General features: G+C 44.1%; 5 protein-coding genes, 1 long non-coding RNA gene, 1 other non-coding gene and 1 pseudogene across 8 annotated transcripts; 5 read left to right on the top strand and 3 right to left on the bottom strand.

Moving 5' to 3' along the window:
* The first annotated feature begins 44,465 nt into the window (after positions 1–44,465).
* Positions 44,466–50,643, top strand: LOC136528506 (uncharacterized). Of its 2 annotated transcripts, XR_010777098.1 has the most exons (6): positions 44,466–44,971; positions 46,542–46,591; positions 46,837–46,911; positions 47,360–47,428; positions 49,476–49,554; positions 49,636–50,642. It is a non-coding gene; the product is annotated as an uncharacterized lncRNA (long non-coding RNA). The 2 variants fall into 2 exon arrangements; XR_010777099.1 differs by lacking the exon at positions 46,542–46,591 and having other exon boundaries at positions 44,467–44,971; positions 49,636–50,643.
* A 1,271-nt stretch (positions 50,644–51,914) lies between these two features.
* LOC136528030 (serine/threonine-protein phosphatase 2A 65 kDa regulatory subunit A beta isoform-like) lies at positions 51,915–64,057 on the top strand. Its single transcript, XM_066520916.1, has 13 exons — positions 51,915–52,100; positions 52,386–52,807; positions 53,612–53,858; positions 56,223–56,335; positions 56,526–56,605; positions 56,735–56,876; positions 56,957–57,037; positions 57,616–57,720; positions 59,089–59,271; positions 59,433–59,525; positions 63,285–63,424; positions 63,496–63,562; positions 63,652–64,057. The coding sequence occupies exons 2-13, from the start codon at positions 52,415–52,417 to the stop codon at positions 63,769–63,771; spliced, it is 1,764 nt and encodes a 587-aa protein (XP_066377013.1). The 5' UTR covers positions 51,915–52,100; positions 52,386–52,414; the 3' UTR covers positions 63,772–64,057.
* Positions 60,660–63,253, bottom strand: LOC136528032 (mitogen-activated protein kinase kinase kinase 1-like; annotated as a pseudogene).
* Positions 64,058–69,435: 5,378 nt separating the features above from the next.
* Positions 69,436–80,512, bottom strand: LOC136529065 (D-aminoacyl-tRNA deacylase-like). The gene is made up of 9 exons (XM_066522118.1): positions 80,209–80,512; positions 78,475–78,658; positions 77,956–78,098; positions 77,811–77,874; positions 75,528–75,580; positions 73,634–73,689; positions 72,664–72,732; positions 71,563–71,748; positions 69,436–69,674 (listed from the first exon to the last, which is right to left on the bottom strand). The coding sequence occupies exons 1-9, from the start codon at positions 80,308–80,310 to the stop codon at positions 69,587–69,589; spliced, it is 945 nt and encodes a 314-aa protein (XP_066378215.1). The 5' UTR covers positions 80,311–80,512; the 3' UTR covers positions 69,436–69,586.
* Positions 80,513–85,644: 5,132 nt separating this feature from the next.
* On the top strand, positions 85,645–89,525 carry LOC136528274 (phospholipase D alpha 2). The gene is made up of 3 exons (XM_066521202.1): positions 85,645–85,971; positions 86,086–87,994; positions 88,655–89,525. Exons 1-3 carry the CDS (start codon positions 85,864–85,866, stop codon positions 89,086–89,088), a joined length of 2,451 nt encoding a protein of 816 aa, XP_066377299.1. The 5' UTR covers positions 85,645–85,863; the 3' UTR covers positions 89,089–89,525.
* Positions 89,526–91,189: 1,664 nt separating this feature from the next.
* Positions 91,190–101,836, top strand: LOC136527926 (calcium-dependent mitochondrial ATP-magnesium/phosphate carrier protein 2-like). The gene is made up of 5 exons (XM_066520788.1): positions 91,190–91,775; positions 97,265–98,050; positions 98,142–98,232; positions 98,310–98,729; positions 101,550–101,836. The coding sequence occupies exons 1-4, from the start codon at positions 91,292–91,294 to the stop codon at positions 98,500–98,502; spliced, it is 1,554 nt and encodes a 517-aa protein (XP_066376885.1). The 5' UTR covers positions 91,190–91,291; the 3' UTR covers positions 98,503–98,729; positions 101,550–101,836.
* Positions 101,837–122,804: 20,968 nt separating this feature from the next.
* On the top strand, positions 122,805–123,935 carry LOC136529015 (uncharacterized). Its single transcript, XM_066522035.1, has 2 exons — positions 122,805–123,187; positions 123,372–123,935. The coding sequence occupies exons 1-2, from the start codon at positions 123,004–123,006 to the stop codon at positions 123,632–123,634; spliced, it is 447 nt and encodes a 148-aa protein (XP_066378132.1). The 5' UTR covers positions 122,805–123,003; the 3' UTR covers positions 123,635–123,935.
* Positions 123,936–128,168: 4,233 nt separating this feature from the next.
* TRNAL-CAA (transfer RNA leucine (anticodon CAA)) lies at positions 128,169–128,252 on the bottom strand. The gene has a single exon. It is a non-coding gene; the product is annotated as a tRNA-Leu (tRNA).
* Positions 128,253–144,179: the final 15,927 nt, after the last annotated feature.

Raw genomic sequence — 144,179 nt, 5'->3', positions numbered from 1 at the left:
CGACCAGTGACCACATCCCTGAGGTATGCTTTCAAGTTCCCATTCTCAAAGTGTCGGTCACTACCCTGTATTTCCTTTGTCCTCAAATTTATTTTATCCGATTTCTAGGAAATGAGGAACGAAATCTTGATTCCATCAGCTGTTGCTTCCAATGTTTATTTTCTTGGGCCTATGGGTGATCCTGATCCATCTGATTTCATCCGTCAAGAAACCAACCAAATCCCCTTCAAACAGTCTGAAGTGGATTTGTCCTCTTGAAATACCAAAACTCCCTTCAGAAATTAGCCCAAAATACCTAAGGGATGGAGAAATTGGTTCCATTAGGTGTCTGAGAAAAAGGGTGGAGATTGGGAGCTTTATGATTTGAATCAATGCTTGACACTCTCGTTGTCCGGGATGGAGAGGAATGATTCACTCCTAATTTCCGCATCTTATTTCTGGTCCAATGCCCTAAATGCCTTTGTATTTGGTCACGGTCCAATGACCATCACTCTGGTTGATGTTTATATGTTAACCGGCCTTAGAATTACTGGATCAATGCAACCTTATGAGTACTTGAGTGCCGGTTCTAAGAAATTAGCCAAAATATCAGACTGCACAGGATAGGCTAGTTACATTCTGAACTACATTGGAGATGGATTAGCTGTCAGCGAAAGAGAATATGTGGCCTTTCTAAACATGTGGTTAAAAAGATTTATTTTCTGTGGGTCATCTTATTGTCTGACTTACAATCATAAACTCATGGCAGAGCATTAGCATTAGGTAAGGATATCCCTCTTGGAAAGTATCTGCTAGGAGCTACTTATTATCTGATGTACCAGGTAGCCGCCCAATTACTAAAGAATGAACCAGTGTATACTATCAGTGGCCCTTGGTGGCTGATACAACTGTGGCTTAACCTATACATACACAAGATTGTAAGGCTTGATCTCAGAAACCTGAGTTTCCCTTCCTCCAACTTTGATGAGGAATATAGAGGCGAAGAAGGAAGAACCCATCAGTGTACAAGCTATGGTGAGGCTGCATCGACCATAACAATTGATATTAATGTTGGCCATCTATTCAAAAAGTTTTACAGAGGGTTTGATATAGATATCCTAACTTGGCTACCATATGATGAGGATGAGAACAATGAGTTGATTTTCCCATTCACATTAAGATTTGAATCAGGCTGTTTGGACGAGTCGGCGGCTGTAATCTTTAATTCCTTCATTAAGCCATGTGTCTTTCTAGCCAAATTTCATCATGGTCATGGCAAAATGGCTATAGGCTCCTTTCTCCTAGGCAACCTTTCAACCTATGAGTTTTACAATCCATCTTTCATAGCTCGTCAGTTTGGTCTTGGCCAATTACCTCCTCGACTCTTCTTTAAGGATATACTGAGGCCAAGAGAAGACATCAGCGAAGTACTGGAAGCCTCCAGAGTTTTCCAACTAGGATCAGATCTTCCTTCCCTTTGCTTGCATGACTAGATTAGAGTCAGCTTCTCTTCCACTCTTTTTGACTCCTGGTGGCAAGAATGGCACTCCCATCTTTTCTATGGGTTGGTCCACCCTTTGTGTATAGCTCTGGATGGGGAATTCGCTTATGATAGAGTGGTAACTTGCCATCTCCTTTTAAGAAAATTATTCAATGAATTCTCTTGCCAACTGTTCTAACTGACCTTTTTAGGATGCTGAATTTGATCCTCCAAGCTTAGATAGGAAGGGGCGTCCTATAGATTATCAGCCACCATGCCTAGTTTCAAGAATAGAATCGGCCGCACCTTCACTGAAGAAGCTGATGAAAACTCATGCTACCTCCATCATTGTGACATATCAATCTTCAAAGCACAAGGCGGCTCAAGGGACTACTCTAAAAACCACTATTGGGAAGAGACTTTGCAGAACGAGACCGTCAGCTGCTCAGGTAAACAATTTGTCTCCTTCTTAGAATGATATTCAACTGCTAATCCTCTTTCTTCACAGTTGTCAACTATTACATCCCAATCGGTTCTAGGTGCGGAGCGTTATCCTAGGTGTTCGATTCGGCATCAATTAAACCTTCATCAGCCGATCGCCAAGAAGAACCGATTTTGGTTGAAACAACAGATGCTTCCAAAACAATAGAAGATGTGAGTCCTTCCATTTTATCTTTGATGCTGCTAAAGTGTTTTCTCAAAGATACTTGATTATATTCAACTTTTATCCCTCATCTGACTTCTTACCATGCCAGATACTCCCTGAGGAAACATCTATACAAGAGCAGGAGTCTGACAGTCTCCCTATCGAAAATGGTCTTACTGTTGCTGACATTTAAACTGTTGATCCCCAAGTCCAGCACACAACTGATGGTAAGAAAGTCATATGCTTAGTTTATTTTCTTTGTAACGAACATGAACTAAAAAATTCTCTGATGTTTGCAGATATCAATGTGGAGAGTCTAGAGCCTATTCAACCAGATATTACTAGCGCATCATCAGTTGTTCCTCCTCTTCAGACAGAGGCTACTATAGAAAAGGTATTATATCTTCTTCACCATCCATTTTGTTATAAAATGATTCAATCCTCCTAACCAAGATTTCTTTATACGTAGGCACTCGATCTTCTAGCCCTGAGCTACTCTTTCAATCTTGAGGAGTATCTTGATGAAGATGAAATCAGCTTATCAGCCACCTCCTCTAAGGAAGCTTTGTCAGAAGAGACCAGAAATCAGCTAAGAGACATATTGTCAATGTTTGAGAAGAATATAGCCAATTTGGTCTAAAACACTGATTCAATACAAAGAGTCTTCTTGGTTATTAAGGGTAATCCATCCCTAGTTCTCTCTAGAGTCTTGTCACCTTTATCTTTTTTCGAAGATCAGGCCCTGAAGGTGAAAAAGGCTTAGAGGAATCTGTCCAATCATGAAACTTTATTGGCCAAGGGGAACTCCAACAGGCAAGAGGCCAAAGAGCTGACATAATTGATTAATCATTTGAAGAACTCCTCCCTTAGTGTCGACCCAGAGTTGTCTCAACTAGAAGTCAGGCGTGCAGAACTTGAGAAGGAGTTGGAAAATTTGAAGGTTGCCATTGATCGTCATAAGTCCACCCTGGCTCAAATACCTGATGCCATTAAACAAAAGAAATAGGAACTGCTAGCCAAAGTTAGAGAAGGCAGAGCCATCCGAAGTAGCCTCGAGAGCATTCTTGGATCAGTTGAAGAAGATAAGCAACGAATCACAGAAGTTGATGCTATCCCGCTAGAAGTGTTGAAAGCAATACAGGATGTTCTAGACTTGTAATTCGTGTAGAAACATATGCCTTTTGTAGAATCAATGGCAACCATACTTTCCATCGCCTTATTGTACTTCTTGTTTTTGGCTAAAGAGCCGATTTGAAAATAGCCGATTCTAGACTTCCAACCTTAATCCAATTAAGTCTGAAAACACAGCCTTTATTATTAAGAGAACCCCTCAATAATCTATCCTTAGTCACCCAGCGCCATATTCTCTTCGGTATTAGTGAGGTGGTGCTTCGCCTTCTATTAATTACGATTGCCTTTTGCATGTCCCGAGGCGTCCACCTCTTCGCTCCGTGGCTTCAAATACCAGCCGAGGGCTCTGGCCTTGAACACATCTATACTTGGAACCGCTCCTATTCCTTTGCACCTCTCTACCCTCACAGACTCTATAGCAGTTTTCTCCCCTCTTCTCGTAGGCCCAAACAAACCCTATGGCCAGCGAGGACAATCGCGACAAAGTGCGACGGAGGAGATTCTAGAGGAAGCCATGCCGGTGAACCAGCGCCTGCGACGCATGAGGTGAGATTGATATCTTCTATTGGTGACAATGAACTATTTTGATTTGTCTATAGATTCATTTTGAATGACAGCCTTCATCCTCTTCCCAAGGCCAGCGAGCTCTCTGATGCTACATCTTCTACGTCGGCCTCATCGTCGGATTCTTCTGACTCCTACAACAGCGATGATGCCCGATGTTTTCTCCAACAGTGGAGGGCTGCTTAGAACCGCTATTCCGAGGTGACTCAGGAAAATGGCCAGCTCAAGATCCGCCTCAGGGTCTCTCAGGCTGCCCTTCATGTGGCCGAGGAGGAGGCCAGTGCCATTTGAGCGTGGCTGGCCGAGTCTAATGCCATGATGGTGGGTAAGACAAACTTCAGGAATGCCTCTATTCTGATTTTCACTATCTTTATCTTGATAGTTCTTCTGTTTTTTTGTGATTATCTGCCCTGACAGTGCAATTGGAGTCCCTCCAACTGGCGGCAAACACGGCCATGGATGCCGTTAATGCTAGGGCCCCCCTCATCAACGCTCGCCTCCATGACATTCCAGCCCTCGTTCAGGAGATCACCCTCCATGACGTTCATCATGGTGCATTGGTGGCGCTGACCGTGGCGCAAGTTTAGACCGGGTATGAGCTCCATGCCATGGAGACTGGCTTCCCGATGGGTGATGGCCCCGAGGAGCATGAGGATCTGCTCAAGGAGTTTGTCATCATGGCGGAAGCCATTGTGGACATCACATCTGCTCAGGACATGGTGAACAAGGTCATTGATTAGTTTGTATTTAGGGCAAGCTAATGGATGAAATCTTCTGCTTCTCGATGACCATGTCTCAGTGCAATGCCCCTGTATGTGACATGAATGTCTTTGTTTTTGTTTTTGCTCTAGAAGCGATACATATCGTATTGGCTTTTATGTCTTCAAGTTTATTTTGAACTAAAGGTGATACCTTTCTGGTATCGGCTATTAGAGCCGATGACTAAACGAATTGGCTGTTAAGTGTTGATCAAACGCTAGGATAATATCCCTTTAAATATTTTTCATCGATCGCTATTGATAGGTTGCACTAGAACTTTTTAGACCAAAGGTTAAATGATCGATCGATCCAGGCCAAGCATCTTATTAAGCAAAACAAAACTTCCTTTAATAAATATGTCAACTCTGAATTGCACTTATGATTTGACTTAGCGCTCACATACATCAGCCTAAGCCTATCTCTAGGACCAATGCTTATTCTTCCTTAATACAATGGCCGACATGAAGCTGCGACTATCTAGTAAAACAAACTCTCAGAGCCGATTGCTTGGATCGGTTGTTGGCCTTCATTGCTGATTTTAATGAAGCCTCCTTCCCATAACTTGCTAGAAAAACACTCAAAGTCTTCTAGCTCCCAAAAGATTGGATCGGCTATTGCGATACTCATAGACTCATCAGCGTGAACTAGCTTGACATCATCCCTATGCCATTGAATCAAACACTGATGCATGGTTGATGGCACACAACAGTTCGCATGAATCCAATCATGACCAAGGAGTAAACTGTATGACCATTTTCCATCGATGATGAAGAACGTGGTGAGTAGAGTCTTACTCCCGATTGTTAGTTCGACGTTCATTGCCCCCCGGGCCTTAGACGCATTACCCCCAAAGTCCTTAAGCATCATGTCGGTCTCCATCAGATCTTCTGGTCCCTTGCCAAGTTTATGAAAAGTGGTGTAAGGCATAAGATTGACAGAAGCACCTCCATGCACCAACATCGTATTCATCGACTTTCCATCAACAAAACCTTTTACATATAAAGCCTTTAACTGTTGATGTTTGATTGGTTTATAAAATATAGCCTACTATATAACTGTTAATTTGGCAACTATCTTCTCATACTTCGATTCATCAAAATCTGAGTAAACTTCTTGATCTACTAGAGCTTTGAACTCTAACAACAACATAAAAGCCATTTGAATATTAGCCGATGGTTGCCTCCTATCGGTTGTTTGCTTAGCATGCTATACTTGAGGTCTACTAGATGCTTGAGCCTATTTTAGTTCTTTGTTCCTTAGGCATTGCACTCTTCATTTCTGACTTCTTGTCAGACCTCTTGGACACCATTGGCCTTCCTGCCAAACACATCCTTCTTTATTACTTTCTTCTTCATAATCGGCCCAGTTTTGATTAACAAGTCGTTTTCCAAGCCGATCATGAACACTTCCATTTTTTAAGTGCCAATCCATGTTATTATGATGATACACATCTTAAGCATGGATAGACCGGTGATTGGCTTGAGATTGCCTAAACTCCCAATATAGTTCACTGCACTCTAGATAGTTATTTCTAGTAGGTAATTTCAAACCTTTGTTCCAACAATATCTAAAGAAAGGACAATTCCAATGTGATTTAGCTTGCTTTCTTTCATACCTCTCTTTTTCCTATTGACGCTGGTATTCTTGCTCTTCTAACCAACGCTGATAATCCTTTTCCTTCTACCGCTGCCATTTATTCAATAGAATTCGAGATGTAACCCGTGGCTTTGTTGCCCCATCTTTTGATGTTTCTCCCTGCTCATATCGGCTCTTTTTCTTGTCACGACGTCTTTTAATTTCTCTGTATTCGTCAACCGATATTTGCATCTTGGGATCGACTATTCAAGTTTCTCTTGATTTGGTTGATGTTAGGACCTTAGTCTTTCCTTTGAGCAGCCTAACATCGACCATGTTTTGATCTCCTAAGAAAGGATTATCATCAACTTTCATCTTCCGAGGCGTATCAAATTTGAGCCTCCCTTACTGAATAGCCCTCTATATATGATGTCGGAAAACTCTGCATTCATTAGTAGAATAAGATGTAGCATTGTGAAACTTGTAGAACTTCTTATTTTTCAATTGATCTTGGGGAAACATAACATGATTATCGGGCAACTTGATCTGTCCCTTCTCGAGCAAGAAATCAAAGAACTTGTCTGATTTTATGACATCAAAGTCATAGCTCTCCTCGACTCCTCTTCCCATGGGATTTGGCACCATTACTATCTTTTTGCCCCAATTCCATTTAGCCTCCACAACCTCTTCTTCTTCATCGTCTTCATAGCTGTCATCGACTGAATATGGATTATAAGCTTCGACCATTGTAGTATTTTTCTAGAATCAGGTATCTCTATGCATACTCTGGAATTGGCTATTGAGCGCTGCCACTCGTTGAGCCAATTGACCCAAGTTATCAAACTCTTGTCACAGCAGCTTCTCTTTCCACATTGGCAATATTCCTTGAATGGCCAAAGCAGCTAGCTGATCATCAGCCAAGTTTAATGAGAAGCACAAATTTCTAGTCTCTCAGAACCTCTGAAGAAACTCAATGCCCGATTCATTAGTTTTCTACCTTATAGTTGTCAAATCAATAATCTTCTTTTCTCTGGTCCCAGTATAAAAATATGTATGAAATTTCTTCTCCAGGTCTGCCCAATTAGCAATGGAGTTGACTGGCAGTGATAAAAACCAAGTGAATGCTGGCCCTAACAGTGACAGGGAGAAGAAACAAACTTGATGGGCCTCTTCAACGGATGCCTCGCCTAATTGTGTTCGATACCGACTAGCATGCTCTATTGTGCTTATGCTATCTTGGCCAGTGAACTTGGCAAACTCTAGGAGCCTATAATTTGTAGGAAGAGTGAACAAATCGTACCATTCTGGATATAGGCGTTTGTACGAGGAGGTCAGCCCTTTTGGTTTCAGACTAAACTGGTTCTTCATCATCTTGGTCACTCTCAGCAACAACTCATTAGCATTTGAATTTAAATTTCTCTGTACCTACTGACCCATTTGTGGATTAAAATTCTAGGTACCTTGGTACCCTAGATTCAGAATCATGTGAAGGGTATTGTAATCTGTGCCATAATGATACGCTTGTGGAAACTCTATCTGCTGGGTCCTCTGCTGGTTTGCTGCTTGAAGTCTCTGGTTATAGATATTAGGATCTATATCTCTATGGATCCTTTGAATTGATGATGCTATTTTTTGAGCCGACGATGATATGTGGCCGGATGTGCCAAAATTAATCATCTGGTTTTGATCTTGCCCCGCTGGCTGTTGCACATGCTGCAATGATGATCTAGGATTATACTGTATCTGATTCATAGTAGCACCTTGAGCTTGCTCAGATGAACTCTAAACTGCTTGGACATCATCATTACCAGCTGGTGCTGCTTGTTGATAGCTGGTACCGGCTTGATTGGTTCCCTAATTTAACGGATGTGGAATGTTGTAATAAGTTGACCCAACCTGATCAACTAGAAACCCATGAAACATCTCCTTCATGGTGTTGTGGAATGTGTTCAAGAAAATTTCATTATGGTTCAATATGGCATCATGAACAGATTTGTTTATAGCTTCCGTGAAGAAACGCCTGTCTTCAGTCTCATCTACATCTATCTGCCCATGCAACAGAACTCTTGGTAGTGGATATTTCTAAACAATTGTATTGTCACTTGTTCTGGTGTAGGACAACAAACACTTGTTCTGAAATTCTTCTATAGCTTTGCTAATGACATCTTTATCTCCATCAGGTAGGTCTTCATAAGGTACCATAAGGATCTCGTTGTTGTTGTGAGCCGCCATGACGATTGTGGGGTCCCATCGAGCATGCCAGAACATGTGTCGGCATGAAAATTCATCTCATGCTAGGCACATGAGCAAGCCAGAAGGGTCTGCTCGATGGAGCTAGAGATCTGCCTGGCTTCAATGTAGGGATGATCGATCCTGTGTACTCCTCCTGAGACGTGGCAGTCAATTTGACCCTGCAATTAACAAGGAGAGAAAGTTTATCAGTAATTTAAGGTGGAACATGTCGATCTATGCCCAGATAGTTCCAAGTGTGCTGCTTCAGGAGCAGCCATACGGTAAGAGCGACTGAATAGCCAATCCACACTGAAATCGGCTGTTACGGGCTATAAAGATTATGAGTAGCGATTAATTTCATATTAGCATGTATTGTACACGTATATGTAAATAAGATCATCAGATAGACAAATATTGCTAGTGTAAACCATTAAGCTGATGAATCTAATCAGAAAAAGATATAGCAAATAAAGGAATCGACTATCTGATACAAACGAATCTACAAACGCTCTGAATCTAATCTATTACCACCAACAGTGAGGTTCGACTGGATCGATGGCAGCTATGATGATAGTAACAAACTAAAACTGAAGAATTCACAAACACATCCGTACTTCGATAGGCTTTTCGAAAGACATGCTATACGTGAAGGCTCGGATGAATCGGCAAAAATAGTTGATTCAGGTGAAAAGGACTATGGCATGTGAACAATCGACTATCTCACATGAACAAACCTATGGACTCCTTAGACTCAACCCGCTATCCCTAATAGTGGGGTTCGACTAGATCGATGCAGCCATGAAAAAGACAACGAATCAAACCCTTAAAGCACACAGATCTACTCATGCTTAACGGAATCATGTAAACATGTCATAGGCATTAACGCACAGGCGATCGGCTAGTTAGCTGATGCAGGCATAGCAAATAGCTAAGGTCACACCTAACTAGGAATAGATCTACTAACTAGCATCCTCCAATCTACAGTGTCATCAGTGGAGATCGACCAGATCATTACAGCCATAATAGTGAACCATAAACTAGATTCAACTAGCAGCAGACCTCTTCAAGATTATGCATGCCTTAACCGCGTACTATGCACGATCAAGATCAAAGTAAAATAGCCAATGAAACATAAACCGTCATTCAAGGTAGATAATATTGGGTTGTAACAAATGAACGATGGATCTAAAGGATTTGATGCCGATCAAATTCGATCTTGACTGGGTGAATTGATGTTGCTGTAAACTAATAACAATGGAAACATCAGCAAGATCGATAACTTAATGAATCTACCCAAAGGACGCCACCCTTAAATAGAGCCAATAACTTGATCTTAATCTAGTTTGAGCAGTGGAGGTCAACTGGATCGATGCAGCCGTACTTGAACTAGACAAGAGTTGATAACTAGCTTATACCAAAGTCGTAGTGGAGGCCAACCGGATCGATGCAGTCGTACGAATAGAAGTATAAGCCATGACAATACTTACAGATAAGCCGGAGGTCGGCCGGACCGATGTAGCCCTGCTCGCCGAAGAACTCACCGAGATCTACTCTACTCCTACTCCTAAGGGGTGGCCGGAGCCGAAAAAGTAAGTAACTTGTGTTTGATTGATTATGTCCTTTACAATAGCCAGGGTCCAATATTTATACCCAGAGTCTAAACATGAATCATATTCGAGTACGACTCATTACAATCTTTGGTATAAAAGAGAACATTCCTAATCTTAAGATAACTTAGACCCTAATCTTTCCCTTTTTTTAGAGTTCGATATGCATATCCCGACGCCAATCGTAGCCCATTATCATTACTTGCTAACGTCATTCAAAGAGAGCCAATTCTAGTGTCTCCTCTGAATCAGCTGATATCAATCTTCATGCAATCGAGTCCTTGATCATCACAATTTTGGAAGCTTCGAGTTCCCACGTTCTTCTCTCCAAATTTTGGTGTAAACAACTCCTTCCTATGCTCCCCCTTATTGGAGCCTCCAGATAAGAGCTGCTTCATGAGGATGCAGTCCTTGTATAGGTGCTTGATAGGAAAGGCATGGTTTGGGCATGGCCCTTCTAGCAGCTTCTCGAAGTGGTCTAGGGTACCCTCGGTGGGCTTTTGACCCCCCTTGCGATCAGTGGTGGCCACGAGCGAGCCCTCATGCCGTTGCTTGTTCTTCTTCTTGCTAGGATGGTTGGAGGTGCCTTTGCCGGTGACCTCATCCCGCTTAGCCTTGCCTTTGATGCAGTAAAAAATCACCCCAACTACCTCCTCGCCCAAGGCATGGCTGGTTGTGATGTCGAGGAGCTCCTTGGTGGTTCATGGGACCTTATGTCTTAGCTTGTAAACCAGGGACTCATAGGTGGAACTAGATAGGAAAGTTCCTATGACGTCGGCATCGGCGACATTGGATAGCTCATTGCCATGCCAGGATAAGCGCCGGATGTACCCACTAAGAGTTTCCCTAGACTTCTGTCAGTAGTTTTTGAGATCCCATGGGTTCCTAAGATGTGTGTATGTGCCCTAGAAGTTTCCCATAAAGATCTTTTTTAGATCCGCCCAACTTTGGATTCGGTTGGCCGAAAGGTGTTCCAACCACATTCACACCGAATCGACTAGGAATAATGGAAGGTTGCGGATAATGAAATCATCATTGTCCGCTCCACCGGCTTGATAAGCAAGATGATAATCCTCAAGCCACAGTCCGGGGTTCATTTCCCTAGAGTATTTTGGGATGTTTGTCGGCAGTCGGTACCACGGTGGGAAGATGGCATTGAGGCTATGTCGGCCAAAGGCCTGAGGTCCTAGCAAGTCAGGGCTCGAGATTTGATCTTCGTCGCTGTCGTAGCCTCCGCCACGACGAGGGTGGTAGCCACGGCTAGCCTCCTCCCTCGCATCATCATGGGTACGCCTACGGGCATCAAGGGTGTCATGCACATCACGGTGGAGGCCAAGACATTCATGCACTGGGACCGCAACGCGCGGCCTACTACCTTGCTACGTTTGGTGGACTGACACATCCCTGTTGGGTTGCTCTAAGGGCACGCGCTGGCCGATGCCGAGCTTGCATCGTTGGGATAGCGAGCTCTCGACCTATTGTGCCACCGCATGCTCGAGTAGTGTGTGAATCTCACGATGGGCTTGGTGATCCTCGGGTGTCGCGAGCCCTAGAAACCCCCGGAGCAAGGCTGTCACTACAGTGATGTTTTGACTTATCTAGGAGAAGTGTGGGAGGGCTTTGTCGTAATTGATGATCCTCCAGTTCACATCATGGGTCACGGCGCATGCACACCCACCGTCTCTATGGCACTCGATCTCTCATTCGAGTTGTGTGTGTTCCTGCTCGAGCTGGAGTCATGCTTCCTCGAGATCTTGGTGCCTTGCCTTTAGCTGCTCTACCCATAGGTGAGGTGGGGCCCTTTCATCCACCTTGACCTCATCGTCGAAGTCGTTCATTGGGGTAGCCTCTCCCTCATGGATGTTTTTTATGTATCCCTTGGGGGTACCTATCACAAAACATTCATGAGAAGGGTGTTGGCTCCCCTTGCTGGAGTTAGAGTAGGAGGGCGACCCTGATTCTCCCTTGAGGAGGTTGTGGAAAGATTCTGTGACATATTCGGTCATCCTGTTTACACCAAAATTTAGGAAGAAGAACACGGGAACTCAAAGCTTCCAAAATTGTGTCAATCAAGGAATCGATTGAATAAGGATCAATATCTATTGATTTAGATACGGCACTAGAATTAGCTTTCTACGAATGATGTTAGCAGATAATGACAATGAGCTATGGTTGGCATCAGGGAATACATGTCAGACTCTACAAAAAGGGAAAGATTAGGGTCCAAGTTATCTTAAGTTATGAATGTTTTCTTTTATACCAAAGATTGTAAGGAGTCGTACTTGAGTAGGATTCATGCTTAGGCTCTGGGTATAAATATTAGACCCCGGCTATTGTAAAAGGACATCCAATCAATCAACATAAATTACTTTTTTGGCTCCGTGCTAACCCTTAGGAGTAGGAGTAGTGTAGATCTCGACGAGTTCTTCAACAAGTAGGGCTGCATCGGTCTAGCTAACCTCTGGCTTGTCTGTAAGTACCGTCATGGCTTATACTTTGGTTTGTAAGGCTGCATTGGTTAAGTTTGACCTCCACTGCGAGCTCTAGTATAAGCTAGTTATTGATCTTTATCTAGTTCAAGTACGGCTGTATCGGTTAAGTTCGACCTCCACTGCTCTAATTAGATTAAGGTCAAGTTATCAGCTCTACCTAAGGGTGGCGTCCTTTGAGTAGATTCATTAAGTTACCGATCTTGCTAATGTTTTTACTATCAATAGTTTTTCAGCAATATCAACCTGTCCGATCAAGATCAAACTAGATCGGCCTCATATCCTTTTAGTCCGTCATTTGCTTTGTGACAATTCGATATTTCTTACTTTGAGCGACGGGTTATGTTTTATTGGCTATTCTACCTTGATCTTGATCGTGCATAGTACGTGGTTAAGGCACGTATGATCTTGAAGAGGTTTGCTGGCTAGTTAAATTTGGTCTATAGTTTGCTATTATGGCTACAATAATCCGGTCGATCCCCACTGATGGAGGATGCTAGTTGGTGGATTTGTTCTCGATCATGCATGACCTTAGCTGTTTGCTATGCCTGCATCAGCTAAATTGCCGATCGCCTGCACTTTAATGCTCATAGTATGTCTTCATGATCCTATTAAATATGAGTAGATCTATTTTCTTTAAAGATCTAATCTATTATTTTTATTATGGTTGTCATCAATCTAGTCGAACCCCACTGTTAAATATGATAGGTTAGGTTTGAGGAGTTGATAGGTCTGCTCGTATTGCATAGTCAATTGTTCACATGTTGTGACCCTTTTTCTACCGGAATCAGCACTTTTAGCTAATTTGTCTACGCCTTCATAGATATAGCATGTCTTTTAAAAACCTGTCAAGGTATCGATGGTTTTGTGAATTTTTTGGCTTTAGTTTGTTGTTATCATCATAGCTGTATCGATCCGGTCGAACCTCACTATTGATGATAGCGGATTAGATTTGGAGCGTGTGTAGAACTGTTCATATTAGACAGTCGATTTGTTTGCATGTTATATCCTTTCTCGTTAGACTCATCGGCTCAATGCTTCATACTAGTTATATTTTGTCTAGCTGATGACTTTACTTACATCTGTGTTTTTCTTGTTTGGCTATTGGCCCACTGGATCACCGGTGTAGCCGACCACTCACCAGCACTGCCGACCACGACTAACGTTGTCCGACCACACACTATGACCAGAGGGAGGACAACGATAGTTCATGGTCGGCATCACTAGTGCATGCTCGACAACATTAGTGAGTGGTCGGACATGTCCATGCTGAAGATCTAGTGGGCTAACATTGGCTGCTCCCGAAGCGGCTCACTTAGAACTATCTGGGTAAGACTGGCATGTTCCACCTTAAATTACTGATAAACTTTCTCTCCTTATCAATTGTAGGTCAAATTGACTGGCATGCCCTTAGGAGGATTTCGTAGGGTCAACTGGTCCTGTATTGAAGCTAAGCGGATCTCTAGCCTTGCTCCGTCAAGCAGATCCTTCCGGCTTGCTGTGTGCTTGGTGCATCGACATGTTTTTTGCTCTGACACACGTTGTGGCATGCCCGGTGGGACCCCATAATTGTCATGGTGACTTACAACAACAGTGACATCCTTGTGGTGCCATATGAAGACTTACCTGATGAAGATAAAGATGTCATCAGTAAATCTATAGAAGAATTTTAGAACAAGTGTTTGTTATCCTACACCAAGACACGTGACGATAAAGTTGTTCAAAAATATCTACTACCAAGAGTTCTATTGCATGGGCAGACAGATGCAGATGAAGCTGAAGATATGCATTTCTTTGTAGAAGTTGTAAACAAATTTGTTCATGATGCCATATTGAACCATAATACAGTTTTCCTGAACACATTCCACAACACCATGAAAGAGGTGTTTCATAGATATCCGATTGATCAGGTTAGGCCGGTTTACTACAATATTCCACATCCGTCGACTCAGAGGACTAATCAAGCTGGTACTAGCCATCAAGAAGCAGCACCAGCTAGTAATAATGATATCCAAGCAGTTCAGAGTTCATCTGAGCAAGTTCAAGGTGCTACTGCCAATCAAATATAGTATAATCCTAGATCATCAGTGCAACATGTGCAACAGCCAATAGGGCAAGGTTAGAACTATATGGTTAATTTTTGCACATTAGGCCAAATACCATCGCCGGCTCAAAAAATAGCGCCATTAGTTCAAAGGATTCGTAGAGATATAGATCCTAACATCTATAACCACTTTCATGGGAAGCCGATGAGCAAGATGTTGGTGGATGGAGGTGCTTCTGTCAATTTATGCCTTATACCACTTTTTGAAAACTTAGCAAGGGACCAGGAGATTTGATTAAAACTTATATGATGCTTAAGGATTTTGGAGGTAATGCATCTAAGACCAGGGGGCAATGAACGTCGAATTTAGAATCAAAAGTAAAACTTTGCTCACCACATTCTTTGTCATTGATGGCAAAGGGTCATACAGTTTACTCCTTGGTCATGATTGGATTCATGCAAACTATTGTGTGCCATCAATCATCCATCAATGTTTGATTCAATGGCATGGAGATGATGTTGAGCTGGTTCGCTTTGATGAATCTATGAGTATCGTAGTAGCCGATCTGGTATATTGGGAGCTAGAAGACTTCGAGTGTTTTTCTAGCAAGCTATGGGAAGGAGGCTTCATTAAGATCAGTGATGAAAGCCAACAGTTGATCCAAGCAATCAGCTCTGAGAGTTTGTTTTAATGGATAATCCAATAGATGGAACAGATGGTAAACTAGGACATGGCTTTACATCGGCCAATGAATTAGAAGAGATAGATATTGGTTCTAGAGATAGACCTAGGCCGATGTATATAAGTGCCAAGTTGGATCCTAAGTATGAGCAAGAGTTGATAGATTTATTAAAGGGAATTTAAAGACTGTTTTACTTAATAAGGTGCTTGGCCTAGATTGGTCAGTTGTTTAAACTTTGGTCTGAAGAGTTCTAGCGCAACCTATCAAAAGTGATCGATGGAAATGTTTGAAGGAACAATATCCTAGCGTTTGGATCAACACTCGATAGCCGATTTGTTCAGTCATCGGCTCTAATAGCTAGTACTAGAAGGGTATCACCTCTAGTTCAAAAATTACCCCAAAAAGGGAAAAGCCGATACGAGACGTATCACCTATAGAGCAAAAAACAAACACAGAAGCAACCTTTATGTATATGGAGGCATTACAGAAAGCACACTGAGATGCAATCATAGAAAAGCAGAAGATTTTATTGATTAGTTTGCCCTAAATACAAACTAATCAAAAACATGGTTTATCACATCCTGAGCGGATGTGATGTCTACTATGGCCTCCACTGCATCGACGAATTCCTCGATCAACTCCTCATGCTCCACGGGGCCATCGCCCATCAGGAAGTCGGTCTCCATGGTGTGGAGCTCGTGCCTGATCTAGACCTATGACATGGCCAGCACCACTGACGCATCATGATAGACACCATGGAGGGTGATCTCCTAGACATGGGCCGGGACATCATGGAGGTGGGCGTTGATGAGGGGGCCCTAGGCATTGACGGCTACCGTAGCCACGTTCACCGCCAGTTGGAGGAACTCCAACTGCACCAATAGGGCTAGCGACCATAGAAATAGAAGAACTATCAAGATAAAGGTAGTGGAAATTAAAATAAAGGTGCTCCTAGAATCCATCTTATTCGCCACCATGGCATCGGACTCGACCAGCCGCGCCCGAGCCAGCGCTGGCCTCTTCCTCGGCGATGTGAAGGGCGGCCTAAGAGACCCCAAAGTGGATCTCAAGCTAGCCGTTTTCCCAAGTTGCCTCAGAATAATGGGCCTAGGATGCCCTCCACTCTCAGAGGAAATGCCGGGCGTCGTCGCTGTTGTAAGAATCAAAGGAGTCCGACGATGAGTCCGGCATAGAGGATGCAGCATCGGAGGGCTCGCCAGCCCTAGGAAGAGGATGAAGGTTGTTATTCAAGATGAACCTATAAATGAGTTAGAAGAGTTCATCACCATGAGCAGAAGATATCGATCTCACCTCATGCATTGAAGGCGCTGGCTCACTAGCATGTCCTCCTCTGAAATCTCCTCCGCCGCGCGTTTACCTCAATTGTCTTCGCAGGCCATGAAGTTTGGGTTGGATCTATAAGAAGGGGGAAGAAAACCACTACAGAGTTTGCGAGGGTGGAGAAGTAAAGGAATAAGAGCGGTTGCGAGTGTAGATGTGTTCGAGGCCAGAGCCCTCAGCTGGTATTAGAAACCATGAAGCGAGGTGGTGGATGTCTCAGGACATGCAAAAGGCAATCACAATTAATAGAAGGCGAAGCGCCACCTTAGTAATATCGAAAAGAATATGGCGTTGGTGGCTGAGAATAGAAGATTGAGGGGTTTTCTTAATAAAGGCCGTGTTTTTAGACTTAATCGGATTAAAGTTAGAAGTCTGGAATCGGCTATTTTCAAATCGGCTCTTTAGCCGAAACAAGAAATACAACAAGGCGACAGAAAATATGGTTATCATTGATTCTATACAAGATACATGTTGACATAGATTACAAGTCTAGAACATCCTAGATTGCTTTCAATGCTTCTAGCCAGATAGCATTGACTTCTACAATTTGTTGCTTATCTTCTTCGACTGATCCAAGAATATCCTCAAGGCTGCTACAGATGACCCTGCCTTCTCTGACCTTGGTCAATAGTTCCTATTTCTTTTGCCTAATGGCATTAGGTATTTGAGCCAGATTAGACTTGTGGCGATCAATGGCAACCCTCACACTCTCCAGTTCCTTCTCGAGTTCTACACGCCTAGCTTCCAATTGGGTCAGCTCTGGTTTGACCCTAAGGAGGGAGCTCTTCAAGTTATCGATCAGCTGTGTCCGCTCTTTGGCCTCTTGTCTATTGGAGTTCTTCTTGTCCAATAAAGCTTCACGGTTGGACATGTTTCTCTAAGCCTTTTTCACCTTTTGGGCTTGATCTTCAATAATAGATAAAGGTGACAAGACGCTGATAAGATATGGAGATGAAATATCCTTAATGGCCAAGAAGACTCTTTGCATTGAATCTGTATCTTGGGCCAAATCGGCTATGTTCCTTTCAAGCATTGGCAATATATCCCTTAGCCAATTTCTGGTCTCTTCTAATAGAGCTTCTTTAAAAGAGATGGCTGACAAGCTGATTTCATCTTCATCAAAGTACTCTTCAAGATTAAAAGAGTAGCTCGAAGCTAGAAGATTAAGTACCTATATATAAGAAAATCTTGTTAAGAGGATTGAATCAGTTGATAATAAGATAAATGATGAAGTAAGTATAGTACCTTCTCTGAGATAACTTCCATCTGAGAAGAAGGAACGACTGATGATGCACCAATGATATCTGGTTGAATTGGCTCTAAATTCTCAACATTGGTATCTGCAAACATCAAGGAAGATTTTTAGTTCATGATTGTTGCAGAAGGATAAAGTAGATATATGATTTTCTTACCATCAGTTGTGTGCTAGACTAGAGAATCGATGGTTTGAGTGTCAACAGCAACAGGATCATTCTCAATGCCAACAGGATCATTGTCAATAGGCGGACTGTCAGACTCCTGCTCTTGTATGGGTGTTTCCTCAGATAGTATCTGGCATGGTAAATGGTCAGATAAAGGGTGAAAACTAAATAAAAATAAAGAATTTTAAGAAAAATACCTTGGCAACATCAGGGGGTGAAATAGAAGGACTTACATCTTCTGCTGCCTTGGAAGCATCGGTTGTTTCAACTGAAATTGACTCCTTTTGAGGATCAGCCAATGAAGGTTTAGTTGACGCTGACTTGAATACCTGGGACAATAGTTCCGCACCCCAAACAGATTGGGATACAATAGTTGATAACTATAAAGAAAGGGGATTAGAAGTTGAATATCATTTTTGAAGAAAAGATGAATTATTTTACCTAGGCAGCTGATGGTCTCGTTATGTGAAGTCTTTTCCCAGTAATAGTTTTCTAGGTTGTCCCTTGGACCGCCTTGCGCTTCAAAGATTGATACGTTACGATTGTGGAGGTAGCATGGGTTTTCATCAGCTTCTTCAGTGGAGGTGCAGCTAATCCTATTCTTGAAACTGGGCATGGCGGATGGTAATCTATAGGGTGCCCCTTCCTGTCCAAGCTTAGGGGATCAAATTCAGTGTCCTGAAAAGATCTATTAGAACAGTTGGCTAGGGAATTCATCAAATATTTTTTTTCTAAAAAAGGAATGGTAAGTTACCTCATTGTTAGAAGCGAACTCTCCACCCAGAGCTATGCACCTAGGATGGACTGGCCCACATAAGAGATGGGAGTGCCACTCTTGCCACCAAGAGTCAAAAAGGTTGAAGGAGAAGTTGACTCTTGTTTAGTCATGCAAGCAAGAGGAAGGAAGATCTGATTCTAGTTGGAAGACTCTGGAAGATTCTAGTACTTCACTAATACCCTCTCTTGGCTTCAATATATCCTTGAAGAACAGTTGAGGAGGTAGTTGACCAGGACCAAACTGATGAGCTATAAAAGAAGGGCTATAAAACTCATAGGTTGAAAGGTTGCCTGGAAGGAAGGAACCTGTAGACATTTTGCCTCGGCCATGATGAAATTCGGCTAGAAGAACACAATGTTTGATGAAGGAGTTGAAGATTGCAGCTACCATTTTGTTTGAGCAGCCTGATTCAAATTAAAATTTGAATGGAAAGACCAATTCACTATTCTCATCCTCATCATAGGGTAGCCAAGTTAGGGTATCTATATCAAACCCTCTGTAAAACCTCTTAAAGAGATGGCCAACATCGATAGCAATTATTATGGCCAATGCGGCTTCACTATAATTCATGCACTGGTGGGTTCTTCCTTCTTTGCCTCTGTATTCCTCATCAAAGTTGGAGGAAGAGAAGCTCAAATTCTAGAGATTTTGCCTTACAAGCTTATGCATATACAAGTTTAACCACATTTGTATTAGCCACCAAGGGCCACTGATGGTATGCACTGCTTCATTCTTCAGCAGTTGAGCGGCCACCTGATGCATCAAATGGTAAGCTGATCCCAATAGATATTTGCCAAGAGGAATTTCAACGCCTACTGCCAGATGCTCTGCCATGAGTTTATGATTGAAAGTCAGACCATAGGATGAACCACAAAAGATGAATCTTTCTAATCATATGTTCAGGAAGGCTACATATTCTCTTTCACTAATAGTTGACCCATCTCCAATGTGGTTCAGAATGTAGCTTGCCCATCCTATGCAGTCTGATATTTTGGCTAATTTCTTGGATCCGGCACTCAAAAAGTCATAAGGTTGTATTGATCCTATTATTCTAAGGCCGATCAATATATAAACATCGACCAAAGTGATGGTCATTGGGCCATGACCAAAGACAAAAGCATTTAGGGTGTTAGACCAGAAATAAGATGCAGAAATCAGGAGTGAATCGTTCCACTTCATCTCAAACAGCGAGAGTGTTAGGCATTGATTCAAGTCATAAACCTCCCAATCCCTAGCTTTTTTATCGGATACCCTACGAAACTAGTCTCTCCATCTCGTAGGCATTTTGGGTTAGTTTTTGAAGAGAGTTTTGGTGTTCCAGAAGGATAGATCCACTATAGATTGTTTAAAGGGGATTTGGTTGGTTTCTTGATAGATAAAATCAGATGAATCAAGGTCACCCATAGGCCCGAGAAAATAGACATTGGAGTAATAGCCGACGGAATCAAGATGTCCTTACTTATTTCCTAGAAATTAGATTAATTAAATTAGAGAAGAAGGGAAATGCAGGGTAGCGGTTGGTACTTGGAAAGCGGGAACTTGGAAGCATACCTCAGGGACGTGGTCACTAGTCACCATTGCAGCCAAAATAGATTTGAATCTGAGGAAGATTGCTTGAGTAAAAGCTTAATAGGGCAGAGGATTTGCTAGGGTTGAGGCTTTGGCAATGGCAGCATCGGCTGTTAAGATTTGATTGAGAAAGAAGGGGAAAGCAAATGGGACAAGTGAGTTGGAAAAGATACTGTTGGGATATTATATAAAACTCGGATCGAGAAATCAGGAGTCACGCGTACATCTCAGAATAAAACGGTTGCGATGTGGTAAACAGGTGAATAGGAATTTTGGAATAAAATTATTTTTATCCCAAAATTGGGGGGTATGTGTTTACACCAAAATTTGGGAAGAAGAACGCGAGAACTCGAAGCTTCCAAGATTGTGTCCATCAAGGAATCGATTGAATAAGGATCGATATCTGTTGATTTAGATATGGCACTGGAATCAGCTTCCTGCGAATGACGTCAACAGATAACAACAATGCGCTACGGTTGGCGTCGAGGAATACATGTCGGACTCTATAAAAAGGGAAAGATTAGGATCCATGTTATCTTAAGTTACAAATGTTTTTTATACCAAAGATTGTAAGGAGTCATACTTGAGTAGGATTCATGATTAGGCTCCGGGTATAAATATTGGACCCCAGCTATTGTAAAAGGACATCCAATCAATCAACACAAATTACTTTTTTGGCTCCGGGCCAACCCTTAGGAGTAGAAGTAGTGTAGATCTCGGTGAGTTCTTCAATAAGCAAGGTTGCATCGGTCTGGCCCACCTCCAGCTTGTCTGTAACTACCGTCATGGCTTATACTTTGGTTTGTAAGGCTGCATCGGTTAAGTTCAACCTCCACTGCTCTACCTAAGGGTGGCATCCTTCGGGTAGATTCATTAAGTTACCAATCTTACTGATGTTTTTACTGTCAATAGTTTTTCAGCAACATCAAGTGTCTAATCAAGATCGAACTAGATCGGCCTCATATCCTTTTAGTTCGTCATTTGCTTTGTGACAATTCGATATTTCTTACTTTGAGCGATGGGTTATGTTTTATTGGCTATTCTACCTCGATCTTGATCATGTATAGTATGCGGTTAAGGCATGTATGATCTTGAAGAGGTTTGCTGGCTAGTTAAATCTGGTCTATAGTTCGCTATTATGGCTACAACGATCCAGTCGATCCCCACTTATGGCACTTTAGATTGGAGGATGTTAGTTGGTAGATTTATTCTCGATCAGGCGTGACCTTAGCTGTTTGTTATGCCTGCATCGGCTAAATAGCCAATCGCCTACACTTTAATACTCATAGTATGTCTTCATGATCTTGTTAAATATGAGTAGATCCATTTTCTTTAAAGATCTAATATGTTATCTTTATTATGGCTGCCATCGATCCAGTCAAACCCCACTGTTAAAGATGGTAGGTTATGTTTGAGGAGTTGATAGGTCTGCTCGTATTGAATAGTTGATTGTTCACATGTTGTGACCCTTTTTTCTACCGGAATCGGCTCTTTTTGCCGATTCATCTGCGCCTTCACTGATATAGCATGTCTTTCAGAAACCTATCAAGGTATGGATGGTTTTGTGAGTTCTTTTGCTTTAGTTTGTAGTTATCATCATTGCTGCATCTATCCAGTCAAACCTCACTGTTGATGATAGCGGATTAGATTCGGAGCGTTTGTAGAACTGTTCGTATTAGACAGTCGATTTGTTTGTATGTTATATCCTTTCTCATCAGACTCATTGGCTCAATGCTTCATGCTAGTTATATTTTTTCTAGCTGATGACTTTACTTACATCTGTGTTTTTCCCATCTGGCTGTTGGCCCACTGGATCACCGGTGTAGCCGACCACTCACCAACGCTGTCGACCACGACTAACGTTGTCCGACCACACACTATGACTAGAGGGAGGACAATGATAGTTTATGGTCAGCATCACTAGTGCATGCTCGGCAACATTAGTGAGTGGTTGGACATCTCTATGTTGAAGATCTAGTGGGCTAACACTGACTGCTCCTGAAGCGGCTCACTTGGAACTGTCTGGGTAAGACCGGCATGTTCCATCTTAAATTACTGATAAACTTTTTCTCCTTGTCAATTGCAGGTCAAATTGACTAGCACGCCATCGAGAGGAATTCACAGGGTCGACTGGTCCTGCATTGAAGCCAAGTGGATCTCTAGGCTTGCTCCATTAAGTAGATCCTTCCGGCTTGCTCTGTGCTCGGCGCATCGACACATTTTTTGCACTGACACATCCCCATGAACTTGTTGTTCATGGGGGATGGAGGCATGCATTGTGCCACAAGGTGGCCAACAGTCTTTGTGGCGTTGCGGAGACCAGACGACAGTGTTGTCGGGGCGCTTAGGATGAGGTGTTCTAGGGAGAGCGGCTCTCCTCCGACAAGCTGCATCATGACATTGACGAACGAGAAGGCGAGGTGGCGTAGGTCCTCCCAGGACGGTCGGGGTCCCAAGAAGGCGCCGAGCTAGCGCTCTAGCCTCCCTTAATCAAAGCCTTGGAGTTGGTTGCTCCTGGGGATGCAGGCCTTTGGTGCATGCAGCTGCAGCTCCTCAAGCGCCTCGGTGATCACATCGAGACCAGTGAAGTGGAGAGGTTGGACGACAGTGGGAGCATACGCCAACTCTCCCTCTATCATAATGATGAAGTCTAGGTTCCCGAAGTGCACGTGCATGCCTAGGACCTAGCTGACGCAGTGACTAGCCATCTGAGGCTTGATGTGGACGTCGAGACACGTAAAAAGCTCCTACCTAGCGAGCCAACTGTTGGTGTTTTGAGTTACCAACTAGTAAATTTCTAGTATTGCGTGTCTGGCTCGGATGGTGTGCTTAGAGGACATGAGGTTTGTACTGGTTCGGGCAGAAAGTCCCTACGTCTAGTTCGTCGCTGTTGCTTGTGTTACTAGCACTGAAAGTTTGTAGTAGGGGTTACAAACGAGCGAGAGAGGGATAGATCCTAAGTCTCTGATATGTGTGTGCTCCTAAGGTGTGTTAGGGAGTGTGTTTTGATGTCTACAGACGTGTAGAGTGGTGAACCACCGTCCCCCCTCCTGGGGCGTCCTGCTTCCCCTTTTATAGATAAAGGGGAAGAGTAGGTTACACAGAGAGAAAGCGAGAGAAGAGCCAAGGAGAGGAAGGCTTCAAGGACTATTGGGCCTTTCTTCTCCTTTATGCAGGTCTCACCGACACTATAGATGATGACAGGGATGGCTCCATGCCGAGCGCCTATTCGCCGCTAATGCCACGCCTCGGTGTTGTCAGCTGGTCGTGACGTCCCATTCCATCCCGTCGGGCGATGCGGTGAACCAGCATGCTAGTTAGCGGTCATACAGGGAGTAGGCAGCATAGTGACCATGTGTCCATCACTGTTGATGACATGAGTTCCCTAGAGTAGGTGACATAGACACATTCACCGCAAGGAGCCTGGTAGTATGTGACGTAGGCACGTGGTGCCAATAGAACCCTGCTCGGAAAGCCTTGCTAACCAGCGTTCTTGAGGCCACGTGGTTGTTGTAGGAGCCAGAGTGGATTTGGTCCAGAAGATGTTCGCCATCCTCCTAGGTTATACACTTCATCAAGATTTCCTCCTTTGTGTTCTTGCACCACAATTTGCCATCAACGAGCAGATACTACTTACTGCGACGCATCAAGCGTTCGTTTTCTGTCCGATCGGTGTAATTGCTACCATCTGTCAGGTACTTGATCAAAGGTACTCTCCAGTCAAGCTCCTTAGTGGTCGGAGGTGGTTTGATGGTGTTTGACGCTGGAACCATAGTCACCAAAAGCTAGTCTGGAGACTTGTCGACTGTGGGATCTTCCTCTTCGTTGGAAGGCGTGAGCAGGTCTTGAACAAATATGCCATGTGGGACTTTAGTTCGGGATGATCCTAACTTTGACAGTGCATCTGCTGCTTGATTTTTGTCCTAGACCACATGTGCGTACTCGATGCCATAGAACTTGCCTTCCAGCTTTCTGATCGATTTGCAGTATGCATCCATCTTTTCGCTAGTTGTATCCTAGTCCTTGTTGAGTTGGTTGATGACCAGAGCTGAGTCTCCGTAGACATAGAGACATTTGACACCGAGCTCGATCGCAATGCGCAGGCCATGTATGCATGCTTCATACTTAGCGGCGTTATTAGACGTGAGGAAATAAATCCTGAGGACATATCAGAGCTGCTCCTTGGATGGTGACACAAAAAGGACTCCTGCTCCTGTGCTGTCAATGTTGAGAGAGCCATCGAAGTACATCTTCCAATACTCATCGGGCCCCTAAGAAGCAGGTGTGCTTAAGTCTGTCCACTCGACAATGAAATCAACAAGTGCCTGAGACTTGACTGTAGTGCGGCCTGCAAATTCCAAGGAGAAAGGGCATAGCTCTATTGCCCATTTGATGATGCACCCGTTCGCATCCTTGTTGCAAATGATGTCTCCTAGAGGGTACTCGGTCATGACCACCACACGATATCCATCGAAGTAATGTTTTAACTTTTGAGATGTTATCAGTATGGCGTAGATCAGTTTCTAAATCTGTGGGTACCTAGTCTTGGATTCATTGAGTACCTCACTGATGAAATAGATTGGTCGCTGTACCTTGTAGATGTGGCCAGGCTCATTGCGCTCGACCACCATGGCAGTGGAGACCACTCGATTAGTCGCCGCAATGTAAAGCAGGAGGGTTTCGTCTTCTCTAGGAGCAGTGAGGGCTGGAGGTGATGTAAGGAATTGCTTTAGCTGTGTGAAGGAAGCGTCTGCTTCCTCCAACCACTCAAACTTCTCGGATGCTTTGAGCAGCTTAAAAAATGGTAATCCTTTTTCGCCTAATCTTGATATGAAATGACTGAGGGCAGCCATGCATTCGGTAAGCTTCTGAACATCCTTCACCTTTTTGGGCGGCTTCATGTCCAAGACAGCTTTGACTTTCTCTAGGTTAGGGCATATGCCGTCATGACTGACGATGTTGCCAAGCAATATACCAAAAGGAACACCAAAGATGCACTTCTTTGGGTTTAATTTCCATTGGAATGTATTAAGGGCCATAAAGGTATGTTCCAGGTTGTCAACAAGGGTATGTGCTTCCTTAGTTTTGACAACTACATCATCAACATAAGCCTCGACGAGGTCATCTTTTATATCGTCTTTGAGGCAGGCCTGTATGGCGCGTTGGTAGGTAGCCCCGGCGTTCTTGAGCCCAAACGACATGGTCATGTAGCAGTAGGCGCCAAAAGGCGTGATGAAGGATGTCTTGATCTGGTTGTCTTTTTTTGAGAGCGATCTGGTGATAACCAGAGTAGCAATCGAGAAAGGAAGGCAGCTCGTAGCCGGCAGTTGAATCTACGACCTCGTCTATGCGAGGTAAGCCGAAGGGGTCTTTAGGGCAGTGTTTATTGAGATCAGTGTAATCAACGCACATTCTCCATTCATTATTCTTTTTGCGTACAAGAACCGGGTTGGCTAACCACTCTAGATGATACACTTCTTTGATAAATCTGGCTGCCAAAAGCCATGTAACTTCTACCCTATCGCCTCCTTTTTGTTGTGAGTGAACCATCGTAGCTTCTGCTTGATAGGTTTGGCCTTGCCGTCGACATTTAAGGAGTGCTCGATCAAGTTCCGAGGTACACCAGGCATGTCAGTAGGTTTCCATGCGAACACACTCACGTTGCTCCTCAAGAACCTGACGAGTGTGTCTTCCTATTTAGGATCTAGGTTAGCCTAGATAAGGGCCGTTTTGCTGGGATCACCGTCAACTAGCTGGATCACCTTGTGCTCTTTGGACTTGATGTTCTTGCGTGGAGCCTCGAGCTCTGGGATCTCTAGGTGGTTGGCTGAGGTCTTCTTGGCGTGGAGCATGGTCTCAGCCATGCGAATAGAGAGGTTGTGAGCCTCTGCTATTTTGAAGCTATCGTCCTTGTAGGTATAAGCTGCGTATACATTACCCCTGAGAGTTAGAACCCCTTTCTCAGTAGGCATCTTGAGCACCAAATACCTGTAGTGAGGTATGGCCATGAATTTGGTGAGCAATGGTCGACCAAGGATAGCATGGTAGGTGCTGTCGAAGTCAGCGACCACGAAGTTGATGTAGTCGGTGCGGAAGTGGTCCGGGGTGCCAAATTGCACAGGTAGCGTGATCTGCCTAAGAGGTGTAGAGCTCTGTCTAGGGAAGACACCCTAGAACTATGCCTCGTATGGTTTGAGATCCGCCTGGGTTATCTTTAGGGCTAGCAGACTGTTCTTGAATAGTATATCGATGGAACTACCATTGTCAATCAGCACTCTATTGAACTGAACCTTGTTGATACAAGGATCGAGGACTAGGGAAAAACATCCTGGCTCAGGTATTGTAGCCCATTGGTCCTTTCTGCTAAAGGAGATCTCGCGGTGAGACCAAAGAGGGAGCCACAGATCGATGATGAGGTTGTCGGTGTTGGCCACGTTCAAGCAGGCGCGGGCAAGCAGCTTGCGTTCTTGTTTGGTCTCGATGGAAACTTTGCCTCCAATGATGGTGTGGACACGATCGGTTGGCTTGATGTACTTATGATGGGGATCTGCGTCTTCATCATCGTTGTCCTTGTTGCGCTGTTCCCCTATGTCGTTAGGCTTGTCGGACGTATCCAGAGCCTGTTGACGTGTGTAGATAGACTTAAGAACGTGGCAATTCTCCATGGTATGGTTTGACTTGGGGTGGAGCTGGCAGGGTCCTTTCAATGCTTTGGCGTAGTCTTCTTCATAGTTGCGACGTCCACCACCTTTCTTAATGGTGTTGACCTCGCCATCGTCTTCTCGAGCATGCTTGCCCCTGTAATCGTCATGGCGATTACGCCGCTAATTACGTTGGTTGCGGGGTCGTTGCGCTGGCTGTGGCGATCAAAATTGTCATTCCAACCACGGTTGCCACGGTAGTCATCGTGGTGTGGGGGGTGGTCGGAGCATGGAACCCTTGCTGCTTCTTCGATGATTATCTTTTTAGCATCATCGACATCCGCATATTTCTTGGCAGTGGCTAGGAGCGCTGTGACTGATTCAGGTCTCTTGTGGAGGAGCTTGTCCCGTAGGGCATTGTGGAAGCGGAGACCCATGATGAAAGCCTCGATTGCCTCGTTGTCGGAGATTGACGAGACCTTGATGCGCATCTCTAAGAAACGCCGGACGTACTCGCGTAGTGGCTTATCTTTCCGGTCTCGAATCCACTGCAGATCATATTTGTTGCCAGGTTGCTCGCAAGTAGCAATGAAGTTGTCAATGAAAGCTTGCTTGAGCTCTTGCCAAGAATCAAAGTAGTTCGCTGGCAAGCTGACCAGCCATTGGTGACCTACATGGCCGACAACGACTGGGAAGTAGTTAGACATGACATGCTCATCAGCCATGGCTGATCTGCACACAGTTTCATAGAGCATGACCCATAATTCGGGGTTCTCCTTGCCATCGTACTTCTGAAGTTTTTCGAGCTTGAAGTTCTTGGGCCATATGACTTGGCGAAGGTGCAGAGTAAACTGCTTCAAACCTAGAGGGCCATGGGCAGTATCATATTCCATACGACGATAGCTTTCATGGGATGCACGATCGTTGGCTCTTTGGTTGATGCGATCACGCAGATCACGTTCTCTGATGTAATGGTGGAGATTGTTATTGCCATCACGGCGATCTCGGTTGCCACCCTGATTAACCCTACGACCATGGTTATCGTGACGATTATCGCGGTTGTCTCAGCGGTTGTTGTCCCGGAAGTCACAATGGTTGTCATCCCGACGGCCGTTGTCATCCCGACCACCATCATGGCCACCGTTTCCACCTTGACGGTTGTCTGATGGGTCGTTATTGTGCGAGCCACGTTGGTTGGGTGGCTGTGAGCGACTTGAGTACTGGCGGCTGTGGCTTGACTTGACTGAGACGGATGGAGCCCAAGCTTGATTTACAATTTCTGCGGTCTGGGCCATAGCAGCCGTCAGGTAAGCTTGTATATCATCACAAACTGCCTGTGTTTCCAAGGTATTGGGTAGTCGTTGCATTGTCGCCATAGCAACAGCTACGTTGGCACTTGGAGTCCTAAAGACCTGCTTGTCCCCCACCCTGTCAAAGGCATTATTAAGGTCACATGGCTGGACCCTTATGCGTTGGGTCTCCTCTTCTGCCTCGACTTCGATTTGTCGGTGATTAAACTGGTCAATATTGCGTGCTTCGCGTGCTAGCCTTTCTTGTTCTGTTTCGCCGACTACCGGTGGTTCGTCATTACTGACAACATTGATCAAGCCTCCTCGCCTTGGTGGGAAGGATGGGAATCACGGGAATCCTGAGGCATGGTCTGGGATATCCAAATCATATTCAACGCCTTCATCATCATGATGCTGGAGCTCGGTGTGAACGGAGGCATTAGATGCGATGCCGGACGAGGAGCTTGAGCCACCCTCTTGAACTGTGTGGACCGATCCTTCTTGATAATCCTCAATTCAGACCATGTTGATGAAGTTGCGCAGGCCGTAGGGCTAGGCCTGGTGGTTCTCCATCGAGGCTTCGTACTCGGAGAGCCGAAGACCCGTCGCAGGGGCTGGCCGGCGATGAACGGAACACCCTTCAGGAGTAGATGTGACCATGAGATCCGTACCGAGTCGTGCAGGACGACTGGCCTAAGCTGGTCGGGTAGATCTGTTGTGGGTCATAGTTACTTGCTCATTAGGTTGACTTTGAATCGAACTTACTAGAGCCAGGGTTTTGGCAAGTTTGGTGCCGACCCGATCGATGGAGTCGAGCAAGTCGGTGTTGTCGATCTACCTCCTTTTGTAGCGAGGAAGTGGACGACGGGTTGTTGGTGTGGCTGAAGACGACGCTGGCATGGTCGAAGCCAGATCCATCGTGGTCGGAGCCAGATCCAGCATGGTCGGAGCCAGATCCACTATGGTCGGAGCCATAGCCGATGCAGGTGAAGCAGTGGTCGGCGCAGATTGATCCCGCACCTCCTCCAGGGGCATGGCGATGAAGTCGTCGGAGCTAGTGGTCCAGGTGATCTGGCCGATGGTGAACGTGAGGCCGTTCGGCATAGCCATGGAACCGAGGATGATGACCATCTTGTTCGCCTGGAGAGCAGTACGCATACCCCCTACCTGGCGCGCCACTGTCGATGAAATATGGTCGGTAGTCTACCTAGGGGTATGCCTAAGATAGTAGATTATCGGCAGACAGATGCGCAAGCTACAAACAAGATGGTGATGTAAGACAGATACAAGATTCTATCCAGGTTCGGCCGCCGTAAAGGCGTAATACCTACGTCCTGCGTCTGATTATATTGATGTATGTCAATGAGAGATGTTTTTTAGAAGGGTCCCCTGCCCGCCTTATATAGTCCGGGGGGCAGGGTTACAGATCTGGAAACTAATCCTAGCCAGTTACAATTGCCATAGGTGGCCGGATAAGGATTCCTATTCTAACCGACTAGAATCTCGTTTGACCTCCAAATCTGCCTTGATTCCTTGCGCGGGATTCCGAACAGATTGGCCGGGCCACGCATCATCTTCTAGTGGGCCAGACCTCCTGATCCGGGTCGGCCCAAGCCTAGCCGTAAGGGTATAGGGGTTAATACCTCCACACATGTCGCGGGCACGGGTCATGTTGAGATGTGCCCGCTCCCTGCACAATGCTAAAAGTTTGACCTTGGATTGTACTTTCTGGCCGTAGTGGTTGGAAGCGGTACGGGCTTCTACCAAGAGACGCGCCTGAGGGGTCGGGCGAGACAGAGCCCCTGATCCAGAGGTCGGGCGAGGTGGAGCCCGCGCACCTAGAGGTCGGTTGGAGCTATAGTCGCGCTCTTGACTGCTCGGATGAATAAATGTTGATGACCATTAGCTCCTTCTCTTCGGGTACCCTAGTATTGGTCCCCGAACAAGAAGATACCTAGAAAAATATAGAAAATTTTCAAAACATTCTAATTGATAATAACAAGTTTAGAAAAAATTTTGAAACAAAAAACAAAATACACAACCAGCATGAATGCATTCAACATTAATGTATATCGCATTCATGTTGGTTGCATCTCATACCATTCAAAGTTTTTTAAACATGTATATACATCGATTAGAATGTTTTAAAAATTTCCTAGATATTTTCCCCCAATTTCCTAGAGCAAAATCATTTTCCCGATTTCATTGAGCTAAGCCTACTCAGTGCCGTGATAATTTTTTGTTCAATAATAGGTGTTACTTTTGAAAACATATTTTTGAGGATTAAGCCAAGTTTTATTGATATAAGTCTAGGATACCAACATTTTTTTTATCCAACAGATAAGAGAGTTGCCCATCATTATGTTAAGAAGGAAAAGCAAATACAAACAGACCCATCAAGGCATTAAAACATGGACAGAACACACACACCCTTACACTATGAAAACCTCAAAGGTAGAAGGATTACATTTGTGCCTAGGTAGAAATAAGAGTGGCAACCAAAGACCAACAACAAGACCAATAAATATTCATGACCAGAGTTATTCTAGCTCAGAAGATAAGAAAGTCTTCATGAGGCATTATCAAGTTATTTTCAAAATGGAAATAATAATGCTGGTTCAAGACACGAAAACATGGATCTTATTTACAAGACAACTAAAGATGAGATTATGGAGCAAGGGATGTGTTCATGGTGAACCTTAGATTCACTGACTTTAGCTATGTTTTTTTAACGGAACAAAATCCATGTGTGGCAATAGCACATCCTTTTAGTAGTTCTTTCAAATTTCAAAACTCTACCAGCTGCATTATGACAGTAACAAAGTTTTAGCATATACAAGAATGTGTAGCAGAAATTTCTGATTAAGTTGGTGTGGCAACTGGCAACCTGAATAACTGAACATTTTGTTGTGTTCAAAATCCACACATGGTTATATTAGTTACCAACTGTGAATCCTGCATCATATCACTTCATGCTTCTTACTTGAGACAAGGCACTAAGGTAGTAGAACTAAGCCATCCTTTTAGGGCACATAGTAGTTGACTTGAGCTGTCATGCATTTGTTGTCATCTACGTTTTCGCTTTCGAGTAACTAATTAAACAGATGAATTGGACCCTGCTGATTTTTTTCAGGCAGCTAAGCATGAAAAAGGGTGTTATATAGGGACATTTTTTTTATCAGTTCCCCTTCTCTTTAACTGCATATAAGGATTTCTCCCACACGGCTGTTTCGGAAACGTGTCAACAACCCAAATCAATAGCGCAATGGGAGCATGGCTGCATGGGGGCAATCTATATATTATATAATAAACTGGAAATGAATTTGCGTAACTATGTATTATTATTCCCCTTGCCCAGTTACCTGATCAATGGAAACTACAAATCCACAAGCTCCAATCGAGTTGGAACCCCGCAAGATGGCACAATGTTTAGAGGGGGCTACACTGCAGCGGCTGAAAACTTGAAGTGCAACCGAAAAATAAGAAATGTGTGCTTTTGTGATGTAAAACAAAGGACAACTCACCGTCTGCCACAATGTTTAGAGGGGGCTATTACATACTTAATTATTTGATGTGGAATAAATACTTTAGGTAGGGATCACACAAGCGAACAAGATACTACTACAGCTTAGGGTAGCTGTATCCTACGCACACACAACATGATACTTGTAGATTATTAATCTCTTCTGCTTCTGCACTAGTTCTCCGCCGTCTCGTCCTCTTCGTCGGTGACCTCCTTTTCGTCAACCGCATAGCCCAGTTGCAAGCACTGGTTGATGATGGCCTTCTCATACTCCAAGGTCTTGTTAGCAATAGCGGTACTAATGTCATAAATGTCGTGAACTCTCTTAGAATCTTTGGCCACCACATCGTCAGGGACGATAACATCGATGGGCTTCTTTGTCATCAACAAGTCGATGGCTGCCTGCGGAAACATACGTTGGACCACTTTCTTCCACTTCTTCTCCTCATCAGTCCCATTCTTCTACCTCTCTAAACTAATGCGCTGTAGTTTGATTTTCTTATATCTAACTCTAAAACCAAACATCTTACCTCACCAACTCTTAAAACCATTCAAATTATCTCTCTATCATGACTGTATTCCTTTTTAGTTGAAAAATTCAGTAAATACTTGATAAGGTTTATAAACCACATAAAATGTCTCTAAACTTTTAAAATTTTTTAAAAAAGATTCTAGAGATATAGAGGGACATGGCAATCATCCAAACAAAATACTTAAAGGTCATGAAAATATCTCTAGATGCTTAAAAACAGATTTAGCTATAGGAAAATTTAAAAGATATATAGAAAAATCTAGAATTTTTTAAAAACATTCTAATTGATATGTAAACAAGTTTAGAAAAAATTGAAACAAAAAACAAAATACACAATAAGCACAAATGCATAGCATGAGTGCATTCAACATTAATTATGTCACATTCATGTTGGTTGCATCTCATATTTAGCCATGCAAAGTTTTGAAAACATGTATACACATCAATTAGAACATTTTAAAAACTTTCTAGATATTTTTCTCAATTTCCTAGAGCTAAGCCTACTCATGAGTCCTGATAATTTTTTGTTCAATAATAGGTGTTAATTTTGGAAACATATTTATGAGGATTAAGCCAAGTTTTGTTGATACAAGTCTAGGATACTGACATTTTTTAATCCAACGGATGGGAGAGTTGCCCATCATTATGTTAAGAAGGAAAAGCAAATACAAACAGACCCATAAAGGCCTTAAAACATGGACAGAACACACACACCCTTACACTCTGAAGGACCTCAAAGGTAAAAAGGATTACATTTGTGCCTAGGTAGAAACAAGAGTGGCAACCAAAGACCATCAACGAGACCAAGAAATATTCATGACTAGAGTCATTCCAGCTCAGAAGATGAGAAAGTCCTCTCATGAGACATTATCAAGTTATTTTTTAAAATGGAAATAATAATGTCGGTTAAGCCATGAAAACATGGATCTTATTTACAAGACAACTAAAGATGAGATTATGGAGCAAGGGATGTGTTCATGGTGAACCTTAGATTCACTGACTTTAGCTATGTTTTTTTAACCGAACAAAATCCATTTGTGGCAATAGCACATCCTTTTAGCAGTTCTTTCAAAATTCAAAATATATTCTACCAGCTGCATTATGACAGGAACAAAGTTTCAGCATATACAAGAATCTGTAGCAGGAATTTTGGATTAAGTTGGTGTGGCAACTGGCAGGTTGAATAACTTAACATTTTGTTGTGGTCAACAGGCACACATAGTTAGTTACCAACTGTGAATCCTGCATCATATCACTTCTTGCTTCTTACTTAGACAAAGCGCTAAGGTAGCAGAACTAAGCCATCCTTTTAGGACACTTAGTAGTAGAAGCTGACATGCATTTGTTCGAGTACTGAACAGATGACTTGGACCCCGTTGGTTTTTTTTTCCAGTGTAACACCTCTGGTGTTACGAGCTTGCTTAGCACCAGATTTAGACCTAGGAGGATTTATCGAAACGATTTTCTCGGATTTAAAAATTTAACTTATGTTTGAAAGTATCATTTTGGGAATTATATGGAACAACGGGCTGATTAGTTCCTAGATGTTTTGTTTCAACGGGTTAGTATGACGTATGGACTAGTGTATGAAATGCGTAGTGGTTGAAATTAATTAGGTTTAGGCATATTAAAAATTATGGCAAAAGCGCTAAAGGTTGTTAGTTCTAGCTAAGTTATTACTCTCTCTACGTCGGAAATGATAGTAGGCAATGCCATTTTGGCATTCAATTTCAATAGAAATGGTTAAGCCCTACATCTATGTTTTCACACGACCGGTTGCAGTTAGGTGTATACTAGGACGTGGTGTAGGTCGTGGTTACGTTAGAGTTACGACGCTCAAGCAAAAATTGACTGAACTTTGCTAGAACGCGTTGACTGAGTCGTTGGCGCTCTGTTCATGAACCGGCACCTATAACAAGCGATCTTCGCCACTCATCTCAACTACCTCGCTCGCATCCTTGTTGTTGTCCTCGTCTTTTGCCCTCCTGCTCGCTCGCTCTCTCTCTCTCTCGTCTGCTCTGTTTGGTGCCGCTGCCACTACTAGACGAGCGCAGTCGGTGCCATGTGAGCATGCTCCCTCGCGTCCTTGTTTTGGTGTGTGTTAAAGCAAGATGACTGAGCTCGCTTCTTGAACTGACCCATCGTGCAGGGGCATCATAAGGTGAGCATGTGGCCCTGCTCCTACCCACGTTGTGTCCACTCCCTTCCCTGTGCGGGTATAGGCGTGTCTCTGCTGGCCACGCTGCGTCGTCCTGCCCTGTCCCCTCGTCGTGCTTGAAATCGGTGGCGAGTTCGCACAAGTTTCCTTGCTCTTCCTCTCACGCCGGTTTTCTCTGTCACTGTCCGCTCTCTCTCTCTCTCTCTGCTGCCAACGGCCGGTGCCGACGTCGCCGAGCCATTGCTTGCTCATTTCCCTCCCTCTGCTTGCCTATGTCGAGTCGACGCATGCCATGCCCGCTGCCCCGCAGCGCGCGCCATGGCCACGTCACCATCGCCCGGGCCTCTCCTGCATGAGCCCCCATGGCCTACTCAGGACCACTGGGCCTTCCATGTGCCAAGCCTGCGTAGTCGTGCCCCGCTGCTGCGCCACCCCTTGTCGGCGTCGCTCATCCACCACGGCACTGCCTCGCTAGCCGGTTCGTCCACACCCCGCCGTGGCCGGCCAGCTCTCCCGGCCGGGTCTGGCTCGCCGCCTTCCCTGCTCCCTACTGACTCATGCAAGCACTCATCCTGACCACGCCACCGCCCCGGCCTGCACCGAGCTCCGCACTACCTCCCTGCCTGGCTATCGCGTGAACTCCAGCCATTGTGCAGCTGTCGCCTCACCTTCGTGTTACAGACGCCATGGATGTCGTAGCCTCGCCATCGTGTCAATGGAAGCCACGGCGACTCCTGCTCGGGCCTTCACCATGCTGCTCACACGCAGCCAGGCCACTACGCCCCTGCCCTGGCATAAGCAGGGTCTAGCCGAGGGCGTGCCATGTCTGCTCGGTGCCTAGGAGCTCGGCCTTGCTAGCCTCTGCGCCCCGCAGCACCATCACCGCTAGCTGTCGATCGTCGCGCCCATCGCTACGTGCGGCCGCGTCTCTGTGGGCCACGGCGAGGAGAGCTTTGGCCACACCTATGCGTGTCTAGGTCCGTCGCTGCCTCCCGCCATCTCCCCACCACCGACGGGTGCGCTGGATGGCTGAATTTTGGTTGCTGGAGCCACCGTCCTCTGCTCCTCTGTTTCACCGAAGGAGGGAGAAGGTGAATAGAAACTAATATAGGGTTCTCATTGCTAAATATGTGACCCGCGTTAATAGTGTTGAATAGTGCTAATGACATTCAGGTGGATTAAGTAAATGAAAGAGGGCCTCGGTGCAAAATTGGCATCGTCGTCGCTAGGTTTTCCCCCGTGGGCCGGCTTGTTGGGCCGCCACCTACGCCGCGTCGTGGGCCACGGCCTGTGGTCGCGTGTGCGCGCCCTGCCCGCATGCTGGGCCATCCTACCGGTTACTATGAGCCTGGGCCGCTCACACCCGCGCGCGCACCCCGCCCATCTGGGCCGCCAGCTCCACTAGACCACATGCGCCCGTTTCATGTTGGGTTGAGGTTGTTGACGCCGAGCCGTTTCGATTTGTAGAGCAATTTCCAAGTTAGCTTATAAGGTAAATTTATAAATTCAAAATAAAATGATGTAGGTATCCAAAAATAATGAAGCCAATTTTGTTAGGCTCCTAAAATCATAGTCTATTTGTTAGCATAATTAGTTTATCTAGTTTTAAAATATTTTCAGGGTTGCTTTAATTATTTTAAAATGTTTAATATTGTTAAAATGTGAACTTGTAGGAATTTTTGTGATAAATTGGTGATAGTGTTGACTCTGAAAATTTTACAGTAAATTACTAACATTTTTAGCTACTCACTGTAATTTTTGTGACTCCTGAATAATTAGTTTGCTAGATAAATAATAAGGTCTATTTCAAATAAAGATTAAATCGATAGAACAGAATAATGAAATAATTCGGGTTTGTATAACTAAAACAATTGTTGGGAGATAACGCCTTTCTCGATGATGTTGATACGTGGATTAGTACGTTAGTCTTTAGGGCTGGCTTGTTAGTTCGCAGTATGTACTCTGTGTTAAGAGTTGTTGTTGCCTGGTTAATTAATTGTTGCATCACCTCTGCATCGCATTGCATATCATAATAGGAATGACGGTGGATCGATGGTATCAAACGGAGTAGCTGACAAGATGGTGCCAGGGATCAGGACACAAAGATGGAATGCTAACTTTTGGTTATATTTTACCCAGACAAGCCCCGGTGCATAACCTCTACTTTTCTGCACTTTAAATTATATTTGTGCATTAAGTTTTTAGGAGTTGAATGAAACACACTTGCATATATAAATATCTTTATCATATGAGTCTTACTAGTATGATAGAATCATGTAGATTGCTATCGAGTTTGCGAGAGATAGGAAATATATTATTGTATTATTATCAATTAAAAAATATAAATGGTGAAAAAGAAAATGGTAATTGTAACACCCTAGGTGTTTGTTACCAGTTGAGCTCAACCATTACACGTTAAGTGGTGATGGAGATGTTAGATCAAACATATGAAAATGAGTCAGCACTTAAACTTGGACCATGCACCATTGCTTACATATTGCCCTTTCCAAAAAGTATGCTTGAGTAATGTTGGATGTACTTATTTCATGTGTCTCACATCAATATCCATCTATATTAATCCATGGAAAAGTTTTATAAAGTTTGGAATCAAGAAGTCACATGAAATGATAAGTTACATCTTTGTTGGAATTGCCCTGTTAAGTGAATGGAAACATTGGTCATTAAATGAACCTTGCAACCTTGCCTAAATGACTCTAGAGGAACTCTATAATAAAAGTTATGAAAGGTTCATGTTGAGCAAGTGGCCAGAAAATGCTTCAATAGATCAAAAAGGATAATTTAAGCTTTATCGTGATGCTACTTTGACTTGATTTGAACTATGTCTTAGAGTATTTGCATGGCAGTGGAACCTAAATAAAAGTTGTAGTTCATCTTATGTAGAACAAACTTTGTTTAATGATCAAGAGCTAGATTAGCTTTGAAGCAAGTCTAACCGAGGCCCAAGGATTGAACTCAGTGCTGTTTTGAAACCTCGAAAATCGGCTAAGTCTGGGATGACTGAAATTCGTATTTCAATTTTCGTGTACCTACCTTTAGCGAATTATAGTTTGGAAATCATTGAAAATTAGATGAGACTCCTTCAAGCAATATTGTAGTACACATGTAGCTCTACGTAACGATGCAATCGGTTGAGCAAATAATCGATCTGTTTAGGAGATATGATGGGAGGAAAATAGAGTTTTAGTTGTACGTTTGAGGTGGTATTGGAAATTTGTATCACAGCTGCAACAGAGCGCTCGCGCCACATGGCCCTCGATGCGCCCGCTGCTCGCCACCTCGCCCCGCCATGGTAGTGAGCTGCTGCCGCATGCCCTCCGCGCGTCCACGCCCCTGCCTTCGCCTACGTCGATTTGGAGACCCGAGCACTCGCCCATCTCCCATTCTTCCTTTCGCTCTGTGTCTCTTCTCTCATTCTCCGCTGGCGCCTAAGCGTGTCCGCCATAGCAAATGAGCGGAGCTCACCACTGCTGCTCCCTTCTTATCTTCCTCCACCCTGACTCACCATCCTCTGCTCCTCCCCCAAGTTGCGCCGCTCCTCCCCAGCTCCTTTCCTGAGCGCCCCCTCGGTGTCGTGGCCTCACCGTGGAAGCCGGTGCTGCCTGCTCACGAGGCTAGCAAGCCACAGGCCACCCCAGGCCGAGCTGCGGTCATCAGGAGGCGCGCCGGGAGCCGGGACAGCCAGAGCCAGCAACGGTCGTCGCTTCGCCACCATCGTGCCCTCCCCTGTCGTGCCGCTCCACCGCCGAGCCATGGGCTCGCGTGGTCGGGCCAACTCGGGCCGCCTCGGGCCGAGCTGAGTTGTCCCCTGGGTGCGCATGACTCCCCTGATGCTCCACCACCACTCCACCGCCGCCGACAAGCCTCCTCCGGCCAAAATCACGAGCTCCCCGATGACCTCCCTGCTTTGATTCGCGTTGGGGACCTCGTCTTAAAATTCAAGGAAAGGGAGGGACCTAACTGCATAGTCTGTGACTCATACAAATAGTGCCTTTTGGATCTATTTGTTTTAAATTAGCTAAAACTTTGGAAATTCATACCAAAATCATAGAAAAATCGTAAAATAACAAATGGGGACTTTTTGGAATCCTTGTGAAATTTCCTATTCAATAGATCTATAATAAGGCATGTTTTAGTTTAAAGTTTTAGCTATAAAAATGGATTTGTGCAGATAGGGTTTTAATGCTAGTTGTATTTGTTCTTTTTCATAACTGCAGATGTAGGGCTCTAAATGAAGTGAAATTTTTATGACATGCTACTCATGTGATGTTTGATATGTGATAAAAATTTCATGGTCATTGGTTGTTGTATTAGTGAGTTATTGGTTTATCTTGCTCTCACATGATTTCTTGCATTAGCATTTGGTATTTTTTCCATAGAGGTTGCTATACGTGTTCAAATGGCCTGAAATTTGTACAGTAGTCTATTAATAGTATGTGGAAGCTACTGTAATTTTTGTAGATTTTACTGTGCACTTTTGTTATATGTTCTTTAATTCTACTTATTATTCAGATAAATTAATAAATGTACTGAAAGAATTTATTTGGTGGTGGACACTATGTTTTCTGGGTTCATTTGATATATGGAACATGTTGGTGGTAATGGTTTTACCCAGGTGCATGTTTGAAACATGAGTTAATAATTATTTTCTTGCAATTGTTGTTTCGAGATAGTTTTTGGAATTGTTTGGATTACATCATGATAATGATGTTTTTTGGGAAACTTGTTAATAACAAAGTTATAGATAATTCATATATCTAGCTGCTGTTAAAATTTGGTGGTATTTGGTCTTATGGTTTGTGAGTTATGCCTGTTTAAAGTTGGATTTTAGAAATGGCTACTCTCTGTCAATTGTGGACCAGTTTCTGTAAATGGGTATATTTAACTTAGTTAACTTGAGAATCATGCTAAGATGATTAAAGATGAATTATAGAAAATTTCATAAGCTTTCTAGAATATCTTGTTGCATGGCTATTGGATTTGTATAACTCTAGTTATGATCCAAACATGAAGCTGTTGTTTCCAGTCTAGAAATAGACATATGCTAGTTGTGGTTGTTTACTCCATATGTTGCTAAGTGTGGCTTATGCCTTTGTTGATGGTCAAGTTATGATACTTGTGACCTTGTTAAACTTGTGTCATGCTTGATGTGCTTGCTCTCTATAGTTAGTTGTGTGATGTTAGTTAAATAGCTATTGGTGTCTATGTCTTGCATAATCTTATGATGTCTTGAATGCTTATGTGATGCATCTTGTGTTACCATTCATCATATTTATATACATGCATCTTGCATCTCATTTAGATACGCTAGATGAACCACATGAAGGATGTGATGTGGAACCGAACCCGAAGATGGTGTATGGTGGACTTTTCTCGAAGATGGAAGGATCCCTAGAGTACATGCCTGAACAGGAGATGCTCACCAAGCAAGTGTCATCTAACAAACACTGACCTAGTGTTGGATTCCAGGCAAGCCCTGGAGCATTCTAAGTCTCCCAGTGTTTTACAAAATAATACTTAAATCCTTTATGATTGATGCATTAGGTTATAGGAGTTGTCTGGAAACACTTGATGCATGGAACTATCTTATCCAGATATATACACCTTTAACCCTGTGTAGGTCTAGGATCGAACATATGCTTAGCCATGCTTAGACTGGTAGAAGTCGGATGATTTCCTGTCACCTACGAGATATAGATGGATACCGAAGCACGGTTGACTATATTTGCTATCGTAGAAAAGAACCATGGGGGTAATGTAAATCAAGGCCGGGTGGAGTCTATGGTAGGTTGACTCATGTGATTCCGTCTGTGTCGATTAAGGACCGTACCGTTGTTGGCCCTTCTGATAAGATTGAACACATGCCTATCACTTAGCTGGCCGGATAACTCGTTTCGACCATAAAGCCGAGTAGCTCAACTCAGGCCGAGCCCCGCTCTGTCAAAGTGCGCACTCTGGATGGTAGTAAGGATGTGCGGGGAGCCAGACTGAGCCCAAGGGCAGGCTGGGCCTAAATGTCCTGGCATTTGGTTGTCTCTAATTGTGCGGCGTTGGGCGAACCCACAAAATATGTACTTGAGTTGTACCAAAGGTGACCTAAGGCTACCGTGGCTGGTAGACCCAGGTTTGTGTTAGGAATAAATTCCCAGCTAGTTGAAATCGATTCGAATCACCATCTCTTCCGGATAGTAAGAAACTTGGCTAGCACCAACATCGTAGTAATGGTAATTATGGAATATGATGGTTCGAATAAACATGGAATTGCTATACCGGCTATGGTTACTATTGTATGCTCTAAAATGATATACCACATGTTTGGCACAGGATAGTTGCTAATTTAGAGATGAATAGTTATAATAAACTTGATGGTGGAATTATAATTGTATAACTAAGTTAATCGCTTTTTATGCAAAATATTGTCAAGCTACCTCCACTTATAAAGTCTTGCATAATCCTTGGAGTCAATTTATTTCTGGTTATGACGGGTAAGTCTAGCTGAGTACATTCGAGTAATCAGGGTTTATCCCACCATGTTGAAGGTGAAGTTCTTGGCTTGCTGAAGATGGTGGCTAATCGCCAGAGGGCTCGGTGACTCTATATTATCTCTCATCTATATGCTTTTATCTGAGGATGTCACTTATATTAGCAATGTATTTGAAACTTATATTAATGTAATCATTTAAAAGCTATGTTGTTTTCACTAATCAATTTTGCAAACCCCAAACTTGTACTATTAATTGGAAACTCATTTGTAATATTATTTTCACTGCAACTCTGTGTATGTGATGTGTGTTTGCTTAATCACACGATCTTAGTTGTGATGTTGATTTACCGAGGTTTTTCGGGACACTCGGCAGACTACCGGGTTTATATAAGTGAAAGTATATGCGTGTCAACGTATTAGCGGGGATAGCCGTATTTGATCTTGTATAAATTGGGCGGTTCTGTCACAGCTGGTATCAGAGCCAGGTTAAGCATAATACTATCATGTACATAGTTTTAAAAACAAACTTTTGGTTTTAAAAATCCTATTTTGACTAAAACTTTAGCTATAGACAAATTTATTAAAACTTATTTATAAAACTATGCTTGCGACATCCTCCTTTATGCCCAGTTAAGAACTATTAGGTGGCTATCTAAGTACTAACTTTGGGGGATGCACTTTATTGCAATTTTTATTTTCGTCATCCATACGGCGTGCTATTGTATGGATGCCGTTCACTTGAATAGTAATGTATGGATCAATTGCCTCTACGCCCAGGTAAGTGTGAGTTATGAGAGCATGACCGTTCAACTGTTGGTCTAGGGGAGAGTTAGCTGTGGTTACTAGAATATTTACATGTTACACATATGTATATATGGAGGTACTTAATTGTGGGTATATCTATCGGGTAGCTATGGATACCAAAGTATATATATCTAGGGATGTATATATGGAGAGTATCTTAGTTTACTGCTTTCATTGTGTGCTTATTTATCTCTTGTAGGAATGGGCTGCAATGAATTTGCCTGCAGGTATGCTAACCACGAATGCGTAGATTGAATGGAGCTAACGACTAGCTATATATCGAGAGAGTACGTGTTATGCCACCGACATAGAACGTGATTGCCGTCTTAGGCTAGCAATTTTGTGAGGACGAATAGGACGAGCATGCATCATGTTTGTACTTGTACATAAATATGCTTCTCTCACTTTGTTCTAATACTGAGTAACTTGTGACCATGTGATGTTACTATCTTCCTTATGTGAAGCTAGACAAAATGCCTTGTCCCATGCTGCTTGAATAGCTATGCTTGAAGATAGTGTATGATTAGTTTTGCCTTGTATGTTCGTTTCCAAAGGAAATAGATGACAAGTTAATAGTTAGCAAAATATTCACCTCTTTGAAAACTAAATTGCTAAATGTAAGTAAAACCTGTTTTGTAAAGATATCCACCTACTTAATAAAAGGAAATAAAATATAATAGTACCTTACCACCATGTTTCGCATGTGTATGTGTAGTGGTGTTGTTATAGGTGACTGCTTGTTATGTGCGAGCTTTGTGCTTAGTGATAGTCGCTTAAGCTAATTAGATTGAGTGTTTCGAAATGCTTGCTTAAGACCATGATGTAGGTGTGGATGCTCGTTATCTAGGTAGTGCCGTAGTTGTCACCCTTGTGTCCTTGGTGAGCATACGAGTGTTGAAGATCGCTATCCTAGAACAGCATCCAATTTTTGATAATCTCATAGTTGTTGTCTCCAATTAAGTTCTTCTTGGGGGCCTGAGTCTGTGCACGTGGTTGCTAGCCCTTGAATGTTGCGCTACGAAGACCTTTATCCATACCTTGGCTTGACCTTAGGCCCAAGCTTAGTTTCCTTGAATGCCTGCATGTGTCGTGGTTGTCTCGCTCTTGTGTGGGAGGACCTTGCTCGAAAATTCTTGTTGGGCTCCATTGCTCCTTCACCTACAGATGATCTGGTGCAACGCTGATCGCTATCTATCCTGGTTTTGGAACATTTTTCCTCGCAGATCATATTATTGCTTTATCAACTGAATCCCTAGTCAGTGCCTTGACTCTGTCCCTTGAATCTTATTTATTCTGCCTCCAACCCTTTCAAGTCTCTAGATGTTTATCAATCTTGATCTCTTATTGCTACTCGGCAAGACCAAATCTCATGCTAATCTTTACCTGGTAATCACCTTGGTGGACACAAAACAGTATGGAAATTCAGCAAGAGTCTCCTGCTTAGTTGCCTTCGGCAATTAGGCTATGCTCTCTTGCACTGTGTTTTAATCTTTGGATCTCCTGCTTGTTAACTCCTAATCTTATGACTACCTTTGTTTGCTATCCCTCCTTGCATAGTGCTTGCTCCTATGCCATAAAATTTAGGCCATGTGAGAATTTTTGTGGGTTGTATGTTTAGTAAGGGTGCCACGATTAGCGATCTACGGTGCCGCGATAAAACCGAGAGTCTCATGTGGGTGCACACATAAGGCTGTGCTGCTCGGCACGCGTTGGTATCGAGGTTTCTAGTCATAATCCATTGTAGAACTACACCGATGTATTATTTTCACGTGAGCTCTTCCTTGGAGTCTTTTTTTTCCTCCTGTCGGATAAGTCTTGCTGAGTATAATTGAGTACTCATGATTTTATTTCCCCCTGTTGCAGGTGACAGGTGGATGCTAGAGCTGACTCTTGTATGTGGATTTCTCTTGGTGGGCTCAGAGAGGATTTCCTTATGCTCCGATCATAGTTTAACTTTTAACTCTCACTAAACATTTTTATAAATGGAAGTTTTATAATCTGTTGTCATAGTTTATATATCAATGTTTCATCATGTTATGATTAGATATTTATTTTCGCTATAACTCTTATTACATGTTTATATTCCGCTGTTAAATTAAATTGTTCATAACTCTGATAACATGTTCATATTTTACTATTAAAAATAATAAATATTATACTCTGTTGTTATATTAAAAGTGATGTAAGAAATGGTTAACAATGATGTAAGCTTTATTCTCTCATTTGTGATCCTGATGGAAAAATATAGAATTTTTTGTTCTTCCCTAGAGTGTGCCCGACAGGACCACGTAATTTGGTGCCCTCCCTTGAGTACTTAGTGTCTAATGAAATACGAGTACTCCTAAGTGACATTAGATTAAGTGGTTCTGCCACGTTCAGGCAGCTAAGCGTGAAAACCAGCTTCTACCACATTTAGGCAGATACATAACAAAATGGATGAAAAAAAAGCTTTTAAATACATAGCAAAATGGATAAATAAAAAAACTCAAAACCACTTATAGTTTGAAACGGAGGGAGTACTTATTTGAGGAGGAATAAATATTCAAGGTAGGTAGATCACACAGGAGCACGATTATCCAAAAATCATATCTCTGCTACTAAAAAGCCCTGGATGTTATCGTCACCGTAATTAGTCGGCCTGCCCCTCCTAATCGCGCTCACTCGGAAAAAAAAAACGGACCCTCGCACGGCCTCCATCTAGAAAAAAAAAACGGACCCCTCCTGTATCGCCTGCGACCCGGGTCATCCGCTCTCACGGCTCCCCACGATCCCACGCCGGTCGTCTTCCTCTTCTTCCAAGACGCGCTGGACCATGACCACGACGGGGTGAATTCCGTGCTTCGGCCCTCCGCCTCTTCCTCCTCCGCTGCGTGTCCGACGGGGAGCCGACCACCACATCGCCAGCACCGACGCGAGCACCGACGCCAGCCCCAAGCGCGGGCGCCGTCGTCCTCGTCCGCCGCCCCGACGTCGCCCTCAACCGCCAGGGTCCGCCACGACGCCGCCCCGGCCTCCTCGACCTGCCCTGCCACCTCCACGTCCTCCAACTGACGTCGACGACGCGCCCGCCCCTGCCGCCGAGCACCCAGCCACCTCCCCGACCTCCCACTGACGCCGCCGACGCCAGGCGCTCAGCTGTCCGCCGCCGCCGCCGCCGCTGCCGCACGCCAGGCGCTCGAGTCTTTGTTAGTCTGTTCGCCAGATCTTCGACGAGCAACCAACAGGTATGCGCACACCTTCTCTTTCCTTCAAGGAGTGTGAATTTGTAATCGGGTCTGGTCTAATTAATTACATGTGCTACTAACTTTGAACGCTTTCAAAGATTATCATCCGTACATGTTCATACCCAATATCCTTTAGGGCACGTTCGGTTCCAACGGAATCCAGTGCCAGAACCGATACGGCCTGGATTGTTGTTTTATTTTATACGTCCAATCATCACCAGGAAGCATTCCGGTCAGAAATCAGCCTAAACGAACGGGCCCTTAGTGGATCCGTGGGCGCGGTTAGGTGTGGTTTGATCTGCTTTGATTTGATCTGCCTTTGTCCTGTCTGCACTGAGTCTAGCCATTTGCTGCTAAACTTCAATCAGTGGATTACAGGCTAATTTTTATTTAGCAATCTCCTTTGCATCTGAAGACTTGAATTCAAGCCAATATAAGGCAAAGCATCACAGTTGTTGATCTCATATTCATAGAGGTGCCATTCCTAGCTGTTGGACGGCTGTGGATCCATGTAATATAAGGCAAAAGCTTCATACACGGGGCTTTATTTAGTCAAAAAATCGGTATTGCCCCTGCTCTCAGCTTAGGAATGAAGGGGCTTCCTGAAGAACTTACTTCTATGCGCATTATTCAGTCACAGGAAATTTAGCTTTGACAAGCATGTGGTTTAGTCCCTAGCAAATTAGATTTTTTTTAGAAAATAATCTTAATTATAATTTTGTTATGACACAATTTGATTATTACTGGTTCTTTATCTAAAAAATGCTGCTGAATTCATTTTCGAGATCTGTGCAATGGCTGCTTTAGTATTGTCACAAACTGAATTAAATTTCCCTAATAGCAAACCATCTGTTAGTCTTGGCAAAAATGCTGCTGAATTCATTTTCGGGATCTGTACAATGGCTGCTTTAGTATTGTTACAAACTGAATTAAATTTTCCTAATAGCAAACCATCTGTTAGTCTTGGCTAGACAGGCTTTTTAGATATAAGTGGATAATGAATTGTTCAGGCATGATCTGCAAGTTTGTGCTGGCCGTTTTGTCATGAAATGTGCAATGTTCATTGATAGCGTGAGACTGAGCCATGTCCATCAAGCTATGGCTGAGCCATACGGACAAACTCCTGGAAAACTTTCATCCTCTTGCTATCCTCTCTCTTTATACCTGCTAATGAACAATCACTCATATCAGATTTGACAAGCTGGGAGGCAGCATATTAGTGAAATTCTCAGAAATATACCATCTATGCAAGGCTTTGGCTGTCGGTAACCTACTTTCTCTTGGCCTGGACATGGACGTAGTCACTGGTTTCACATTCTTCCCCTTGCCCCACTCTTGGCGCAAAACTGTTCGTGTGATTCCTGTTCATTCAGGATAATGTCTCTTCACCCATCCACTCATATTATACACTTCTGTCGAGAGCGCCATCAAGTAGCTTCGTTTCTGCATTCAGCTGCAAGTCTTAATGCAAAGAAGAATAAATTGGAAGCCTTGTTGCTCTTGCTGCAACAACGGCCATTCCCTGCAATAAAAAGTAATTAATCATTTAACATTGCAACTCAATTTTCAGGCAGAAAAAGCAGGATAGCAAAAAGCAAGGATTGAGCCGCAGCCCACTTGGTCAGCCTTGTTGCTACTTTACATTACATTTGAGGGAGGCACGCCATGTTTTTTCCAGTGCCTTAATGTATATACTTTCATTTGCCTCTTATGATCATATTGACAACTGCCTACTTGGGACCTTACTAGAGTGAAAAAATAGAAATAAGATCATTTTCTCTGTTTGTGCTCCTTTGTCAGATGTTTTGCGCTTTCCATAATAATAGATTGTTTCTTCATCGCACCACTAACATGTGCTTTTGCAGCAACTATTGGGTGTGCCTACAGTGCTTCAGTCCTACGACTTGTCTGGTTTTACATGTTACCACCCACTGCCAGAGGTAACAAAACACATATTTGTACATGTGACCATACAAATGATTAAGAACATTCAATAGCCTACTGTGCTGTTTTTGCGGTTTGGATTTTAAGATTAGCACACTGCCTATTTCATTTGCTTTAATTGTTGTTTTGGTCATCATCCCAACACTTCAACAGGAGTACGATACTTAGGTTTTGGAATATGTTATTATGAGATTTATCGTGCGGTGTTTTATGTATCTGGAACTCTCGCTTGTTAAGTACATATCTACATTTACTTTATACAGAGATAGTATGCTCCTTGGTTATTTAGTACTGGCAATCTCAGTCATTCTGCATGGGAGTTCTCATTTAATAGATTGCTTGCTAACTTATATCAGGCACCTAGAAAGAAACAGCTTCACAACCAGTAGCTGGAGCCACAAGATATGAACTACTCTGAAATTGTCAATTGCCTTTGCTGTTCAGGTTAGGCAACTCCTGCGTTGACCTCTCAAGATATCATTCGAAAAATCAAGCACATCCATCCATTTGCAGGTACACATCCTAATTCTGTTCAGTGCCAAACTTTTTGCTGTCTATCAATAGGTTGTTACTCAGTGATTTTGTTTTTTCGACTCTGATGATAAGTTTGTGTGCTTAGAAAGAATTTGCATTCTGAGGTATATGAAGAATATAAAATATGTGCACCCTGAGGTTTTCAGCATAATAAATAGCCTACCTATTGGATTGTTCTTCTGCGTTTCTATCCCAACAGATATGGATTTTCCCTTCCTAGATTCCATTTCCGATCTAGAGATTGTAAATGGTGCACTTCCTCTGTGTAACCACACAAAAAACATTCCTCGGTCCTACTTGTTGTGTAGCCCTGCCGCTTGGTTGGAGCTGCTACTGTAGTCTATACAGTTAGGAACTCTGGTGACTGAAAAAGAGCAGCTAGCCACCTGTTAAATAGAACAAAAAAAAATTGTAGTTAGACAAGTGAGAGTTGGCCTTGAGGAAGCACTGAACTGTCCAGCAAAGTACAGTGAATCCTCTCTGTCAACTTGTCACAAGGGAAAGTTCATCTCCAAATGTTTGCCTCATAGAACCATCTAGCATGGATATGTAGTCTGCAACTGTAGTAAATATGCAATCCTGAATAGCAAGCCTCAACCTGCTAACTATTTAGTACAGAGCCTACTGCTAATTGCAGAAAACATAACCTGGAAGCAATGAACTGTAGCAATTGAAAAATAGCACAAGAACATACTGCTACTCGGTGAAAACTCTAAACCAGAAAATCATGGTTACTCGGAGCTGGAAAAAGTACATAGCCTACTAGAAGGAAATGCATAGGATGCAACCAATCTTCTTTTTTACCAATTTTTCCTTGCAACAGCACTTTCAGGTTTGCTTCCTATGAGCAATTCCTGGTTAACTTGCACTTGGAACCACCACATAATTTCCAGACAAAATGCTATATTTTCTGATAGGGAGTGTTTCAAATTCAAACTTCCTTTCTTTCTACCAAGTTGGTTGTGATTTGCCCTTCCTAGATTCCATTTCCGATCTAGAGATTGTAAATGGTTCACTTCCTCTGTGTAACCAAAAAACATTCCTCGGTCCTACTCGTTGTGTAGTCCTGCTGCTTGGTGGCATTATTTGCTAGGCCAACATATAGCACTAACTTGCCTTTTTGTTTCAAACTTAATGGTTACTGTATGACTCCTAGGCATCAGGGTTAATTCAATGGAAAATAGTGGCTCACCAACACCATATGAAAAGGTGTATAGTAACATGCCTAGGGAGACACACATGCTAAAACCTGTCCCAGATTGCCACCACTGCAGTGCGAAGAGGTTTCCAAAAGAACCTCCTGGGTTCTGTTGCCGCAGCGGAAAGGTCGAGCTGAATGCGCCAGTCATACCAGACCAGCTCATGAGGCTTTGGACGAGTTTCGATGCGGACGCTAGGCACTTTCGTAACAATATCAGTTTTTCAATGGCCACTTCTCTTTCACTTCCCTCTACTGTCACCTCGACAGTGCTACTGCTAACATCAGAAACAGCGACATATATACCTTCCGTGCACATGACATGATCTATCACAACATAAGGTCATTTGGGAGAGAAGATGGTAACGTTGTTTCTCTTCTTCTGTTCCTTACATCTTTTGTCTAAATACCATATTACTAAGATGCCTCTTTTCAATTCTAGATTCTTAAATACCATATTACTAAGATGCCCCTTTTCAATTCCAAATTCTTATGCCACTTCAAACGTCTACAGGCGCTATTTTTAATCTGTTTGTTCTAGACATTTCTAGAAGAACTCTCTACGTAGTAGACCAAACTCCTAAAGGTGATCTTTACAAGATTCAACCACTAAAAAAATATACAACCAAAATTCAACGAGTTTCCACTGTCCTAAATAAAGTCATGAAAGTATCATGCCCTCGGTGGCAAGATGATTTAATCCTATTTGACCATAGAGTTGCAAAAGTCGGCCAATTTGAGCTAAATGGGTAACTACTTTTACAATGGAAACTCCTTTTATATTCTACTATATATATATACAATAGTAGCAATTTAATGCTTCCTCAGGGACTTATCTGGTTATAATGTTCTACTTGCCATGCGTGCATGGAATGGCAAAAGGATAGAAACATCCATTTGCAATAATGTGAGTATTATCCTTTGTATATAATTTTCTTTTTTTCACCTACATACATTTTAACTATATATGTGTATAAAAATCTGGCAGGATAACTACGAGGTGAGGAAGCACATCTCGCTACACCTACTCACATACACGGGGAACCAAAACGCAGCCAACATACCTGAAGGTGTACGACATTATCTTTAACGTTATATTAGTCTCACAAACAAAAAAAAACAATGAATTGTTGCTTATTTTTCCTGTGTCTGGGTGAAGTTAATAGCATTGTACTGGTTTCTTTATTTTAAATAAATTAGTTTGAATTATGTGTTTTAATGTTAATTATTTGTGATGGCATATGATTCTACATATATTTTACTTATGTGGTTATATGTCATAAGATGTTTTACTCGTATCAAGGCACGGGCACTCAACTAGTGTAAATAAATAGATTATTGATCCCCTCTGCTTCTGCACTAGTCCACCGTCTCGTTCTCTACGTCGGTGACCTCGTTCTCGTCTACCGCATAGCTCAGTAAGTACTGGTTGATGATGGCCTGGTCGTACTCCAAGATCTTGTTATCAATAGCCATACTAATGACATGAATGTCGTGATCTCTCTGGTGATATGTGGCCAGCACATCGTCAGGGATGATGGCCCGTTCGCGTGCCTTTAAACCTGGCTTGATTCGCTTATTTTTTTGTTTAGAACAGTGTTTTTCTTTCACAAATCCCTTCAGCATTTCTCCAAACCATCTAGATTCCTCCAGAATTCAGACAAGCGAAGGGGAATTTGTGAGAAAAAAACACTTTGATATCGATGGCCTTAGAGATCCTTGTCATCAACAAGTCGATGATCGCCTGCGGAAACATCTGCTTGACCACTTTCTTCCTCTTCTTCTTCCCCTCAGTCCCGGCCGGCTTGGCTTCCTCATACATGTGTCTCCTCGCCCGCATGAGATCCTGCACCTCCTTCTTCTTCATCCTGATGATCTCAGCCGTCGCCGCCAGCGCGCTCTCCTCCGTCCCGTTCAGGTTCAGGTCACAGGCACCGCCCGCCTCCGCCGTGCGCTTCCCTGCCCGGATGAGATCCAGCGCCTCCTCTTCCTCCTTCATCGTCCCAAGGATCTCAGCCGGCGTCGGTCTGCTCCTTCCCGTTCAAGTCACAGGCGCCGGTCTCCGACGCGCTCTTCTACTTCCTCTTGAGGCTACGGTTGTCACCGACTGCCATTGCCTGCGGAACCTCTCTCTCTCCAAAACACACGTTCAAGCAGCCTGTTCGTTTCGTTGTAAACGATCATGGATTATTTATTGCTGACTAGTTTGATGTGAAAGAAAAATATTGTTCCAGCTTATAATCTACGATTGTATACGAGCAAGCGATTTGGATCGAGACTTGCGAGGATGCGGCAGCTGTTTTTGGCTTGGGCCTGTACAACGCAACGCACACACGTGGCAGGGCATTTTATGAGCAGTTCATCGTTTTTTTAGAAACGGAATATGAAATTCCATTAAACCAAGGTCACAGCGACATCACTGCCTGGAGCTCGTCCGGTGTGTCATCCCACACCAGATTAGTGTTTATAGGACAATTGCAACCTTTTGACGCCAAGGCATGAGCTACTTTATTATATTCACGAGGGGACAATTTAACCGAGAAACTAGAATAACTTTTCTTTTTCGTGTAGAAGCTAGAAAAACTAGAACATATCAAACTCTTCACTTCAAAGATAAGTTCTCCATATTGTGCCAACCTGAAACCATCTCCCTCAATGACTTCTTTAATCATGATGCAATCTGTTTCTGAAACAATCTTCTGAATTCCTAGCTGGTTTGTTCTCTTCATGCTAGCCATGCAGGCAAAGTTCAACTTCAAATTTCAAAAGCATCTTTGAGATTTCTCAAACTACCAGCCCCAGCTTCTCCATTGCAGTCCTTTATCACAGACCCCCATCCTCCCTTTCCGGACTTGTTTACTGTTTCATGGGAGTCATTGTTCCATGTTTAGTAAAAAAAAATTCGCATTCACTTGGAAATTTTCACAAAGGGAAAAATATGTTAATAAAGTGTTATAGATTAAAATAAAAAACATTCCAAGTTTGTGAAATTGTTCTACATTCTAGTGAAATAAAATGTTTTCTTTCTTTAATTAAAAATGATCAACCTTAATAAAATATTTAAAAAAATTATCTGCTAATTAGCCAAATTAGCAGATAATGTTGTGCTAATTTACAATGAAATCGAATACATAATAAATAGAAGAGAGAGAGAGAGAGCGAAAGAAAGAAAGAAAAAAGAAAGAAATTGCAACGAACGGCCCAGGAGAAGGCCCGTGTGCGCTCTCCCCGGGCCGAACAACCGCCGGCCGTCCGCCGCATTCCCCTCCCGTTCCCTCCCTCGCCGCATTCCCCTTCCGTTCACAGTTCACTCACGCGCACCTCTCGCTCTCCGAACGATTGGTGTCTCGCCCCCTCGCTCTCCGACGACTGGTGGGCCGCCGGCGCCGGCGCCGCCCTACGCCAGGTTCCGAGGTCTTCGTCGGTCTTTTCGCCGGCGACGAGCACCACCAGGTATTCCCATCCTTCTCTTCCCTTCCTGCTGTGCGAAACCGAGCACCCAAACCCTAACCTAAAGTTATTTGGCTATCTGATGCCTCCTAACTTCGAACCTTTTTGAAAAATTATCGGGTGTTACATGTGTACACTCATGTCCCTTTGCTGGGCCGCCCCTGTTAGGAGCTAAAACCTTGTTGACCTAATTTGGCGTCCTGTAGCCAATGCTTGATAAGATTTTGGCTTTCATAATATTGTGTTCAGTTTTAAGGACGCTATTGATCCCTTTTGGTGTATTTTCAGCTGAAAAAAAATTCTGGTCAAACATAATAATGGCTATGATTGATGAACCTCTGTACCCGATTGCTGTACTGATTGATGAACTGAAAAATGAAGATATTCAGTTGCGCCTTAACTCCATCAGAAAGCTTTCTACAATTGCCCGTGCATTGGGTGAAGAAAGAACAAGGAAAGAGCTGATTCCATTCCTTAGTGAAAACAACGACGATGAAGATGAGGTGCTTCTTGCAATGGCGGAAGAGTTGGGCGTTTTTATTCCTTATGTTGGAGGTGTAGAGCATGCACACGTTTTGCTTCCACCACTGGAAACATTGTGTACTGTGGAGGAAACCTGTGTCAGAGACAAGGCTGTGGAATCGTTTTGTCGGATAGGAGCACAGATGAAGGAAAGTGATATTGTGGACTGGTTTGCCCCTGTCGTAAAGGTATGAGGACTACTTTTATTGTGATAGGTTTCGATCTTTTCTTATTCACTCTGACAGAAAAAGAAGTATTCACACCAATTTTGGCTAAAGCTGTAGGTTATACATGCTTCTAACTTATTAGAAATACACATAAACTTGTTTTCCTTTTACTGCTGTCAAACTTTCTGTGATTCTATAATCATTACAGGTGCTTCATAACACTATGCAGAAGCTTATTGAATATCTTCATGAATTTATAACTCTACATTCTCAGTTAACAAGTTACTGGAGTCATCATCAAATTTACAATATGTATTGGAAGTGGTCCACTGCCACAGGATCATCTAGGCTATTGTGTTTTTACTTTGAACAAGTTCCACAGGATTGTCTAGACTGTTGTGTTTTTATTTTGAAAATCTGTTTGTTTGCCATTTTACTAGCTTTTAATATAATTTGCCTATGCCCATCATAAAATCATGACGCTATCTATTTACCTTGTCAAATGTCATCAACAATCTTTATTTATTGTTGTATAGTATTGGGAGTATGCTTTACAACAATCATTTAGCTTATTCCATTAGTAACTTATATTTGATTTCTAGTGAACTAGTTTTCTACATGTTTAATAAACTAATCTTTGTTCTTAAGTTCCGTGTTATGGATTTAGTTAAATTAGTTATTGATTGTCTACCGCATACGAAAAGAGGGCACTTCATTCAAAATTATATAACGAACACAAAACACTTGTGTATGTGGGAAGTACAATTACATTCTACACTGTTCTATATCTTATAGCAATTAACTGGACACACTTGATCAATTCAGAGGTTGGCGGCAGGCGAGTGGTTCACAGCTCGAGTTTCGTCATGTGGCCTTTTTCATATCGCCTATCCTAGTGCACCTGAGCAACTGAAGGCAGAACTGAGGACAATTTATGGCCAGTTATGCCAAGACGACATGCCTATGGTACGAAGAGCTGCTGCTTCTAATCTTGGAAAGTTTGCTGCGGCAGTTGAACAAAGTCATTTGAAGACAGAAGTCATGTCAATATTTGATGATCTAACTCATGATGGTACATCCTACAGATATTTTTACCGCTGCTTTATTAAGTTATCTCTTTTGTTTTGTGGATGATTTGCTTTAGTTCCGTGCATACGACTCATACATCTTTGTTTTATTATTTAAATTTTGTTCTCAACATATTGTCACCCTGTTCGCTTATGCTGAAATGTTGTGAGAGGAAAACACTGTTCTATGGCTGAAAAGTAGTGCTGAATAAGCTCAAGCGAATAGGGTTATTGTACCATTGGATTTTACTATTGGATTACTTTTGTGCTTTGCACCTACATTTTTACTTTAGTTACTTTTCTTGTTTTACTAACTTCACAATAATTAATTGACGTTTATTGCTCTATTCTGTTTCGTGCCACTGTAAGTCCTTTAATATTCTTTAGCAATTTGTTTTTCTATACGTAATAGACATGATGCATAGTCGAATATCTTTTTTTTGCCTGTTGGCTGCCGCAATCTGTTGTTACAATTATCAATTTTTAATACAAATACCATTGCTATTGTAACCTGCTTAGCTATGCAGAATTGTTCTTATGTGCTTATTATCTTATTCACGGCCCTCCCATTTTCATCAAGCTCAAATAGACATCATGATATAGAAGGTTTTTTGTTGCCTTGTAACTTGTAAGCTTAACTGTATTGGGAAAATTTGTTCTATAGCACTGAAATATCGCAAGAATCGTAAAATACCACCGAAAGAATCTGTCACCGGGAAATACCACTGAAAGATCAAAACGTTAACTAAATATAGCATTCCATCATATTTTCACCGAAAGCATATTTTTCTTCCTTGGACAGAACATAACCAGGCTTGAAATGGCATTTATCCCTTAGGCTCACCTTATCATCAATCTCACCTCAGCGTTCACGCCTCCCATGCCGGCGACCAACTTCCCCTCCTCTGCCGCGGCCATGCGACCCAGTGTTATCAAGTTGTCCGATCAATCGCGATTAGTCGTCCTAGTCGGTATCCTAGACTCGACTAGAGGCTACAACTCGATTAGGCTGATTAGTTTTCTGGTCATCCGATTAGTCGTCGATTAGGGGGTGGACGACCAGAAACAGAATGGAATTGCTGGGTAGCTTAGGACATGGGCTGGCTTAGGCCACTTGTGCTCATGTTTTTCAGCCCAATTTACAACCCCACATGCAGCCACCACCCTAGAGTCATCTTCATGCTTGATTTGTACTCTAGAACATATAATATATTATTATAGGATACTAGTCCTGATATATATAGGATGACTAGGAGACGACTAGGACTGACTAGTCGCCCTGGTTGACAACTAATCAGGACTTGTCGCCTGGTCGGTCCCATGGCGACTAGGATCGACTAGATGACTTGATAGCATTGACACGACCTCCCCTCGCCCCCTCCCCCTGGGGTGACCCAACCACTCTTGCTTGCCCCGCCAGGGGCCGACGCCCCCTCTCTCGCTCACCTCCCCCTGACCACGCCACCTACCCCGCCTGACGCTGGTGGAACTGCAACGACCGGCGAACAGTGTGGGCCTCTGAGGCTGCAAGCGGGGAGATGAGACAGCTGCGGCAGCTGTGCATGCAGTCTGACCAGTGGTGCAAGGCCGTGGAGGCGTCCATGGTCTTGCTCCCTGGCAGTGGCGGTGGAGAGGCGGCCATAGCTGTGCTCTTTGGCGGCGGCGGTGAAGGGGAGAAGAACAATAGGAGGATGGTGAAGAGGGCTGGTCGCCAGCCGTTTCTGTGTCGGCAGGTTGGTACTGGGTAGGGGTATTTTGTTCCTTGTTAACGGAGCTGGATGGAAAATGTAACAGAGTGCTACTTCTAGTTGGTATTATGGTTTTTCAATGGTATATTAGGTTGGTGGGTTCTTTCAGTGCTATTTTACAGTTTTAGTGATCTTTTAGTGCTAGTTGGTACTATGGTTTTTCAATGGTATCTTACGTTGTGCCTTAGGATACCTCCTAGCGTGTGCCCCAAGCAGGGACAACTGCTTCTGCTTTCTCCTGTGGCCCACCTGGTCCACATTGAGGCCCAATCAGCCATTGGCCATCTGAGCCACAACACATGCATAATTCTTCTCTCAGAATTGATGATTTAAGGATAATTTATGTTGTGTATGCCCATTTTGTGCCTTTTCACTTGAACCTACTATTACAGACTTGTAAGGAGTCATGATGTTTAATTATAATCATCAATCCTTGAGGCTTGAAAATAATTGAGCTAAGCTCTGCTTTATATTGAAACTCTGTATCAAACCATTTTGTTTATTTTCTTGAAGATAAATCTTAATAACCTTGAATGTTACAAGGTGTCTGTTATATGAAATTAGTTCACAATCAAACCATATGTTACATCAGCTAAGAAGAAACTGTTTGACTTATCTCAGACCAAGATTCAGTGCGACTATTGGCAGTTGAGGGTTGTGCTGCTCTTGGGAAGTTGTTGGAGCCCCAAGATTGTGCAGCACATATTCTCCCAGTTATTGTAAATTTCTCTCAGGTACATCTTACACACTTTTGATGGCTTCATAAATGTTGAGAGAAAAGATCAAGTTGTCAATACTAATTCTCGTAAAATTACTAGACTATAAGATTACCCTAAGGTCTGTCACTAGACAATAATTTGATATGATTAAGTTTCAGCACACTACCATACATGGTTTCAATTGCTTATACTTAACATCTGTCAGGATAAATCTTGGCGTGTGCGCTATATGGTGGCAAATCAACTGTATGAGCTATGTGAAGCTGTTGGTACTGAGCCCACAAGGTGTTTAATCTTTTCTTTATGTTAAAAATGGTGGTTTGACATAAAGTGATTATTGCTTTATACATGGAAAGATTAATCAATGTAATACCATGACTCATTTACTATTGATACCATTGCCTTTTATAATAGGGGTGATCTGGTGTCAGCATATGTTCGCCTCCTCTGTGACAATGAGGCTGAAGTGCGGATTGCAGCTGCTGGAAAAGTTACAAAATTCTGCAAAATATTAAACCCACAAATTGCAATCGAACATATTCTTCCATGTGTCAAGGTGTGTTTAAGCATTGCACAAACACTAGTTGAGCTCTGCACCAATATTCAGTGGTTAACTTGTGCCTGTTGTACCAGTAGGAATTATCAACAGATTCATCTCAGCATGTTCGTTCAGCTTTGGCATCAGTTATTATGGGAATGGCTCCTGTATTGGGAAAGGTGTGAGCTCTATCAGTGAATGCAATGTATCAGTTTGATGGAAAATTACACTACAGTTATCAGTAGTATAAGTTCTCATTTGTTCTGTTGATAGCTTTAAATTAGTTTATATCCTTTGCTGGAAGGAACATAACAAGATATGTGCCCCCCAGCTGTATAATGATCTGTGTTACTAATCTTGAGTTCATCCTGAATTTTAGATAGGTTATTTGGAATTTCTTATTCTTCTACATCTGATCCACATGTGTCCTCAACCTATCATTTTTTTTTTTGCGAGGGCTGAACCTATCAGTTCACTTGGTTGAGATAGGGATATGTTTGTTTTTTAAAAAAAAGTTTATGCTTTTGTAAATCTTTTTGTGTTGCTTTTCTTTTTTTAGTTTCCACATCCTTCTGTGCTAATGATTTGAATATTAGATAGATCCTGTCATTTCATGAGGATATTCCTTCTGATAGTACTGTTAAATATTTGCTGGTCTTTGTTAACATACAACATTACTGCTAATCATTATTGGTACTTGTCAACTGCTAAATGCTGATCTAATTGTACTGAGTGTTCCAGTTTTGACCTTTTGTAGGATGCCACTATTGAACAACTTCTTCCCATTTTTCTTTCTTTGCTGAAGGATGAGTTCCCTGATGTTCGACTAAACATTATAAGCAAACTCGATCAAGTTAACCAGGTCAGTGCCTGGCTACCCTGGCAAGCTATGTAGTTTAAGCTATAAACACAGATTTTCCTGCTTCGTCCACAAGTAGTAGCACTTGAAATTTTGTTGGTAATTGGTTGTGTACTTGAGAGACTACCTGTCCACCAATTTCACTTGTGCACCATTTAGTTGGAAGGTAAGAATAATAATTAGTGTCGCGGAAATGCGTATGTTGCGTTGGATTTGTGGTCATACAAGAAGGGATCGAGTTCAGAACGATGATATACGTGATAGATTAGGGTAGCACCGGTTGAGATGGTTTGGACATGTCCAACGGAGACCTCCAAAGGCACCGGTGCGTAGTGGAATCCTAAGTCAGGATAGTAACGTGAAGAGAGGCAGAGGAAGACTGAAGTTGACTTGGGTAGAGGCAATAAAAGGAGACTTGAAAGGATGGAATATACCCAAAGACTTAGCCTTAGATAGGAGTGCTTGGAAAACAGCTATTCACGTGTCTGAACCTTGATTGCTTCTGCTGGGTTTCAACTCTAGCCTACCCCAACTTGTTTGGGACTTAAAGGCTTTGTTGTTGTTGTTGTTGTTGTTGTAAGAATAATAATTAGTTAATTTGTAAATTTTACTTCTTTACTTATATTCTGTTTTTTAGAATAGTACCTTAAAATTGCAGATTATTTCTTCGGAATCTAGTGGCGTTCTTCCTACCAAAGGGGTAGCAATAGATCAGTTATCAATCGTTTTTTTAAAACATTCAGTTATCAATCGTGAAAGACCAGAAATTAGTCTATTCTCAACCCAAATGTTCTTTCATCCTATATTCCTATTATATAGATTATCTTCTCTTCCAATACCTTTATCCACTTCAACCCCTGTCATTTGGCTATCCTATGTTGGTTAGCTGTTGTGTAAGCTAGTGTTTATAACACCTCTAGTCCTTTGATTTGTCAATTGGCCACCATGTCTTTTCTATTGTAACATGTATATTATATGAGCTCAAGTTTGGAACTAAGTATAGTTCCTTTGCACTATTTCTATCTTCTATTTGTTATAAATGTGTTAATAAAATCCCAATGTTTGTGTTGAAGATCCCATGCTTTTGAATTGAGCCTTGACTTTTGAGCAGCATTATATTTTCTTGGTTAATGATAGCTGTTCACCCTGTACTCCAAATAGTGAAAAAATTTGGATACAGCTAGATTTCTCTTTTGGGACTATACATGCAGCTGGCACTGTAGCAAATAGATTTGACTAAGAAACCAGTAAGGTTCACCTGGTTTAATTGGACAAGAATAGGCTTTTTAACTTGTGCTCAAGCTGCTTCCTGGCATCATTCATTTCATTCAATGATGCACTTGTAAGTTCTCTCCTGTATTTTTTTTACAGGTTATTGGAATTGACTTGCTGTCGCAATCACTTCTACCAGCCATTGTAGAGCTCGCTGAAGATAGGTACTGGAGAGTTCGGCTTGCCATAATTGAGTACATACCTTTGTTGGCCAGCCAGTTAGGTGTTGGTTTTTTTGATGACAAGCTGGGGGCACTTTGCATTCAGTGGTTGGAAGATAAGGTGCATAAATAATTTCACCAACCATTATTATACAAGTTCCATTAATGCAGAAACCATGCATACAGTTTCTAATGATGGTCTTTTTAGTCTATATAAGTTGAATTCTTGATTGATTCTATGTAATGTAATAGTGACTCAAAATACTAAACATTTGGCTTCAGGTTTTCTCAATCAGAGATGCTGCTGCCAACAATTTAAAGCGTTTGGCAGAGGAATTTGGCCTTGAGTGGGCGATGCAGCATATAATTCCTCAGGTTAGCCTTAATACTGTTAAAAATGTAATAGCATTTATTATGATAAATTGCTTATTTTATTCTTGGGGCTCTTGCGTTTGTACCCTTGTTTTGTATCGAAATTGTGATTTTGCCCCTATTTTTTTGACTTTGTGAATTTACCCCTACTGTGCCATTCACGAAGCACCAGTTTGCCCCTGCTCCGTCATCCACCCCTAACGGTGTTAAACTTTGTACAATAGGACATGAATGCCCATGCGATTTTGCCCCTGTTTGTTATGCCTAATTTTGATTTTACCCTGAATTGGAATTAGACTTTTTTATTATATGCTGGCAATTAATTAAATTTGGTCAAACATATTTAGCACAACTGGCAATTATTTGAACTCAGATTTAATATTGATAAATATTCAAAATTTTGGGACCAAAAGGTTCATAATGATGACAGATGTAACGCCATAAGAAATATTTCGATATAATCTTTTATGTGGGACAAAAAATCTTCAATGTATAAGAATGCATGTAGAACATTGGTTAACAAACTGTATAAGTAGATGCATGCACTGATAACCTTCATACAGTACATGTTTTTTCAGCAAAAGTAACCGCCATACAAGTTGGTTCATGTAACACTACAAGCACTAAAACTACACCATGTATTTACTAACCAAGCTGGAAAAGAGAATGACATGAATCAGCTGTTGCTGGTGCATCCTTCGTAAAGAAAGGAGCCGGGCTGGAACACTCTCTGGAGCCTCTGGCTGTGCTCGTCCGAGTGGAAAGAGAAATCCAACGCGTCTGGGCTCTCCTTGGATGGCCGAACCACATGCCGCTGAGGAATGTCCGAGTGGAAAGAGAAATCCATCCGCCGATCAGAGCCCCTCAAGGGAAAACTACAACATTGATCTACTCAAAGGAAAATCACAGCATACTACTTCAGTGATCCAATACTCAAAGGAGTTATTTTTCCACTGTCTCCATGCCATGCTATCGTCCACCCACCACATTGATATCCAATATCGTCAGCATGTGTTCCTTCTGATCCTTGCCATTTTTCAGAAGTACCTGCCCAAGCTGAAAGATACACTGCTTCGCATTGCTCCCTTGATCAAATAAGTTTACTTCTTTGACAGCAAAGAAGACACCCACTGATAATATGACACAGAAGCAGAAAAGCATGTAAGAGACTGGGCTCAGGCTTGCAACAGGAAAAAACTAGAGCAGGCTATAAATAGTGAAGGCAACCATCCCTATTGCATATTGGGAGAAAAAAAAGGACAAATGCTGAATTGCTTCATCCAGGACAATAAATTCATGTACGTTGTTCGCAGAGCTGAATATCCAAGTTATCATGACCAAAGAACACATAATCAAGTAAAAAATCCTTAACCTCAGTTCTAAATTGAAATAAAATCAAGCTTCTAAGAAGAACAGAAAAAATCGAGTGATTATCAAATTATTCTCTGCTGACCCAGAAGTCAAGAGTGCAACATTTTGGCTCACTAATATGTCATGGTCCCACGTACGATTGAGGAAATGGTTCATCGAATTGCATGTGACAATGATTTTAGTTGAGATCTTTGCCTATTACTTAGGATCATGTTGGTTTAGTTGTAGAAGATTATATCATGTAACTAATTCAATTGTTACTACTAGTAGGCTGTGCTTAGTGTCTAACATTTAGAAACAGACCTAGTAGGCTCTAATCAGCAATAGAATCAGTTCTGTGAAACCCAGATTAATCGAGGCTTCTAGCTGTACCTTATACTGCCCTATGGAGTATGGACAGGCGTAGCATGTTAGATTGATTATTCCAAGCAACTAAACAGCACGGAAGAGCAACTGAATTTTATCTTTAGAGCACTTACTCGCTGATGCCCTCATAGACTGTCCCAAACGAGCCACTACCCAGGAGCACCCCTCGGCTCCAAGACCGGATCCTCCTCCTAAACCTCCCGTTCGGTGAGATATAGAACATGGATTCTGTGGTGGTGCTTGAGGTCTCGTCATCGTTGGTCGTTGATAGCGAAGAAGTACCAGTGAAGCCCTCGGACGACTCCTCCAGCCCAAGATCGTCCAACATTAACAATACCGCCCCATCCTCATCGACATCCTTCTCCACTGCATCCCGGTGTCCAAAACGACGGCCAGATCTGCTCGCGGGGGCGTCCTCTTTCTCATCCGGCGCGAACGACCGCAAGATATCCCACGTGGATCTAACGCCGCAGACAGCTGGCGGCGCCATCGAAGGCGGCGGCTTGAGCACCGGCGGCGGGCGCACGCCCTTGATTCCTCCCTCCCCAGCTGCCCTCCTCGCATCCGGAAAGGTGGACTCGGGTGGCGGATCTTGGCGCGCCGGCCGCTCCGGAGCTTCGATTGGGCCGTCCCTTCCCGTTGCGGCTCGTAGCTCTGGGTCGGCGTCCGCAACCTGGGCGGGCTCCTCGGCACCCACCTAACAGAGCGGTGAGTCCCGCTGAGAGGAGTCGTGGTTGGGGCGTGCGGAGGAGGGGGAGCTCGAAGCGGAGGTGGAGGAGCGAATGGCCTTGTGCGCCTCCCAGTCAGCCAGCGGGATGGCGAAGTCGTCGGGCCCGGAGAGGCCGAGGCTTTCGCACAGGAAGCGGAGGTCCCCGCCCCGTCGCCGCTGCCGCCGATGCGGAAGCTGTTGATGAGGTCGAGGGAGCAGGCGACGGAGGCGGCGAGCGAGGTCGGCCCGGACCCCGGCGCGAAGGCGGGCTGCGGGGACGGCGGGTACTGGCAGTAGTTGAGGGCGTTGTAGCCGATGTTCTTGGACGCGTTGCGGCGGTCGAGCCGGCGAAGGAGGCGCCTGGAGGAGCCGAAGCCGCTGCCGCCAGACGGCGACGGCGCGGGGTCCTGCGCGGCGTGGGGCGGGCCCATCGGCGGCGGCCTCAGCTCATGGGCGCCCTGGAAGACGCGGGGGAGAGGACCGCGCCGAAAGCGAGAGCTCGGTTTGGGATGATGAGATAAGATAAGGGGCACTATGGTCATTTGGCCTTTGTTTTTCAGATTTAGAATTTTTTTAATTCATTTAATCCATGTCTATCTGACGGACGTCAGAAGCAGGGGCAAACGGACCGTTCAGTTTAAAATAACAGGGGTAAAAACACAAAGTTGAAAAAGGAAGGGTAAAATCACAATTAGCTTATTGGACAGGGGTAAGAACACCATTTTCCCTTTATTCTTAAGCTTAAAACCTTGACATGAGCGAAGACATGAGTCCTTTGGTTACTAACCTACTATTCAGCTTATATGCACAAAACCCATGCACATCATCTCTTATGCGAGGGCGACAAAGGAGTCTCCTTTGCGCCCCTTCCCATTCTTTTGTGTGTTCATAAAGAAATCTAGGAAAGTAGTGTTACAGAAGTGCTAGGCACACACTAGATGGGTGGCACCTATCGTGTATTGTCTAGCACCTAAGTTGGTCGCTTAGATGGGCGACGCTACATGGTTGTTTGGCACCTGGTGCCTAGGGTGAGCTAGGTTTAGCACCTAAGTCGGTCGCTTAGATGGTGACGTGATAATATTTCACTGAATGCCTCTCAGTTTCAGAGTCTATGCTGATACAATGCATAGACCAAGTTGTTATGACATCAGATTGGACCTTGTATACCCCCAAATAGGAGGATACAGCACCAACATTTCTTTTTGCATTAAAGCAGGGTAAAGAGGGTATTGGAATAAATTTTACTTATGCTTAATTAATTATATCAACAGATAGATTGAAAATCTTTATATTGTCTAATCTCTTTTGTATTCTAGGTTTTGGAGAAGATAAACAACCCACATTATCTGTATCGGATGACCACTTTACAAGCTATTTCTTTGCTAGCTCCTGTCATGGGTCCTGATATCACATGCCAACAGTTGCTCCCTGTTGTCATTGCTTCTTCAAAGGACAGGTGAGTCCAAAATAACACATGTTGAGGCATACTCTCCGCAAGGTCTCACTGATATCATCTTTAATTGCTAGGGTTCCGAACATGAAATTCAATGTTGCTAAAGTCCTGCAATCACTTGTACCAATCCTTGATCAATCTGTAAGTTGTAGTCATCAAACTCTGTTGTTGTGATCCTATTTTTATCAATGTTTGGCTTTTCACCTACCTCATTGAATGTGTATTTGCAGGTTGTGGAGAATGCGGTGAAACCATGCCTAGTTGAGCTCAGTGAGGACCCAGATGTAGATGTAAGATACTACGCACACCAGGCCCTTCGGGCGTGTGACCAAATGGTGATACCTAGCTGACTAGCCTGTCCAGAAATTAGCAAATGAGATACCCATTGGTCTATTTTTTTTAATATTTTAAAGTGTTCTGTAGTCTTATAAATTATTCTACCACCAATGACTTTGATGCAACTTTTTATTAATTATGTGTTTTTTTATTTAGGTTTAGTTTAGTTTTTGGATTTAATCAACCTTGGGGAAGTAGGTGGACAGCATGATATTTGTGTGATTGACCTGTGAATGTCTTGTGCTGTCACTTGGTAGGTCACTACGTGTAAGCACATTGTTTTATAGTCTGCTTTGCTTAGTCTGGTTGTGTGCGGAACTGTATTTGTTGGTCTTTCTGACATGAAAACGATGTTCGTTGCTTGCGAATTTGTTTTACGTGATCCAAGTGCCTAGAGCTAATAAAAGTGTTCGGTAAATTGTATTTAAGTATGCTTTGATAGCTTTATTGTGGCCGCTAAAAATTTGTTGCTTAAATGCTTGGATGATAAGCTAAAGTGGCTATGAGAGAAGTCCATGAAGGTATCCATGGTACGTATCAATCCGCTTCGAAAATAAAGTGGTTATTGCAGCGAGTCAGATTTTAGTGGCCCACCATGATTGCCGATTATTTCTGATACTAAAAAGGTTGTAAAGAGTGTTTGTTCAAAAAAAAATTGTAAAGAGTGCCAATGATTTAACTATTTCAGTTCTTGCTTGCTGCAATGTTGCATCCTATCATCAAATTGTGACCGTTCTGAGGACCCTGAGGATGAGGTCCGTACAAAGTTATTAAGGTTGTGTTTGGAAATTCTTATTTGCTAGACTTGCATGGTTCTTGTTCGCTTGAACTTATCAGCTTGGCTTATTAGTCATGGTAAAGTGTTTTTTTCTCACAACGATTTAGTAAACAATACTTTTTAGCATGGCTTTTTAGCGAAGCGAACAGATCTCGTCTCTTAAGATCAATTAATAGAAGGTATTTGAAGAAATTTTCCTAACCGTTTGGCAAGAGTGATGTCTAAACGATGGCTGATGTACACATTGCCATTAGAATAAATTGTCGATGCATGCATTGTTCGTAGAATAAAAATAGCGGATGGCTTATATCATTGCCATTGATGCTATTATGTTTTTAGATTCGAGTAATCTCACCTAAAAACAGGGGTTTATGTTAACAATCATTTTGGGGCAGGCAGTAAAACCGGCTAAGCTGGGCCTTAGGGTCGGCTAGGTCATTTAGGGTCATGTTGGTTGGGCTTTTGAGGCTATTTTTGCTTTTCAAAAGCCAAAAGCTCAATCGAAGGAGATGTTTTTGGAGGCTGTTTTTTTAAAAGCAACGGCTAGTTTTCAGTAGTATGTTTTTAAAGCACATTAGATCCTGCTTTTAGTTTTCTGCTTTTTCAAAATAGGTAGGAATAAAGAACTTTCATAGTTATGTCAAGAAAGATAAAGATGGGAGATATAATTTTTACTTGTTCAACCTAAATAACTTTCAACTTTTCCACAGCTCATAGCCCATAAAAGCTTTTTCATAGCTCACAACCCACAACAGCTTTTCTCATAAGCTACAGCTCAATCAAACAGACTCTTAGTCCGCACAGAAAACTAGGAAACATGTTTTCAATGTGGATTCATTTATTGGTGGGATAAGACCAACTCACGCCGATGGAGGCATCCAACACCTCGAAAAACAAATCTAACATACTTTTTACTCCTCTGGACCCTAGCTCTTCCAACCTCTTTGGCCCTGTTTCTTCTCTTATAATCCGCCTTTTTCAGCTTGTTTTTTCAACCGGAACAATGTTTTTCTCTCACAACAAATCAGCCAGAAACAGTGTTTCGGTTTGTTTTTTCAGTGAAGCGAACGTGGCCATTTATTTGTTGTTCTACGTATCTCCGACGAGATTCATTGTCGATCTAAGTGGCCTTGCTGATCCTAGATCAATACTACAAGAGGTGTTTAAGCATAGAGGGTGCCTGGTCCCCCTCCGCCCCTCCCTCCCTCCGTCGTGCTTGGTAAGAGTGATTTATGCACTATTAAGGGAGCCTGAATTTGAAGACATGACCGCACTGAATAGCTGTTAGGACCATCAACACATCACCCTTGATATTACTCCAGCAACTTCTATAAAATCGTCCTGTGAACTCAGCTGTCCCTGGAGACTTGTCCAATAGCATGTTTTTTTTATTGTCATCCATACTTCCTCCTCTGAGAAGGGTTCGTCCAGAGATGGCAAATCATGTTTGTAAATTGGGAGAACAGTCAAATCTAAAGTGAAATCTCTTTCTTCAGCTGTACTCCCTTCGTCCCAGAATATCTGTCGTTCTCGCTTTCCGAGAAATAACTTTAACAAAATATATATTAAAAAATATTATTATTTATGATACATAATTAGCATCATTGGAAAGATCTTTGAATCTAGTTTTTTAATAAATTTATTTGGAGACACAAATGTTGCACATATTTTGTACAAATTAAGTCAAAGTCGTGGCACGAACACCGAAAACGACAGATAAATTGGGAAGGAGGGAGTACCAAGCAAGTTTTTCGTAAAAATAAATATTGCCTCTTACTTATCTTCTTAAGTGATGGAGGGCCTGCTCTAGGGGATGAGCAACCAGTGTGACCGCCGGGGGCCGTGGAACGGAGTTCCCCCTCAACATATATGTAATTAGTAGATATATTAGGCGGATTTGATTTGAAGGCCCAACAATTTTCCCGTACGATGCCGGCAGTTCCAATTCTCGTATGTACCAGTGTACTGCTCTCTTCGTGCCTAAATGTCTGTCATTTTCGTTTTTCGAGAAATAATTTTGACTAAATATATATTAAAAAATATTAATATTTATGATACATAATTAATATTATTGGATAGATATTTGAATTAAGTTTTTTAATAAATTTATTTAGAGATAGAAATATTGTACGTATTTTTTATAAATTGAGTCAAAGTTATTGACATGTAAATAATGACGACTAATATTTAGAAACGGAGGGAGTAGGTTAGTAAGCAGCGACATTTCATCTTTCATGCCGTGGCATCTAATCGCCCCAACCCGACTTAGCTTGCGGTGACGCTCTACCCCGATGCGACTCCTCTCGCCTTCTCAGTTTCTTGCTGATGCCGACTGCCGAGACCGTGAGACGCCGACTCGGCTTGGTAGTCGATGTCTGACTGACCTGACGCCACCGCAGGCCCGAGACGCGAGCACGCGAGGATAGGTGGACGGCCGACGAAGACACACACGCGACGGCCTGTTGCAGTGCCAGTACGGTCAGGTCAGTCCGTATTTTTTAAAATTATAGAGACACCGGCTCTTGTTCGGCTGGTGTTAAGGGCTTTTTGGCACGGCTTATGCCGGCTTTGGCTTCATCTATTTTGCGCAAATCGAGGCACTGTAGCGTGAAGCCGTTTTGTAAGCCGGGGTTAAAATGAACCAGAAGCCGGGAAAAGTCATTTTTTCTGGCTTCACCGGCTTTGGCTTCACCGGTGAAGCCGTTTTGGATGAGCCATGTCAAAGAGGGCTTAAATCGGCTTCTGATAATTTGTACGGCTAATTTGTTGTGAGAAAAACACGGTTCCATGGCTGATTGGTACGAATTAAAGCCGGCTAAATAGCACCAGCGAACAAGCCGGCTAAATAGTACAAGCGAACAAGTCGCCAAACTGAAGTTTTGCAATAAAATTCTTCTGTTTATGATATCGAGCTTATTGATGGAAGAATGGTGTGCTAGCATTGACTTCCCACACAGAGTATACAGGAGTGCAACCGAGCAATACTGCACTCAACTATTCAAATGAGGCAAAACCAACATTGTAGTTTCAATTTCTTACTGGCCATTCCTCACCTATGGAGAGATTATGATTACGGTATGACAGACGTCCGACGAACGCCCGTGGCTGTTCTGTTTCTCGTGTAGCGAGCGGACGATGCAGATCTCAGCTTGGTGTAGGGAAACCACGTGGGCATCCGCGCACTCATCGGGTAGGGTTCCCCTGCCGACCTCGATTTGCTGCGATGAGATGGAGGGAAGGAAAGGGATGGAAAGAGAGAGGAGAGGGCGAGGCACGTCACGTGAGGAAGACACGTGGTAGGAGTCGAAGCCCTGCTGCAGGCTGCTATCTGCCAACCACCAGCGTCATTGCAACATTTGCAACACCCGATCTACTTTTAAAACATCCCGATAAAATACATGCACATATGTCTGAAGACATATGAAATATTTGAAACATACGTCTGAAACATTCGCAAAAACACCTTAAAAATACTTGAAAAGTCATTGCAAAACATATGCAACATCCAGATAAACACACTTGCAACATATGTGTGCAACATATGCAGCATTCAAATAAACGCACTTGTAACATACATCTAAAAAACAAATAAAACATTTGGAATAGACGCTTGCAACATACGTGTATAGCCATTGCAACATAGGCAACATATGCAACATCCCAATCTACTTTTGCAACATCCATACGAAACACCTGCAACATACCTCTAAAACATCTGAAACACTTGAAACATACGGTTGCAACGTGCGCTGGTTAGAAAGACATCAACGCCCAACGTAAGGCGCAGGCCTCCCCTTTCTACCAACGGGCGAGGTGGATGGAGGCGCAGGCCTCCCCAAGCACAGACATAGGCCTCCCCTTCCGTGACGGGTGAGGTGGATGGAGGCGCGGTGCGGGTGGCACTGGAGAAGACTGCAGCGGGCGGGTGCGCTGTGATGAGCGGACCCATGATGGAGAAGGCGAGCGGCGCTGTCTTTTTTTTTTTTATGGAGAAAGGGACTGAAGCAGGGTGCAGGCGCGCAATGACAACGAGGCAGTGGGCACGCGGTGTTCGGACTGACGGCGCACCACAACATTTGCGTTACCATTATCTTCAGCAATCTCGAGGTGACAAAGGGAATCTGTGGTGATGTCTAGCTGGGTCTTGATGTTGCCGAGCTTACCCTGACTCCATTTCTGGAGTCCCTTGTCTCTGTTGTTTAAGAAAGAGATTTAATGGAACAATTGGAGGCAATAGGAGCGTTCCAGTTCTGCGCAACCTCTCTAAATCCAGGGATCTTGGCCTCTTGGGCCAAAAACTCTCGAAATGAAAGCTTGTTTCACCTCTAGGAAAAAAAGTGGGCAATTGTCAGATACTTGCTCCGTTCCTATCATTGATTTGTGTAGATATAAGTGTATAGCAAAACCTACGTATCTAGAGAATTCAAAACATCTTGTAAATTGGAATACATGAAGTACAACTCAGTGCCCATGGTACAACTGAAGCTGCACTTTCTAGCACAGTCAGGAAACAACTCTTCCCAAGCATTACAGCAGAGAGGCCGGTCCAACTCCAACCTCACTAGTGTGGGGGAAGAGGGCCAAAATAATCGGGCATTGTCAGATACTACAACCGAGGCTGCATCTGTTGCAAGTCAGGAAACAAATCTTCCCAAGCATTACAGCAGAGCCCGGTCCAACCTCACTAGTGTGGAAAGGATCAGGCGCTGCGCTGTGACGTACTATTGAATATCAGCTAAATACATCTCCCAGTTGATTATACAAAAACCAACGCTGGTATTTTGGTGTTTACATTCAACTCTTTGCAGCTCTTTCATATCCTCTGGCAGAGCAGCGCACGCTCTGACCAGAAAATCACAAATAACCAAACATGAGCGATCGCACTTAGGGAATGCTTGCATGTTATGGCAATTTCAAGCTCTTGAATCACATTAGAAATTGTATCTCTAGTCTTATGTTTCATATTTACTCAGCGTGCGTGTGCCCAGGGAAATCAGCCCAAGCATTCACAACCTCCACCAACATTTCGTGTCAAGCACTGTTGCAGTACATCAGAAGAAATCACTAGGCTTTCCTATCCTAATGTTCTGCTCCTGCAAAAAGGATGTGACAGCATTTTTTTGCCAGCCCTTGAAGCTCCTGGAAAGGAAACGGCAAAAGATGCAGTTAGAACAGGGTGACCGTACGATCAGTAGACTAGTTGCACTAATAGAATAATATCATGGGCAGAAATTTCGCTGTTTTCAAGCTGGAAGCTAAATTAGTCAAGACAGCTTTCCAGCAAAACATTATGTTATTGTGAAAGAAGGTAGGCAGTGTGACATACTGGCAGTGCCAGTATGTCACACAGAAGGTATTTTCAATGTTTTGGAGCCTTGAACACAAAGAATAACTGTAACCAAAATTCAGCTGCAAATATTAAACTTCAGATATATATGCATCATCCATCCAACACAGAAAACAAATAAATTTAAAGGTTATTATTATCACAAATCTTGTTGTGTATGTGTTGATAAAAAAAAGGTTAAACCTTCATTATCTTAATTAACATTCCACATATGTCAAGAGCCCTTTGTGAACCTAGTACAGGTAGATTTAACTGAAACATGATATGCTGTATTGTATCATGTCTATTTCAGCTGACTAAACAGGAGTGATGTACTGGTGTTTTTTCTAGCATATAAAATTAAAATTTCCATGACTGATTCTTTTAGCTCTATTTTTTTTCCTCGAACATGCAGGTGAACTCTATTCTTTTAGCTCTGCAGTAGAGCCTTGTATACGAAAGGCATAAATAATCATAATACAAAGAGTGTTAAATCGTTCTTTTTTCTTATAAGGATCAAATATATTAAAACGGTTAATACATAGTACAAAGCTTTAGGATCTTTCATCGCGAAGGATAACCTTGTAGCAACCTAGCTACGACAAGAGTCAATTAGATGACACACATAGAGATGCTAATTTGCATGGGTACATAGGTATGTATGAATCATAAATCCATTCTAATGGAGAGAACACGTGATGTCCCCGTTTGGGGCCTTGGGAAGGAAGTGGCCACGACGAAGGCATCAAGGATCCTCTTTGTTGAACTCTAATAGTACAGCCGACGCTCCCCTCAACTGTCTAATGTGCCTGTCTATGAGGGAAGAGCTTAAGCCGTATATACTGATTAAGCTTCACCGGACTCAAGATACTAGTGCTACTTCTAACACTGAATCTAAGGATCAGCTTCGACGGAAGTCGGAGGATCAGCCCGAACATTAGGAATAGCTTTGCCACTTCTATATTAGCTACTAACATGCTTCTGCTTCAACATCATGTGGGCCCTTGCGTGTACATGTGGAAGAGCATCACTGGCTTCTCTGCATGCACAATTTGCATGTTGGAGGGCCAGCCCCCACACCCTTCTGCTGCAAGGAAGAGCACTCCGAACCAGCAATCCACCGGAACAGCAACAGTGAGGCTGAGCCGCAGCACCAGCAATCTAACCAAAGCTACCTCCACATTCACCAAGCTCCAAAAAAAGCAGAAAGAGAAAATAGGTGACTTTGTTCTGGCATCAACTCATCGCACTGGTGGAGACTGCTGCTGGCAACAACACCGACAAGGAGTCTGCCCACCACCTCCAGGACAAGGGAGAAGAGGACCACCGTCCTCGACACGGCACTCACCCAGACAAACTGAAACAACTGACTACACTTGAGCCAACTACAGAAGGAGCCTCTCTTTCGAACGCGAGCTCTCCTCTGTCATGTCTTCGTTTAGGTTGAGGTTAGATCCAGGCACTGGATTGAAACCACGTGGATGTTCACATTTTTCTAAAATGTATTGACACACATAAAAAAGCTTCAGGTAATGTCACCAGGTATGCCAACCTATGGTGCTGGTGTTACTAATTTCAAAATTGCGAGCAAGTATTTTGCAATCCAAAACTACAGTAGCTACATAAGCTAAAAAAATGAATGCAGTGAAGAAACAACTTTAATAGATTATTAGACGCATCAAACTGGTTAGGAATACTTACTTGTGATCAAGATGTGCGATAACTTCACCACCAGGAAATGCTGCCTTTGTGGCTTCATAGGAAACTTTGATGGAGTGCTTCCACATTCCAGTAACCTCTCCAGAAGTTTTTCCATTTACTTGTGGGGGCGTATCCATTGGCAAGGAGTAGCCAGAGAGTAAATGACCGACCCATACACCATCTTTGCTGATATATTTTAAAATGAGACAGTTAGAATATAGGTTTTCCTTGTGTACATCAAAATACTCATTTCTGCCCTTTAGTAGAACAAGCATAAATTAACTGAGAAAATTGGGAATGACAAGTCAGTTAACAACGAAAATGTTTCCACTGACAAATCCACCACAAGTACAGATTCTGCATCAGTCCAGAGAGGTTATATAGGAAACTAGGATTGACCACACCCACATCAGCATCAATCAACACTCCTTTAACTAGCTTTGTACATGGTTTGGTTCCAACCCACTCAACCTGTCAAACTGCACCAGATCAGTCCAGTTAAATTGGATTTGCATGGTTTAGCTGGTTTGGGGTTAAAGTGTTTGTTTACAACCAGTGAGACAAGCTGAACCCATACCAAGTTTTGGCTGAGCTCTCAGCTCCTTGAGGAGGCTACGAAGGTCTTGGTTTCTTCCTCTGAAGATCAACACATACTGGCATCCAATTAACATCCTTGTGGCGACAATGAAGGATGGCTGAGGTCTTTATTTCCTCAATGACCGTCAGCGGTACTAGTCGGAGCTGCTCTTTGCTGCTTGTGATAAGCTCGGCAATGAGGACATGCGGTGGTCGCTGACTCGCTGTTGGTTTTTGTGTTACCTCTGTGTGCAAGTGGGTTGTCGTGGGTTAGTTGTCAGGGCTATTGTGTTCTGGTTTTAGGGAGTTTTTCTGTTTATTAAACTGTGCGTCTGTAGGCCTGGTTTTCCTTTATAAACTAGGCTAATTCTATTCTTCTTAATTGAAAGGCAGAGCTCCTGCCATTATGTTAAAAAAAATGGTCTTTTAACATTAGAAGTGCTAACATACAAAAAGGAAAATATACAGGGGAGACAATAGATAATTAGAAATTGCTTTCAAGAATAACCTTATCTCAATGCTTACATGACAATATCCATGTGACGAGGAACATAGTGACCACCTCCTATACCTAGTAGAACCTTTTCACAGTTCCTGCATAACAAGAAATGAGTTTTCATGTGCTTATAAGAAAAAAGGGGGGGGAGTAAGAATGTAACAAATAAATGCTTACAAGAAAAAGAAATTTCAAATTAAGTGGATACCATCACAAAGATGCTCATATGTACAAAACATAATAGGATGTGCGGTAGGATGGCATGTGGGCGATGTCGCTAAATGTCATAGAAACACCTATGGTACAACTAAGATGGTTTTTGTGATGGTATTTTCCAAATTCACCTAATTTTAATTTACAAATAGAAACAATTTCATTGATAAAATAACAATCAAGCGAAATGTGAACGCAATGTATGCAATCAACAGTGGTGTACAGGGAATCTAAGATTTTGCATTATGCAAAAACAGCCAGAGCCTGGCTGGTAAAGAAAACAGGGGATGAGATTAACTTGAGATCCAATTTGACAAGTTCTACTTATGCACTAAGCGCTTATATGTTCTCATTTGAAATTTCAAACTTTGGACTTTGAGCAAATTGGATGGATATGCTGGGCGATGCTGGGAACAACACAATTGCAAGAATGCAAGGCAATTTTAAATTCCACCAAGTGTGTTACTGCTTTTAGAATTTTAATATGCCTCATTATTTATTTATTAAAAAATACTAAAGCGTATCCGCATATCGTTTTTTTAGAAAAATGTTGTATCCCCGTATCCGTATGTGCCTGATACTGATAAATGCTGTACCTGTGCTACATAGATCATGATACTGACCCAACTCTCTGATGTTTGGTCTATGTGCTCGTATCAATAATTTTTTTTGTCCTACAATCTACATTTCATTGAGGATAATACTTTGTGTCGTTGTATAGACTCTGATAAAGTAAAATCCCCACGATGCTACTTTACATACAAGGAAAAATGCATATAGGCATACCCTTGCCAACTTCCAACAGCATCTCCATCCTCCAGACCAAGCCCTTTCCATAGAACCTGCAAGAATTGAAAAATTCAATTCCATGTTTCCTTGTGAAGATCACATTATAAGAGAACAGTTAAAAGCTAACATTAGAAATAAAGCATAAGACAGCAATAGCAATAATTGGGCACATCAACGGAGGCCAGTTTTTCGCAAACAACCATAGCAGGACGATGAGCCGACCAAATGGTGAAGGTAGACAAGGTTGCTCAGATGTATGAACAAGTTCTTAGACATCATCCATCAACGACATTGACAGGGATGTCCCAGAGGTGGCAGCAGTGGGCACAGACACGGATAGAGAGCCAGAATGACTAGCAGCATGGGTGGCGCCATCCTGGATAGATGGCTTGACCATGAGTGTCATCACTACTGCCTGCAAGGGTATGCAACGAAAACCTTGTACTTGGGAGAGTCGACAAGCAGTAGACAGGGTGCGCCGACACGGAGGATCGTGATGATAGCGGCAGGCCTTGGTGGCCCAACAACGACGGCGAGCTTCACAGTGGCCCAGTGGTGCCAACGATGAGTGGCCAGACAAGGAGAGGAGACTAATTAGCAGGGTTCTACATGACCTTCCTACGAGAGTGCCGCCCCCAGCAGAGATCAATCTCCCCAAGGGCAGCTGCGCGGCAACAGCAGTGGAAGCCTTAGGGTTCAAGAACAAAACCTAAACTCATAATACCATGAAAGCGTAGTAGATTGGGTATGATACATGGGATGAACTGCATTGAGCCTCTTGAGGTATATATAGAGCATAAGAGAGTTGGGAGGGGGGCAGTTGCCTCCCCGTATACATATGCAATACTGGATTATAACCCTAATTACCAAATACTCTAACTGTCTAACATCCCCCGCAATCATAGCAGGAGCACCGCAGATGGTCAGACTAGAGAAGAAGTCGAAGACTAGCACTTTGAAATGATCTGCACTATTCTATTATCAACTAAGGGCCATAATGAGACCCAACACAAAGGTACATCCTTTTCTCAATGTGTTTGCACTTACTCTTTAGCCAATGCCCCTGGCTCTCGATTCAACCTCATATCCAAAATCTTTCTCTCAGGTCGCCCAACCATCACTCAGTCCAAATCAATACGACGACTATAATTACTGGTTCTAGTTAATCCTGTATGTGCTTAGTTGTAATCAAGGTGTGCCATTGGAACATAAGCACATTAATCTAGCAGTTGTACAATTATTGTACTAAAAGATACTTCTTGCCACATTGTGCTAGATTCATGGTAATGCTTGACTTACTACACATTCATGTTTGTGTCTCCTGAAGGTTAGTTAGACAAACACAAGGTGCATGGTAGTTAAAAATGTTAATCACCAGCAGTAAAGGATAGACAATACAGGTAGGGAGAGCACAGCGCAGCTAGCGCTCCACATTATGAGGAGATGGATGTCGGCGGAGAAAGATTAGAGGTCGAGCTCACATTTGGGGGAGGGCAACAGCGTCATCAGAAATCGGAGGGAGCAGTAGAATTTGGGTATTTGAGGGGCAGAAGAGATATGGGTTGAAGATCTTAGAGGAATCAGAAATAGACAATTAAACAAGATTGTAAAAGGATGTGCTTATGTTCTGGAGAGGTTCACATGTGATCCTGGCCCACATTACATGATCTGATGGCACATGACGGAAGTTTCCACTTTCCAACTGATATGTGGCCCATTTGACTATTGGCAAAGCACCAAATTTTGATGTATAAGATCTTTGTTTTTGAATCTCCACATGCTACATGATCCTGACAGCCCAACAAATAAACACCGTCTGCTTGTGCAAATCCACAAGAAAAAACTAAGAAGTACATCGTAATAAACACAGGGAGGGAAGGAGAGAGCTCACAAGAGCAATTGCCTGCGCAGCATCTTGTCTACCCCAGTGGTCTTCTGTACTTCCTGGCATTATTATAGCATTCCGATACTGAGGTTAGCAATTCAGATCCAGCAGACATGATGGGAGTATAGAACCTAGTATAGTAATATTCATTATGCCTATTAATTCATCTGCTGGAGCGGTCTACTGAGCTATATTTACATCAGTGAGTTGAGTTCACATAAACTCAAAGGCCTTTTGGAAAGGTCCACAAGATAGAGCACAAAATATTGGTTGCTTGCATCTTGTTCATCCTGTCCATGTTATAAGAAGCTATGCAGCACGGATACGGATACGCGTATCGGTATCGGGAGGATACGGATACGCGGATACGGCAATTTTCTAAAAAAACCGATACGCGGATACGTTTTACTATTTTAAAATTAAAAAGATAATAATGCATATTAAAACTAATAACAATAAAACATTGCAGTCTACTTAACTACTTAAGTTCTATTATTCGTTTTACTATTAATAAATGGCATTCAGGCTCGCATCAACTCCCTGTTTCCTCATTTGTTTCACTCTCATCCACATTCCACAACATCAAGCTGCAGAGTAGATCGAGAACGGAAAAAGGAGACGCCATCTACTCATATTTGGAGACGCCAGACGCCATCCACTGCATACAAAGAAAATCAAGAAGAAATTAAGAAATGCAAAAACAGAGTAGATCGAGAATGGACAGAGGAAGAGGAAGTGCGGACCAAAGAAATCAAGCAACAATAAGTCATGAACTGCAGAAATATAGTAGATCGAGAACGGGGAAGGGGATGAACTCACGGGAGGTCGCTGGACGCCTGGATCCATGTCGCGGGGATAGAGACGTTGCCGGCGGCCAGCGAGCAGGGGCGGAGGCTCGTCGCCGGCGAGCGGGGGCAAAGGCTCGTCGCCGGCAGCCGCTAGCCGCTGGGGATCTGGATCCGCCGTCCGGGCAGCCCAGGCCGGCGCCATGGCCGCCGTCGAGGAAGGAAAGGGGCCGCCGCCGCCGCAGGGCACCCTCACGGCCGGACGGGATGCCCCAGGCGCGGGGGCGGCAGATCCAGCCGAGAGGACACCGAATCCGCGCACCCCCGGACTGAGAACCCGCCGGCAGCCGCCACCCCATGCACACCGAGCTCAGGAGCACCTCCGGCCTCCAGGAGAGAGAGAGAGAGAGGGATGGGGAAGAAGAGGAACGAGCAGGACGAAGCATCACCGCGCGTGTTCGCTGGAGGCGGCGTGAAGTGCGGGAGTGCGGGCGTCGGGGGCTCCGGGGCTGGCTTTGGGGACAGAGGAAGGGAGTGCGCGAGTGTTTGTTGGGCTGGGCCGTATCGAACAGGCAGATACGTATCGGCCGACGTACTCAATATTTGCGAAATTAATAAAAAATCGGATACTCTTTGGATACGTATCCATCACGTATCGGACGCGTATCCGTATCGGATACGTATCCGATACGGGATACGGCACCTCCCTGGCGTATCCGTGTTACATAGATAAGAAGCATCTCTTTCCAAAAGTTCACATGCTTAAGTTGACTACCTTTTATTTATGATTTTTCTGAGGACATGACTATATAATCTTCCATAGTGCAGTAATCAACTCTTACAACTCAAAAGAACAAAACATGTTAAAAATATACGCTTGTGCAAACCATATCAAATGTATGTTGACACAATAAAAAAAACAACTGAATACAGATCATTGTAAATGACTGAGCTTGAAAATTTTGTGTTCTTGTATAGAAATGTCTGGTGTCAAACTGGATCAATTGTTGCACAGTCAATAGGGGCAAATTACATCATGGAACTAAAACAAAAGTCAAAAGGTCATTTAAACTAGAGGTAGTATACTGTATACACTAACTTGCAAAGTAAAATCGACAGGGAAAAAAACAAAAAAGGAATAACATTCCACCCACAAGTATAGTATGGTTCCAGCATTCAGATACCCTACTACTGCTGATTCCAATTAAATCAAACAATATGTTGGAAAGACTCCTGTTGATTATGGAAATACATGTACACTTGCAACTTCAAAACAGGATTGCGCTGCTCGAAGAATGTGAATAAGAGTTGAGGATGGTGTCATGTACGAGGCAAAGACGGCAGAACTAACGTTTAATGGGTCAAAGAGGTTGCTAAGCTAACTGTAGGGCTTTTCTGTAAACTGTAAAAAGAACTTTCAAGAGGGTCCATGGCAAAAAAAGACAAGTTGTAGGATGATGACATGTAAGAAACGAAAAAAAAAGGGATGCACATAAGCACGTACCTATCTCAACAAACATGGTGGGTGTGCTGGTAACTGGTCCATGGTGAGTAGCCTCAAGCGTAATCTTCACAAACAATCATAATTATAGATCAGTTCAGTTCAGTTCACTCAAAAAGTCATGGGTCACTATTGCAAAGCAAACTACCTCAAACTCTGGAACGAGGCCTTGTTCTGCAGCTATCTTTTGCATCAACCGGAGCCAAGGGCCAATGCGAGGACTTGGAATTGCTGCCCAGCCAGGAATCCCTCCTTGGGGTGGGGTTTCATCCTCCTTCAGATGAGGCACACCTTTACATGTGTGTCTACCGGTAAGAACATATGTACATTAACAAGCAAACAGACAGTTGATGAAATGATAATTTGAACAAACCAACAGATGTCTATGCATGTTGCTCAAAAAACATGATGCTATAACTAGTAGACAAAACAATAACAAATACATGGAAGGCCATTACAGAACTTGTTGGATTGCGTACCAAGCAAAATCAATGGACTGCCAGTATGCTATAACTAACATGGTTCAATATCCTCTCAAATTTATCGAACGCATATCTATGAGATATCTCATGAATCAAATGGTGTTCAGCAAGAAACAAAAAAAAAACATCAAGCATTTGACCTTGCCATTGGGATAGATGGGATCACATATGAGAGAAGAACGGACCAATTGGATGCACTGTGAGTGCTGGACGTTTGGAGACTGCAGTGTGTTTGCTGAGGAATATGACCTCAGAAACAGACTCTCCAGTGGCTTCCTGCCATCGCTGGTCGAGATCATCCTCTGCGATAATGCTATGTTCATGCTTCAATAATCGAACATTCCCATTAGTAAAACTCTCCATCCCCTCCTACAAAACAATATGGGCACACATTAATTGGAACCAGAACCATGATAAAATATGAATTTAGAAAACTGCTGAAATGCAAAGTATCAACTAACATCAGTTGGATGCCTTTTCACATTATTAAAGAAATAGATTAAAACTTAAATGAGTTCAGATCCTCTTCTCCCTGGTACATAATGCATTTGCGTCCGTTACATGACCCGAGGTTTCAGTCTCAGAATACCACTGAAAAAATGCATTTTATGCAGCATCAATTCATGAAGTCACTGTCTCGCTGAGCTTAAAATTTCTAAAACAGGAATGCAGTCAAGTCCAGTGTACTTCTCATAGAACAAATAATATTAGAATAATACTCAAAATGCACAGACTCGCAAAGTATAATGAACAAATGGTGAAGCCAAGTCAAATTTTATTCAATATCCCAGTGCAAGGACATGGGCTGAAGCCTTTAGGGACATGAGTCCAAGATATCAGGCATCAATAATTTGAGCGAATAGAGTCATGAGTCAAGGTCAGTACATAAAGGGCCTGTTTGGATCCACTAGTGCTAATAGTTAGCAGCTAAAATTAGTACTAGTGAATCCAAACAAACGACCAACTAACTATTAGCTAAGGGGTTGCTAACTATTAGGGTCTGTTTGGATGAGCTAGGGCTATTTACTAGTTGGGGGTAAAAATTAGCCCAAATTAGCTACAATTGGCCAGCTAATTGGCTAACAGCTAGTTGGAGACTTGGCTAAAAAATTAGCCCGCCTGTTTGGATGGGGCTCTAATTTTAGCTAGCTAACAGTTAGCTCTTGGTATCCAAATAGGCCCTTAGTTCCACTAGCAAGTTTGAGGCTGCTAATAGGTGCCAACCCCACCTATTAGCAACATATTAGTAGGTGGATCTAAACAGCTCCCTGCTAATAATTAGCTAGCTAATTGTAAGTGGCTATTAGCTAGCTAACTAACATTAGTAGTGGATCCAAACAGGCCCAAAATGTGAATGAATATGCTTGGTCCCCTCCCTCGCCCAAGTTGGATCAACCTCAGAAAAATACTACACACAAGCCCAGTAAAATTCAGGAAGCCATGATCTCAATTCTCAACAATTGATTATCTTTCTATCATGAGCTATAAAATTGCCTTGCACACTGCTAAGACAGGATACATGTGCCCAAAACAACTTTGGTAAGTACTATTAAAGACAAAATTCATCATACCTACTTAGATATTAGCGGCTACATGAAAATCCTATAGGCGCGGTAGTCATTAATACATCCCGAATTGCACAATTGCCTAAGGCTACACGACGATGCATCATTTTTCACACCGCAAACATAACCATATGGAGCACTAGGCACAATCTCAACTCCCAATGACAAGGAGCACCGCAACTCCTAGAGGCCTAGAAACTCCACAGATAATATTGCTGGTCGACGCATACGAATTACTACAGAATACTGTAAGAGATAGCGCAACACACAAGCGGATGGACCCAATCGAGACTTATGGGCATTAAATCAGATCAGATAGATGGGGTTTAGACAGAAGCTCTGTTTTGTTCTTACGGCGAAGGGCGGGCCGGGGGACCATCCGGGCATGGCGAGGAAGGCGGCGGCGGGCCCAATGGACGCCGGGTCCGACGTCGTGGCCACCACCAGCACCACCATCTTCTCCTCCTCAGATTCCAACGCCCCGGCTGCTCCGCGAGCACCTACACCACCTCGACTTGGGAGAGGGAGAGCACTCTCGAATACTTACGCGCTACAAGACGGGCAATCGGGGGCCAAGTGCCAACGCAAGTACGAGGATTTCGTGGACTGCAGGTCTCGCCGTTTTTGTTTTGGTTTCCCTTCAAGAACTGCGGCGGACGGGGAATCGGGGGCCAACGCACCGGTCCGTATCTGTGGGCTGTGCCTGCCAGGCTGTGGGCTGTTGTGGGCTGTGGGTCTACCGAAAATCCGAAAATGGTATTGCTCGGAACGGATAATGGATTACTCCTCTCCGTGTTTTTGTTTTGACAGGGATACGAACTTTGACTTCTTATTTTTATAAAAATATTTATAAAAAATGTGATATATATATATTTTTATAAAAATAATTTTCAAAACAAATCTTATTTATATGGTATTCACATTTCCAAATTTATAATAACTTAAAGTTTAACCCAAGCCGTGTCTAAAACGACTTCTTTTAGGAATACGGAGGGAGTAATGTCTTTTCTATGTGCTAGTCAGTTAAGTACATACCGAGTACCAAATTTTTTGTCAAAGAAAAAGTATGTACCAAATTACTTTTTACAAAGAAAAACATCACAAAATTAGCTCCCCATCCCCAGTCCGCATTTTTTTTCCGGGAGGTTCTTTTGCCTCGTCTACAATAATACCCGTTCATTGCCTTTAGAACTGTTACTTTGCAAAAGATGAACAGTGTATCTGCGATCTACTAGTTTTATTAGATCCTCTTGGTAAGTAAAGCCTATCGTATTACTTACTTCTAAAATATAGTTTATTTGGTTTTGAACTAAATCAAATTTCTCTAATTTAACAGAGTTTTTAGAAAAATATAAATAACTATAATGTGAAACAAATGGCAAATCAAAATATTTATAGAGAACTAAATTAAACTTATTCAATATTCTAGATGTTCATGTGCTTTTGCCATAAATAAACTTAGTTATTAAAGTTAAAGAGAATTAATTTAACGAAATTAAAGTGAACTATAATTTAAAACGGATAGAGTACTATTTAGCAATGCTTCCTACAACTTAGACGACTTTCTAGTTATGGATCTTCTTGTTGCAATTTATTTAGTCGCAGTGTTGGTTACAAGTATTTCATAGGTAAGCCTTATTTGGTTGGGCTCCCTCTAGTTTTGACTTTGTGCTATAGTAATGGATGAATAGAAGCTGAAGGAACTATAAAATATAGATTTTTCAGACTCTTACTTTATTTTGATAGGAGGGAGAAAAACGACTCGTGTGAACGACACTATTACCAGGGCGTGGGCCAAGAACGTGCTCAAAACCTTTTTGTCGTCGTGGCTTGCCTCGCGTTGCCTCAACCGGCAAAGCAAAGTGAGTTTTGCTTTCTTGCTGGTTCTCTCGTTCTCCATTTCCTCCCATCTTCATATAGACTGCGAGCTCATCAATGCTAGGGCCTGAAGCAACCTTGATCGTGCAGGAGAGAGGATTTGGCTCGCCTACACGGGCAAGAAAAATCCTTGCTGAGGTGAGCGAGGCTACTAAGCAAAAGAAGATTTTAGATGCTAACCAAACGAATGTCCTTACTAAGCAAGGCAAAGCGAGGGATTTTTTTTTGAGAGTAAGCGAGGGAACTTTTAAGAACGAAGCATGCCCTAGATTTGATTAGAACAAGTCCTTGTACCAGCCCATCTAGCCCCTCAGGCCCAACAACAAAGCCCCTAGGCCTCGTCGGCTTGGACGCCTCATGCCCCGAACGGCCAAGCGCCCAACACGCCCGCCACTTGCGTTTCTCGCTTCTCCCAGCTTCACCCGTGACCCTCACCCAAGCCATTGAGGAGCACCACTGCACCGCCCGGAGTGGACCACTGGAGCCAGAGCCTGAAAGCGCCCTTGCACGGTTGCACCTCACAGCCTTACCGACTCACCCCCCCTCGCGCCCACCGCTCTAGATCTCTGCGATCACGACCAACAAGAGCCGCGGTAGCAGAGCCACGACGTGTCGACGACAGTGGAGGCCGACGCCTCTCGTTTAAAGGTGACAACGGGGATTCGATCCCCGATTCCTCGTGGAGAATTCTCCTATTAGGGGACGGGGATGGGGAGATTTTATTCCCCGTGGGGAAGAAAACGGGAGAAAATCTATCCCCGTCGGGTCTGGCGGGTACGGGGATGGTTCTCCATCCCCCGTACCCGATCCCCGCATCCCCGCCCCATTAAGGAGTATACTCCGCATGCGAGCTGTAAAGTTTAGCCCAAATCGGCCCAAGTCCATCAAAAACATGGAGTATATAACCAAATTTCTAACCCTAGTTCCCAGTATCCCCACTCGGCCACCCCTCCCACAGCCGCCGTATTCACGCATCCACGCTAGGCGCGGACACGAATCCTCACCGCCGGTCGTCGCCAGCTACTGGGCGCGACTCATGCGACCGTTGTGCCTAGTGCCGCGGTGCTGCAGCGCCTCCAGCGGCACTGCCGAGACGCGATGCCCAGCTTGCGCAGGCTCACCTCGTCCATCCCGCATCCAGCCTCACCCCCTAAGTTGCAGTCGCCATGCATGCCACGAAGAGCAGAAGAGGACATGCGCCACCGGTCGGCATGACTGCATGCACTCGGTCTCTGCCCAGGGACGCTGCCCAATCATTCTTTGCTTTCTCTCCTCGGTCTGAATACTCAAGTTCTCTCTGCTTTCTCTCTACTCGTTCTGCAGGAAAGCAGCGTCAATGTGTTGAAGCTGAACCATTATTGATTTGTCATTTGTGAGATCTAGGGAGTTGTGAGGTGGGATCTGTTAAAGGGACTTGTAATTTGTAAAGTATTTTATGATCTCGTTTAATTGCAAGATGAGTTTTTCCTAGTATTTTTCAGTTTTGAATTGTTGATTTAGTAGATTGTTTTTTATCTCATTGCGGGGACGGGGATCCCCATCGGATATGAAATTCCCCGTGGGGACGAGAATGGGAAGAAAATGTCCCCCGCGAGTTTTCACGGGGACGGGGATGGGAAAATCTAGACCCCGCGGGGACGGGGATAGGTAGGCGGAACCCGACGGGGATTTCCCCATTGCCATCTTGACTCTCGTTGGCCATGTCCCCGTGGCAGAGCTCCAGACTCCAACAAGGCCGCTCTCCTCTAGTCGTCTCCAGACTCCAGCTCTCCGCGATCTCACCCAACAGGAGTAGCAACAATGCGGCAGCAAGTTGCACATTTTTTTTAAGCAAAGGCAAGCTGCAGATCTGGATCCCAGTTTTCAGAAGCTATGTCAAATTAGACCTAAGCCCAAATAAAATGATGGCCGGCAAGGTAGACCCTAATAATTTTTTTTAAAAAAAAGACCATATCACCTCCATCGACTTTTGTGAAAGTCTGATTTTCCTCCCTGAATTCTAAAATCGGGTAAACCACCTCCCTAAACTTTTAAAACCGTTCATTTTACCTCCCTGGCCGGTTATAAGCGGTTTTCAAAGACGGTTTTGTTTTTTTTTCTTTTTTAACTTATTTCAACTAAATCTTTGAAAAAAATTATAGTAAATCATAGAAAAATCATAAAATGTAAAATCCAATTTTGTTGGACTCCACATGAGTAGATCTACATAGTGAACATATAATATGGTATGTTTTAGTATAATTTTTTTGCTGTAGTTTAGATATATGTTTTTTCTATAATTAATTCATAGCTGCAGTTTTTATGGTTCAATTGTGGTGAAATTTTTATGATGGGCTAAGTATTATATGCTTAAATTGTAGTAAAAATTTCATACTCACTAAGGTAACGTGGATTTTTTTTCTATTTTTTTGAAGGAAAAAAACAAAAGCCCAAGATTGCAGCTAGTGCCATTTGGGCCATTTGTGCCCGCGGGATCATTTTTGGGGCCTGTTGTAGTTTTGTTTATTATGCATTAAGGGCACGTTTAGTTCCTAAAATTTTTTAGGTTTGGTTACTGTTTGGCTGTAACACTTTCGTTTGTATTTGGTAATTAGTATCTAATTATGGACTAATTAGGTTCGAAAGTTTCGTCTCGCGATTTCTCATCTAACTATGCAATTAGTGTTTTTTTTCTGTCTACATTTAGTATTTTATACATGTACGTAGGATTTGATGTGACACTTCGGGGCGAAAATTTTGCCCTGACTTGCCCCGACGACCCAGAGTTCAGCGCCTTTGCATCGCGCGATCTTTTGTCTGCTTCTTTGCTCTGATTTGAATCTACTAACTTCCTCCGAGATCTCGTATGGCTGATGTGTGTGCGACTCAGAGCATGTTTGGTTTCTCTCTGTTAAAATTTAGCTATTAAAATTAGTCACTAAACTTAGTTACTTCGGTTTGATTCTAGTGACTAAAAATGATTAAAGGCTATTAAAGCAGTTCAACAAAGACTAAATTATCCCCTAATTAATATTCAAATCTGAATGGGGGACCAGCAATCCTCGTTTGCTGGGCACTTTATGCCACTTTTAGCTACTCTTAAGTGAATAAACTACTTTAGTCCTTTTTTTAGTCAGTTTGTTTGATAGTTTAGTAGATAAATTGACTAAACTTTAGTAGGGTAACCAAACATGCCCTTATTGTGTGACCATTTTGAGTGGCCTCCCTCGTCGACAGTGCGATGGATAGACATGCCTTGTTTAAATTTAGGATGTAAATTTTGGGGCGACACATCGAGTGTCACATGGAAGTGTCACATAGGGTGTTTGATACTAATAAAAAACAAATTACAGAATCCGTCATTAATTCTCTTAACGAATTTATTAAGCCTAATTAATCTATCATTAGCACATGTGTTACTATAGCACCATATTGTTAAAATCATGGACTAGTTAGGCTTAAAAGATTCGTCTCGTAAATTAGTCGTAAATTATATAATTAGTTATTTTTTTAGTTTATATTTAATATTTTATGTATTTGTCTAAATATTTAATCGGACATCGTGCAAACTTAAAGAGCCTGTTCGCTTGCTCGTAAACGATCATAAATTTTAGTGTTTTTCTTTCACACCAAACCAGCCAACAGTAAATAATCCACGATAAGATACGGCCGAACAGGCTGTTAAGCGGAGAAACTAAACAGACCACAGTGCGAGCATCTTTGGACTTTGGTGACCAGACGCTGACGCACTCACAGTCACAGTTCATTGGGCATTGGATTCTCCCTGATCTGCCCTGCTTCTTCATCAGTCTCAGGCAATCATCAGGCTTCAGCCAATAGTCTGCAAATTAATTTCCTTCCTCTGTTCCACTCCCATCCCGAATTAATCCCCTCTTAATTTCTCCGCACATTCTCTAGCTCTGAATTATATCAATCAGCCACCCTTAATTTCTCCCTTAATTTCCTGCCACGCTTGGTGATTTTTTTGTTGGCATCACATCAGCGAGCGCGTCCACCTTTGACGAAAGCTGATAGAGTGACAGGTCTCTATCTCCCACCTATTGTTTCCTCCGTTCTGGAACTGGAAGCGGGAAGGTGAAGTTGTCTTGCACAACAGCACAAGAGAACTGTGGAGGAGGTGGAGGTGCAGCCATGGCGCACCGGCTGCTGCACGGCACTCTCGATGCGACCATCCTGGAGGCCGACCACCTCACCAACCCCACCCGCGCCACCGGCGGCGCCCCCGGGATCTTCCGCAAGGTAAAATCAGCCGACTCTATCTTCTCTTCATCGGAAATGCTAGCGGTAGCTTCCTTGCTTTGCTTCGTTCGGATTCAAGATCTGTTGTTCGTCTGATTCGTGCCGCGCGTGCAGTTCGTGGAGGGGTTCGAGGAGTCGCTCGGCCTCGGCCAGGGCTCCACGCGGCTGTACGCGACGGTGGACCTCGGCCGGGCGCGCGTGGGCCGGACGCGGGTCATCACCGGCGACCCCGTGAACCCGCGCTGGTACGAGGCGTTCCACATCTACTGCGCCCACTTCGCCTCCGACGTCGTCTTCTCCGTCAAGGCAGCGCAGCCCATCGGCGCCACGCTCATCGGCCGCGCCTACCTCCCCATCCGGGACCTCATCGCGGGCCAGGAGATCGAGCGGTCGCTCGACATCCTCGACGCCAGCAAGAAGCGGCTCCCGCACGGGCCCAAGATACGCGTGCGCCTGCGGTTCCAGGACGTGGCCGCTGACCGCCGCGGGTGGGGCCGGGGCGTCGGCGGCGCGCGGTACCCCGGCGTGCCGTACACCTTCTTCTCGCAGCGGCCCGGCTGCAGGGTCACGCTGTACCAGGACGCGCACACGCCCGACGCGTTCGCGCCCAGGATCCCGCTCGCCGGAGGCCGCCTCTACGATCCGGGCAGGTGCTGGGAGGACGTGTTCGACGCCATCAGCAACGCGCGCCACCTCATCTACATCACCGGATGGTCGGTGTACACTGAGATCACGCTGTTGAGGGACGCCAACCGGCCGCGCCCCGGTGGCGACGCCACCCTCGGCGAGCTCCTGAAGCGCAAGGCGAGCGAAGGAGTGCGGGTGCTCATGCTGGTGTGGGACGACCGCACCTCCGTCGAGTCCCTCGGGATGAAGTGGGGGTTCATGAGCACGCACGACGCCGAGACGGCGGAGTACTTCCGCGGCAGCGACGTCCACTGCGTCCTCTGCCCCCGCAACCCCGACGCCGGCAGCAGCGCCGTCATGGGCGCGCAGATCGCCTACATGATCACGCACCACCAGAAGATCGTCGTGGTCGACCACGAAATGCCGATGAGGCACAGTGACCGCCGCCGCATCCTCAGCTTCGTCGGCGGCCTCGACCTCTGCGATGGCCGCTATGACACGCAGTTTCACTCCCTGTTCCGGACTCTAGACACAGCGCACCACAAGGATTTCCACCAGCCCAACCTCGCTGGTGCGTCCATCAACAACGGTGGGCCGAGGGAGCCATGGCACGACATCCACTCCAAGATTGAAGGCCCAGCCGCATGGGACGTGCTCTACAACTTTGAACAGCGGTGGAGGAAGCAAGGGGGCAGCATTGATCTCCTCGTCGACCTCAAAGCTATGGCAGACCTGATCATACCACCGTCGCCAGTGATGTTCCCGGAAGACCAGGAGACATGGAATGTGCAGCTATTCCGCTCCATTGATGGCGGCGCGTGCTATGGCTTCCCTAGTACCCCAGAGGCCGCAGCTCAATCTGGCCTTGTCAGTGGCAAGAATAATGTCCTTGACAGGAGCATCCAGGACGCCTATATACACGCCATACGCCGTGCCAAACACTTCATCTACATCGAGAACCAGTACTTCCTTGGCAGCTCATTCGGGTGGAAAGCCGATGGCATAAAGCCAGAGGAGATTGAAGCACTGCATCTTATCCCAAGAGAACTCTCACTGAAGATTGTGAGCAAAATTGAAGCTGGTGAGCATTTTGCAGTCTATGTCGTCCTGCCAATGTGGCCAGAAGGCCCTCCTGCTGGTGGATCGGTTCAGGCCATACTGGACTGGCAGAGGAGGACTATGGACATGATGTACAATGACATTTCTGTTGCACTTGAGGCAAAGAGGATCGACAGGAACCCGAGGGATTACCTTACATTCTTCTGCTTGGGGAACAGGGAGGTGCAGATGAGTGGTGAGTATGAACCTTCAGGTCGTCCACTTGATGGGACAGACTATGCTCGGGCGCAGAATGCACGGCGCTTCATGATCTACGTTCACTCCAAGATGATGATAGGTATGCCCCCTAATGTGATCAACACTCAGGCTAGAACCGCGGATTTACTCTTATACTGTTCAAATTCAATTTGTTGCATGAAATTATCTGCACCTTCATCCTCAGGGCATCGGTAGGACATTTCAGATTTTTCATGTTCCATTCTTGTAAATATCTTAGAATCACCTTTCCAAATTCTAACACACTTTCCAAATTCCAACACACTCATGTCATGCTATGACAAGACTTCAGCTTGAAATACTCAAATTCGGGTATCAAATTGTTCTGTTCTTGCTGTCAGAAACAGACTGCTGAAATTGACACCTAGTCTTAGTTCAGTTCCTACACTACCAAGACACGTTTCATGTGGTTAAAGTTAAATCTGTCTAACATGTAACACACTCCTGTAATTACAAGGCTTGCATAGGACAGCTCAAATTTGTGCATCAGGATTATTTTTTCCCGAACTACGCAGGAGAGCTGCGTGTCATTTCATTAAGGTAGAAGTATTTGTGCACCAGGATTTGTTTAATAAAAAGAATTATGTTTCAGAACCATACATATCTTCAGCGTTCCATTCTTGCTGTCTGATATAGTCACCTAGTCTTATCAGTTCCTACACAGTTTCATGTGGATCAATTTTAATATCTATAACTTGTAATCTGCCATTGTCTGTTCCAGTCGACGACGAATACATCATCGTTGGATCTGCGAACATCAACCAGCGCTCAATGGATGGGGGCAGGGACTCCGAGATTGCCATGGGCGCGTACCAGCCGTGCCACCTGAACACCAAAGGCCAGGTCGCCCGAGGTCAGGTCCACGGCTTCCGAATGTCGCTGTGGTATGAGCACCTCGGCATGTTACACGACGATTTCCTCAACCCCGGCAGCCTGGAGTGCGTTCAGAGGGTGAACCAGATGGCTGACAAGTACTGGGACCTCTACGCTAGCGACAGCCTCGACGCCGACCTCCCTGGGCACCTGCTCAGGTACCCAGTCACGGTCACGAAGGAGGGCACGGTGACAGAGCTCCCGGGGGCGAAGTTCTTCCCCGACACGCAGGCGCTTGTGCTTGGGGCGCTATCGAAATTTCCTCCTTTTCTCACTACATAGAGAAATCTTCTGAATTGTTACCATATGACGTTTGTAGGCTGAATTGGTTGATCAGCTAGTCCGAGGTCTGAATATTTCCCTGTCCTCGCATGGTGCATAGCGCATACTATAGTACTAGACTGCTGAATTTCTGAAGGACCGGGAATGCGACTTGAGTTGGCTGACGCATGAGCCGCACAAAATTCAGACTTGATTGGCTAGGATTGACTTGTTGGATCCTAGACAGGTTTTTAAAGGTTCTGGTCGGTTATACGCTGGTCAATAAACCTGCCGGTTCATCAAATTCATCCGAGCGTAGACTGCATCTCCTTTTCCTGTCCTTGAGCTGGAGAAAAAGCCTTCAGGCTTGCCCTGTAATCTTGAGTACTCTTTCACTTCTAGTTTTTGCTACTTCAGGTGCATTCGCAAATATGAAGTTCTGAACCTTGCTCCTTTGCCCCAGTGAACTGGTATGTGCTTGCTGAAATGCTAGACGATAATGTCCTTTTTTTTTTCCTTGGAAAATTTACCATAGATGGTACTAGATTGATTAAAATTTACTGGAATATTTTGTGAACGATTGCACTAGTAAGAGTAGTGGTAGAAGGTAAAGAAGGTTATACAATATGGTGGCAGTTATATTCATAGAATATCCTGAGATTACAAGAAGCATTTCCAAAGGTAGGTAGAAGGTAAAGAAGGTTATACAATATGGTGGCAGTTATATTCATAGAATATCCTGAGATTACAAGAAGCATTTCCAAAGGTAGGTAGAAGTACGGTGTTCCCTGTTTGCTTTAACTTATCAGCTATGGTACAATATTTTTCTCTCACAATAAATCATTTTCAGCCTTGCTTTTCAGCGAGGGCGTCATGCCATTCATTGACTTCTTTTTTTGCTGGTCCAGTCTTTGATGGAAATGTAGAGAGAAAATGATGTGGTGAGCGCTGATCACTTGATCAGTGACCATCTTTGGACCAGTTGATGCTTTCAGCTTTTCCTGCCCTCCTCATTTGAGTCCTTTCCTTTTCTTCTGCATCAAGCCGGTTCCTTCCAGTTTATTCCCCCGTTCTCTGTATCCACCAATTTCTCCCTCGTTTATATGTATATATATGTATAGAAAAAATATACGAAAAAGTGGATGCACGCTTTAGTTCAGCAGAGATATATCGATACGATCTTATGCATACTTTCTGCATCTCCAAATCTTACGACTAAATATTTTTCTAATACTTTCTTCATGTGATTTTTTTCAGGGCAAGAGCCCCAACACATTGCTACACAGTAGGAACACAAATACACAAGACCGCAAATTGATCGAACCATATGATCCTTGTCCCTCATTGCATCATGATCAAACACACGTCTAGGATACGTGTTCGGCGTTTGTTAGGAATGGGCAACAAACCACGTGGATCACACGCGCCATTTGGACGTCCGAAATCGCGATCACGCGCTTAATCCACCGACCGGTCCCACCGCGATCAGTATCCGCGACACGAGTGGTGCTGCACCGTACTGGTTTCGAGCATTCATACCGCCACGCCTCCCCGTCTCTGTCCAACTCGCACCAAGTTGGAATGGTGACCCATTATGCCCAGCCCAGCGCACAACAACCGTCGTCTAGACCCAGAACCAGAAGAAAGTATTTTAAATTTTAAATTGGAATACGCATTTGCAAAAACGTTATCGTTTTCATCTGCATTAACCTGAGCGACTGATCGAGAGATTCGAATTTGAAAAATCACAGGTTAACCTGGAGGTGGATCAAATTTTCTCATATAGGACTATAGGAGTAGTCATCATCACATGAGTCGGACGAAAAGTACCCAATGGCCAATAATCAACCTATTCGCTGGGTTTATACCATCATATACGATCGTGGATTATAAGTTAAAATAGTATTTTTTTCTCATACAAAACTAGCTAAACAAACAAACAGTAAATAATTTACGATCGTTTACGACAAAATAAACATGTTGAATGTCTCAACGATGCAATTACAAATTCCCGTACTCCTGCAATGAATACGTCGCCGGCTTGAATACGTTGCCGTACGCCTCAGACACGCACACATCCACGCATATTCCCTTCCCTTCTTCCCCCGTCGCCTTTCCCTCCCCTCCCCGCTCCGCTGCATTCCATTCCATCCCCGAGCCGAAACCACCCCCACCCCACCACCACCACCGCGCCCTCCTCCGCCAACGCCCCGCCGCCGGCGCCATGACCGGCAGGGCGGCCCATGCGGTGGGCCCCCGCGGCGGCGCGTCCGCGTCCGCGTCCCAGCCCCACGCCGTAGCTGCCGCGGCGGCCGCGGGGACCGGAGCGGCGGGGTGCGAGCCGGTGCGGAAGGCGGGGCCCGTGACCATGGAGCACGTGCTGCTCGCGCTCCACGAGACGGAGGCCGAGCGGGAGGCGCGGATCCGGGACATGTTCGCCTTCTTCGACACCGCGGGCCGCGGGCAGCTCGACTACGCGCAGATCGAGGCGGGGCTCGCCGCGCTGCAGGTGCCCGCCGAGTGCAAGTACGCCAGGGAGCTGCTCCGCGCCTGCGACCGCGACCGTGACGGCCGCGTCGGCTACGACGACTTCAGGCGCTACATGGACGACAAGGAGCTCGAGCTCTACCGCATCTTCCAGGCCATCGACGTCGAGCACAACGGATGCATCCTCCCCGAGGAGCTCTGGGACGCGCTCGTCAAGGCTGGTATGTGTTTCCTAGGCCAAACCACGCTTATCCAGTACCTGTGCTGCCGCGCCGGTGATTCTGGCCACCTCGGTGCTGTGCTGGCGCACGACGCGTGCGCGGTACCAGGAATCCGGCGCTTTGTGCGTAATGTAGTTGATGTGGCATAGTAACGGCTGCTGGTTGTTGGGTGCGTCGGACGATTAGAACCCAGCCGTTGCAGTTTACTGGAGTACCCTTTATTTTACTTTACTTATTTGGTTAACTAAGTTACTATATACTGATGTTACTTGAACTTCCAGTTCCTGACGCATTCTTCTGTAAGCATTCAGTAATATATGAGAGTAGCAGAGAGTTTGAGCCATAAGATGTCTTCGAATATGAAAAATGAGTAAAATGGTTATCTAAGTAAGACCATGTTCAGCCAATCGGCCGTCACATTATCTATTGCCATAGTGCTATAACTGTTACTACTGTTACAAATTTGAGGATGCAGATTAAGTTAAATTTCAGTTAACTTCTCCTGGATAAGAGGTATGGCTACTAATAACATGATAGCTTTCTGTGCTATATAAACATTCAGGTTGGACGCAGTGTGTAAACCATGCTTGAGCTTACCACTGCAGTTCCACAGTTCCATATCTCGACAAACAAATGGAGAAAGAAAAAAAAATGCAGAATGACAACAAGTTGAAGTTGGCCGTAGTTCTATCCTTCTATTCCTGTATAGATTTCTAGCTTGGTTAATCTTTTTTTATTTGAGTGGAGGCTACCGCCTACTTCTGTGGATTTTAGATGCTAGTTTCTGCTCATATGCTATCAGGATACTATTTTCCTTTCCTTTGTAATTCTGGTTTAAATCAACACGTACACTTGGTTAGTGAGTTCATAAATTATTTGTATCTGACATCTGGTGCAAAATCAGAACCAGTAACATATCTCTACGACTACACTAACATGTCATCTTGTGCATGAATGTATGCAGTCTTCAAGTTGTCTTTTAGATATGTTCATAGCATACATAGTGCATGCATGAATCTTAAGTAACACAAGCTAGTTTTGAACCATTGAGAATGCTTCCACTTCTTGAAACTGAGTATCTGATAAATGATTACGGATGGTTCACTAAATCCTGAGCATTGCTTATGTACATATGCTTACTGTTTCAACATAGACATACAACTGAGTTACAGTTTCTTGCATATAGTTCCTTCAATACTTCTATTTGCATTGACATTGGCATATGAAAATTAATGAATTAATATCAATGGATTGTCAATACATATTATTTCATTGCCCTCTAAGGACCTGCATAATGAAGGTGTTAACACATCAAGTGTTGCTAATGAAGATCACATAGCCCTGATCATTTATGTCTTTTATGGCCTAAACTTTCTCTTACCTAACATTCTCGCATTGTCGCTGACAATGCCATCCATGATATATGGTCTACTGCATGATGATAAAATCCAATCTTGTTCGCATATATGTGGTACAGATTTCCCTCAGTTTAGGCAAGTAAGAGTAAAATGTCCTTGGGGTCCCTAACCTTGTTCCATCACATGAGTCCACTTCTAAGTTGCAGATTCAGGTACCTAAAATTGATAAAATTAGTCACTTCAGGTCCTGATCACGCCATGCGGTACGAGAGTGTTGACATGGTGTGCACATGACATACTGGGTCTAATCTTTTTGAGGGGGAACACAGTAGGGGCCTACTGTGATCTTTTTGAGGGGGAACACAGTAGGGCCTACTGTGGTATTATCTATTTCTAATATTAAAGAGCGAAAATATCTTTCTTCCACCTCTCACTCTCTCCCACGTCCGTCTGTCCCTCACTCCTTTTCTCCTTCCGTCCCTCCTTTTCTCTCACTCCGTCCTTCGGTCCGTCATCCCTCACTCCCACCGTTCTTGCGTTGAGTTTTAGAGCTGCAAAACATTCGTTGGTGTTGCACCACTCATGTCATGATCTAGCTGCCTCAGACCGTATGCGTCATGGCACGCGTGCGGGCGTGTGGCTCGCCTTCCACCTTTGTTAAACTCACAACATGTGCACACAATAGTCATCTATTTAAGTTGATTCAATCTCCTAGCATTTATTATGGGCCATGGAATCTATTTGATTTAAGGTTGGGCCAAGCCCAATTAAATCCAACAAAAATAGCTAGCTCATTATCATTGGCACGAGCACCGCGTAACAAATTGTATGTTCCGTTGCAACGCATCAGCATGTTTGCTAGTATGTATTAAAAAAATATAAGAGAGTAAACAAAACTACAACAAAAGCGCCAAAGAAGGTAGACAAAAAACTTTACAACAGGCTGTTTAGCCAAAGGGAGAGGCTGATGCTAATAGTGGGCCTAATCTGTGAAGATGTAGCTTTACAGTATGTATAAAACATAATTTTTCAAGACTGGAAATAGGCATGCAAGTGGGGCGGGCAGCGGTGGCCCGTCCCGCGTCCGCACAAACCGCGAGTGAGGTAGCGGACACACGCGGCAGCCCGCATGGTGCTGTTTGATTTTGCAGGCTAGGCAGCAGCCCGCATGGGCATGGCGCCGTTTGATTCGAGGCTTCGCGCAAAAGCAGCATGCATTGCCGCTGGTTCCGAGCCTCTTGCTAACCTGTGTCCATGGGCACATAATTAGCTTGCATCTCTAAAAAGTGATAGAAAGAGGCAGGTTCATCTAGTTGGGAGACAGCTAAAAAGACTCCATCAACACACACAGTTGACATTCCACTTTGGCTTTCTGGATTGTATCGAAGAAGCTGATGACATGATCCCAAGAAATCCCAATAAAATTCGAACATCTAGTGCTGAAGGGGCATTCAAAGAACAGATGATATGTGGTCTCTTCTAGATTTAGGCTGCATAACACAAAAATGTAATTGTCATCTTCAATCTTGTAGTTTCTTCTTCTTTGCAGGTTTTCTAGAATTAAGTCTATCCTTGAAAATCAGCCAAATGAAGATTTTCAGTTTTTTTTTATTACTTTGGCTTACCAGATCCAACTAGACTGGGGCTAATCTGATTTGCAAAGAACCCTTACTTTAGTCACCTGGAGGCTGAAATGAAACCAAAGCCGTTGCTTTGTCTATTGTTTATCTCTACACAGTGGGTAGGCTTGTGGGAGAGGTGTAGTGGTGGTCAATGGCAAGTGCTGGCTAACCCTACAAGAGAAGCCCTCTCAGGTGGCTGGCAGACACCCCTGGTCCAATGGAATACCCTTGTGTTAACTGTGATTGAATGATGTGTGCATTCTGGATGTTTTCAATGGTTTGTGAACCTTTCCCTTGTTAACATGTTCTAATACACATCAAGAATACTTCTGGATTCCATCTTTGCTTGTATGCTATTTTCAATATGTTTCATGACATATGGTGTTATGTCCTAGACATTGGGATCAAATATACTATATGAGAGGTTGGAGGATGGGATCCTGAACTGAGCCCACAGTGAAGTAGCTGTGACACAGCTGAGGGAGGGAGGCGTGTGCTGGTGGAGCCTGATGCACAGGTGCTGTGCACTGTGCAGCAAGAGAGTTCTTTCCTGAATCATCTGAATGAGCCTTGCCTCCATATATAGGCTGGTCCCTAACAGGTCCAATAATGATATAATCTTTAGCCTAACAAAAATCCAATCTAGAAGATATCAACCAAATCAAATAGATACCATTCCTTAATGACATAAACCCTAGCCAAGCCAGGGCACACCATGCTTGGCATCCTAACCTGCCATTGCCAGGGCACAGATCCTCCTTTTGTATTGAACACTCACCATGTCTTATGATCTTTCTAAATTCTATATTCGTCTTTTAGTTGCTTGTATGATACTTAGGGGATGTTTAGTTTGTGGAATGAAGTAGTCCATCATTTCACTCTTTAGTTTTTTGTTTGGTTTGTGGAATGGATTGAGTTGATCCATCATCACCTCATTCCTCAACAACAACAACAGCATAGCCTTTCAGTCCCAAGCAAGTTGGGGTAGACTAGAGTTGAAACCCACCAAGAGCCTCAAGTCACGGTTCAGGCACTTTAATAGTTGTTTTCCATGTACTCCTATTCAAACATAGATCACTAGGTATATCCTAAGCTTTCAAATCTCTTTTTATTGCCTCCCCCCATGTCAATTTCGGTCTTCCTCTACCTCTCCTCATATTATTAGCTTGGCTTAGGACTCCACAATGCACTGGTGCCTCTGGAGGTCTCCTTTGGACATGGCCAAACCACCTCAACCGATGTTGGACAAGCTTTTCTTCAATTGGTGCACCCTCTAGGCGATTACGTATATCATCGTTCCGAACTCGGTCCGTTCTTGTGTGACCGCAAATCCATCGCAACATACGCATTTCTGCAACACTCAGTTGTTGAACATGTCGAATCTTTGTAGGTCAACATTCTGCTCCATACAACATAGCCGGTCTAATCGCCGTTCTATAGAACTTGCCTTTTAGCTTTTGTGGTACCCTCTTGTCACAGAGAATGCCAGAAGCTTGTCGCCACTTGATCCACCCTGCTTTGATTCTATGGCTAACGTCCGCATCAATATCTTCATCCCTCTGTAGCATCGATTCCAGATACCGAAAGGTATCCTTTTTAGGCACTACTTGACCTTCCAAACTCACATCTCCCTCCTCCTGTACAACTCCGCCAAAGTCGCATCTCATGTATTCGGTTTTAGTTCTGCTTAATCTAAAACCTTTAGACTCAAGGGTCTGCCGCCATAACTCTAGTTTCCTATTTACTCCCGTCTGGCTTTTGTCCACTAACACTACATCATTAGCGAACAACATACACCAAGGGATATCCCCTTGTATGTTCCTAGTAACCTCATCCATTACCAAGGCAAAGAGATACGGGCTTAAGGCTGACCCTTGATGAAGTCCAATTTTAATCGGGAAGTAATCTGTGTTACTATCGTTTGTTCGAACACTAGTCACAACATTGTTGTACATCACCTCATTCCTCACAAGTCAATAATTAGTACTAGTACTAATATGTGGAGTGAGGTCATTCCACTAAATTTGACGAATGGACTCATGATAGATAATGTTATCTTGAACGGGTTGATCCCCCAAACCGAACACTCCATTAGAGATTTGGAGTCGTGGTGATGTGTCACACTGACGTGGAATTAATTGTGATAAACCTGGGTATTTCCTGTTAAAATGGTGGCTATAATCTCTGGCCTTTGATTTGGGGAAGTTTATGGTTTTATAGTTACAGATCAACTCATCATACCTGTTATGTTCCAATAAGACTGCAGGCTCCCTAATTAGGGTACTAACTTCATTCTGCCTACCATCAATCAATATTTTACAGAATCACATACGATGAAGATCGGATTTCCTCCTGTGTCTAGATTTCTGAAAATAGTCTCATGCTCTTTACTTCACTGCTAGTGCTTTTGAGATACTCTTCTATGTCTTTGTGACCAGGTTATTTCAAGCTTCAGTTAAATTTTTATATGTAATTTATCTTACAAGCAATGTCAGTTTGCTGTCTGCAGGTATAGAGATTAATGATGAGGAGCTGGCAAGATTTGTTGAGCATGTGGATAAGGACAACAATGGGATTATTACTTTTGAAGAATGGAGGGATTTTCTTCTACTTTACCCCAATGAGGCGACCATTGAGAACATTTATCATCACTGGGAAAGGGTCTGCCTTGTTGATATAGGTGAACATGCTGCTATACCAGAAGGCATAAGTAAACATGTCAATGCAAGCAAATATCTTATTGCTGGAGGGATTGCTGGTGCAGCATCTCGTACTGCAACTGCTCCTCTGGATCGCCTTAAAGTGATCATGCAAGTACAAACAACGCGTACTACAGTCATGCATGCAATTAAAGATATCTGGACTAAAGGTGGCATGCTGGGATTTTTTAGAGGGAATGGATTGAATGTTGTAAAAGTCGCTCCAGAAAGTGCAATAAGATTTTATGCCTATGAAATGTTAAAAGAATATATTATGAAGAGCAAAGGAGAAAATAAGAGTGAAGTTGGTGCTTCTGAACGTCTAGTTGCTGGTGGTTTAGCTGGTGCAGTGGCTCAAACAGCAATTTATCCTATAGATTTAGTAAAGACTCGTCTACAGACTTATTCAGGTGAGGGTGGTAAAGTTCCTAGAATTGGTCAGCTCTCAAGGGATATTTTGGTGCATGAAGGTCCCCGAGCTTTTTATAGAGGTCTTGTTCCATCTTTGCTTGGTATCGTACCTTATGCCGGAATTGATCTTGCTGTATACGAGACTTTGAAAGATGTGTCAAAGACATATATACTGAAGGACAGTGGTAGGCCCTCGTTTTTTGGTTTTGTGTGTTTCCTACCTTTATTTCAACTGTGTTTCGTGATTTTTCAGTGTTATCATTCAATGTCATGTAGATCCTGGCCCTCTAGTACAGCTGGGTTGTGGGACTGTCTCTGGAGCTCTAGGGGCAACATGTGTTTACCCTTTACAGGTCATCAGAACAAGGTAATGAGTTTGTAATTGTATATCTTGAATTTCTCTCTCTCTCTCTCTCTATCTAAGCCTTTTCTAAATATATGTAGACTGCAAGCTCAACAAGCCAATTCAGAATCTGCCTATAGAGGAATGTCTGATGTCTTCTGGAGAACCCTACAGCATGAGGGTGTTTCTGGATTCTACAAAGGAATTCTACCAAATCTCCTTAAAGTGGTGCCTGCTGCAAGTATTACCTATATAGTTTATGAGGCGATGAAGAAAAATCTGTCTCTTGATTAAATTCTGGAGTTGTTGGGGAAAAAACAGCCATCATTATTGGCATGGCTGACTGTAGAGATAATGACGACACATGAATTTTACTGGTTGAATAGTTTCTTTTTGAAGTCAAAGATGGTGCCTTCAATATAGAAACTGGAAGCAATGGTGGCATTTTCCTCCTAATTTTGATTCAGCAGAAATGAAGTGATAATCATGAGATCATCGAGGCACCCATGCCTGCCATACTGGTAACAATCTAGTTATTGATTCGTACTACCGCCATTACACTTGATACACCCTTTTGTCTTCCATCCTAATTCCCTTTTTGGGTGCATGGTTATCCTTTGAACTTAGTGCTGTTTTTTTTTCCTGCACCTATTTGGTAATTGGGATTCAAAGGAAAGACCTTAGATTATGTTTAGGTAGCACATCATATCTAGGAACTATAGTTAACTGTTTCTACTGAAATATATGAAGCTAATGGTTAGCATACATTAACATCTTATGTTGATGACTTTCTGTCTTGCTACTTAGATATTCTGTGCATATCTCCTGATTTTGATATGAGATATTAGAGAATACCAGTGGTAGATGGCTGCTAAATGTTGCGTTGTTGTGGTGTACAGTTTGACGATGCCTATATATATTGCAGTTGTCAATAACATTTTACTCCTTTTCAAAATGTAAGGCGTGGTTTGACCGGGTGTGATCCCCAATATCACACTTGACCATTAACATCTCATATATATTAAAATGTTCATGGCTTTGAAATTGACACCATATCAAAGTGTTTTCAAATATGAATTCAATGATGCTAAATTCATATGGTATAATCTAAAAGTTCTTAGATTAATTGTTGGTCAAAGATTAAAAAGCTTCAATGCTAGGTTGCCTGCTTGCCTGCCTTGTAAAAGGAAAATGAGGAATTACTTCTAGGAGTGGTACAACCTCTTGGAATGTTTGATATGAAAACTAGATAGTGAGTGGACTATTGTTATACTTGTAAGGTTTGGAAAATGAGACAAGAATGGTCTGCATGATTGCATCATACTAGCAAAATCATGATCCCATGGTCCAATCTGTCCTAGGATTCCTCAAACTTCGTTACTAATTTAGTTTTGTATGTGTCGTAATTTGTGTATGGAGATAAGCAATTTAAGAAGGATGAATATTCAGTTCTTAGAAAATGGTATTTATTTTAATTATTCTGGTGATTTGTAAAAAAGAAAATGTTTATATAAAACTATTGTGAGATATTGTTTAGAGATAAATGTATAATATAGTGCTATAGTGAGAGATATTGTTTAGAGATAAAATGATCCTTTTCCCATATAATGAATACAAGTAAATAAATTAGTAAAGATTGCATTTATTCTCTTGGAGCTATCAAAGAACTACACTTTTAAGAACTACTATTTTCAAACAACCGCATTATTCTTGCTCAAGTTATATATATATATATATATATATATATATATATATATATATATATATATATATATATATAAAAAGCACACTTACATTATACATGACCTAAGTGACAGATTAGCCTACATGACATGAAAACATAGCTTTATGGTGTTTGGATGAATGTTGCATATGATGGCGCAGCACAGCATGTGGATAACGATCTCAGGCATGATTAGTTTCCGCTTGATTGTGTCAACCAGACCGTCATCCAAACATATCTTATGGCATGCCATGTCAATGTTATGGCAAACCAGTCCGAAAGCAATGGTGTTAGGATGGAGTGTCTCACCATTGACGGGCCACACTTGTCACTATTGTTTCATCCATAAAAGATGTTGCAGTTTTTACATTTTGGGCAACAAAAGTGTGTTCTTTGAAGCAGGTTCTTAAAGTGTATTTTTCAATGGTTTGCTAGGAGTTAGTGTAGTTCTGTAAAACCAGTTCATTTGATGTTTGATGCAATGATGTGTGTAATGTATAGAATATATAGATACTGATTGCCAACTCAGACTGAGTTATAGACTGGGCCAGAGCTTGTTGACAAATATAAGAGGGGCCAAGCTATGTAAATCTTTCTTTGTTTAACAAATTTGCTCCCTAAACTCAAGTGATTCTATAGAAAGTACACAGGTTGAGGAGGGGCCATGGCCCCCTTTGGCCTAGCTTAAGCTCCGCCCCTGGTTATAGATAGTGTTTGATTGTCTCAGAAAAATGTGTATCAAATTTATTCAAGAGTTGCACTGCTGCAGCCTTTTCCTCAGAACATTATGTGTCTAGCTGTCCTGACTGTTATTTGAAACCCTGCTAAAATCGTTGATGTTTGGGAAAATATGCCGTTGCTTTCTCACATTTACACAACTAAAGCGTTGCTTTCTCACATTTACACAACTAAAGCCTGGTCTCAGTATACGTACCATAGAATCTCATTATTCACAAGCGGCAATTTTGAAGACACAATGTTTTTTTGACACCAATAGTGCTGATGTGTGAGATTTATCACAGGATCAAGCAGATGGACCACCTTTCTAAACTATAAAGTACACCACTTGCTTGTCTCTATATATCATAACCTCAGAGAAAATACCAGTATTTCTCATATATTTGGCCTAAAGCTTAAATTTGTGCATGTGTTTGTTTGGTGCTATCTATTCTGGTGCTTGGTGACATTCCCCCCCCCCCCCCCCCCCCCACATTTCATATGTGCAAGATTAATAGAATACATTTTTCTTGTTATATATGGCTTGATTGATTTGAATATGTAGAGAGCTTCCGCTCTGTGCGGGGTCTGGGGAAGGGTGTTAGTGGCAAGCCTTACCCTCGCCTGTGCAATGCGAGGAGACCGCGACTCGAACCCGGGACCTTCCGGTCACAGGCGGTAAGACTCTACCGCTTGCACTAGGCCCGCCCCTTCATTGATTTGAATATGGTAATGCTTAAAGTTTGACAGTGTTTCACCTAGTCATTTTTGTTTTCAATCATTTAATTCCCCTTCAGTTATTTTGTCCTGCTACTCATTTTCTTGTATCTCACTTTCTTTGGATGCGTTCTCTTTATTAATTTAAACCCATGACTCATTTGCTACATTTCTCACGTTTCAGCTAATGACACCATCGACACCGACTTAACTGTTCACCGTGAATTTCCGAAGGCTTGTTTTACCCCCCGTCTGGGGCGAGTTTTGTTAGACTGTAACACACAGGGAAACTCTCCTAACTTAATTACAATTCCTTGTGCTCCTTAACTCAGACTGGGAGCTGTGACCTTTACTGACTACAAAATTGCCCGGCAAAAAGGGTGCTGGTTATACCTGTATGTATTTTCCACGGCGACTTGGCACAAGTCAATGCCTAGTGAATGTAATAATCCGCCCGTATCGTTAGTCTTCCTTATGGTTTCCAATGACCCAGTTGCTGTATTTGCATTGCCAAAGCAAGGTGCAAAAAAGGGGTTGTATGTGCATAAAAGATGCCAAAGCAGATGGCAAAAAAAAAAAAAAAAAAAAACTCGCAAGGTGCATAAGGGGTTTGTATGGTATTTTAGTTCAGATGTGTCCGCAGGTGTAAAAGCTGCTTAGTGCTTCATGTGGAACATGAGCATGCCGCGTTTGTACAGGTAGGTTAGTGACATTAACGTCACTCAGGGCCTGTTTGGTTCCTTCTATATACTCTGGCCTGGCTCTCGGGATGCAGTTTCCCAGCGTTTGGAAGCCTTAGGCTTGCTTTGGCAGCGGAGGCCAATTTACCCTGGGCAGATAACCCTGCACGTGGAATTATTTGGATTTTTGATTCCTGCATCTGCCCCAGGGAAGATTACCACCTGTGGGGGAGTTTCCCTGTCGCTGTTTGGCAGCAGCTCCTCTTCTCTCTCTCTCCACGCCCACACAAATATCTCCGTCCTTGTCCCTATCACTTCTCACCCGCCGCCGCCGGCGGTTGTCCCTATCACTTCTCACCCGCCGCCGCCGGCGGTTGAATCGACGGAGACGTCGCTGGATTGCTCGATTCTGTATGGGAATTGGTTGATTGATCTGGGTTGCTGCTGTGCCTGTGCTGCTGAATTGATTTGGGGATTCGAATTGGATTAGGAAGGTGTGTAGGGTAGGTGGGGATCCATCCATCGATTCGGCTGGGCGAGGAGGCGGTGGACGATTACGAGCTTCACATGGTGTGCTACGGCGGCGGCGGCGGTGACGACGACGACGGGCGCGTGATGGAGTGGGAGTCGGGGCTCCCAGGCAACGACGAGCTGACCCCTCTGTCGCAGCCGCTGGTGCCCCCGGGTCTTGCGGCGGCGTTCCGCATCCCGCCGGAGCCCGGGCGGACGCTGCTGGACGTGCACCGGGCGTCGGCGGCCACGGTGTCGCGGCTGCGGCGCGAGTCGTCGTCGTCAGGAAGCAAAGGGAGCGGCTTCTCCTTCGTGCCCTTCCATCCCCAGGCGGGCACAGCGCCTCCTCGGTCCTCGCCTCCTCGCGTCGAAGGATAGACAGAGCGATCTGTGAGCGGACGGGGAACCGTGCCCGGTGTCGGACGTGGGGCGGCGCCCCGGGGAAAACGCGTGGGTCGGGCTACCCTCCCCCTCCGCGTAAGCTTCCAAACGGCACCGTAATCTGGCCCGTGGCCAGTTTCCGCGCGGGCTTCTCGCCCCGGGAAAACGCCTGGATCCCGGAGGGATTCCCTGCTGCCAAAGTAGGCCTTAATGGGGTTCTGGGTTTGACCCTTGGCGTGCAACGAGCCAACGAGCCACCCCGAGCCTGGCTCCCGAAAAACGGATTTCGAATCCGTTTTTGCCGAGCCTGGCTGGCGCGGGCGCAGCGCGCGTACGCGCGTGAGAGGGCGCATGCACGAGGCAGAAAGGAAGCGGGCCAACCAATCGCCATCTGTGTGTAGCCTGGCCGGATGAAACCGATTAACCAATCACGCTCGCCTCGCATGCATGCGTCGGGCCTGGCCAACCGTGGCCTGGCTTCCTTCGGCTGGGAAACGAACCAAACGCCCCCTCAACCTTGCGAGTGAATCACGGTTGCTGAATCGGCCATTCCAGCTGCATGTTCCTAGAGTTCGTAGTGTACGTGGTCTGCCAGTGCTTTGAACACAACGGGAGAAGGTAATGCTGCCAGTTCTGCCTGAATCCTGATGCTATGATGTGGATATCGTTTCCAGGGACGGGAACAACAGCTTGTTTTGCCTGGCGCTCCTAAAAGGAGCTTCTAGAAAAGATAAGCCATTATTTTTTTTCCTTGAGATGTGGAAAAACCAGGATCGTGGGAACCACAGGACAGTTCTATGGCTGGTATTTGACAGCCTGCCTGCCTCTTGGTTGTTCAGTTGCTCTGATCTTCTAGAACGGCTGAAAGCTACATCGCTGACGAAAGCAATCAACCATACACTATACTCCTATGTGAAGGAAAATTGAAAGGGCGCTTCAGAGGTTTCTAGGAAACCGGTGAGAAGCTTCGTTTGGGTTGGTGTGCGATGGGCACTGGCACCCCCTTGCGTTTCGTCCACCAGTTTCCGCCAATATCCACAAAGATTTGCATGTCATCGTCGGTCAAGGTCCGATGATTAGTTTTTTTCCGGAGACGGAGATAAGGCGATTGCCCATTGTCTGATTGTGTCGTAAAAGTAGCTTAGACTAGTTCGATCTGGTTTGGTGGCTGGTTCGTCCGTTACTGAAGCAATGCAGCAAGACTCGCTTACTGCGTGACGTGTGGATCGTTTGCAGGTATTTGTTGTGCTTGGATTTCCTCTTGACATTTCTGGACCCGAGTACCCGACGGATAGGGGGTTTAGGGTTTGAGGAGCGGTAGTAAGTGGAACAGCAAACCGAATCTATCTTTGAAGGTTTAAGTGTCGGGAGATATGATGATATGAGTTCCGTATGTCTTCTATCTTGGGCACTACACATTATTAACAAGCAAAGGTTCCAAAACTTGAATAAAATTATTGTGGATGCTAGCAAGTTTTGTTTAGCAAATCATATGGCTGCAAAAATTTGATATTGACGCAATCAATTTTTTGCCATCAACCAACGATAACCAAAGCTTCTCAAGAAACAGTGGCCACACCGGCACCACACGGCGTACCCCAGAGTCTCCCAGGGCGTTGTTGGTCACCCACAACGGCGACAAGTGTCCCGACAGTGACGGCTCCTGAGGTACGCTCGAGGACGGTGTCTTGCGTCTGTGCAGCGAGTGCATAGGAAGGGGTGGGGGTGGGGGGGGGGGGGGGTGCTGCTGAGCGCCGAGAAAGCGAGAGCACGGGGCGGGTGTCGCCGTGTCGGTTTCCTTGCTGGTGTCGCTCGCTCAGGTAGTCAGGGTCGAATTTTTTTGCCTGCTACCGCGCACCGCCGCCGTCCCCTCCCTTGGCTCGTCCACCGCCGCCCAAGCCTCCCTACTTGCGCCCGTGCCGCCTCCCCTGGTGATAGGCTGGGGGTCAGCCCCTTGGCTGCCCGCACCGCCTCCCTTGGTGGGTGGTCGTTCGGCCACCGCCGCCGCCGGCGGCCCTCTCCGTCGTCGGGGCTGACTCACAGGAGCTCTCCCCATTGTTGCTAAGGTATTCCCCCCTCAAGATCCTCATTTTGGTGATTAAATTTTGAATCAATTGATTATTGTTAGTGATTTGGTATAGTTAAGTAGTTAGGATTTAGGGTATGGTTAGATAGTTAGCCTTTATGTTTTTGTTAGTTAGGATTTTGGATTTAGGGTTTCGTTAGTAATTTAGGGTTTAGGTTTTTGTTAGTTAGGATTAGTGGTTTAGGGTATAGGCTATTGTTAGTTAGGACTTTAGGTTTAGGGATTGGTTAGGTAGTTAGGGTTTAGTTAGTTTCTAGTAGTAATGGTAGTTAGTATAGATACTAGTTTTCATGTGTTGGTACTTAGTAGTGCGTGATACGATGATTTCAACGCATTGATGAAGTTTCCTCAAATGCTTTTGTAGATGGATTGTTGTGTCCGAGTTTTTTTATGAAGGAAGTATTAGGAAAGAAGATGGTATGTTTGAAGATATGGAAGAAGAATTAGAATGGTTTGATGAACCTTCTAGCTTCAACGACCTTTGTGTCCGTTTGAATGAAAAGTTTGGCAGTGATTTCACACTGAAGGGGAGGTTTGATAGTGGGAAGACTAGGACAAACTATATCCTGATGCCCTTGCGCGACCCTGCTCACTAGTCCCGCTACAATAGGGTGCTCCATGGTTTCAATGTGCCCATGGCTGAGGTGGTGGTGGAGAATGGGTACAGGATGCAGGGTCTCCATGATGGGCCGTCCAATGACGGTGTTGGAGGCAATGAACAAGAATTGGGGGTCGAAGGAGAACCAACTCAGGGTACCATGGATTTGGATGGTCAGTTAACGTAGGAGCAGTTTTATTCAACTCTAGTAGGCTATATAAACAATGACTTCGATGTGAACGAGTTCAAATGGGAAGAGGAGGAGGAGGAGGAGGAGGAGGAGGAGGATAAGATCGATGATGTAGTTAGCAGTGATTCAGACAATTCTGATGATGACCAAGGAGGTACAGATGCTATGCCAACACCGGTTCATGCCATGCCAGTACCGGTTCATGCTATGCCATTACCAATACCTACTGAGGTACTTCATGCTATGCCGGCTTAGGGTAGATTAGTCACAGATTTGCCAGAGGGTGGTACCCCCTATGATTCATGGGGTAGAATTAGCAAAGCACAACAGTACGTTCCACCACCACCTTACACAGCGACAGAGCTTATGCAACTGAGGTTGATGAACATACCTTTCAGTGCGTTCCGAACTATAGGGATGTTGACATGATGGATATGGCAGCTTGTGACACCGGTCTGCAGATGTATAGGAAATCATTGTATGACCATGAGAATGAAATCCTTAGCAAGGGGACGATATTCAATACAATGTCAGAGATGAAGCTGTTCCTTTAGGACTGTGCTGTGTATCATCATAGGACGTACACCATCACTCATTCGGACTAGGAGTTGAGGTACCACGTGATAAGCAAAAATGGTTGTATGTGGAGGTTAAATGCACGAAAGAGACAGAGTGATGGCAAGTGAAGGATAAGTAAGTGGTCCAACCCCACACTTGCCTATCAAATAAGAGGAAGGAAAATCATCAGCAGCTCACTGCATGTTACCTTGCCCGTCGTATATTGGGGCTCGTTGATGATACTAATGACATTTTGGTGTCTTTGTTACAACAGTCCATATCCGGATTTATTAAGTATGATGTGAAGTATAGAAAGGCTTGACGTGCTAAGCAAATTTTCCTTAGCTATTCGTTAGGGTAGCTGTGAGGACGCGTACAATAGGGTTCCCTGAATATTATGTGCAATGCATTACTACAACCCTGGCTTGAAATGGTTTGTAGACACCGGAGGGATGTATTTTGAGGACCCGTTGAGGCATGTCCTGCATCATGTGTTCTGGTCGTTCGCGCAGACGCAACATGCATTCTAGTTTTATCGGTCAATCATACTTGTTGATGGCACTTTCTTGACAGGAAAGTATAGGGACACCTTGATGATAGTTGCTGTTGTTGATCCGAAGGACCCGATAGTACCCATGGCTTTTGCTTTGGCAGAGGGAGAGAACAATGAATCATGGTCATGATTCATGCGGCTTCTACATGTACAAGTGTTTGGCCTATCTCGCACTATATGTTTGATCTCAAACCATCACCTAGGGATTCTTAATGCTGTAGGTGAACATATCGATGGGTTCCCGCCTCTAGTGCACAGATGGTGCATGTGACATTTTGCTGCTAATTTCTGGCAGCGTCAGAAAAAGAAGGAGGTTTGTGACAAGGTAAAGGCTCTATGTTGTGTACGTATAGAGCACCAGTTCAAGGAGACAAAGAGAGAACTAGACAAGATGGTAAATAAAGCAGGCAAGGCCTGGTTAGAGGCACTGATGGAACAGAAAGCTAAATGGGCGTTAGCATATGATGAGGGCGGTTTTAGGTACGGCATCATGACCACCAACTCATCATAGTCTTTCAACCGTGTATTCACCAGAGTTCGGTCGTTGCCTGTGTCTGAAATTGTTGAGTTCTTGTTTCAAAAGTGCAACAAATATTTTGTCAAGAGGTGGAAACTTGCTCAAAGGAATCTAGCTGAACATGGGCAATTTAGAAAGGCCGGAACAAAACATTTGAAGGAGGCCGAGGAATTGGCCAAGCAGCATACTGCCAAGCCGTATGGACCTCGCTGGCATGTCTTTAGTGTACAGGGAAAGGGTGGCACACGCTTGGGCGGTGAAAGTTATGGTGGACGGAACTACCGAGTTGATCTTGACAAAGTAGAGTGCAGTTGCAACGTCCCTTAGATCATGCATGCCCCTTGATCTCACATGATCACTGCCTGCAAGGTCCACAGATATGACTTTAAGGGTCTACCATACATGTCACCCTTGTATCTTCATTCGAACACCCTTAGTATATGGAGAAGTGCTTCGAGCCGTACCTTGACCCAACATAGTGGCCCTCTTATCATGATATGATAGGCTTTATGGTTTGCTGGGTTTTCTTTTTACGAAAAAGCATTACTAGTAGTGAATCGTTATGTATGTGTTTTAGTAGCAGTCATGATTAGATCATTAGCTAACAATTCTATGTAAGCACCTATTCTACTTTTAAGCAAAAGTTGAGCAGTCAGATCCATTTCACCATCTTTCATCTTCCAATTCTTACTACAGTGCTAGATCGTAGACAAGTCATACCGTATTACACGGCGATTCATGAACCAATGTAGCCCAGCTTGGTACCCCAAAACACACGTCCCACTTGTACCCCAGGCACAAACAGGACTAACCCATCACTCTCCTATCAAAGGGTCTAGGTCCCTGTCCAAACTTGGACTCTAAGCCCCACACCTGAGTCCCGGACTCAGTCTGGTGCTTAGACCTCCACCATCCCCGTCTCTAATCAGTCGGTCCAAAAAGAGTCAGAACTCATGGCAAGAGAGCAACGAGCCTTCCCGCTCCCATAAGCAAGTATGTGCTCAGGATAATAAGTCTGTGACCTGACTAGAATCTAATGCAACGGTCGGTCCTTAACCAACACAGATAGGGAAAACAGTATAACCAAGCTGTGCCCCATTAGCCGCAGGACACAACCTGTTACACCCACCAATACCCGTACCATATCTCTACCCGATCTCCATTTTCTTTTACCATTTTATGATGAGAGTAATAATAATAATCACCTATTGTGAGTAACGATAGGTTACTCACGCTACCAAAAAACCTAAGCATAGCAGCTACTCGACCTATGCTAGTAGGACTCATGGGTAGGTATATCTATACATGTAGTTTCAATAATAAGCCTGTAATGTAAATGCACATCACACACATATATATATTTAGTGATTATTCAAAATAAGGGTTATGCACCGGGGCTTGCCTTGGGCAGACGTGGTGTCAGCTCAGTTAGTCAGTGGCGGCTTTGGGACCTCCTCCTACACGAGGATCTCCTCCTCATACTCTTCGATCACCTCCTCGAACTCGTGATCTCTAATGGTCATGATCTCTGCCAACTCATTCTCTACATGCATGCAATGATGATGCAATACTTAGCATTTCGGCAATAACAACTCTTAAAATAAGAATACATATGGTAAACTACTAAGCTAGCTCTAATCACTAAGATACTAAGCTAACTATCATCTTCATCAAGTAAAGTGTTGGGTTCAACTAACAAACACCTAACTTTACAAATGAAGGATATATCTCTATTTCTACTAATGATTTAATGTATATTTGAAACAAAGAGCATTTAACTAGCCTTATGTTAAGTCTATTCTAAAGCTACAAAAATTACAGTGAACACATAATAATACCATGAAGCTACTATAAAATTTTCAAAGCTAAAGCTATCACCATTTTGCCACAAAAATTCCTACAATATTTAACCTAATAATATTAAACACTCTCAAATGATTTAATAGCTCCTGGTATCAACAAGTATATATATGAACTAAATACACTAACAGATAGAGCACAATTTTAGGAACTTAGCAAAATTAGTTTCATATTTTTTGAATACATACATGATTTTATATTAATTTCCAAAATTTAGCTCAGAATTAAAATGAAAAGCTATTTCTATTCTCCATGAAAAAGCTAAATTGATTTTGACCCAACACGGCCCACACGCGATGCAGTGCGCACGAGCGCATGGCGGCCCATGGTGTGGCCCATGTGGCATCGGCCGATGCACGCGAGGTGGCTCGCGGCGAGGAAGCCCACACGGGCTGGCACATTAGCAAAAATGCCCTCGCGTTATTAGAAAATAGCACTAACACTACACGTACTATTTCTATAGACAACGACTTTGTAATGGAACCCTCAGATCTTTCTCCTCTTTACAACGGTAAGGCCCCCTGCCTTTTCTACACGCGCCAGCCGCACGGAACCCACGTTGACCTATCTACGAGGCCAATGCTCACCTAGGGTTCAACGCGAGACGATGGGCGGCGGTTGGATGAGCTGGGGCGCCGTACAAGGACCTCTCCACGATGGTGTTCTGGTGAGTTGCAGCAACAACAAGGCGGTATGGGTAATGGGTGAGCAACGACAACTCACCTATGACCTTATCGAGAAGCCGGCTTGGCCAGAGACCACCTGAGCGAGGCTGGCCACATGCGCACTGCGAGGTGAACAAGGGACCACAAAGGCACGACCGCATCAATGGCGAGAAGGTGGCACTAGAGCTGTGACTAGCATGCGCCCGACAAAAAGGGAGCCAAGGCGAGCTAGTGGTGCAGAGGAATTGGCGCGGGTGAAGTGGTAGAGGCTGGCCATGACGCGGGCGATGACGAGCCTTAACGGCACGGTGGCGGGCAAAGCTCCAAAATTGAAGCTTAGCATGACACGAGTCAAGGCGGGGTTGGGTCAGCTAGAGATGGGGCATAAAGGCGGAGATGCAAGCATGAGGAATTGATGAGAGGTGCTCGCTCTCTGACCCACCGTGACGCCACTCGATGGCGGTGGAAAGCAGAGAGAGAAGAGAGGAAGAGAGAAATGGAGCGCGGTAGTGGGCTTGGCTCGTCCATGCCTTGGCGGGACTGGCGTGGACATGACAATGATACAACGATAGCGACAGCATCATGATGTGAGGAGCATTGGCAGTGCGGATGTGACGACACCCAAACGGCAGCGTGAGGCAAAGCAGCAGGGCGCGGGGCCAACGGCTCGTTGTGGCTGGCCTCAGCCAAGCCCAGGCGGCTCGACCAGCCAAGCGCAGCGACATGGTTGCCCACGTGGGACACAGCCATGTGCACAGCATGAGAAGGCTGCACGGTGACCACGCACCCGGCGCCAACCAAACCGAGACAGTGACACGCACGAATTTTAAAGCGTTCAACACAACCAAACGATTGCTTTAAGACCTAAACCATATTCACCATGCTCAAGATGGCACATGAGACTACCAAATTGAGCTATAACACTACATAACTCCTTAACCCAATCTCTCACAATAAATTGCTAAATATAGTCGTGTCTAACTGTTGGCAAACTTGAAAATTTCTAAGTTTTTGAGCTGAATTTGATTTCTATTTGCGATTTCTAATCTAGTGGAAATATTAGCTAGTAATATCATTTTTTGACCGCAAGTATTTCATTGTCATCTACAAAGTTTGTACTTCAAACTTTATTTAAGTATCACATACATGTTCTATAGCATTTTTGCTTAATAAAAATTGGTTTAAAACCCTAAGTGATATAATATGACTATCGAATCAACTTTCATTTCGCATTTTAGTTGATCGTTTCGAGTTATAGAAATTGATATACACACTTTATCACAGGCATTAACACATAAATATGATGCTCATGACATGTTTTAGTAAATGATTTATGGTGTAACACCGAGGGTGTTACACCTGAGACCCACACGTTCCACCTACCTTGCGGTGAGATAACCATGACCATGTAGGACGTGAAGGCTATCTTTGGCCTACGGTTGGGGGGACTTCCAGTGATAGGTATAGTTGACAACGATCACTGGAGAGAGCTGATAGCTTAGTTCTATGGCTTTCTTCCACCGGACGATGAGGATGCAAAAAAATAAGCAATTGAACCCTATTTAATACTTGCATTGATTTCCTAAATCCATCGCGTCTCATTGTCTTTGGTAAATTTCAGAAAAACTTCCAATGTTTCATCATCATGGATAAAAGAGCGCTTCGATAACTTGCACCCACAAGCTGATGAGGCTGAGACCGACAGGTTCGCTAGAGTGTGGCTCTAGCACTTCCTTGGCCCTTTCCTATTCCTAGACGCGTCAGGCAACACCATCAGCTAGATTTTCCTTAACTTAATACGCCAATCGAGGGAGAACATAGCAATGTACAGCTGGGGCAGTGCGGTCCTAGCATGGATGTATCGACAGCTATGCGTTGCCTGCCGTCGCACCTCAGGGTTTGCGAGCCTTGGTGGTTGCTCTTACCTACTCCAGGTTTGGTGTTAGGAAAGATGGCCCGTTGGGAGGCCCCTTCTTAATAGTTTGCCTATAAGTACTTTAGTTCACTAGTTACTTTGAAGCTATTAAATATCATGAAATTATGATTGGCTAATCCATTGTCGTGTTAAATGCAGCATTGGAACTGGCAAGATACACTGCCTACTACTTTATATATTTGGAAGGAAGCATAGTTAGTTAGAAGGAATGCGAGGCGCAAGTACAGGGAGTACACAGACTGTCTCGATGTCCTAACACAGCACTAGGTTGCGCTCTCTTTCGTATCATACATGTGTCTTGTTGGATGTACACTATATCACAAGCTAACTCAATTACGAAATATTCATGTCACTTGGTGTCCTTGGGATGATCCGGAGCTCCAAGAGTACCTGAGTCCTATCACTAGGGAAGAGTCCAACAAGTATCGCTGCAACGTCCCTTTTATTTTCTTTCACGTGGTCGAGATCCACTTGCCCATTAGGCTTTGCAAGCAGTTCAAAAGAATTACAGGCTACCCACCACCGCTTTACTCCACCAACCAAAAATTGCAAGGGTGCATCATTGGACACCACAAAGTTACAATTGTGAGGTGTGTGTGTGTGGTAGAACTAACTATCGTTGTGTTGTAGGTTTGACTATAGGAAAGGTACAAGGATAAGGATTGGCGCGTGAAGCACTACGAGTTCATCCAGCTGTGGGAGACCAGGGAGTGGCGAGTGGTCGATATGGGTCCCCCACATGACCAGCACACCTTCGATGAGTATGTGCGGTGGCTTCATAGGTCTATGAGGACACATATTAAGCCCCCCTACATTGAGGATGCAATTGACGAGGACAACTAGGAAGATGTCACTGAAGATGTGTACACCATTACCACTAGGGAGGAGACACAACCATAGAGAGCCCTACTTCAGAGATACGTGGTAAGATACTCGAATGCTATAATTTGTTATCCATTTGGTATTTAGTAAGTGTACTAAAATGGTCCAACCACGTTTCTATACCCAAGCCATATAATTGTCAAGGTTGTCCAATGAAGCAGCGTTTCAACTTCACGAGTCTTAAGGGAAGGGCTCAGGCGTTCTACAGGCCTAGAGTAAGCGGCCTCCACTTCATCTATGCCCTGAGAGAAGTGTCCTCCTTCACCTCGTTCATGTGCCTAGGCTCACCTACATTACCCTGATCTACCTATCGCCTGTAGTAAGCGGCCTCCGCTTCATCTGCAGCCTCTACGGCCTGAGAGAAGAACACGTCGTCATCCTCCTCAGCCTGTAAGTCCGCTTCTGCTAGAGTGATGAGCTCGCTCAGTCTACCAGTGTCGTCCTTAGCTTCCTATGCCTACAAGCCTACCTCAGCTAGAGCGATGAGATCACTAAACCTGATAGTGTTGTCCTCATCCTTGTCCCTCTCATTGGACAACACAATCAAAGATTGAACGGTACGACCAGCTCGCGTTCTATGCTCATGTAACTTCTTTTCCTCAAATCTTGCATGGGCTATCTCTATGGCATGGTCCTCGTTGCATCTAATCTCTTCATGTATGAAATGCAACAAGTTAGCAACACAATTATATTACATTTAAAAGAAGGCAATGAAAATAACAAGGCTTCTGTAACACCCCGGGTGTTTAAATACTAAAACCTAACATGTCATCATACGCATTGCAAAGCATTTAGCATTTGGTGAAAACTTTGAGATGCATAGACTAAAACAAGTTTATATTTATGTGGTATGTGTTGAATTGTATTGTTTGACTCAAGTTCAAAGTTTGCTTGGATTTTTAAATTTTCAAGAAAACCCTGATTTTCAGCATTTAAATCCTACCCTAAAAATCCATTTAAAAAATCTAAGCATATTTTGGGGTTGAGCCCAAAAGCAAAAGTGTAGAGCTTGACAAGTTATACAAAGTTTATTATTAGAGTTTTTCAAGTTGTTTCGTAAAATTTGGAGTAATTCAAAAAGGCGTAATTCGTTAAATTTCCCCTATTCGAATTCAAAAGTTCATTTCAAAATCTAAACTGAATTAGGGGTTGGTTATAAAAGAAAAGTTGTAGAACTTTTGATTTTAAACAACTTTTGTCTTTGGAGATTTTTGAGTTGTTATGAAAATTTGAGAGTAATTTGTGAATTTTGGCGAATGGCAAACTTGTAAATACTGTGAACAGTGTTCACCACCGTAGCTACACCGCCGGCGACCTTTGGTTCGCTTCTAGACACGCGCGTGGACGTCCTCAGCTTTGCGCTGGCGTGGGAAAGGCTCCTGCGTGGCTTCCTTGCACTTCTGGCCGCTCCTTAAGGCCTAAGCCGTCGCCATTCTTCGCCGTTTCCCTTCCTCTGTTTTCCCGGCGCCATTGCCGCAGCTCCGTTGAGCCCTCGCCGTCGAACCAGTGCCTATGTCATCACAACAAAGTGCTCAACAGCTTCGCCCCTTTCTTGCGCACCCATCCAACCAGTCATAGTTGTCTGACTTCGCCAAATTTCGCCGCGCGTCGTCTTTCTTCCCCACGACCGACAGCATCTCCATCGAGCGTGCCTCTCCGTGGCCAGCGTGTTACGGTGATCCTCTACCCCTGCTGAGTCTTGTTTCAGCTTTGCCACGATGTTGTGGTACTCCATGACCCATTGATTTCTCACCGACGACGATCTGCTCCACCGTGCTTGCTCGGAACATCGACCCACCTCTCCATTGCTCCTCTGGCCTTGTGCTCTACTCAGTCGCGTTTGAGGTGAGCTGCTGATACTTCCTAGGCCATTTGTTTAAGCTTTACTGGTCTCACGTCACCAGCGTAGCGTAGCCGCACCGCCGTGGTCGCCATGGCCGGCGTAGTGCTCGGTCCAGTCCGTAGCTGGTCCAGCTTGTGCCCTAGAATGATGCGCCTAGTCGAGGGGAGTGTTTTGGTGCTTTGGCCGTCGCCGTTGGTCTCGCCGTCGTCGAGAAATCGCCGGTCAGCGCCGTCGTTGCCGTAGTCAGTGCGGGAGGAAGGGGATGACAGGTGGGGTCAAGGTGTCAGTGACTCAGTGATTTCAAAATGGATTTTTCTATTTTTAGGTTTGAATGAATAGTGTCTGTTTTTGTTATTTTTGTATAGATTTATTTAGAGCTCCAAAAATTATGAAAAGTTTTGTGTGACCTCTCTATGATGTATAGTATTTAGGAAAAATATGAAATGTTGTTTTTCAGTACTTTTTGAATGTGATAAAAATTGCTCAATTTATTAATAAATGGATTTCCATGATTTTTCTAGGCTTATTTAATTGTCCAAAAATTATGAAATTTGTTTTGCCACTTACTTATCATGTAATGAATATTTACTAAAATTTTGAGCTCAATCAGAATAAGTTGATTTATTTCATAATTTTGAATTAAATAATTAATTCATAAAAGCAAATAGTAATATTTAATGATTTAGGTTTTGTTTGAAATTTTGATTAAGTGATGACCTTGGGTCATTTGTTGATAATGATCCTTGGCAATTGATGTATGTGTTATGAAAAAGATTTAGTTTGTTTGACTTACAACTGTACCGCGAAGGAAAGTTGTATTCAAATTGTTAATTTTTGCATCCATCATCGAGCATCACGTTTCGTATTCCGCATCATGTTAAACATGGCATTGTTATTACATGTAGTGAACGAAGGTGAACACGTGGTAGTTAATCAAGTTGTTGAGGAGGTTAATCTGTCTGTTGAGGTCGGATCGAATACTTGTGAAACGTCGCAGGAACCGGACTTTTCCGTCAATGAAGGCAAGCCCCGGATGCATACAACCCTACCTTGTATTTTACAAATTGATTTCGCTTTTGCTTCTCTTTACTACATTAAGTGATTAGGAGTCAAGTGAAAAACAAATGGGTGCATTACCAACCTTGTTATTCCATATTTACCATATTACTAGTTTTAAATTTGTATAGGCCTAGTTTTACTTAGCTATGCGTAGAACGATGAAAGTCGAGTGATTACCTATCACCTACAAACTTTAAACGAAATTTTGGTTAACTTATGTTATCATGTGATATGGGAATGTGGAGTAATAAATCTAGACCGGGCGGACTCGGTGAGTGTGAGCCACCAGACATGGAGGTCTTGTGAGCGGGTTCTTTTCGCCTGTGTTGATTAAGGTCCGTACCGTTGTTGAATTGCATGAGGTGAGACTTTGTAGTACTAACCACATACTTCGGTAAGCCTTAACTTGGCGATTCTAGTACGAGAATGGCTACTCGCGCACTGGGAGTGGAGAGATGGCGGGAATAGCATGTACCCACGTGGCCATGGGCTAGAATGGTGGAGTACTGTGTTCTCAGGTGGCATGGACCCGTTCTTGTTTTAGAGGATCCGAGGGTAGGTTGGTATATGGAGGTCAGGGACCTACATATGTCGTGTGGTCTGGAATTCCCAGCTGGGTTTTTAATCGGTTCGAATCGTCGTTGCTCCTCGGTTATGGAGACTCAACTCATGGTTCATCATCGTAGTATTAATAATTGGAACTTGAGTAAGGTTTGAGAAAGAGATTGATATGAAGTTCATGATCTCATTACGGATCATGGCAGATTCATATGTGGTACTTATGAAGTTTTAACTGTCGAAATAAAGAATTTTGTTAAAGAGCTTTTACGCAAAATAACTTTGATTATTGCTAAAACCATACCTTGAATCCCTAAGCCTGCATTCCTGAGTCTTTTCAGTTTTATTTCGGTTAAGTCTTGTTGAGTACTTTTGTACTCAGGGTTCATTGACCCTTGTTGCAGGTGAGCCTCATGAGCAGATCTATTTTGGATCGTGCTGCATGACGGTTGTTCCTTGTGATGACGAGGAGAAGTAAATGTGTGGCCCTTGGGCAGGGCAGTTTCACTGTGTGTTTTGTATTATATTATAATACCACTCCACTATTTCGTTTTGTAATAATCATCGAACTTAGTTATAAGGTTTGAAACTATTGTTTTGTAAATTATGTTATTGTAAGACTTCCGCTGTTTTTACTCTGGTGTAGATATTTGAATAAATGTTGTAATACTGTAATGACTCTGTAACATGATCCTGCTCGGAAATCATGGATGATTCGGGGTTCCCCGAGGACACCCGACAGTCTTCTTAAGTTACCGGAAACATATGCATAGATGTAAAAGGTCGTTGGACAGTGATAAGTGCATGTGGGTCCTATAACTTAGGAGGTTCTGCCACAGCTTCCAATGACTCACTGGCACACAATGCAACAACATGGTCGTTTAAGACCTACATCTGTACTCTTTCCTCCTCCCTTGCCTCCTTCCTTGCCCTCTCCTCCTCTAACGCCCTCCATCTCTCTAACCCCCATTTGTTAAGTCTAACACCGATTGGGTTACGAATATCGCGCTGTCTAGCAAACTCATACATGTCCTTCTTCCGATGTTTAACGAAGAGGTCGACGTAGTCAGATCCATATCCCCTCTTCTGTGTAATTACTTGCCTCCCCTTTAGTTCATCCAAGAACTTAGCTTGACCATCATAAGATTCCCACCTATATTTCCTAGTGCTCTATTCAAACAAAAAAATTAGATCATAAGTCTTAGCAAAAGAAAAAAAACGATTTCATGTTTTCCACAACAGTAACCAACCTCATCATAGTCAACCATATGGCCGCAATAATGGCCTATTCTAAGCTTCGAAGGGACTAGACCGTAGTTAGATTTAACACCACATTCGCACATGACAGGAGGTGCTTTGAAAATTAGCCTTTCTTTCTTCTTTTTCTTTGCCTTTGGCGGCTCTTCCAGCCATCGACTCTTAGGACCATACAGTTACTCCTTGAAACGACACTTCTTCATTGAAAACACCTAAAAAAGGTGACATTAGTACATGAACACATATAGCTCAACATTTCAACAGATACACTTTTCACTTACTTCATGCTTGTTTGGACACACAAACTCTAACGTATTCCTAGGGTTTATCATACCTCGATCTCTGCATTCGCACAAAGGAGGTTCCTCGAGTCATCTAACTGCGGCTAAGTGCTTCTCCTTAGCCGTCATTGGCGGGGGTTAGGGGGAGGTGGAACCCACCGCTCGAAGTGCTCACGTGGATGTCTCCCTCTCCATCAATCGTCGAAAAGGAGGTACCTTGGGTCAAACTTGTCCGAACCGTCAATCAACTGAAAGAAAAAGCACCTCTCACAGGCCTACACAACAAGATTCCAACAAAATATTAGTAACCTAGTAACACAAATAAAGAAAAAAAGGTACAGAAAGAATCACTTACATTAAAACGACTGCATATGTAGAAGCAACACGTAGCTGTGTCTCGATGTCTCGATTGAAACACGTCGGCCAGACAATCACAGTCACCGTTAGGGACAGGGAGGTCAGGAGGTACGGGGGCATCTTTGCTAGACGCGTCGGGGTATAATTCTCTAAGACGATCCCGTTTTCGCCACAACTGCTCCTGATACATGTCTTCCATCTAATAAAACGGTTGTAATTTAACATCAATCAAAACATCACAAATTAATGTAAAACAAAAAAAGTACTAAACCAATGTAAAGGTGAACCATTTGCATTAAAACAAAGAAAATATAACATACACTTACGCACCGATAGTTCTAACTAATAGTTATAACTAAGTAATTAGCCTTCACATAGAGAAAATTAACTAATCTTTTTCTCCAAACCCTAAGTAGAAATCCTCCATTACCAATCCCTAGCTACCAATCCTACTATTCCTCTAAACCCTAGCTACCAATCGTAATATTTGAATCCACAGTTCAAACAACAAATAAGAGCATGAATACCATGACGGAGGCCGATGAGAAGCTTGGGGGGAGGGAGATAGGCAGCCAGGGAGGGAGGGCGGTGTTCGCCCAGGGGGGGCGAACGGTGGCGGTGCGGCCTCCTAGAGGCTAACTGGGAGGGAGGGAGGGCGGGGGAGGTGTCCGGCAGCAGCGCGGCCTCCGGGAGGCCGCTGGGAGCGAAGGATGGCGCTGGTGAACGGTGCGGGCTCAGGACGCGGGCGTCTGGCCTCGACGTAGTGATAGAGAAAGGGAGGGAGGGAGCCAGGGCGCATCGCTTAGACGCGGTTTCGCCGCGCCGTGTGTGATGGAGCGGCACTGCCACGCCAAGATCTACGGTGCGACAGCGCCTACCATGTCAGCGGCGAAGGCCCAGGAAAGTGCCACGTCATCGCATGGTGCGTCAGCGTTGTCGGTCAAAAGTGTTAGATTTAAAAATAAAAAGAATTTTGTGTTAAATTTGAAAATAGTTAAAAAAAATGTTAGAAATAAAAAAAATCTCTGGGTCAGCCGCCTGGACTGCCCGTGCCCGGCGCTTTTGCTTTTGCTTTGCTCAGCAGGCGAGCCGCTGCACTTGCTGCTGCTGCAGGCGGCCGTGCCCGTGCCCGTGCCCCTGCCCGTGGTCGTGCTCGTCGTCTGCCCGTGGTCGGCCATGTTCGCCCGCCAACAATCATGGCGCAGGCCTCTGCGTGCGGATCTCGGAGTGGATAAGCACAAGGACGCATGTGCCTGCGACGCGCACCGCTCGTTTCGTCTCTGCCCACCCTTCCCCCAAGGCCCCCCAGTACTCCGTCTGATGATGATGATCGCTGCCATGACCAGGACACCTGGTGCCATAGTTGTCGCTTTATACTACCTCCTACATGTGTTTTCCAATTCCAACGTACGTACAGTAAGCACCAATGCATCAACATTTGTAGTATCAGTGCTTTTTTAATTCCCAAAAAGTTTCCCAAAAATACTACAGTAGCCATCACATCGAATCTTACGATATGCGTATAGAACATTAAATGTAGACGAAAAAAACTAATTACATAATTTAATTGGAACTTACGAGACGAACGTTTTGAACCTAATTAATCTATGATTGAACACTAATTGCTAAATAAAAACGAAAGTACTAGAATAACTAAATTTTTAAAATTAGCGAACTAAACACAGCCTCACCATGGGGTCGATTTGGTTCACTGCCACATTTGGATTTTCCACAGGCACATATCCACTTTTTCTTTCCCCCCGGATCCCGAGTGGTGCAGCCGGGCAAAGGGAAAAATCCTGGCACTTTATTTGGGCAGACAGTTCACAGCAGAGATGCCTACTTGTCCATTAGGCTATGGGCGCGTTTAGATGGCGAAAGTTGTCTGTTTTGGCTACGGTAGCACTTTGGTTTGTATTTAGCAATTAGTGTCTAATTATGAACTAATTAGGTTTGAAAGTTTCGTCTCGCGATTTCTCACCTAACTGTGCAATTAGTTTTTTTTCGTCTATATTTAGTACTCCATGCATGTGCCGCAAGATTCGATGTGACACTTTGGGGTGAAAATTTTTGGAATCTAAACCGGGCCTATCTCCAACAACAATACCCAAAATACAAAATCCTTTCGTCCTTTGGGTAGCGCTACAGGCAAAAGGTTTAATACTTATTCGATATCTTCTCCAACAACAACACCCAAAAGAGAATCCTTTCTGCAAATAGGTTTTCAGAAGAGAGGATGTCTATATTTGAGTTGTGCCTCTCAGGCAACCTAAAATAAGTCTTTTGTATAGGTATTTTGTTGGAGGCTAATTTTGAGTCTCTTACTACTTGCTATCTATTTTGAGTTTGGGTGTCCATATGGCTTCGTTGTTGGAGACAGTCTTACGGATGGTCTAGTAGGTGCGTGTCTCACCGAGTTTTCGCTAGTGTATGTACATCATCATGTCTTTGAAAAACACTACTCCAACAGGAAAGCACGCCAATTTGGCCCATTTGTAGGTGCTCTAAACAAAGCGTAGCGAAAACACGGTTTGTTTGCGCTTTATATTAGAAGTAGAGTGCAGAATTCTGGGCCGGGGCTCAGCTTCAATTGGACGGATCGTCAGTCCGCAACAAATCGGAGCTAGCGCTGCTCGCACACATAGCACTCCACTCACTCCTCCCCACGTCACGTCACCCTGAGAATCTAGGATATACCGGTCCGGTTCGTGTGCCCTTAAATCTAGTCTGATCCACTTCTTTTTTTATCCAAAACAGTATTTCTCTCTTATAAATTTCTCAAATTTCTTCAGAATTCCTCCGAGCGAACAGAGCACTACCAACTAGCTAATCTTGGTGTGTAAGCAAATCTTGCATAAACTACGCTAGCTCTGGGTGCAAAGTGCTGGGGTGTCACCTCACCTCTCTTTTGGCATCCCTTTCACGGTGTGCGTCACCGCTGGCGGGCTGCACTAGATAGTTGCGTCTGTGCAAGCAACATCGATAGGCCGACGGAAACAGCAGGATTCCGCAATCATATGCGGCAACAGCCGTCGTTGGATAGGAGGACTAGGACTAGCTAGGACACGGCGATTTCGGCGAGGCCGCCGTGCGTGAGCTATAAGGTCACTCACAGTCACAGGGCACAGGAGGCTGATGGCGACGGTGTCCAACCATGGGGGATGCCGTGCCGGATCAAATTCAAAGACGCCTGCCCGCGGCCCGCCTCGACTCCTGTCCTGCCTACGCTATCACTCCTGTAGTTTAGGCTTATTTTGCGTGGACCGGCCGGCCGTCTAGACCGATGATGCAAATGCAAATGCAAATGCAAATGCAATGCGCACGTGTTGCTTGTGGCCGTCGTATACCGCTCCGGTACGGTAGGAGTACTACTTTCTCTTGCTTGCTGATGCTATCCTATCCATCGATACCATCATCATGCACCTAACTAACTACTCCTATGTCATCATATGCTATGGATAAATGCTGCTAGTAAATGTTTCAGGCTTACACCCTATTTGAACACCTATGGTTATAATAATCAGATTATGATCCAAAGAAAACTGATTATGTTATGAATTATTACAATCGAAATATCTTATTACTAAAATCTCATAATCCAGGAAAGACATGATTTTGGGGAGTCCAAATTGCACCCTCTCCCTTCCCCACCTTCTCCTCTCTTAATTATCTCGACGTCATCTAGACGGTAATATAAGAACTTCTCACTTTAATCAGTCATAATAATATAGGGATCGAAACACTCATTATTATAATCCATAATCCTAACTATAATAATCACATGTATTATAACAATCCAGTTGTGATCCAAATAGATCCTTACGACGATATCGCTCTCCCCTGTCCAGACATGCATGGAATTTGGTTTTCACGCTGAAAGCACTTTGTTTCGGCTGAAGAATGCAGCTCCCATATGAATCCAGCCTAATTTGTGCTAACTCGCAGAGCCACGCTTGGCATCGCCTCCTTAGTCCTCACACGGTATAATAACAAATAACAAAAATAAAATGTGAATCAGAACGTATGATGCTATCAATCTATTTAGGGCCGGATCCCAACACGGGGATGCTACCAATCAGAGTTTCACGAAGTTAACTGATAGGGAGGAGAGAGGCGAAGAGTGAATAAAAAACTAGAGTAAGTTGAACCTACCCTGAGTCCATTAGGTTATTTGGATAACCGATATTGTTTTTGGTTTTCAAAATTATTATAGAAACTTTTATTTGTAATTGTTGTAGGTTGGCTCGATTGCTGTGGACATCCGAAGATAATCTCGCACTTTTGTACCTTCGACCCTAGATAGGCTCATACGCACAACTATTTTAGCTTAGATCAAAAGAACTGTAACTGATGGCACATCTAAGCTACCGACTACCGTAGCACCAGTGAGAGAGTGACACCTGCTACGCCCCCTCCGCAGCACACCCTCCAAGACATGCATTGAGCCCCCGTGTAGCGACATGCCTTTCTCACGTCATCCGTGTAGCTTTTGAAATGGATTTCAGATGATACGACGGCCAAATGGTTTCCAAGAAACTTCACGCAGCGGATTAGCATAAATCTGGATTAGTAGTAAACAAATGTGACCTTATGACGGACGGACCCGCCAAAAGACTAGCCCGTCTTCTCTTCTTCCTTTATTATAATAGAGCAGCAGGGTTCGGCTTTTGAAATGGATTTCACGACACGGTCCCCCGACAACCACCCGGCCCAACGTAACGCCCCCAACGACCTCCGTCCTCCGCTCCGCCCAAAATACTCCCTCACTGCCCTGCTCCCTCCTCCCTCCCTCGGCTCGGCCCTCGCCGGCGGGCTCTGCTGCTGCTCGTAGCGCTACTACTCTTTGGCTGGATCTCCCGGGCGCGGGATGGCGCCGTCCTCGTCCTCGTCGTCGGGCGGCTCCCACGCGGGCCTCGCCATCGCGGCCACTGCCATGGCGCTCTCCGGCACGCTCGTCCTCTACTCCCTGTGCCGCGCCAAGCAGCCGCATCTGGTCCCGTCCGACTCCGACGCCCCGTCTCCTCGGCTCCGGCCGTGCCTCTCCTCGTCCGGTAAGTGCGCGCGCGCCGTCCGTTCCTTCTCGGTTCCTTCCTTCCTCCTCTGCCGCGGTGCGGCGTCGTACGCGCGCGTGCCCAACCAGCCGTGCGCCGTGCGCGTGCGGTGCCGGACTGCCGGTGCGTTACTTGTTTGAGAGTCCTAACGGCGGGAGTCCCCGTACGTGCGCGTCGCATGCAGAGAAGCGGAACAAGAAGAAGCGGGAGATGGCGCGGCGCGGGAGCCAGCAGAAGCGGGTGCGCTTCGCGGACGACGTCGTGGACAACAAGGACAATGGCGCCGCCACTGCCGCCGCCGCCCCTGCGATGCGGGACGAGGCCGAGGCCGAGGCCGAGCCGTCGTGCGCCGCGGCGCTGAGGACGCCCATGCCGGCCAACCGGGAGGCGCTGTACCGCGGCATGCTCCGCGGCCGCACCATGCTCAGGGTCGCCTGCTCCTACTAGCTACCTAACCTAGGTAGCATCACCGGCCGGCGCCCGGCCCCGACGTAACCACTCCATTAATTAATCAAGACCTCCGACTCCGATGTGTGTCACTGTGTGTGCTGCCAACTAGTGGCGCCGCTAATTAATCCGGCCAAGCTAGCTAGCTCCCTCGCCCATTGCTGGGAAAGTTTTGTAATTATTAGTGGCCGTCCCGCGAGGGAGCTTATGATCTGTGCGTGTCCTTGCTGTCCTTTCCTTGTACATTAGTTACTCGACATTCTGAATGATGATGATCAGTGAATAGTTCTTCGCTGTCAAAGCTCCATCTTTCTTTCACTTGTACAAATCTCTCTCGTTAAAAAAGAATATATTTCTTGGCGAGCAGTTCCTTGGCCGATAGCTAGATCTTGTCCCACCGGCCACCTGTTGAGCGGAGGTGCCCTGCCGGGGTCGGTTTCTCCGGCGCCGGGCAACGATCAGGCGTTGATGTCGGGCACGGCTTTGCCTTTGTTTCTGTGGAGGCGATACCTCGGGTGGCTGGTGGAGGTCCCCGTCCGGACTCATGGCTGTGGGAGCTCGAGCGCGACCGCCGCGGGCGGCGGACGGGGCCGACTCGATCGGGATCGGAAGCGTACGTGCTCTGCTCCACCAGTGAACGACCCCACCGCCCCCGGACCCCGGTCCAGACAGCATGCGGCGTGTCGGCCGTGACCCGTGAGCTGCTCAGCTGCGTGCGTCGCCGTCCGTCCGCCGCGGGACGGAAGGCTCCGCCCAACAAGTGTCTCCCTCGCTATACGACGACCCGGCCGACCGCCGGCCTGCTGACGCTCGACGGCCTGCTCGATTGCTCGTGTGCAACTGCAGACACCCACCTGACCAAGTTGGCGATCGGAATGGGACGGACGGAGAGAAGGTGATTTGTGCACGGTGCCTGGCACTGGTACACACACTCCGTGATTTCCGGCATGTTCGACTGGTGCTGATACGATCGTATACCATCGATTATTATTGTTAGCTGATTTGGTGTGAGAGAAAAATACTATTCTGACTGAAAATTTATGTTCGTCTACGACTAACCTGTTCTATCCTGTCGGCTGGCTCAAGCTCTCGGCCGTCACGTCTGTCGTTGGTCTCGAGATCCGGTCCCCCTCTCGTTCCCACGCTCGTGCACGCATGATGTAGCAACGGCCCTGCATGCACTGGACTACTGGAGTGCGTCTCGCTCTCGCATCGCATATGTTGCTCATCCCCTCCCATGTGTTGCTCAACCAAACCAATCACCACGAGCACATGATGGCTGCAAGTTTTCGCGCCGTGATTGGATGGACGAGGATGACATGGAGTATCATATTTTTTGGATTCAGAACAAGATTCCTTATCCGCTCTTTATACCATTGTTATTACTCTACCATTATTAGGAGTATTATACAAAGTGAAGCAATCATCAGGTTGGCATATTCGCTGCGATCGATGCATGCCAAGGTTACGGCGTAGAGGATCCGAGTTCGGCGATCATAGAAGTGCGTCACGCCCAACACATGCTTTTTTTGCATTTTCAGGCTGGAATTTGATTAGTTGGAGGAGGCAACCAAGCTTAACCTTTGGCGGTTGGGAGAGACTTCTAATTTGGGCACTGTTATCCATTCCTCAATGGTATTTTTACCATTGTTCGAAAAGCAACCAAAAGCAGCTGTATTCATTTGTTGTTATGTTATCCACCCTCCACGGCTCCTGGCAGTAACGTAAGCACAAAAATGCAAAATGTCATAATTAACATGTTGTTATCCACCCGTGAAAATGTTTTCCAAAACAGATCAACGGTCGACGTGAGATTTCATACATCACCGCATGCCTTCTACAGATGTTGCACGTCTACAGACAGAGCCAGAGCGATTGGTGCAAAGCTCAAAAAAGCTGAATCAAACAGGTGTAGCGTTTAAATAAAACAAAAAAATAACAAAAACGAAATCTGCTGGATGAAGACCTCCGTTCTCATCGGTTCATCATATATTCATATTCTTCTCTACTGTGCTGCCTTGCTGTGCTTATCTTTTTTTCCAAAGAAAAACTCTGTGCTCTTGTGCTTTCAGGACTGAATTTGTTGCTGCCACCATCAGATTCAGACCGCTCTCCTTCTCATGTGCTTTCCAGATTGCTTCATGCTTTCATCCTGCCACTTTCACCCCCAATTAATTTTATCTCTTTTTGCTTTCTCCCCAACCTCGTGATATATATATATCACTAAATAAAGTCTGGTTCCTTGAGAACTCCGGCACCTTCTGTCCTTCTCGATCAGGCTCAGCTTGTAGTTTACTATACCACAATGACAAGACGAAAAATATTACTCCTTCCGTTCAAAAAATTATTATGTAACGCTTAAGATTTGTCTCAGGTTAAACATCTCTAATTTTGACTAAATACGTAGAAAGAAAGTTAACATATGCAAGTTCAAATAAATACTCTATCAAGACATTTTCACATTTTACGAAGAATCTAGTGAAACTAATTTGCCCTGTGAATGTTGGTGTAATTTTTATATAATTTAGCTAAGAATCTTAAAGGTATGACTTAGGATAAAACTAAAATCACCATTTTTTAATTTAAAATGAGCAAGTTTTTTTAAATAGACCATAGAAGAATCACTTGAGAACGGCGCTTAAAAATGGCCCAATTTGCAAAGCATGGCGCGGCCCAAAAAAAACTGAGGCCCAATTGTCAAATGAAACAGGAAAGGAAAGCTAGCCCATTTCAATTAATTCGGCGTAAACAAGATTAAAAAAAATAAAGGGAATTTGATGTTTCTATCATTGTTCCATAGTGCAATGGTGATTTTACCCCTCATTTTTTAACTTTGTGATTTTGCCGTCTTATATTCAAACGAAGCTCCCGTCTACCCCTCCTTTGTAACACCGTCTAAAATCATTGGATTAACTGGTTAAAAAAAAGAAAAAAGAAAAGGCACCTACACAAAAAGACCATGGTACACCTCACTCCCTATCTCCTTTGTCACGGTCTCTCGAATCATCCCCGAAGGGAGTTGCGGCTCGACGCATGGACTCGCGTTAGGGTTTTGCTACCCTGCGGCGCGGCAAGCGGCGGCGCCGCTCCTCCTCCCCCTGGCATGCTTCCCCCTCTGCTCGTCTCCTCCTCCCTCCGGCCCGCTTCCCCCGGCTTGTCTCGTCCTCCCCCGGCGGCGCGGCTACCGGCTTGGAGAGTTGCGTGGGCTCCGCCCAGCCCACTACCCCCGGCTCGCGCCCTCGGTGGTGCGGCCGGGGGTCTCGCTCAGCCCCTCCCCACAGGATGGAGCCCGCAACAGCAGCATCTTGACCGACATCTCCAATCAGGCACCATGGAAGAGCCGGCCACCATGGAAGAGCCCAGGTATATTCAGCAATTTCTGAGATGTGTGCTTCAATACAGTAGAAAAATAGCCGCGACTAGTAGATGTGTTAACTCGTTTCTTCCCTGCTGTGATTTGTAGGCTAAATCACAGTAAATTGGAACTTGTTGTTAGAGTGTGCTCATTTTTAGCTTGCCAGACAGTGGTCCATAAACATGGTGGCAAGGTAGAACTTTGCCAACCAAAGTTGTTGACATAAATAGCTTTGGGCTGCTGTAGCTAGTTGATTTCATTGCTGAGCATTGCTTGTGGGGTTCTAAACAGTACATTACCTTGTGCCGTGATTTGGAGAATGATTCTATGGAAATTAAATCTGATGAAAATTTATTTGAGTGGTTTCTAATCAATGTAGAGGACGGATTAGTATGTATCAATGCTCAGATAAATGTTTTTGAGGGGCCACTGCAATTTTCTCCAACAAAGAGAAGGTTTCACCCTACTGTGAGGGCTAGTGTGCTCCTAATTGAGGAAGGCACCTGTGAGAGAGCCACAAATGAGAGAGCCACAAATAAAATAGGAATAAACAAAACAACCATAACCCCATTCAAAAAAGACAATATGCACCAAAAAAAAAGAGAGCTGCCACCAAAGAAAGTGCTTATGAGGCTATTGATGCAGAGGTGCTTTGTTGGGTTTTAATGCTTGATACGTAGCTCACTGCTAGTTGCCTAGGAAACTCACTACTAGTTCTACTTTTGTTTCACATGTCATGTGGTGTTTCACATATTATTTGGACCTCTATATTGGTGTTTGACATGTTATTTGGACCTCTATGTTGACATCTAATATGGTAGTGTGATGGCATATTACATGGATCTGGTTTGTTGCCGTTAATGCAATATGTGTGAAATTAATTTGTTGTATGATATTAAATTCTGTTTATATGGTTTGTCACCAGAAATGCCGTCGAATTTTTCTAAAAATTCTATATACAAAATGTCAACTTACTAATCTAAAACAAGGGTAAAAACACAAATAGCATAATAAAACAGGGGTAAAAATGCATGAACAAAGTTGTTCTTTTGTCCAAAAGTTAAGGGTTAGAATCTCTCTTTGTTTTAAAAAAGCAAGGATAAAAGCACAAAGTTAAAAAAAACAAAGGTAAAATCACTATTTCACTTAAAAACAGACTTAAGCCCCAAAAATAAAACATGTCAAAAATGGGATTTGAACCCACGCCTACGTTAGAGCACCAGAACTTGAGTCAGGCACCTCGGACCACTCGGCCATCCTGACTACGATGTCCAGGTTTCTCATATTATTTTATATTACTTGTGACCAGCACAAACTTTGAGCACATGGACAGTTGCCATTATCGCAAGCACAACTTAGGGGGTGTTTGGTTCCTATAGGAAAATTTTAGTCCCTGTTCTATTGGATGTTTGGACACATGCATGAAGTATTAAATATAGACAAAAAAATAACTAATTGCACAGATTGTGGCTAATTTGCGAGACGAATTTTTTAAGCCTAATTAGTTCATGATTTGACAATGTGGTGCTACAGTAAATATGTGCTAATGACAGATTAATTAGGCTTAATAAATTCGTCTCGTAAATTAGTCTCCATCTATGTAATTAGTTTTATAATTAACTCATATTTAGTTCTCCTAAATAGCATCCGAACATCCGATGTGACATGGACTAAAATTTAGTCCATGGAACCAAACACCCCCTTAGACCTGGTACTTCCTCTAAAGTTTGATCTCTATCTCATTGAATGTTTGACATATGCATAGAGTATTAAATATAGACTAAAAAATAACTAATTGCATAGTTTACGACTAATTTACAAGACCAATCTTTTAAGCCTAATTAGTCCATGATTTGATAATGTGTTGCTACAGTAAAGCGTGTACTAATAACGGATTAATAAATTCGTCTTGCGGATTACCGATGGATTCTATAATTTATTTTTTTATTAGTATTCAAACACCCTATACGACACTCCATATAAGCCCTTGTTTAGTTCGCGAAATTTGGATTTTAGGGCTACTGTAGCACATTCGTTTTTATTTGGTAAATAGTGTCCAAACATTGACTAATTAGGTTTAAAACGTTCGTCTCGCAATTTCCCACCAAACTGTGCAATTAGTTTTTCTTTTCGTCTACATTTAATGCTCCATACACGAGCCGCAAATATTAGATGTGACAAGTACTGTAGCAACTTTTTAGATTTTTAGGTCTAACTAAACGAGGGCTAACATACAATGTAACCCCTCAAAACTTTACACAAAGTCGTTAGGCTCATTAAAGCCAGCACGACGGCTTTGGGGCAGTGTGACGTCGAGCCCCATTGACCGTCCTCTCCCGTACTCCCGTACGTGAAGATCAATATCAGAGGCAAACGTGGAGGTCAATATCAAAGGGAAAAGGAAAACATAGCTAAGAATGCAATCATTCCTATAGTGTCATTTGATAGCCTGCCATGGACACAAGAAGCAAGAAAAGTGATCCTGCAAGTCCTACAACGAGCACAAGAAATCAAAGAAGAGTAGGAGACTGGGGTTGTGATTGTCATAAGATTATGATATGTGTGCACGTGGGCTTAATGTAATGTGTGAATACTTGTTCGTATTTCAATCTTGATGTATGCATCTATGAACATTATGAGATATCAGCATGTGTCATGCGTGAACAAGTATTGGTCAAATTTACAAAAATTTGACTCTCTACAACTCTAGATATTGATTTATTTAGGGAAGAGGAGAGTACATGTATAAGAAAATGACCAAATATAAGGAGTACCAACGTACTGTCTCATAAAGATTGACGTTATAGAGCTGGACACATAGATTAACGTGGAGGATAAATACCTGGGTCTTTAGATTGAGGTTATGAATTAGTATTTGGCATTATAGCACTTTCGTTTGTATTTGACAATTATTGTCTAATCATGGCCTAACTAGGCTCAAAAGATTCGTCTCGTAATTTATAATCAAACTGTGTAATTAGTTATTTTTTTATCTATATTTAATACTCTATACATATATCTAAAGATTTAATACTACGAAGAGAGAGTGAAAAAACTTACAATCGACCTGTATTACCGCTATGCCCCTGCTATATTTCTGACTTCGACATGACTAAAGCAGCACCACTCGTCTCTCTGTATTTTATTCACTTCCTGGTGACAGTCCTGACGGAAAGAGTAGACGAGCAGGGGATGAATGGACCCGATGGGATGCTACTATGCTAGCTAGGCTGGGATACCTCTGACTCTGAGTGGCTATAGCGTCTTCTTTTGAGCCTGTTCGTTTGTTGGTTTCAGCCAGCCCAAATCAGTCAGTCAATAGTGTTTTTTTCTCACAAAAAACCAGCACCAGCCAGCCCAAACCAGCACCAGCACCAACCAGCGAACAGGCCCTGTTTGACAACTTTGTTTGGTTATCCCTCTTAAATTTTAGTCGTTGTTCCATTGAATATTTGAACATATGTATGGAGTATTAAATATAGACTAATTATGAAACTAATTATATAGTTTGTGACTAATTTACGAGATGAATCTTTTAAGCCTAATTAGTCTATGATTTGACAATGTTTTGCTACCGTAAACATATACTAATGATGGATTAATTAGGTTTAAAAAATTCGTCTCATGAAGTACTGATGTATTATGTAATTTATTTTTTTATTAGTATCCAAATACCCCATATAACATTCTTTCGATATACCTTCTAAATTTTAGTCACCAGATCTAAACAGCAAACGCTACAACATCCAGTATTATGGGACGGAGGAAGTACACGACAAATTTTTGTCACGATCATATCACATACTACATCAATGGCAATTTAGTATTTTCATGTATCAGTTAACAGAGTTGGCTAATAGAATAGACGGAAGTGTTAGGTATATAACGAAATTTGGAGCTAGTCTCAAATAGGGAACTCTAAATTTCTTTAGGGTCATGGAAAGAACAAGGAGATTGCCTACCAGTGTCATATAGGGAATTTTCTTTTTAACATCACGTGAAGAAAAAACAGCAATCAAAGCCAAAGGTGTTTTTCTTCCACAAGGCGTATCTGTATCTACTTACTTACTTTTTGAAATAGTGTCATTGATGTTTGTATGATGCTTTTCAAAGATCTACCCATTTTGATTTTGGAAAAAGTCCAAATTACTCCCCAAGTTTTGCCTATGTCTAGATAACCCTATAAACTAACATTTGGTTCAATTTACCCCCTTAAACTATTTCCTTTGGTCTAGTTTACCTCTTAATAAGTTTTGTTATTTTTGTTTCTCCATGTACAAGTTGAGTTTTAATATCAAATCATGTGGAGTAATAAAGGGCATCATAAGTTATGTTAGAAAAATATATCTTAAGTTTTTGCCACTATTTTGATAGCTTAGCAAATTTAATATTAAATAAACAATAGAGATACAATATCGTACAAAACACAATGATAAAAAAATTTATAATGTATTTTGAGTAAAATGCACCCAGAGTCCTTAAACTTTTAAAGCATTCCTATCTAGGTTCTTGTCGACAGAATATCATCGGCAGTCCTCCGAGGAGTATCCCATGAAGATAGATTGATCGATAGAGGAGCGTGAGATCAACAAGAAGGCAACAGAGACACACGAGTTAGGTAGGTTCAGGCCATCAGTATGACGTAATACCCTACTCCTGTGGTCTGTTGGTTTGTATTAGCTATCGTCTGATATTGCGTGTCCGCATATGTATGTATCTTGATGTAGCCTGTCCGCTAGGGGACCCCTACCTCTCCTTATATATTCTGGAGGGGTAGGGTTACAAGAAAAGTAGCCTATTTGATACTATATAATATCTTGCGGTGCACGCCGAGTAGCGTCGTGGACGCCTTGATCTTATGGGCTAGGCCACCTCTGATGGTGCGGCCCATGTCTTGTCTTGTGGATACCGGGGGCCATACCCCCATAGCTAGTCCCCAAACCTAATAGTAGGTGACGTAGTCACATGATGTTAGGGTCAGAAAGTAGAAGACCAGCCAAGTAGGCAGCCAGTCCCCGGGCGTAGCCTCGAGATGAGAACAAGCACATTCACCGTAAGGTGAAGTGTGCCCACTTAGTCTCCGAACCTGTTGGAAGATGAAGAATGAATCTTGTAGCAGGGTCAAAGAAGTCTGAAAGCTTGCCGACGTCGTCTGACATTCGTGTATCAAGACCCTAGACATGCTGCCCAAGATCAGCACCCTAATCCGAACAGCATGGAGCAGCTTGATAGCACATCGATGAGACGTAGCAAAATCCGAGCACTGAGGAATCCATGGCGTAGCTGGCGATGTCCGAGCACCGAGGAGCGAGGAGTCCCCAGCGTCGCTGACGATGACCGAGCACCGAGGAGCGAGGAGTCCTCGGTGAAGCTGGCGAGGTCCGAGCAGCGAGGAGTTCTCGGTGTCGCTGGTGATGTCCGAGCACCGAGGAGCGAGGAGTCCCCGACGTCGCTGGCGATGACCGAGCACCGAGGAGTGAGAAATCCCCGGCGTCATTGGCGATGTCTAAGCACCGAGGAGCGAGAAGTCTCCGGCGTCACTAGCGATGTTCGAGCACCGAGGAGTCCTTGGTGTAGCTGCCGATGTCCAAGCACCAAGGAGCGAGGAGTCCCCGGCGTTGCTAGCGATGACCGAGCACCAAGGAGCGAGGAGTCCCCTGTATCGCTGGCGATGACCGAGCACCAAGGAGCGAGGAGTCCCCGGCATCGCGGGTGATGACCGAGCACCGAGGAGCGAGGAGTCCTCGATGTCACTGCCGATGACTGAGCACCGAGGAGCGAGGAGTCCTCGGCGTCGCTGGCGATATCCGAGCACCGAGGAGTACCCGACGTAGCTAGCGATGTCCGAGCATCGAGGAGTTCCTAGCGAATCTAGCGAGGTCTAAGCACCAGCATAGTTGGCGACGTCCGTGCGGTGAAGTGTGCCCACTTAGTCCTCGAGCACAAAGAATCCGAGGGCCGAGGAGTAACTGACGTAGCTGGCGATAAAGCACAAGCGATGAACATTCTGGTCAACTGGTCGGCGGCAAAGTGAGCATTGGCTAAAAATGATCGGCGAACAGTCCAATCAACTGGTCGGTGATGAAGTCAATGAACCAAGCAGTCTGACCAGTTGATCGGTGCAGAAGTCCAATCTACTACAGTCGCACACTAAGTGTCCAAAACACGTCACACCAGCACCAGCATCTGACATGGCATGCCACATAGGCACCTACTAGATGTTGTGGCCACGCCATAGTGGCAGGTGCTAGGCATGCAACATGCTGCCGAGTTCAGGCATGGAGCAGGGAGGTCGCCGGTGGCTACTCCAGCCATGGCATGCTGTACACGTAGTGCTCCAAAACTGCAGGCCTTTGTTTCTTGCCTCAAGGCCATCAAGTACATCGATAGAAATAGCTTTGCGGTGCCGTAGGGACGGCACGCCGTGGAGCTGCTAGCGCACAGAGCCAGAGGAGGACACCGACACCGAGGCAGAAGCTCATGATGGAGGACGCATGACACCGTGATTGGAGATGTACCCATCGTCGGTCGTGGAGCAGAAGATGCAAGGCGAAGACAAAGGTCGTATGTGTGTGTGGAGGACCGAAGGTAGGCGCATGGTTGCTGCACGCGCACATGGTGCAAACCGGATGTGGTTGCTGCATGCGCGTTCTTCGTTGCTGGCGACGAGAGCACTCGCGCAGCACGGCTATGATAGAGCGATAGCGAGGCGTGTCTGCATGCATGGTAGCATGGCACGTCCGCATGCATGCTAGCATGTCACGGTGAGGTCATGGCGGCTGAAAGCTCTAGTTTGGTTTTGGTGAATTGATAAAACCCTAAGTGCTAACCTAGTTTATCAAGTGATCATGAGATAGGTAGCACATTCCAAGTGGTGAAGCAAATGAAGATCATGACATGATGATGGCGATGTCATGATGATGATCAAGTGCTTGGACTTGAAAAGAAGAAAGAGAAAAATAAAAGGCTCAAGGCAAAGGTATAAATCATAGGAGCCATTTTATTTTGGTGATCGAGACACTTAGTGAGTGTGATCACATTTAGGATCGATAGTCGTATTATTAAGAGGAGTGAAACTCATATCGAAATGCAGTTATTAAAGTGCCACTAGATGCTCTAACTCATTGCATATACATTTAGAATCTAGTGGAGTGCTAACACCCTTGAAAATGTATGTGAAAATATGCTAACACATGTGCACAAGGTGATACACTTGGTGGTTGGCACATTTGAGCAAGGGTTAAGAACTTCACCAGTAGAGTGTCTGCCCATAGAGTGAGGACAGTCCGACGGTGCCACTGACGCTCTATACCAAAAAGACGGAGGTCACTATAAGTGATCGAACGCTGGTCTCGGTATGACCGACATGTCCGGTCAATAGAAGCTATAGAGACGCTGGCGTCGGTCTCTGACCGGACACTAGAGGGGTGTGTCCAGTCCTACTGATGTGGCAGTGCATATAGGAGAGGCCAAGTGACCGGACGCTGGGTGAGTCCGGTCGAGCATTTCTAGATGCTTACTGAAAACGACCGGACGCTGAGGTCCAGCGTCCGGTCACTTCGCAGCAGCGTGTCCAGTCATCACTTGACCATTGGGATCGAGCGCTCAGTATTTGAAGAAAGGGGACACGTGGCACACATTGTGTGACTGGATGCTGAGGTCCAGCGTCTGGTCAATGTGACAGGCACGTCTGGTCGGCCTATGGTCGATGCAGTGAGGAGCCCAACGACTCTATTCATGGGGGCTCTCTATTTAAGCCCCATGGTCGGCTCAAGCTCACTCTCTTGGCCATTTGCATTGACATAGCAACCTTGTGAGCTTAGCCAAAGCCCTCCCACTCATCTCCATCGTAGATTCATCATCTTTGTGAGATTGGGAGTGAATCCAAGTGCATTGCTTGAGTGTTTGCATCTAGAGGCACTTGGTGTTCGTGTTTCGCTATGGGATTCGTTTGTTACTCTTGGTGGTTGCCGCCACCTAGACGGCTTGGAGCAGCGAGGATTGTCAAGCAGAGGGTGGCGGTTGTCTCCAACTCCGATCGTGGTGATTGTGAGGGGTTATTGACCTTTCCCCGGTAGAGAGCCAAAAGGTACTCTAGTGGATTGCTCGCGGCTTGTGTGATCCTCATCTTGTGTTGGTTGTGCGGCACCCTATTGAGGATTTGGCGTGTGATGCTAATTAGCGCGTAAACCTCCAAGTGAGTGAATCGCCACAACAAGGAGTAGCTTGTCAGCAAGCAAGTGAACCTCGATAAAAAATCATTGTGTCATCATTTGATTCTGAGATGATTGGTCTTTATTGTTATTCATTCTTGTGATTGATTGGCTCCTTTCTCGACATGACGGTATAACTATCTTGCTCTCTCTCTTTACATTACTACAAACTAGTTATCAAGCTCTTTAGTGTAGCTAGTTGTGAGAGCTTGTTAGTTTGGTTAGTGTGTCTCTTTAGTTAGTCTTTGAGAGCACACTAATTTAGTGTAGTGCCATAGCTATTGTGTGGTTAGAGACAATAGAAACTAAAATTGTGGTAGGTGACTTGTATTTTTAGTAGACTAGCGTAACACTTGCTTCGCCTCATAATTGTCTAACCGGTTTGTTAAGTGTTGTAGAAATTTTCAATAGGCTATTCACCCCCTCTCTAGCCATTAGGAACTTTCAAGTGGTATTAGAGCCGAGGTCACCATGATTTGAGGCTTAACAACCTTCGGTGTAAAAATGACTCAAATGAACAACACAAGAAGCCACCCCAATTTGATGACACAAATTATTCTTATTAGAAGTCAAAGATGACCACACATATCAAGTCAATCAATAGAAAGGTGTGGAAGGTGGTAGAAACCAAAATTGAGATTAATGATTCGGAGAATCCCACCGTGTTCGAAGAAGTGCTTCTCCAAAACAATGATATTGCTCTGAGTGCCATTCATGATGCAATTGATGAGAGAACATTTGAGTAAATCAAGAATATTAAGATGGCTCATGAGGCTTGGAAAAAGTTGGAAGAATCATTTGGGGGCACTCAAGCCATGAAGGGTGCAAAGGCATACATTCTCAAAGAGAAGTTTGCAAGCTTCAAGATGAAGAAGGATGAGAGTGTGCCAAAGATGTTCCATAGGTGCTTGTCAATGATCTTAAAGCACTTGGAGAAGAGGTGAAGGACAAGGACTTCTTCCACAAGTTCTTGAGATGCTTACCTTCAATATTTGGCACATTGGTCACTATTCTAGTGAGAAGTAGTTTGGACACCATAACATCAAACCAAGTGTTGAGAGATATAATGACCGATGATACATATAGAGATGATGATGAGAACGAAAAAAAGAAGGAGAAGAAAGATGAGAAGAAAGATAAGAAGAAGAAGAGTGTGGCATTCAAGGCCACATCATCCAAGGGCAAGGCATAGCAAGATACATCAAGTGAAGATGATGGTTTATGGGATGATGATGATAATGAGAAGATGGCTCTCTTTGTCAAGAAATTTGGCAAGTTCATGATGAAGAAAGGGTACTATGCTAGAAGAAAGAAATCTTCATCCAAGAATAAGGAAGAGTCAAGAAGGTTCTTCAAATGTGGAAGCAAAGATCATCTTGTTTCTCAATGTCCATACAATAGCGACAATGATGATGACAACAAGAAGAACAAGAAGAAGGACAAGAAGGAAAAGAAAGAGAAGAAGGATAAGATGACCTTCTGAAAGGTCCTTGTTTGGTTTTGGTAATTGACTGACAACTTAGGTGGACTAATTGTGTTTATATGAGATACACAGGTGATTAGTCCACAGGTACATGTGTGTGAGCAATATATGCCATGAAGGTGAAAATGGCTTGGAGATGTTGCAAAGCTCACACATGTGATGATGAAGGAGCTTAAATGCACATGAGACATGACATTGAGTCATGTGATCAAGGTGGAGAAGATCAAGACAAGACTTGGCTTGATGGACCGGTTGCAAGCGTAAAGGGCAAGTCGAAGGCTTTGGAGTGATGGACCACATGGCGGTGAAGCTTGAGCAAGACTTGGCGCTGATGGACGATGGCAACGGCAAAGAGCAAGTAGAGTCAAGATCGATGAACCAATATGATCATGTGATGATATGAAGTGGATCATATCATTGTTGATCGTGTTGGTGCATGTGTTGCATCGACATTGGAAGAGATGAAATGGAATGCGCAAGGCAAAGGTATAACCTAGGGCATTTCATTTCACCGGTCATAGGTGTGTAGAGAAGTTTATGACCGGGTTTAGGATAGATGACCATACTATCAATAGGGGCAAACTTGGTTGCATATCGGTCATCTAGTGCCACCCAAGTGATCTAACTTTGCATTGTCGCTAGGATCGAGTGACGTGGCAAGTTGAGTGGCTAACATCCTTTAGGAAATGATTGTGAAAATGCTAACACACATACACATGGTGGTGTACACTTGGTGGTGTTGGCACATTTACAAAGGAGGTGGTGTTTGCAGGGGTGAGATGGGTTTGGGTCCCTCTCGGCGCTTTCGGGAAAATAGAATGCCTATTTTCTATTGCGCCGGATGCAAATTCTTGGTGGTTAGCACATTAGAGCAAGGATGAAGAAGTTAGAAGTGAAAACGAGTTGGTCGCGAAGATGCTGGCGTCGGTCAACTGACTGGACGCTGGATCTAAATGCATTGGACGCTGGCAGGCTGCGTCCGGTCAGGCTGACGTACGATGACGTAGAAGCTAGAGTGTGACCGGACGCTGGCTGCGTCCGATCAAGTGTGACCGGACACGTCCGGTCGAGGTCGATACCTTACTGGAAACGACCAGATTCTAGGGGTTCAGCGTCCAGTCAGTTGAAGCTGCTGCGTCCGGTCAGGTCAAGTGACCGTTGGAGTCAGGACACGTGGCTGTCTGCGGGTGAGCGGACGCTGAGGTCCAGCATCCGGTCAACACGACCGGAGCATCCGGTCGGCCCGACCGTTGCCCAGTGAAGGGGTAACGACTAGTTTAGCCCTTGGGGCTATAAATAGAAGTGGCCTTCGGCCATGGCTGGGGCTGAGCACCTCAAGGGACTTAGTATCCATGCTTGTGAGTGCTTGGGAGCCCTCCATCACACATATACTTGATAGTGATCATTCGATTGTGTGAGTGAGCGATTCTAGTGCGATTACATCGTGAGGTTGCATCGAGTGACACTAGGTGATCGAGTTGCAAGCCGATGGTGCTTGTTACTCTTGGAGGTTGCCACCTCCTAGACGGCTTGGTGGTGGTCTCCGTCAAAGCGCGCAAGAAGCTTGTGTGGCGCTCTGGAGAAGTGCTTGTGAGGGGCATTGTGCCCGCCCCGCGGGAGCCACGAAGAGCAACTCTAGTAAAGCGTGTCATTGAGCTACCCTCACTCAAGGGTTAGGTTTTTGCGGCGCCCGACATGCGGGCTTAGCAGGTGATGCTAATTAGCCGCCGAACCACCAAGTGAGCGATCGACACAACGGGGACTAGCGTATTGGCAAACACGTGAACCTCGGGAGAAAAATCATCGTGTCAACCTTGTTCTTCCCATTGGTTTGCATCCCCATTACACAAGCTTGCAATTACTTTTATACATATTAAGCTTGTGTAGTTGCTCTTGTAATTAGATAGCTTGCGTAGCTTGCTAATTACCTTCTTGCTTGTGTAGCATAGAAGTAGCTCCCTTGCATAGCTAATTTGGTTTTAGTAACCTTGTTAGTCACATTGCTTAGTTTGTGTAGCTAAGTATTTGTGCTCTCTAATTAGGCATTGGTTGCCTTGTTATTGAGCATTGCTAGTGAGCTTAGTTAGCTTTGTGCTTTTGCTTACTAGCATGTGTAGGAGCTCTCTTGTCGCTTAAAGTACTAGTGGCATAGGTTTATGTAACCTTACTCCTAGAATTGTTTAGGAGAGCTCTAGCTAGCCCGGCACTGTTGTTGCATAATTGTTATCTTTGCAAGGTGCTAGTGAACATATATAGTGGGGTGAAGTCTTGGCTAGACCGTTAGTTTAAATTCCGCATTTGTATCAGTTAGCCGACGTGATTAAGTTTAGAAAAAGACTATTCACCCCCCTCTAGTCACCATCTCGACCCTTCACCTTCAAGAAGAAGAAGGGTGGTTCATATGTGGTCACTTGAGATAGTGATGATGATGATAGTGATGATGACAAGACCACCAAGAAGAAGGCACTTGCAAGCATTGCTATCAATGAGAAGCCTTCTCTTTTCGACACTCCATCATGCTTCATGGCTAAGGCCACTAAGGTACAAATTTGTGATGATGGAAGTGATGGGAAACATCATAATGAAAATAAAAGTGATAGTGATGAACCTACTAAGGATGAACTATTTGACATGCTAGAAGATGCTAGAAAACACTTTGACATCAAGAGAAGGGAATACAAAAGCTTGCGTAAGGAACTAAAAGCCCTTAAGCAAGCCCTTGATGAGCTCAATGCATCTCATGAGAGGCTAGAGGATGCCCATTAGAAGCTTGGCAAGGCTCACAAAAAGCTTGAAAAGGCTCATTGCTCTTTGCTTGATGAGCAAAATAAAAAGAAGCATGTTGAAACTTACAATGTAGGCTTAACTTGTGATATAATTGATGAATCATTATCTATGCCTATCATTGTTGTTCCTGCTAACCCTTCTTATAGTACTTCTACTTTCACCTCATCTAGCAGTGATGGTCTCACTTATGATGCCTCACTAATGGTTGAGAATGAGAACCTCAAGAAGGAGGTCAACAAGCTCACTCACACCTTGGCTAAGGCCTATGGTGGTGAGGACCACTTGCTTATATGCTTGGGTAGCCAAAGAGCTTGTCTCTACAAAGAGGGATTGGGCTATACCCCCAAGAAAGGCAAGGCAGCTTTTACTCCTCACAAAACTAGTTTTGTGAAGAACAATGGTCGGTTTTGTACTAGTTGCAAGCAAGTTGGTCATAAAGAGCATGAATGCAAAAATAAGAGCAAAAATGTCAATGTATCCTCCATTAAGCTTGATTCTTTTTATATGCTTATAAAGGGTGCAAATGGTGTAAAGGCTAAGTTCATTGGTAAACCATGGATGGGCTCAAAGAAGAAAGTCATTTAGGTACCAAAGATCTTAGTAACTAACATTCAAGGATCCAAGTAAGTTTGGGTACCTAAAAGGAATTGATCTTCTTTTGTAGGTCAATTACAAAGCCAGAGGAAGACATTGGGTTCTTGATAGTAGGTGCACTCAACACATGACCAGTGATGTAAGAATGTTCAACTCAATCAACACCAATGGCAATGATGGTTATGATAGTATCACATTTGGTGATAATGGTAAAGGCAAGGTCAAAGGGCTTGGTAAGATTACAATATCCAATGACATGATCTAGATTGGACCAAATTTGAAAAAATAATCCTCACCTCATTGATTGACATTGATAATCTCAACCTATCTATAATTTAAGCCTTTGTGGTTATTGATGACAAAGGGGAAGAAATAGTGTATAAAGATAGTGAAAAGACAACAAAGAGGAAGAATTTGACATAGGGGGAGAGATATGATAAAGGAAGGGGATCAATTAACGAGCACACAAGTAGGGGGAGTAAGCTCATGAACTTGTATGGTGCATTTGAATGTGCATTTCATATGTTTGCTTGCATGGCACAAGTTTTAAATTTCAACATCCATGCTTGTGTGGTGTATTCTAGTTGTAGGCTTAAATGATGAAATGAAAATCTAGCATGCATAGGTTATCTAGTGATTTCATTTCTAAGTGTTTCCAAGTGGTATCAAGCTAACCATGGTGCTAAGGATGGTATAATGGTGCAGTCCGATTGGTATCATGCTTCAAAGGTCCATCTTTTATACCTTAGCATCATTTGGTAGACATTGTCTCATATATTTCCTATCTAAGCATATGTGCAGGCTACAATCCAAACTCTTAGCACATATATAGGGAGAGCAATTGCTACCATATGGGGTTCATGAAACTTGTAATATCCTTTTATACATAGTAAATATGCTTGGACAAGCAACATGGATTTAATTGAATTTCAATTCATATCTTTATGAAAGGGTTGTCATTAATTTCCAAAAAGGGGGAGATTAAAAGCTCTAGTTTGGTTTTGGTGAATTGATAAAATCCTAAGTGCTAACCTAGTTTATCAAGTGATCATGAGATAGTTAGCATATTCCAAGTGGTGAAGCAAATGAAGATCATGACATGATGATGGCGATGCCATGGTGATGATCAAGTGCTTGGACTTGAAAAGAAGAAAGAGAAAAACAAAAGGCTCAAGACAAAGGTATAAATCATAGGGGCAATTTTATTTTGGTGATTGAGACACTTAGTGAGTGTGATCATATTTAGGATTGATAGCCGTACTATTAAGAGGGGCAAAACTCGTATCGAAATGCGCATATCAAAGTGCCACTAGATGCTCTAACTCATTGCATATACATTTAGAATCTAGTGGAGTGCTAACACCCTTGAAAATATTTGTGAAAATATGCTAACACATATGCACAAGGTGATACACTTGGTGGTTGGCACATTTGAGCAAGGGTTAGGAACTTCACCGGCGGAGTGTCTGCTCGTAGAGTGCGGACAGTTCGACGGTGCCACCGACGCTCTATACCAAAAAGACGGAGGTCACTGTAAGTGACCGGATGCTGGTCTTGGTAGGACCAGCGTGTCTGGTCAGTAGAAGCTACAGAGACACTGGCATCGATCTCTGACCGGACGTTGGGTCACTTAGTGACCGGATGCTGAAGGTGTGCGTCCGGTCCTACTAACGTGGTAGTGAACAGAGGAGACACCGAGTGACCGGACGCTGGGTGAGTCCAGTCGAGCATGACCGGACGCGTCCGGTCATGAAAAATTATTTCTGGATGCTTACTGGAAATGACCGGACGCTAAGGTCCAGCGTCCGGTCGCTTCGCAGCAGTGCGTCCGGTCATCACTTGACCGTTGGGATCGAGCATTCAGTATTTGAAGAAAGGGGACACGTGGCGCACATTGCGTGACCGGACGCTAAGGTCCAGCATCTGGTCAATATGACCGGCGCGTCCGGTCGGTCCGTGTTCAGTGCAGTGTGGAGCTCAACAGCTCTATTCGTGGGGGCTCTCTATTTAAGCCCCATGGCCAGCTCAAGCTCACTCTCTTGGCCATTTGCATTGACATAGCAACCTTGTGAGCTTAGCCAAATCCCTCCCACTCATCTCCATCATAGATTCATCATCTTTGTGAGATTGGGAGTGAATCCAAGTGCATTGCTTGAGTGTTTGCATCTAGAGGCACTTGGTGTTCGTGTTTCGCTGCGGGATTCGCTTGTTACTCTTGGTGGTTGTCGCCACCTAGACAGCTTGGAGCAGCGAGGATCATCGAGCGGAGGGTGGTGATTGTCTTGGCTCCGATCGTGGTGATTGTGAGGGGTTATTGACCTTTCCCCGGCAGAGAGCCAAAATATACTCTAGTGGATTGCTCGTGGCTTGTGTGATCCTCATCTTGTGTTAGTTGTGCGGCACCCTATTGAGGGTTTGGCGTGTGATGCCAATTAGCACGTGAACTCCAAGTGAGTGAATCGTCACAACGAGGAGTAGTTTGCCGGCAAGCAAGTGAACCTCGATGAAAAATCATTATGTCATCATTTGATTCCAAGGTGATTGGTCTTCATTGTTATTCATTCATGTGATTGATTGGCTCCTTCCTCGATATGACGGTATAACTATCTTGCTCTCTCTCTTTACATTACCGTAAACTAGTTATCAAGCTCTTTAGCGTAGCTAGTTGTGAGAGCTTATTAGTTTGGTTAGTGTGGCTCTTTAGTTAGTCTTTGAGAGCACACTAACTTAGTGTAGTGCCATAACTATTGTGTGGTTAGAGACAATAGAAACTAAAATTGTGGTAGGTGGCTTGCATTTTTAGTAGGCTAGTGCAACACTTGCTTTGCCTCATAATTATCTAACCAGTTTGTTAAGTGTTGTTGTAGAAATTTTCAATAGGCTATTCACCCCCTCTAGCCATTAGGACCTTTCAGCAGTGACATGCCGTGTTCCAGCATCGTCGCGGCGTCGCTGCCCTAACGTCCCATCGCGGAAGCTTCTACAGCCTAGGGTGACCCTGAATCGAGAGAGAGAGGCAGGGCAGAGCGAGATCGAGGGAGGACGGCCACATGTAAGAACGCATCCGACGACCATGGTGGCTGTTGTGCAGAGATTTGGCCCGAGGGGCATCTACCTTGGATAAGCAGCGACACAATCTGGTGGAGAGGGTGGAGAAGACCTTGGTGCAACTGGAGTGGAGGGGAATCGGACAATGACGAGACGACAGTGGCAAATTTGGTGGGCAGAACTCGTCGGCATCAATGGCGGGGCTCTGGAACAGAGTAGAGAGGAAGAGCAGAGCAGAGCAGCACAGCGCTGCTCCTCATTCTTGCCCGCGTGGGGCGAGGTGGCAAGCCACGTGCAAGCTGCTGTAGGCGAGAGCCGACGCTCTGCCTCGCGCCCAGGCCGCCGTGAGCAAGCGCCGCTACGCCTCGCGCGCACGCCGCCACGGGCACGTACTCAGACATCACTGCCCCGTCGCTCATGGCCATTGCTACCATACCACCGCCTCCACTTGGCCATGCAGATGCTCTGGGCCACTGTCGCTCACATGCGCAGGCGCGGGGCGGGCCTCTACCGTCCATCAATTGCGCAGCCACCATGTAGCCATCGTCCGCCGCCTCTACTGCCGCCATACGGCCGTGTGGCCACTCCATAGACCCACTCCCACAGATACACCTAGGCCCGGGCCAGCTCATCAGCCACGCCACACCGTCGACCCGCTCCCACGGTCGGAGTAGTCGTTGGCGACCTCCCTGTTTTGTGACCAAACCGCAGCAGCGTGCTGTAGGCTCACCACCTGCCACCGTGGCATGGGCACAACATCTAGGTGTCACTGTGGTATGGCCACATTAGATGTTGGCACCACGTGGCGGATTTTGGACTGTTGGTGTGCGACAGGAGAAGATTAGGGACCGAGATGGTCGTTTTTTAGTTCAAGGACCCATATAGGAACGCCTGAAAAGTTTGAGGACTCAGGGTGCATTTTACTCATGTATTTTTATAACACAAAATATGATGTCCCTATCACCACACAAAATTTGAAACTTAAACACAATCTATACATAAAGAAATAAAAAAAGAATTTTTTAAGGTGTAAATTGGATCATCTTAAATAGTTGGAGTAAATAA

This window comes from Miscanthus floridulus, chromosome 19 (genome assembly GCF_019320115.1).
Source record: "Miscanthus floridulus cultivar M001 chromosome 19, ASM1932011v1, whole genome shotgun sequence".
NCBI classification, from domain to species: domain Eukaryota; kingdom Viridiplantae; phylum Streptophyta; class Magnoliopsida; order Poales; family Poaceae; genus Miscanthus; species Miscanthus floridulus.
This window is presented reverse-complemented; position numbering and strand designations above follow the sequence as displayed.

What these genes read in the sequence shown, in the direction of transcription:
- LOC136528030 (XM_066520916.1), top strand. Translation starts at nt 52,415, where the DNA reads ATGGCTATGATTGATGAACCTCTGTACCCGATTGCTGTACTGATTGAT. An exon ending in TGATGATCTAACTCATGATG is followed by an intron (nt 53,859 to 56,222) that starts GTACATCCTACA and finishes GACTTATCTCAG; the next exon opens with ACCAAGATTCAGTGCGACTA. An exon ending in TACCAATCCTTGATCAATCT is followed by an intron (nt 63,563 to 63,651) that starts GTAAGTTGTAGT and finishes GTGTATTTGCAG; the next exon opens with GTTGTGGAGAATGCGGTGAA.
- LOC136529065 (XM_066522118.1), bottom strand. Translation starts at nt 80,310, where the DNA reads ATGGTGGTGCTGGTGGTGGCCACGACGTCGGACCCGGCGTCCATTGGG. An exon ending in CCCCCGGCCCGCCCTTCGCC is followed by an intron (nt 78,659 to 80,208) that starts GTAAGAACAAAA and finishes ATTGTTTTGTAG; the next exon opens with GAGGGGATGGAGAGTTTTAC. An exon ending in ACTCACAGTGCATCCAATTG is followed by an intron (nt 78,099 to 78,474) that starts GTCCGTTCTTCT and finishes ACACATGTAAAG; the next exon opens with GTGTGCCTCATCTGAAGGAG.
- LOC136527926 (XM_066520788.1), top strand. Translation starts at nt 91,292, where the DNA reads ATGACCGGCAGGGCGGCCCATGCGGTGGGCCCCCGCGGCGGCGCGTCC. An exon ending in ATATATACTGAAGGACAGTG is followed by an intron (nt 98,051 to 98,141) that starts GTAGGCCCTCGT and finishes AATGTCATGTAG; the next exon opens with ATCCTGGCCCTCTAGTACAG. An exon ending in TTACAGGTCATCAGAACAAG is followed by an intron (nt 98,233 to 98,309) that starts GTAATGAGTTTG and finishes AAATATATGTAG; the next exon opens with ACTGCAAGCTCAACAAGCCA.
- LOC136529015 (XM_066522035.1), top strand. Translation starts at nt 123,004, where the DNA reads ATGGCGCCGTCCTCGTCCTCGTCGTCGGGCGGCTCCCACGCGGGCCTC. An exon ending in GCCGTGCCTCTCCTCGTCCG is followed by an intron (nt 123,188 to 123,371) that starts GTAAGTGCGCGC and finishes CGTCGCATGCAG; the next exon opens with AGAAGCGGAACAAGAAGAAG.
- LOC136528274 (XM_066521202.1), top strand. Translation starts at nt 85,864, where the DNA reads ATGGCGCACCGGCTGCTGCACGGCACTCTCGATGCGACCATCCTGGAG. An exon ending in CCCCCGGGATCTTCCGCAAG is followed by an intron (nt 85,972 to 86,085) that starts GTAAAATCAGCC and finishes CCGCGCGTGCAG; the next exon opens with TTCGTGGAGGGGTTCGAGGA. An exon ending in TCACTCCAAGATGATGATAG is followed by an intron (nt 87,995 to 88,654) that starts GTATGCCCCCTA and finishes TGTCTGTTCCAG; the next exon opens with TCGACGACGAATACATCATC.